Below are 121,896 nucleotides of genomic sequence, written 5' to 3'. Positions count from 1 at the left end.
ACCGTGAACTCCCAGATGTTCAAGCAGGTTTTAGAAAAGGCAGAGGCACCAGAGATCAAATTGCCAACATCCGCTGGATCATGGAGAAAGCAAGAGAGTTCCAGAAAAACACCTATTTCTGCTTCATTGACTATGCCAAAGCCTTTGACTGTGTCGATCACAATAAACTGTGGAACATTCTGAAAGAGATGGGAATCCCAGACCACCTGACCTGCCTCTTGAGAAACCTGTATGCAGGTCAGGAAGCAACAGTTAGAACTGGACATGGAACAACAGACTGGTTCCAGATAGGAAAAGGTGTACGTCAAGGTTGTATATTGTCACCCTGCTTATTTAACTTATATGCAGAGTACATCATGAGGAACGCTGGGCTGGAAGAAGCAGAAGCTGGAATCAAGATTGCTGGGAGAAATATCAATAACCTCAGATATGCAGATGACACTACCCTTATGGCAGAAAGTGAAGAGGAACTCAAAAGCCTCTTGATGAAAGTGAAAGAGGAGAGTGAAAAGGTTGGCTTGAAGCTCAACATTCAGAAAACAATGATCATGGCATCTGGTCCCATCACTTCATGGGAAATAGATGGAAAAACAGTGGAAACAGTGTCAGACTTTATTTTTTTGGGCTCCAAAATCACTGCAGATGCTGATTACAGCCATGAAATTAAAAGACGCTTGCTCCTTGGAAGGAAAGTTATGACCAACCTTGATAGTATATTAAAAAGCAGAGATGTTACTTTGCCAACCAAGGTCCGTCTAGTCAAGGCAATGGTTTTTCCCGTGGTCATGTATGGATGTGAGAGTTGGACTGTGAAGAAAGCTGATTGCCGAAGAATCGATGCTTTTGAACTGTGGTGTTGGAGAAGACTCTTGAGAGTCCCTTATACTGCAAGGAGATCCAACCAGTCCATTCTAAAGGAGATCAATCCTGGATGTTCATTGGAAGGACTGATGCTAAAGCTGAAGCTGCAATACTTTGGCCACCTCATGCGACGAGTTGACTCACTGGAAAAGACTCTGATGCTGGGAAAGGTTGGGGGCGGGAGGAGAAGGGGACGACGGAGAATGAGATGGCTGGATGGCATCACCGACTCTGTGGACATGAGTTTGAGTGTACTCCGGGAGTTGGTGATGGACAGGGAGGCCTGGCGTGCTGTGGTTCATGGGGTCATGGAGAGTCGGACACGACTGAGCGACTGAACTGAACTGAATGGTATTGAATACATTTACATGGTAATTGTAATGTATTATTATTTAGTATTCCTTACTTTCTTTCAATAAATATTTCATCTAAGCGTCTTGCTTTAGGTTGTCAACAGGTGACTTGGATAATCATTTCAAAATCTAAGGTGGCAGAAAACTTGTCAAAAAAATTAACAAAGTTAAGTCTATCTACTGAGTGTTCTGGCCATCATTTTCTAGTGGATTAACCAAGAATTCAGTTACTAGGTATCGTATACAAAAGGGGTGACTGAATGGATCTTACCACTTTACATATATGAATAAGAACATCATTTGACCCACACTTAATATTTATAGCCAAGCACATGGATGTACAGTACTAGGAAAAAGTTCTTATTCCACTTGCAAATTTATTATCTACCTCTAGACCGGGAGAAGGCAAACTGTAGAACCTTGGCTGAATCCAGCTGCTTCCTGTTTTTGTATGCTCCATGAGCTAAACTTGGTGTCTGTATGTTTTTAAGGCTGGAAAAACACAAAGGAATAATATATTTTTAACATATGAAAAGCATATGAATTTAAAATTTTAATTTTTCATAAATGGTTTTTTGAAATACAGTGTTTAAGTATTGTCTGCAGCTGCCTTTTGTCTACTATGGCAGAGTTGAGAAGCAGCAGAGACCTTATAGTTTGTGCATGAGTGCTCAGCCATGTTCAACTCTTTGCGACCCCCTAGACTGTAGCCTACCAGGCTCCTCTGTCCACGGAATTTTCCAGGGAAGAATACTGGAATGAGTTGCTGTGCCCTCCTCCAGGGGATCTTCCCGATCCAGGGATTGAACCCACATCTCTTGGTATCAGCAGGCAGATTATTTACCATTGTGCCACCTGGGAAGCCACCTTATACCTTACAAAGCCTAAAATACTATCTGGCCGTTTACAGAAAGTTTGCTTACCCCTGACCTGCATATAGTTGGAGAGGAGGAAGAGGAAGAAAAATTAGAAGTCCCAAATTAGCGATTCCTGGTTGAATTAGCCCCCATGGTTTTTCATAGGACAGGTTGGGTTGAACCCCAACATAATTTTAAGTGTCTTTAAATAAGGAATAAAGGTTCCAATTCATTACCTCCCTATGCTGCTGTTGCTGTTTAGTCAGTCAGTCGTGTCTGACTCTTTGCGAGCCCATGGACTGTAGCCTGCCAAGATCCTCTGTCCTTGTGATTCTCCAGGCAGGAATACTGGAGTGGGCTGCAGGGAAACTCCTGACCCAGGGTTCAAACTTGCATCTCCTGCATTGTTACCTATACTTCTTAGGATGTATTGCTGTCATCTATTTATATTACTAGCTGCTAAAGGCATTTGAATTTGTAGTTAATGATTTAGATCAGGGGTCTGCACACTTTTTCTTTAGAACCAGAGAGTAAATGTGTTTTAGGCTTTTTGAGCCAAGAGGCAAAACTGAGGCCATTATGTAGATAAATGAGATTAAATAAATTGGCACAATTTTTTAAATTAACAAAATTCAAAATATAATTGAGTACATTTTTTTGTGGGCTTCCCAGGTGATTCAGTGGTAAAGAATCTGCCTTTCAAGCAGGAGATGCCTGCCAAGCAGGAGAGTTGGGTTCGATCCCTGGGTCTGGAAGAGCCCCTGGAGAAGTAAATGGCATTTAACTCCAGTATTCTTGCCTGGGGAATTCCATGGACAGAGAAGCTTGGTGGGCTACAGTCCATGGGGTCGAAAAGAGACATGACTTAATGACTAAACAGCAGCAACAAAATTTTAATAGTGCTTTTTTTTGGGGGGGGGGGTTAGATTTAGTTGGGGTTCTAAGTGTTCCATCATAAAAATGAATTGTAATTGGTCACCTGCTAATGGTTATATGTAATGAGATTTTGCATATTTCATCTTTATAAAAGTCTTTTCAGACAGATACTGCCAGATACTGGAGCGTGTGATTTTAGCTGAGCATATACAACATTTGGAAGGCTTTTCTTAATCCTCCCTTGGTATTTACCTTTCCACATGTCATTACAGTAATACATTTATCACTTCCAATTGAAGATCAGTTGTAGTTAAATGGGTTCTGAAACATGGAAATTTCTTTACACTTGCACCAAGGTTCCAAAAATGCTAAACTCAGAAAAATATATCCACTAATATGTGTGAGAATGGAAACCTTTTCCTTAATTTTTGATAGATGAGAAATGTCATTTCATACTATTGCAGTATGTTTCACATTACTTACTTTTGTCCTGTAATTGTGGTTGATATATTTGAGAAATATTATCAAGCCTTTAGCAACTAACTTCCAAAGACATTCAGTATTTTAGAAGTGTTTAAGGTCGGTTCTTAAGAAAAATTTCAATCTTGGCCATGAACCCAAAAAATTGCAGTCAGACTTTACAGTTGCTAAGCAAATCAAACTTAGGTTAAGAGTGTCAGGAAATTTGGCTTCAATTTCAGACAAAATTGAAGGACTTTCAGGATGATTAAAGTCTATGAAAACAAATGGTTTATCATTGACATTACTGGTTCATTAACAAATGATAGATTCAAATATTTGCTGCAAGGTACTTGCTGATGAATAATATAGTGAATAACTATAGGTTTTAAATACCTTACATTTTCATAAGCTTTTAAGTTTCTCCACTAGATCTTGTTTTACCTCACATTTTCTTTTACCATCATTAGTTATAACAGATCAGATTCTGCTTCAGGTTTTACCGAATTCATTTCCTCAAATTCTTTGAAAGTATTAACCAATAGTTCCATGCAGAGTGGCTATTCATTCATAGAGGCTAATTCATTCATTCATGGTTCCATTCAGAGAGGCTAATTCTGCAGTAACTTCAAACTCAGAATTGACACCTCAAATAAGTGAGAACTGAGGAAAATTCTGAAAGAGATGGGAATACCAGACCACCTGACCTGACTCTTGAGAAACCTGTATACAGGTCAGGAAGCAACAGTTAGAACTGGACATGGAACAACAGACTGGTTCCAAATAGGAAAAGGAGTACGTCAAGGTTGTATATTGTCACCCTGCTTATTTAACTTATATGCAGAGTACATCATGAGGAACGCTGGGGTGGAAGAAGCACAAGCTGGAATCAAGATTGCCGGGAGAAATATCAATAACCTCAGATATCCTGATGACACTACCCTTATGGCAGAAAGTGAAGAGGAACTCAAAAGCCTCTTGATGAAAGTGAAAGAGGAGAGTGAAAAGGTTGGCTTGAAGCTCAACATTCAGAAAACAAAGATCATGGCATCTGGTCCCATCACTTCATGGGAAATAGATGGGGAAACAGTGGAAACAGTGTCAGACTTTATTTTTGGGGGCTCCAAAATCACTGCAGATGCTGATTGCAGCCATGAAATTAAAAGACGCTTGCTCCTTGGAAGGAAAGTTATGACCAACCTAGATAGCATGTTAAAAAGCAGAGACATTACTTTGCCAACCAAGGTCCGTCTAGTCAAGGCTATGGTTTTTCCCATGGTCATGTATGGATGTGAGAGTTGGACTGTGAAGAAAGCTGATCGCCGAAGAATTGATGCTTTTGAACTGTGGTGTTGGAGAAGACTCTTGAGAGTCCCTTATACTGCAAGGAGATCCAACCAGTCCATTCTAAAGGAAATCAATCCTGGGTGTTCATTGGAAGGACTGATGCTAAAGCTGAAACTCCAGTAATTTGGCCACCTCATTCGACGAGTTGACTCACTGGAAAAGACTCTGATGCTGGGAGGGATTGCGGGGGGGGAGGAGAAGGGGACAACAGAGGATGAGATGGCTGGATGGCATCACCGACTCGATGGACATGAGTTTGAGTGAACTCCCGGAGTTGGTGATGGACAGGGAGGCCTGGCGTGCTGTGATTCATGGGGTCGCAAAGAGTTGGACATGACTGAGCGGCTGAACTGAATTGAACTGAGCTGTATTAGAAACATCTATCAACTCATCAAGAGTAAACAACTACTTGGACTCATTTACTGTTTTGACTATTGATGGTACTCTGTGTTCACAACTCTTTGAGTAATTGTCCTTGCCAAAAGGCTAACAGTCCTAAACAAAACTTGATTTCTCTGGACACATTTCTTAAGACTGCTGCTTTCAAACAAACACAATTAACTCTCCATCAGTAAACAATTTTCCTTTCTTGACTTACAAAAGTCACTTGGAGACTTATTTGGTTGTAGCCCCAGTTTCATTTTTTATTTTATAAGGAAATTCAACTGTGAATTTCCAGTTTAAATATGTAATTTTTCTGACAGTTGCTTGCCTGTGACTTGGAAATATTGTGATGAGTATTTCTTTTGGAAATATCAAAGTATATTTTACTTTAGCTCAGTTATGAATGCTTTATCATTAATTATCAAAAATGTTCAAACTCTACTTTAAAAGCTCAACATGGATGTCCACTTTTATTGTTTTGGAATGATGGATATACACATAATAGTAAAATAAAATGTTATAGCTTGGCAATATATATGGCACTTAAAAAATGCTGTTGTGTTATAACCATGTCACTGATTTGTTGTATGCTGAGCAACAATGTGAAGTGATGAAAATCATATCCCATCTGTGTTGCAGCTAACTACTCAGCTCTGGTGTTATACCATGAGGGCAGCCATAGCCAGTATGTAAACAAATAAGCATAAAAAATAAGTTCCAATAAAACTTTATTTATGGACACTGAAATTCAAATTTCATATAATTTTCAAGTCACAATTATTTTTCCCCCCAATCATTTAAAAGTGTAAAAACCATTCTCAGCTTACTTGCCATACAACAGGTGGTGGACCAGATTTGGCCTGCTGGACATAGTTTGCCTGTCTCTGATCTAAATAATCTCATTTGTTATTATTAATACTTCTATATTAACAGTAATAGTATAAGAATACTTACATATAACTTAGCTACACTCTTCAACTAAGGATAACTGTAAAATGATTAGTGCTTTACTAGTTAGCATGCAGTTATCATACTTTCAAAAACTATTTTCCCAAGACAATATTTAAACATATTTATCTAATAAAAGATTAGATAAATATGATGATAAGATTATAAAACAAAATACATTTAGTAGGCTTATTTAAATTTTATTTGTTAATTCCCAATTTATAGGACTGTGTTAGTCACTCAGTCATGTCTGACTTTTTGCAATCCCATGGACTATAGCCTGCCAGGCACCTCTGCCCATGGGATTCTCCAGGCAAGAGTACTGGAGTGGGTTGCCATTCTCTTCTCCAGGGGATCTTCCAGATGCAGGGATCGAATCTAGGTCTCCTGCATTGCAGGCAGATTCTTTACCATCTGATCCACCAGGGAAGACAGCGAGGGTAAAATAAAAGGGTGCGAGGATAAAATAAAAGGGTTCAATACGAAAGTAACAATGCTAAAATATTAGAAATCATACAAATGATAGTTCACTATCACAAAGGTCTAGTGGGAAGATGGAGAAAATATTTCCAATTAAGTGACTGAAGCAATTTGTGTATTTTCTTCTTAAAAGTCTTTATCTGTCCTCTGGCGTTTAAGAGGTGGATCTTCATGATTGTCTGTAACAAATCCAGAAAACCTACATTACGTAAGATACTTAACATTTAAAAATAATTTTTAAAAAGCAAATAATATAGGCATTTTAAAGATTTTTAATGTATTCAACTTATGCATGAAATAGTAAGATTCCTGTGGATTTATTTTCATGAAATAGCCTTCTACTAGACTGAATAGTGTGTCATAATAAAATCTGTAAAATTGTGAGAAATTAGTCACATTTGAATGGCAAGGGGTCTTGAACTGAAATATCTAACTAGAATTAATCTATTTCTGAGTTTAAAAAATGATATAAAATATATATGTTTCCCAAGAAAGTTATGTTAAAAGTATTACAGCTTACACTTAATTTCCCAGAAATTGCTCACCTCGATTTACGGTCTGGTGCTTGTAAAGTATAGCAGCAGGAATCCGAAAAGTGATGCATAACATTTCCTTGTTAGGGGCCACATTTCTTACTAGGTGAACTGAACTACATGCCTCCAAGGAGATGCCTAACACAGTTCCAGCTCGTTGCTGAACATCCTTAGCTGGATTAGCATCTTTGGAAAAGCTGTAACAGTGCACAATGGGAAGAAGTTCACTGCCACATGGCTGTCCATCTAAGAATGCTTTGAAAGCACTGAGAAACTCAATAGCCTTTGCTGGCAAATTCATGACAATGTGCACAGAGTGTTTTCTTTCTTTTGACAGTGGTCCCAGCTGCTGCATTAACTCTTCTCTGACTGGTCCTTGCAGGAAGTCTTTCCCATCCAAGTTAAAGACTTTTACTTTTTGGTCCACTTTATTTAATTTACAGTTGTGCAGTAGCCATTTATGGGATTCAGGATTGAGATCATTAGCAAATACAGTGCAGTTTTTCTTTGCTGCTGGAATGGCAAAGGGCCCAACCCCAGCAAAAACATCAAATAGGACATCCCCAGGTTTGAGAAGTTCTGTGATACGGCTGTGTTCTGTGGAGAGACGAGGATTCCAATAGACTTTTGAAAAATCAAATTCATAGGTATAATTGTTTTCTCGAACCTGAAAAAAGTATTATGCTTTTGGTTAAACTGCTTAGTCTTAAATTCCAGCCACTGATATTGAATAGATGCATTCACACATACACACATTTAAATTTACTACTATTAAGAGCAAATTACAGTGCGTTTAAAGGCATTTAAATTAGAAATCTGGTGTTTATGCTAAATTTGAGGGTAGTTACTACCTTGCATTAGACGTTTTCATTAGAGAAGTCATCTCTTCAAAACCAAACAGCTCTCCATGTCATCCTGAAGGACCATAATGTGGCTCCCTGATCACACTAGGAATTTTTCAGATAGGCCAATTGACTGGCTTACTTATATTATCTCCTGTCACCTGATAGGAAAAAGCCTTTAGGGTGAAACAACACACTACATCTGTCTTCATGGTGGTTAGCTAAATTGCAGACAGCTCTTCCACACAGCAAACACGCTTTCCTTCCTTAGTTTTCAGTTTGGCAAGATAGATGCATCATGTGTCAGTGAATTTCAAGGTACTTCCTTATGTTTTTAGACAAGTTACTTGGACTTTGCAGGTTTCATGTCTATAAATAGAGTCATTCTATTTATAAAGAATAAATAGAATAAATCATTCCCCTGTTTTTGCCTTTCCCAAATCTGAGTTTTCATGGATAAACGAAATATATATAGTGAAGCTAAGTCTTGAACAAAATTAAAACTTTATAGCATTTCTTTGGGGACTATCATAAACATGATAGAAAATAGAAAACAAAATTAAAACTACAATTGTGAAATGTGACCTCCCCTATCATCTTAAGCCCCTTATTTTAACAGATGAAGAATCAAAGGCCAGAAAGTTCCTAAGTTCTATAAATCTAATAGAGACATCTTCTATATTCTGTCTTCATGGACCTTAATTCCAAATTTGTACATATTTTTTCCTCCTGACCACATCAAATGCTCTGATCATATTATTAAGTTTCAAGAGTTTGAAATATTTCTTCATGATTCTGCCAACTAAGAGTCAATCTAGGTATATAACCTAGAAGGATTAAATGTGTCTTGGGATGCTTTTCCTGAAATCTCCTTTCTACTTGTCTTTTAAGCTCTTTAGTGTGAGTCCCAGATCTTGATCTAGATTAAATGATGCTCAGTATCCCTCTGGTTTTACTCATGCTGTCTTTGATATCTTGTTCCCTTAGTTAAACACTGCTTTTAGGAGATCCACTTTAGCAATGTTTTTAAATACTACTTAAATGTTGCATGAGCTCTTAAATTTAAATGTGATTGTGTTTGGAGCAAAGAAATTATACTAAGTTTTCACATTTATTTGACAGTATATATACTAGGCATAAAGTATGTCCTAAGAACAAACTTTAGCTGACTTGGAAAGTCAATCACAAGGCATTTATAAAATTACAGAAGTTTGTCAGTTTATAGAAGTTTACATCTTTCTAAGAAGAATGATACTACCTGACACCCTGAGGGTCACTACCAAGAACATGCACAATGTTCAATCTGGGTGTGCCTAAAGTTTAGTATGTCTTAGTGTCAGTTGAGTTAAGCACAGTTATTATCAAAGGATTCACATCCAAATCTTGCTTGCCAAAATAGACCTCATTCCCTGTACACAAGCAGTAGGTAGTGGAGGCTTGGTATATAGGGCAAGACTAAGCATGGACTCTGGAGTCAGAAGCCTGACTCAAAAACCCTCTTAGTCATTCCTTCTTACTTCATGTGCATAAAGAGAATATTAATAACAACAACCATTATCTTGTGGGTCTCTCAGGATTTGTTTAACCTGTTTCTTAGCTTGGGTACAAAATTTCACATAATGTTAACATGTAATTATCTAAGGCTTTAGCTTAAAAACAGTTTATTATATCCAACACTACAGAGGGTTTAGGGGGTGGAAGATGAGAAAATGGTTTATACCAGGAATCTAGTCCTATATATTTTATTTTTTCTTTGAAATAGGTTTTCTTTTTCTTACAGAAGTATGTGCTCAGTAGAAAAGTATAAAGATAACAAAGGTCACCAGAAACTATACCAAATGAAAATATGCTCACTGTTAATATTCTGATGTATATGCTTATTTACATATTTAAAATCATCATAGCTAAAATGAAACTCAGTTATGTATACTGTTTTACAGTTTATTTTTTGTCACTTGGCTTGTCAGTGGACAGTTTACTTTCAGTATGGAGCAGTACTGCATAGGAACCTTGAATGTTAGGTCCATGAATCAAGGCAAATTGGAAGTGGTCAAACAGGAGATGGCAAGAGTGAACGTTGACATTTTAAGAATCAGCACACTAAAATGGACTGGAATGGGTGATTTTAACTCAGATGACTATTATATCTACTACTGTGGGCAAGAATCCCTTAGAAGAAATGGAGTAGCCATCATAGTCAACAAAAGTCTGAAATGCAGTACTTGGATGCAATCTCAAAAACGACAGAATGATCTCTGTTCATTTCCAAGGCAAACCATTCAATATCACGGTAATCCAAGTCTACACTCTGACCAGTAATGCTGAAAAAGTTGAACGGTTCTATGAAGACCTACAAGACCTTCTAGAACTAACACCCAAAAGAGATGTCCTTTCCATTATAGGGGACTGGAATGCAAAACCAGGAAATTAAGAAACACCTGGAGTAACAAATTTGGCGTTGAAGTACAGAATGAAGCAGAGCAAAAGCTAATAGAGTTCTGCCAAGAGAACGCACTGGTCATAGCACCTCTTCCAAACACCCTCTTCCAACAACCCAAGAGAAGACTGTACACATGGACATCACCAGATGGTCAACACCAAAATCAGATTGATTATATTCTTTGCAGCCAAAGATGGAGAAGCTCTATACAGTCAGCAAAAACAAGACCAGGAGCTAACTGTGACTCAGATCATGAACTTCGTATTGCAAAATTCAGACTTAAATTGAAGAAATTGGCGAAAACCACCAGACCATTCAGGTATGACCTAAATCAAATCCCTTACAATTATACAGTGGAAGTGACAAATAGATTCAAGAGATTAGATCTGATAGATAGAGTGCCTAAAGAACTATGGACGGAGGTTTGTGACATTGTACAGGAGGCAGTGATCAAGACCATCCCCAAGAAAAAGAAATGCAAAAAGGCAAAATGGCTGTCTGAGGAGGCCTTACAAATAACTGTGAAAAGAAAAGAAGCGAAAGGCAAAAGAGAAAAGGAAAGTTACACCCATTTGAATGCAGAGTTCCAAAGAATAGCAAGGAGAGATAAGAAAGCCTTCCTCAGTGATCAATGCAAAGAAATAGAGGAAAACAATAGAATGGGAAAGACTAGAGATCTCATCAAGAAAATTAGAGATACCAAGGGAACATTTCATGCAAAGATGGGCACAGTAAATGACAGAAGTGGTATGGACTAAGAGAAGCAGAAGATATTAAGAAGAGGTGGCAAGAATACACAGAAGAACTGTACAAAAAAAGATCTTCATTACCCAGATAACCACGATGGTATGATCACTTACCTAGAGCCAGATGCGAAGAACTGACTCATTTGAAAAGACCCTGATGCTGGAAATGATTGAAGGCAGTAGGAGAAGGGGACAACAGAGGATGAGGTGGTTGGATAGCATCACCAATTCAATGGGCATGAGTTTGAGTAGGCTCTGGGGGATGGTGAAGGGCAGGGAAGCCTTCCGTGATGCAGTCCATGGGGTTGCAAAGAATCGGACACGACTGAGCAACTGAACTGAACTGATGGAGCTAAATAATCTTCAATGATGGAGTATTCCATTTTATTATTATCCTAAAATTTAATCAGTTATCTATTGATACCTGATTAATCATTCAGTTCAGTTCAGTTCAGTTCAGTCGCTCAGTCGTGTCCGACTCTCCGTGACCCCATTAATCATCAGTTATCTACTGATGATGTTTAGATTGTTTCCATTCCATCATGTTTATTTATTTATTATTATAAAAATGATGTAGGTTGTCTAGTGGTTAAAATTCCATACTTCCACTGCGGGGGGGACATGAGTTGAAATTCTGGTTGGATACATCATTACAATTTTCTCCAGTTATTTTCTTGAGGTTACTTCCTATAAATGGAGTGCTAGGTCAAAGGATGTATCTATTCAAATTTGCAATATATTACCATACACTCTTCCTGACTATCAAATTTGCTCTCCCGTCAATAATATATGTAAATGCTTACATTCTCACATACTCACCAATACTGGGTATTATCTGTTATCCGGATTTCAAAAGTTAATCTTGATGTACACTGTATTACAAGATAATAAAATATTCCATACCTTGGTCATCATATTCTCCTCTCCAGATAGTACTTCCATTTGGAAATTTCGGTAGGTATTATCAATATTATTGATTTTATTTACTGCTGAGGTGATTCCTGGATTTTTGTCAATCATAACTTGACCTAAAAGCACAGAAATCATGATAAATACTGCCTTCTGGTTGCAAAATAAAAGCTAAAATTGCAAATATGAAATGGATGCGAACTGTTTTTTCTTCTGGTTTATAGACAGAAACTGTATCTACTGTGTGTGCATGCATTCTAAGTGGCTTCAGTCGTGTCCGACTCTTCGCAACCGTATGGAATGTAACCCACCAGGCTCCTCTGTCCGTGGGATTCTCCAGGCAAGAATATTGGAGTGGGTTGCCATGCCCTCCTCCAGGGGATCTTTTCCAACCCAGGGATAGAACCAAGGTCTCTTATGTCTTCTGCATTGACAGATGGGTTCTTTACCACTAGCGCCACCTGAGAAGCTGATGTGTGTAGACGAATGCAATTCTAAAAATTCAACATTACTAAAGTTAATGTCTGACAGCCCCTATGCAAACACACAAAAAATGTGTGGGTACATTTATAAAGAGAAAATTTTGAGACACTTGTTCTGCCTAATATTTTTCCATGTCTTTTACTTAGTCTTCTCAAATGTATCAGCGCAACAGTAAGCAAACAGGTAGACCCAGGGAATTGGTTAAAAAATAGAAAAGATGTTAAGGACTATGGAAACAAATGGTCTCAGAAAACATTAGCCTGTCCCCACTGGCCTCAAACCAAACGTTTGCTTTATTGTGTATTTAAAATAGATACTTCCACTTTGGAAATGCATACCAGCAAAATAATGTTTTCAAATAAAGAAATGCAGATTCTTTCAGTTCAGTTCAGTTCAGTTCAGTCGCTCAGTCGTGTCCGACTCTCCGCGACCCCATGAATCACAGCACGCCAGGCCTCCCTGTCCATCACCAACTCCCGGAGTTCACTCAAACTCAAGTCCACAGAGTCGGTGATGCCATCCAGCCATCTCATTCTCTGTCGTCCCCTTCTCCTCCCGCCCCCAACCTTTCCCAGCATCAGAGTCTTTTCCAGTGAGTCAACTCGTCGCATGAGGTGGCCAAAGTATTGCAGCTTCAGCTTTAGCATCAGTCCCTCCAATGAACATCCAGGATTGATCTCCTCCAGAATGGACTGGTTGGATCTCCTTGCAGTATAAGGGACTCTCAAGAGTCTTCTCCAACACCAGATTCTTTAGTTTTCTCTAAATAAAATATTTACTTAAATTGTTCTTTATGTCAAATATTTTCCAGAGCACAAAAAGCTACAAAGGTTAAAAGACACTGGCAATGGTATATTGATGCCCTATAATCAAAGTCTGCTTTTTTGTCAGCACTTAAAAAAATGTACAAGAATCTATATGCTATCTCATTGTATAAAGAAAGATAGGTTGATTTGTAAGTATAAAGTACTCCATGAGACAAATACAACAGAGGACGACAGAAGATGAGATGGTTGGATGGCATCACCAACTCGATGGAAATGAGTTTGAGCAAGCTCCAGGAGTTGGTGATGGACAGGGAAGCCTGGCGTGCTGCAGTCCATCAGGTTGCAACGAGTTGGACACAACTGAGTGACTGAACTGAGCTGATAATACAACTATGCTTAAATACCAACTAGAATTTGTCTAATTTTTCTCTGATAATTAGATACCTGATTTTGAATATGATAATGTCAAACTATTATCAATCATTGTTTTATCTTGTTCTGCTTCAGATATCAGAACTCAATTTTTAAGGTACAGAAGTTAGTTTGAAATGAAGACTAAAACATTCTAAAGGTCTATAGTAAAAGCTTTAAAATTACTTCTGTATGAAAATGTTTCATTTTCAATCTGAGTGCCCTTTTATGAGAGCAAGTTTATAAGGGTGTTGAGTTAGGACAGACAATGATTCAACGGAAAGCCTAGACTTGACATTTGTACCAGATCATAATTATAAGGCTCTGCCAAGTATTTATTATGTTATCACTATGCATTATTAGCTCCTTTCTTCAATAAAAACAAAGTAGACGCATAACAGCACATCTCTGAAATTCTACCCATGCAAAACACTGAGCACTACATTTTAAAGCTAAAAATAATTCCCAGAAGTTCTAACAATTACTCTGTATTAAAAATATTTATCTGGAGAATGCATGGACATTAAGTATTTATATAAGGACAAGAGCGATTTTGATTAGCCTTCTACTTCTTTCTTAGTCCAAAGAATAAAAGACCCATGCTTCAACTCTGGGCTACAGAGTTGTTTCTAAAAAGCTAGGAGTACTAAAAAACAAAGTATGGTACCTACCATAAAGAAGAGGCTCAATTAATTGAATTAATGAAAGCATGAGTAAACACTGTCTTGCCCTTTTTGACTATGAAACACTCAAATTTATGAAACCTAGCATTCAACATAGTCCTGAAGGACTAATAAGTTCTGGATACCAAAATGATAAATTGCCAAAGAATTCTGCCAAAGCAAGTGACTGAAGTTAATGCTTACGTATTATAAAGACAAAAGCTTGAACTGATATTTAGAGCTTGCTTGACTCTGGGAGGGCTTCCCTGGTGGCTCAGTGGTAAAGAGTTCACCTGCCAATGCAGGAAATGTGGGTTCAATCCCTGGGTCAGGAAGATCCCCTGGAGAAGGAGATGGCAATCCATTCCAGTACTTTTGCCTGGGAAATCCCATGGACTGGGGAGCCTGGTGGGCTACAGTCCATAGTGTCTCTAAGAGTCGAACACGACTTAGCAACTAAACAGCAACAACAAACGACTCTGGGATGGCTATTCCAAAGTGGCCCTCAAAGGAAAGTATGTAGCTCAAGATCTTGCTTAAAATGATAAAATATCCCATTTCTATGATTAGGCACTTAAATTTTTTTTGAACTAAAATTAGAACTTGCTTATTGGTTTCTAATATGTGACTATGACTAAGACACACCTACCAATTAAATGCTTGTAAGGCAGCTGATGTTCTCGAAGGTTCAGGTGAACAATGTGTCCAACTCTGCTAAATCCTGAGGTCACATCTTGACCTTCAGGAAGCACAGCTCTCAAGATTTCTTCTGACTTAAAGTTTTCATAAGTTAGTTCCAAATTATATTTCGATATCTGTGGATTAACATTCAGCTGCTTTAAAACACTGAGTTCTTCTTTCTCAAAGGAATCAATGGTACACATTTTATAGGGATCCAACATAATTAGTCTACCTTCTTCATCTTCTGGATCTTCAATCACACGTTTTATGCCTGGGCGCTGCAGTGCTGCCCTTTTAAGGGATCGCATCAGTTTATTGACTATTTCTTTCCTCACTTTAAGCACTGGGATGGTGACTGTCTTTTTAAAAGCTGTTCTATCAAGTTCTGTCATTCCTCGAACATCAGAGGGTGGGGAAAACAATTCAGAGTCTCTGTGATTTGTTTCTATTTCAGGCATGGTTGAGAATCTTTTTCTTTGATCCAGCAAGAAAATAACAGGTACTCGGCTAAGCTTCTGTATCAAGGATGCCCAAGGTAGTAGAGTCAGTGATGCTGACTCAGTAATTCTACAGCTTTCCACTTTGAGAAGTCTTCTTGAGAGTCCAAATTGTTTCAATAAGCTCCTAAAAATAAAGCATTCAATTAAAAGAAATACCATAAAGCTACAAACTAGCTTAACATGTTCACAAGTCTTAATAAAAATTTTAACTGTTTCAAATAACCTGCTAAATGCCAAAGATTAAAACTTTTAGTGGTATGTGAGAAGTGTAATATTAATAACTTTTCCAGGATAGGATGACTTTTATTAGTAGTAAATAATAAATCTGTATACTTACAGCCCACCTGCGGCCTGGACTAGGATTTAGTGATCCATCACTCTCAATATAGTCAACAAACCTCCCCACCCACAATTTTCTACAGAACATTTTGGGACCAGAAGGCCGAAATTTAAGTTAAAGGATCATCTCTAAATGAAATGGTCACTATATTGATAATTTTACCAATGTCAATATTTATAAGGATATTCTTATGGAAGCTTATTGGGTCAGATGCTGTGCTGAACGCTTTACTCACAATAACAATCTTGGGAGGTGTGTGGTGTTGCATTCTCATTTCTGCAAAGGTGTAAACCAAAGCTCAGAAATAGGTTAATTGACCCAAAATCTTGTTGCTGTAAATCGTTGAGCAAGGATTAAAATCCAGGGCCTGCGTTCTTAATCTATCTTGTCTTTGATGTTTTTACTGCCACAAGTCCTACCTGTAAGTAGAAGTTTCAGTATTTCTAGGATGGGTTTGCTGAGTGTTACATGCACATCCCATTAGTATCAGTTTTCATTTTGCCTTCCGGAATACCGAAGAAGTAACTGTTAAGAAAGGGCCCTGCCTAGGAACCCTGTAAAGCAACTGTCAAAAAGTTGACAGGGTTCAAACTGGGTTTAGCAGTTAACCAGATGTGTGATCTTGGGTAAATTACTTACAGTGAATCTCTGCTTTCCACAAGTAAGATGTGGCTAAAGGTTCCATCGGAAAGTTCTGCAGAGATGAAACAGCCCTCACTTCCCCGTGCTCAGGCCTAGGCTCTGCACGCGGCGGTGGGCGACTTCCTGACGTTTCAGCGCCCAGACAGCGCGAGGCGGAGAGCCGCCGAGTCGACCGGTACCGCCACCGGGCCCTCAGCCCCTTCGAACTGTCCATCAAGGGCCCCACGACCGCCACTTCACCAACGTCACCATCCTATTTCCCGGCGTCGCCCCGGGGCTGGCTCCAAGCCCAGACCCTCACCTCATGCTCCGGTGCAGCTCGGAAACGTGTCTTCGGCGGGTGGGCGGGCCCTCGATGACACCATCAAGCTTCGCCGCCGACAGGCGAGCGTCACCAGATCACGTCGGTCCCTCTCTTCGTCCCGGCCCTGGCGAGGTACGGGAACCCGGAAGGGCCGGGAACGGAGGCCCGCCTCCGGCGCGACTGCAGGCGGGCGGGCAGGGGTAGCAGCTAGTGGAGGGACTGGGTAGTCGACCAGCGAGGAGCATGGAGGTCCCAGCGCGGGCCATCAACGCCGAGCCCGGCTGGTTTGTCTCTACTCAGGAGCCAGAAGAGGCGGAGGCGGAAGAGTCTAGCCCGTTGCTTAGCAACGTAAGTTCGCTCCGCTGGCTCCCGGTTCTGAAGTGACTGCCAAATAAGACCGGGGAGAAAAAGGGGGTGGCAAGGGGAGAGGGGAGAACTTAGGACCTGGGGCCTAAAGGCAGCAGCCGAGATTTCGAGATCTGGCGGAGTTCATCAGTGAGACAGGAGCCTAACCTGTCCTAGAAAGAAAAGCTGAAGCTGCAGGCTCAGGTGGAAGAGACGCAGCAGCAGGTGGAGGCAGGGGACCCCACTAGGGGAGCAGCCCCACGGTTATGCAACTCACTGCTCCCGGTATGCTTGTCGGCTTCTCGTTTTTTTTCCACCAGTCTTGTGAGCTTCTTGCAAGAGTCACAAGATTTTGCTTTTCTCAGCTTAGTCACTGGGGACCTGTAAACATCTTAATACAGAGATACTTAACCGTGAAGGAGCGTGGGAGGCCTGGTAATAAGTACATAACACTTCCCTGACCCTAAAACCTGTGCAGTGGGCACTTCGGCCCTTTAACTCAAGTCCCAGGGCAGTAACAGTTTCCGTGACTTTATTCCCAAATGCTATTTTGGGGGAGAGTGCTTTCAAGGCGTATCCTCGACAGGGCAACGTGAATTGCTTCTATTTACAATATCGTCATTGCGTGGCATTCCTGCCCATCCTTTCAGTTGGGCAGACTTAATTCATTAAGTGTATAAATAGAGATTAGTTTTGCAGTCCTAGTAATTGGGGAGCAACAGTTGTCTACAGCAACCTCAAGCTGACTCAGGGATTCTTCAGTTATCACGTGAGCTTGAGGCCATGTGCTGCTCCCTGTCCCCACCCCATTTTACCCTATCTTCATCTTTTGCAGTCACGAGGTTAGTCATGCCTTCTTTCTGAAGCCTATTGGGTCTCTGCGCAGGTGATGATTTTCCTAGGAAACTGGATTCCTGGACCTGCACTAGTGGGAAGTGAGAAGGAAAGGAAAGGAAACGAGGCCCAGGTTGCTGGTTGAGTGACTAGTATGTCACAGTATGTCTTTGGTTTTAGGAGACTCTCCATAACCTGTCAGTCATTTCGTGACCAAAGTTGGACTTCACCATTCAAACACTTAACTCTGTTAATTCGTGTGCTTACAGGAAGTTCACACACAGAGACCCCAAGGTGCTTCATTTGGTTTCTCAGTGTTTAATTTGATGAATGCCATCATGGGAAGTGGCATCCTTGGCTTAGCTTATGTTATGGCTCATACTGGTATCCTTGGATTTAGGTGAGTTTTATTTTTTTCTTTTCTGTCTTTTCTTTTTTCATTTTGATAGTACATTGAGAAGCAAAGAGATAGGCTGTAGAACTTGGTATTATACAATTTCTAGTTATTTCTGGGGTTCCTCTTATTCTTATATTGTTGCTAGTCTGTAGCTTGGAAGGATGCTATATAATTTGTTTTTTTTTTTTTTTTATCCAAAGTGTGGCTAATTAAAAAAAAGGGAGAAACCTGATCCACATTCCTTAATAACCTTAACAAGTGGCTTATTTGTTGTGTTCAGTGGGCCAAAGTAAATCAGAGTTTATCAGTCATGCAGATTATTTATAAATAGCGATTTTGTGACTGTAAATAAAACATATAATCCTTTGGTTTCTCTCCATCTCTTTCTCTCCTCCTGTTAAATAGTCTTGTTTCACTTTCTGAGGCTAGACATGTACTCTGTGTTTATTCCCTTACATCTTTTAAGACTCAGCTCATAGGCCAGTTTGCCCAAGACGGAAGACATTGCTGTCTTTTCTGTGTTTCCATAGTACTTTTATATTCATTCTTTTATTATAATGTTTGCAAGTTATTTTCCTCACTGAACTCTGAAATCCTTTAGGACTAGATCTTATCCTTAGCATGGATCATCATGCTTAATAGAATGAGTGAACAAGTTTGTTTTGTCAGTACAAACAGATTTATTTTTTCTAGGAAATTTAAAATACAGTCTCATGTAGGATCATTTTTGCTTTTACTTTGAATTTCTTGGTTAGCTAACCAACTTTTAAATAACCCAACTTGCTTTTATTATGGGATGTATTTGCAAACTTTCATAGTTTTAAAACTTAAAAGCTATGTATGATACCTCAGGCAAGACATAATCATAGGACTTATTTCTTAGTTCCATTTGAAAAATCACATTTTTTACTGCAGGATCTCACATGCAGATATATACCACTGAATGGGTGCTTGCTGAATCATATCACAGTTTCCATCTGGTGATGCCAACCTTATTTTGTGAGGTCTCTGACATCAGTTGACAAGTGTACTTTCACCTCTCCATTTTGCTACTTATTAACAAGTATTAATTGGACTGCAAAGATAGAATTTCTTCAACTTCAGGAGCACTCCTCTGGAAACTTGTCTTGCCAGTATCTTCCTGAGAATGAGTAAGGGATTATGTATGCTGTTTCTTTTCATACTTTTGCTGAGAGGACCCCAATTATTACATTACACTTTTTTCAAATCATGTCATTGGAAGTGTGTTAACTGTATTTTTTTGGCTTGGTTTGTTGAATATGTTTAATAGATGCTGAAATGCAGTGTTTATTCAAAATTATAGGGAGATAACTCATCATTGGGGGCTTCCCAGATGGCTCAGCAGTAAAGAACCCACCTGCCAATGCAAGAGATATAAGAGATGTGGATTCGATCCCTGGGTTGGGAAGACCCCCTGGAAGAGGGAATGGCAACCCATTCTAGTATTCTTGCCTGGAGAGTCTCATGGACAGAGGAGCCTGGAGGGCTACAGTCCCTGGGGTTGCAAGAGTTGGACACGACGTAAATGACTAAACAACAGCAAAGCATCATTGAAAGGGGAGGGACAGAGGAAAGAAAAAAGACAATGGGATTTCACAACTGAAACTTACTTCTCTTAAGTTGGAGAGAAGACAGAGAAGCCTAGAGGGTTACATCCATAGAGTCACAAAGAATCAAACACGACTGAAGCGACTTAGCACTCATGCACGTGACTGTTTGAATGTTAAAAAAAAAAAAAAGTTTTTTGAATGAATAACCATAAAAAGGAAACTTTTAGGGGACAAATTTGACCATGTACTCTTTTATGTTTTAGTTTCTTGCTGCTGATAGTCGCTCTCCTGGCTTCTTACTCAGTTCATCTCCTGCTTAGCTTGTGTATTCAGACAGGTAAGTAAAATGTGTGCTTATTCATTTGATAAAATAGCCTATTGAGATCATGTCTACCTACATCAGGTTGGCTGTCTCAAATCTAATTTCCAGTGGAAATATTAGGTAGGGTGGTTGAAATGGAGAATTTCAGAAGGTCAGAATATGTGGACCCAGTCCTTCAGGGGAATATCTGAGGACCGACAAGGAGGAGGAAAACTGCATTCTTCCCTGCCTTTCTCCACAACATGTGACATAGTTTTCTAGGTTAGAGTAGATTAGGGGAAGCACCTAAAAGATGTTTAAAGGATCCAGACCTTGTGTTAGGGAGAAGCAGTACCCATGTGTTCATGCTGATCATCTTTCTCCTAGGGTGATCACTTTCTGGAGAACACCTTCCCAGATCTACTACTGCTGTCTCTGCCCCCCATATATAGATGTATATATATATATATATATATAAAGTTTTTTCCACTTATGCAGTTCAGTCATGTATTGAATAAGTTCTTTTAAGTTACAATAAAAGTGTATGAATTGTGAAACTGCTTTCTTAAAGTTTTTCTTTTGGCATAAACAAATACTCTGTGTCCACCAATCCTGGTCTTTTTATCTGTCTAGTCTGATCTGCCTTTGGATTAGGACAGTTATGATGCCAGAATCATGAGTTTAAGTCTTATGGGGATGGGTTCTCTTTGCCCTATCTGATGGGTTCACTTTGCCCTGTTGTTTTCAGGTTTTTAAGAAACAGAACAGATACATAAAATAGATAAAAATGGGATTGTTCTGGTTGAAACAGGTGTTTCTTGAGTATTTTAAGACTCTTCAGAACAGAGTTCTAAATCCATAGCTCTAGTCTGTTTAATCTGTCTATGCATCAGACTCATCTGCAGATTGTTCTGTAAACAGAGGTCTCTAAGCCTCAGGAATTCTAATTCCAAGAATCTGAGGTAGAATTCAGGAATCTCTTTAAAAGTCCTCCAGGGGACTCTTACACAACACTGACTTTGGATCCATAGTTCATCATAGCTGTAAGTTGTGTCATTGCTTTAGGTCATTCAACCAACAAGTACATTCCTTTGCTTGCAGGGGGCTTGGGTGACTGTGCAGACAGATAGAAATACTAGGAAATGATGCAATATTAACCGCAAAGTAACAAGTTGTTCATAACGACATCCCAAATTCAGGAGGTGACTGAATTTTAATGCATGTTTTGAAATTTTGCTTCTTTGTTTAAAAAAGTTATTTTTATTTAATTCTGATAGTTTATCTAACATCTTCATAGGTTATTTTATCACGGTTTCTACTAAAAGATTAATATGTTAGTCAATCATGTGGCAATTATGTCTTCATTACCTGAAGTGTTTTGCTTTATTAATTTAAATTATTTGGAAGTAGTATTCAATTTATGAAGTTTTCCAGGTAATGCTAATTTTTTTTGCTTTCCTTCAGATCATATGTATTTAACTTTAAAATTCTGACATCTGTTTTTCTTTTCTATAACTTTGGGGCATCTAAAGTGAAAAGCTCTGTTTCTCTTTCTTTTTTCTTTTTCTTTGATTTTTTGTAGCTTACTTGGTCCATGAACTAACTTCTCCATGATTCTTCGTACACACTGCTGCACCTGTCTGCTGTTGATTGAACTCCTTCAGTCACTGTAAAGTTCTCTGTGGAGGTAGGCTTTAAAAATAATAACAAATCATATATATATATATATATAGCATATGCGTATGCTGTATATATGCTAGAGAATAATATGCAGCTAAATTGCTCTCTAGTTTGTTGTACTGTCATAAGAGAGTATTCAGATTGGATTTGTCAGTTGGAGAAAGGATTATCACAAATCTTTACAGATTAGCTTCATTATTTGCCTAGAGCACAAGAGAAATTCTACCTTTATAAAAGTAAAGGATTTCTTTTCATGAAATTCTGCTATTTTTGATTTTATATAGGATTTGGGATCTGTCTGGACTTTTCTTGAGGGCTGAGGAGGCATGTAAGGTACCTTAATCTCTCTAGCCTTAGTTTGTGCTTAGTCATTCAGTCATGTCCAACTCTGCATCCCCATGGACTGTAGCCCGCCAGGCTCCTTTGTCCATGGAATTCTCCAGGCAAGAATATTGAACTGGGGAGCCATTCCCTTCTCCAGAGGATCTTCCTGACCCAGGAAACCTTAGTTTGCCGATTCTAAAATGGTAGTGATAATACTTTTCTCTTGGGATTATTGTGAGAATGAAATATAATGACCTACATAAAATGTCAAGTCCTTGGTAAAATGCGTAGCTTTTATTATTTGAGTTCTCATTGGGCCAGAACCCATAAGGATTGCAAAGTATGTTTATATATATATATATATATTTTTTTTTTTTGGCTGCATGGCATGTGGGATCTTAGTTCCCCAACCAGAAATTGAACCCATGCTCCCTGCAGTAGAAGCCGAGTCTTAACCACTGGACCACCAGGGTTCCCCCAAGGTGCTATACATACTGTACTGCTGTCCCAGAAACAGTTGGCTTATTATGATTCTCTGGGGAAATGTTTATGCTCTGGGAATAAATGAAGAGCTCCCCTCCTCTGGTTTCCACGTCAGTGTCAACAGAGGAGAATCAGAGTCTTAGAACTCAGCCTGTATCTGGTCAGGTCCCTACTTCCTAGTCCTTGCTCCCTACCACTCACTGCATTGTCATCATTATTTGCCTTGAGATCATTTGGATTAATAATCTTATACCACTTAATTTATGTTAATTTATGTCACTCAGTTTATGTCAATCAGTTCAAGAATCCTATGTTATCCTTCATTTCCCAGACTCACCCAATATAGTTCTGTCATTTTCTTTTTTTAATTTTATTGAAGTATAGTTGATTTACAATGTTGTGTTAATTTCTGCTATACAGCAGAGTGATTCAGTTATACAAATATGTGCATTTTTTCATATTCTGTTCCATTATGGTTTATCACAGGATATTGAATATAGTTCCCCTTAACTCTGCTGAATATTTCCTTACCTTTCTTACTCTAAGAGAACCTAAGACTTCTCTGTGAACACTGCTTTCCCTGCCGTCCTCTCAAGTGGCCTCTCTTTTCTCTTCGATGTCCCTCATACTGGTCTAAAGATAGGATAGATGTCCTACTGACATCTCATGTCTACTTCCTCTCCCTAAACCCCAGCTTTGAATCTCATAACGTCTACCTTATGGATATCATATACAGACTCCTCAGCCATGTTCTGTCATTTTGTAAACAGTTTAGCTTCTGCTTTCCTTTCAGTTTCTTCAGTATCACCCCATCTGGATGGGCACTGGATGATTTCAGTACCCATGGAAATAATCTAACACTTTCATTTCCTTAACTTTTTCTCTTCTAATGATTATGTTCTCTGCCTACCTCAGCTACGTATTTCCCTGATCATACCATTGATCTTGTCTTTACCAAAATTTCATACCCTCCAAAATCTCGTTTTCAAGAATCCACCCTCCAAAAACTACCATCTTTTTAATTTTTAAAAAATTCATTCCCTCAAGTACTCCAACTCTGGCAATTCTTCGCCCCCCACCTAGACTTGAGTTCATTGATTTACTGCTTTTGCTCTCTCTTGCACTCTCTTGTCCATATTTCTTCTCTGTATCCAGTTGAAGTTTCTTGTTGTTACAATCACACCCTTACTCCTCCCTTTCACCATGCTACTTTCCTGGCAAAACTCCAATCATAGTTAAATGTAATAGCCTACCTCACAGATGCACCAGTGCAGTTGACTATTCCTGAAAAAGAACATAAAGCCATGCAGATTAATGTCACTGTAGTTCAGTGTCTAGTGGGTCTGTGGTGCCATCACCTAATCCTTATTAACCTCTTCAGTTCATTAACTTGCTTGCTCTGCTGTCTAGGAGATGACTTTCATTTCTTCTTTCTCTCAGACCTTCAACACATTCTCCTTGATTTCATTCTTAGCTGATATCCTCACTTTCTTTTTCACTGAGAAAACAGAAATAATCCTACAAGTACTTTATATGCTCTTACTGCCACTTCCACCCACCTGCCTTCCCCTGTGCCTTATGTTCTGCTGCTTTGGATGAACTCTGTGTTCCTGTCTGAGGCTAGCCCCTCTACTTCTGCTGTGACCCCATCTGCTCCTACCTACAGTGTTCCAGCCACTTTCTCCCTTCTCTCTTCTTTTTCATCATCTTTGTACCTTTCTTTCTATCAGTTTACAAATAGACTGTAATTTCTTCCCCTTAAAAAAATGACTGCATTCATTCACTATGCTCCATGCCTTCATAGGGGATGACTGTCAGGTGGCACTAGTGGTAAAGAACCTACCTGCCAGTGCAAGAGGCTCAAGTTCAATCCCTGGGTCAGGAAGATCCCCTGGAAGAGTTCATGGCAACCCACTCCAGTATTCTTGCCTGGAGAATCCCATGGACAGACGAGCCTGGAGGGCCCCAGTCCATAGGGCCGTGAAGAGTCAGACACAACTGAAGCAACTTAGCACACATGCACACCGTCATAAAGCTCTTGTCAAAATAGTTTTCTATACCAGATACTTCCCCTTCCTCTTATTCTCTCTTGAACACTCTTCAGGCAGCCTTTCCCCATTATTACACAGACATTACTGTACCAGCGTCTTCCACATTGCTGATCCAGTGGTCAGTTCTGTCTTCATCTTAGTTGACTAGTCAGCACCATTGGACACAGTTGGTCACACCTTCCTCTGTAAAACGCTTATTCACACTCTCCTGGTTTCCTTCCTGTTTCACAGAAAATGCTTTTCTTCTGCTAAATCCTTTTTATCTCCCTGTCTTCTAAACATTGGAGTTTCCCTGGTCCTGTTCCCCTGATCTCTTTTCTTTTACACTCTTGGGCTCATTACAGCCCTAAAATTGATACCCCTAGCCTGGATCTCTTCCCCTGAATTTCAGACTCATATCCAACTTTCTCCATGATATTGCCACTTGGATATTTAATATGCTAATCTCAAATTTGCCTCTTTACACTGCCAGTCTACACTTTCCACTGTTTTCCTATCTAAGTAAATGATAAATCTTCCTTCTAGTTGCTCAGGCCAAAGACCTTAGAATTATTCTGGACTCTTCTTATACTCCAAATGCAATTTCCAAATGTGAGAAAGTATCTGTCCTATAATTCTGAAAGTAAAATACTGACAAAACAAATGTGAAGACTGTGATGAAAAGGTATAGAGGCTAACTCTCAACCAACATTTGTATTAGTCTTTACCTACATGAGTTGAAAATTTATGAGCATGGATGTTTATAGCAGCTTTATTTATAATTGTTAGAAGCAACGAAGATGCCCTTCAGTAAGTGAATGGATAAACTGCGGTCCGTTCAGTTAATAGAATATATATACTTCAGCATTTCAGAGAAATGAACTGTCAAGCCTTGAAAAGACAGGGAGGAATCTTATAAAGGCATCTTGCTAAATGAAAAAGCCAGTGTAAAAAGGCTGCATTCTGTATGGTTCCAACTATATGACATTCTAGGAAGGACAAAACTATGGAGACAGTGAGATGATCAGTAGTTGCCAGGGCTTAAGAAGGAAGGAGGAATGAATAGATGGAAGCATAGATGCAATTTAAGGCAGTGAGACTATTCTGTATGATACTATACTGGTAAATACATGTCGTTCTTCATTTGTCGAAACCGTAGAATGAACAGCCCCAAGGATGAACTCTAATCTATGGACTTGTGGTGATAATGATGTGTCAGTATAGATTGACTGATGTGACAAATATACCCCTCTGGTGTGGGATTTTGATAGTGGGTGGGGCTGTGCATTTGTGGGGATAGAATGTGAAAACTATACTTTCTGCTCAATTTTGCTCTGAACCTAAAACTGCTGTAAAAATAAAATCTGTTTTTTAAAAAATTAAGAAACAAACTCAGAGGGAAAGAAGAAACAGAGATAATTCACAGACCAGATGAAAACTTTAAAAACTATATTTAATAGCTTCAGAGAACCAAAAGAAGATATTCAGTTCAGTTCAGTCATTCAGTCGTGTCCGACTCTTTGCGACCCCATGAATCACAGCACGCCAGGCCTCCCTGTCCATCACCAACTCCCAGAGTTCACTCAAACTCATCTCCACAGAGTCGGTGATGCCATCCAGCCATCTCATTCTCTGTCGTCCCCTTCTCCTCCTGCCCCCAACCTTTCCTAGCATACAGTGGAAACAGTGTCAGACTTTATTTTTTGGGGCTCCAAAATCACTGCAGATGCTAATTGCAGCCATGAAATTAAAAGACGCTTACTCCTTGGAAGGAAAGTTATGACCAACCTTGATAGTATATTAAAAAGCAGAGACATTACTTTGCCAACAAAGGTCCGTCTAGTCAAGGCTATGGTGGTCATGTATGGATGTGAGAGTTGGACTGTGAAGAAAGCTGAGCACCGAAGAATTGATGCTTTTGAACTGTGGTGTTGGAGAAGACTCTTGAGAGTCCCTTGGACTGCAAGGAGATCCAACCAGTCCATTCTAAAGGAGATCAGTCCTGGGTGTTCATTGGAAGGACTGATGCTAAAGCTGAAACTGCAATACTTTGGCCACCTCATGCGACGAGTTGACTCACTGGAAAAGACTCTGATGCTGGGAAAGAAGATATTACATCATTGAAATAAGAAGAAGAAATTATTTCAAGCATATAGTAAAAGAGTCCTAGACATTAGTAATGAAATTTAAAAATAATTTAGTAGATGGGTTGAAAAGAGTTAAGAAAATTTCCTGGGGAGAAATAAAAAGACAAGGAGCTTGAAAATGGGAGAAAAAATATAAGAAAATGAGAGGATCAGTCCAGGAGGTTCAGCATGCAAATAATAAAAATTAGATGATAGAAAATTATCAACAAAATCATACAAGCAAAGTTTTTGTAACTGAAAGAAATTAGTTTCCAGATTGAGAGAAGTTTTCCTGGTAACCAGTGTAATAATTATAAAATAATTCATATCAAGATGTATCTTTATGAAAAATTAGAAATACAGTTGTAAGGAGACTATACTGAAAGCTTCAGAGAGGAGAAACAATTCAATTTTCATGCAAAGAATCAAAAACTATAATGACAAAAGACTTCCCAGGAAGCACTATAAATAAGAAGACTATAAAGCAATACCTTCAGAATTCTTGAGGAGAATGATCTCAATATAGAATGCTGCTGCTGCTGTGCTTCAGTTGTGTCCGACTCTGTGCGACCCCATAGACGGCAGCCCACCAGGCTCACCCATTCCTGGGATTCTCCAGGCAAGAACACTGGAGTGGGTTGCCATTTCCTCCTCCAATGCATGAAAGTGGTGTCCGACTCTTCGTGACTCCACGAACTGCAGCCCACCATGCTTCTCCGTCCATGGGATTTTCCAGGCAAGAGTACTGGAGTGGGTTGCCATTGCCCTATCCATATAGAATACTACATCCTGCCAAACTGTTATTTAAATGTACAGGTAGAATAATGACATAAAAGACTCAAAAAATTATCTCCCATACACTCTTATGTAATGAGCAATGGAGCCATTTACCAAAGTTCAGTTCAGTTCGGTCACTCAGTCATGTCCAACTCTTTGCAACCCCGTGGACTGTGGCATGCCAGGCTTCCCTGTCCATCACCAACTCCCAGAACCTGCTCAAACTCATGCCCATTAGGTTGGTGATGCCATCCAACCATTTCGTCCTCTGTCATCCCCTTCTCCTCCTGCCTTCAGTCTTTCCCAGCATCAGGGTCTTTTCCAGTGAGTCAGTTCTTCGCATTAGGTGGCCAAAGTATTGGAGCTTCAGCTTCAGTATCAGCCCTTCCAATGAATATGCAGGACTGATTTCCTTTAGGATGGACTGGTTAGATCTCCTTGCTGTCCAAAGGACTCTCAGGAGTCCTCTATAACACCACAGTTCACAAGCATCAATTCAGCACTCAGCTTCGGTGCTCAGCTTACCAAAATTAGGTGGTACCAAAAAAATTAGGGAATCCAGCACAAGGGAGAGGCTCCCTGGTGCCTCAGACAGTAAGGAGCCCTCCTGTTCAACCCCTGGGTTGGGAAGATTCCCCGGAGAAGGGAATGGCAACCCACTCCAGTATTCTTGCTTGGAGAATCCCATAGACCGAGGAGCCTCGTAGACTGCAGTCCATGGGGTTGGTTGCAAAGAGTTGGACATGACTGAGCAACTTACACACACACAGCACAGGGGAGAAGTGAAGGACAACAGCCAAACAGCAGGTCTGAGAGCCACCTGCAGGTTGAAGTAGTTCTTTTCACAAAGGCGCAGTCAGCTCTCCAGGTCATGCTTGCCTTCAGGATTTTGTTCAGGATGGAAATCCTTTTCTTTTTATTCTTCCTGAAGGGACTCCCTTCCTCACTGGTCTGTCTAGCTCTAATTTGTACTAACAGTACCTGTTAGATTAGCAGTAGATAAGCAGTCAGACCTGGCTGTTACAGAAGTCTAAGAATCAAATAGTGGAAGCTTGAAGCACAAGGTATTAACAAAGAGAATAAAAGGGGAAAAACAGCAAGTTAAGAAACTTGGGGAAGTTAGACTGAATGTGGAGTAGGGCCTGTCTGAGGTTAACTCCCAGATTTCTGACACAGGCCACTGGATTAATGATAGTGTCATTAATGCTCATAAGAACACAGCAGGAGATGCTAGTTCAAAATAAAAATGAATTCAGTTTTGGATATGTGCACTCTGAAGTAAAATTAGATGGACCGGTCCTATAAGTGAAGCCCAGGATAGAGGATCATTCTTTCATCCTATACTCATTTATCTGTGAGGATTACAGAGATAAAGGACTTACTTCCTTCCCTTAAAAAAGCTCATAATCTAGAAGGGGAGATAAATACATAAGCAAATGATTTATAATGTAGTGTGATCATTTAAATATGTGCAAGGTATAATGACAGCTCAGAGGAGAGAATGTTTTGCCTTGTCTCAGTGCGGGGTGAGGGGGCTGGTGAGGGTCAGCCAGTATTGGGAGGACTGAGCTAAAAAGGAATTTGACCAATAGACAAGGCAAGAGAGAATATTCCTGCACATACAGAGGTTCAGTTCAGTTCACTTCACTTCAGTTGCTCAGTCGTGTCCGACTCTTTGCAACCCCATGAATCACAGCACGCCAGGCCTCCCTGTCCATCACCAACTCCCGGAGTACACTCAAACTCATGTCCATCGAGTCGGTGATGCCATCCAGCCATCTCATTCTCTGTCATCCCCATCTCCTCCTGCCCCCAATCCTTCCCAGCATCAGAGTCTTTTCCAGTGAGTCAACTCTTCGCATGAGGTGGCCAAAGTATTGCAGTTTCAGCTTTAGCATCAGTCCTTCCAATGAACACCCAGGATTGATCTCCTTTAGAATGGACTGGTTGGATCTCCTTGCAGTCCAAGGGACTCTCAAGAGTCTTCTCCAACACCACAGTTCAAAAGCATCAATTCTTCGGTGCTCAGCTTTCTTCACAGTCCAACTCTCACATCCATACATGACCACTGGAAAAACCATAGCCTTGACTAGACAGACTTTTGTTGACAAAGTAATGTCTCTGCTTTTTAATATACTATCAAGGTTGGTCATAACTTTCCTTCCAAGGAGTAAGTGTCTTTTAATTTCATGGCTGCAGTCAGCATCTGCAGTGATTTTGGCGCCCAAAAAATAAAGTCTGACACTGTTTCCACTGTTTCTCCATCTGTTTCCCACGAAGTGATGGGACCAGATGCCATGATCTTAGTTTTCTGAATGTTGAGCTTTAAGCCAACTATATTACTCTCCTCTTTCACTTTCATCAAGAGGCTTTTTAGTTCCTCTTCACTTTCTGCCATAAGGGTGGTATCATCTATGTATCTGAGGTTATTGATATTTCTCCCGGCAATCTTGATTCCAGCTTGTGCTTCTTCCAGCCCAGCGTTTCTCATGATGTACTCTGCATATAAGTTAAATAAGCAGAGTGACTATATACCACCTTGACATACTCCTTTTCCTATTTGGAACCAGTCCGTTGTTCCATGTCCAGTTCTAACTGTTGCTTCCTGACCTGCATATAGGTTTCTCAAGATGCAGGTCAGGTGGTCTGGTATTCCCATCTCTTTCAGAATTTTCCACAGTTTGTTGTGATCCACACAGTCAAAGGCTTTGGCATAGTCAATAAAGCAGACATAGAAGTTTTTCTGGAACTCTCTCGCTTTTTCCATGATCCAGCGGATGTTGGCAATTTGATCTCTGGTTCCTCTGCCTTTTCTGAAACCAGCTTGAACATCTGGAAGTTCATGGTTCACGTATTGCTGAAGTCTGGTTTGGAGAATTTTGAGCATGACTTTACTAGCGTGTGAGATGAGTGTAATTGTGCGGTAGTTTGAGCATTCTTTGGCATTGCCTTTCTTTGGAACTGGAATGAAAACTCACCTTTTCCTGTCCTGTGGCCACTGCTGAGTTTTCCAAATGTGCTGGCATATTGAGTGCAGCACTTTCACAGCATCATCTTTCAGGATTTGAAATAGCTCTGGTACATACTGAATATTTTACCCACCATACCAAAACTAGTTTACTATTGTTTATACATAAGATACAAAGAAGAAAATGAAACTGAATAAATAGAAAAGTGTCAAATCTTAAGGAATTTGGAGCTTTTGCTGAGGCAGTGAGAAGTCACTGAGGTGGTTGGAAAAGAGTCAAAGTAGATACTAGAATTCACCAGTTGTTGCTTCGAAAGAGAATTTTGGTCCTTCTGAGAGCCCACTGAGAAAGAGAACATAGGCCCCTATCTTTCTCTTTCTAACAGTTACAATTCTTTTATGAGGATTTTATTTTTTAGCAATAATGAGGAAATAAAGAGTAAAATGACCCCATTGCCCTCCCCATTTTTTTTTTAATGAAACATGCTAGAGTGGTGATTTGAAATCCATCACAGCACCCTCTTTTTGTTAAAAAAAAATTCAAAATGCTTCTTTTATCACCTAAAGTGAATTCCTATAGGTATTATAACCCACTTGTGGTGGGCTAAGTTAGTTCAGTTCGTTTCAGTCTCTGAGTTTTGTCCGACTCCTTGCGACCCCGTGGACTGCAGCATGCCAGGCTTCCCTGCCCTACTCAAACTCATGTCCATCGCTAAGTAAAGGTGCCCCCAAAATATATCCAGATTCTAATCCCTGTGAATGTTACCACTGATGGCAAAAAATGGACTTTGCGAGGGAGACTATTCTGTGGACTCAGTGCAGTGACCTGGTCACAGAGAGAGAGCTCAGACAGCAGCGGAGAAATCAATTATGACCACAGAGGCAGAGATGGGAGTGATCTGGCCACAGATCAAGTCAGGCCAGCTGTCACCTGAAGCTGGAAGAGGCAAGGAACAGATTTCCTCTAGGGTCTCTACAGAAACTGTGGCCTTGCTGCTACCTTGATACTGACCCAGTGAGACTGATTCTGGCCTTCTGACCTCCAGAATTATGAGAGAACAAATTTCTGCTCTTTTAAGTCACCAAATTGGTGATACTTTGTTACGCAGCCATAGGAAACCAATACAGTACTTAAAATTAATATAATGCCATATAGCAAAGTAAAGGAGAAATAAAAACAAAATAAATGCTGTTAGTGATATTCTTTTTCTAAATGCGAAACAGTTTTTGGCAAAGTTCCAAACAAAACCAAACATAGTAATTATATTCCCGGAAATTTTAGTGTGTATTGAAAGCATTAGCCATTGTTTTCTCAGCATCTACCAAACAGAGGGTGTTTAATAAAAGCTGGGTATGTGGGTGATGATGGATGGATGTATTAGAGCTACAGAGGGATTCTGTTTTAAAAGTTCCAAATTTAACACACAGGCAGAAATTACATATGTCAGAAGCACCTTTGAAAATTTATTGTATAGTTTATAAAATAGAGTGTACAAATTTACATGTTAGACACCAAGATACCATTTCTCCATAAAGTTGAGAGCCTTTATTTTTCCCCCACATTAGTCTGGTTACTGTGTGAAGGCTTTGGATCTCTTTCGGGTCCCATTCAGCACTGAGATGCTCTCATTGTGAGAGCAAATGAAACTGAAACTCATTGAAAGACGGTAGACTCCTATTTCCCATCTCAGTGCTCACAGTATTTGTTTATTGTTTGGTATGATAGCTGCCTACACTGTTTATAATTTTGTATCTTTTTTTTGTGATTAATGAGCATAGTTCAGTATTCCCACAATTAATTAAGTGGGCTGATTATGGGACTCCATCTTCAGTGAATGGCGGTCTTGTCTCATCCTTTCTGCTGGTGAGCAGTTCTCATCTTGCCTTGACTTTTCTCCCCCAGGGGCATGTGGCAGTGTCTAAAGGCCCTGGTAGCTCAGACAGTAAAGAATCTGCATGCAAGGCGGGAGACCTGGGTTCAGTCCCTGGGTTGGGAAGATCCCCTGGAGGAGGGCATGGCAAACCACTCTAGTATTCTAGCCTGGAGAATCCCCATGGACAGAGAAGCCTGGTGGGCTACAGTCCATGGGGTCGCAACGAGTCAGACATGACTGAACGACTAAGCACAAAGACATTTCTGGTTGTCAGGGCCGAGAACTGGAGGGCAGGGTGAGGTGCTGCTGGCATCTAGTGAGGCCAGGGGTGCTGCTAAACCTGCTACAGTGCACACGACAGCCCCCTCTGCAAACACTTATCCAAGTCCAAAGTATCAGTAGTGGCAGGATGCGAAAACCTGAGTTAGACTGTGCGTGTACTCTGCTTTTGTCATGACCCTTTTGTATTGTCTTCTTTGATGGCAGAATGTTTCCTGTAGCAGAACTGAACTTTTATTACTGGGCTGCAGGGAAGGATGGGTACAAGTCTCTGCCGGATTAAACAGATTTTTAAATGAACCTCCTCTTTTAATTTTATCAAGGTAATAACAGTCACACATATGTGGACGTACATGCCGTGTGTATGCACTTATAGCAGGAGGACTTGGAACACTTTCCTGTCTATTCTTGCCTACCTCTAGTTCCGTTTCCCAGAGTTCACAGCATTTGGAGTTTTGTTTTGACTTCTTTTGGGGAGTTACCTAAGTGTAAATAATATTCTTCTACTGTTATTTATTGATTTGAGATATTACTTGTTGACACCTCATTATGTAAGATGAGGGTTTAGCTTGAGTACACTAGTCCTCCTTCTAATTGTCATTAGTTTGTATTCAGTGATTCTTTTACTGATTGAAACTCTAAACAATACTTTTAAAGTTTTGTTCCTGTTTCTTAGATGGTGTCGTTTTACTCTGCTACGTTGCATGTATATATACTTGTATATATCCTGTGCGTGCTTTCCCCTGTTCTCTATTTCCCGTCGTCCTTCTACTGTACCCTGATATTGTCAAGGTTGACAATATTTACTTTCTGTTTTATAATCTATCTTAAGTCATTAATGTTTTATGAATAAGTTGAGTCTAAAGTTGAAAAGGGCTTCCCTGGTGGCTCAGAGGTTAAAGCATCTGCCTCCAATGCGGGAGACCTGGGTTCGATCCCTGGGTCGGGAAGATCCCCTGGAGAAGGAAATGGTAACCCACTCCAGTATTCTTGCCTGGAGAATCCCATGGACGGAGAAGCCTGGTAGGCTACAGTTCATGGGGTCGCAAAGAGTCGGACACGACTGAGTGACTGAACGGAACGGAAAGTTGAAAAACCAATGAATAGCATTTATAGGATATAACCGTGTGAATCCAGTTCACTGAAGAACCATGTGGTATGTTGGGACCCTAGAACTTTCTCTGTGCCTGCAGGTATCTCACTTCTGTGACACTGAAAGGAGTATTTTCTTTGTGCTCTTGCATTCTATTTTCTTTTACTACGAGTGCTCTAAAATCACACCACATTTAGTTGGTAAACTAACATTTAAATACACATTAAGAAAGATCAGAAGTGGTGGCACAGTTGCATAGGAGATATTCAATAAATGAATGGCCTGCGTGACACTATTAGGGAGAAAAAAGACAAGAGGAAAATGAAGGAAAGCACAAGAAAGAAAAGAATTTCAAAATCAGAGTGCATTCCAAATGGTCTGCTTTCTGAGGGTTGAACTGTATTTGAATAACTCATGTCCCACAATCCAGTTCCAAAGATAATATTGCTGCTGCTGAAACTTGGGCTTTGTACTGTAACCAGAGTTTATTAATTGTCCTATTTCATTGAGGAAAAAATGCAAAGCAGACAGAACACTGGAGTAACTAGCTGGAAATATTCCACTGCTTCATGGGAAGCAGCTTTCCAAATGATTCCTGTGGAGGCCAAACTCTTGGTCTAGCCAAAATAGCACTAAAGTGTGCCTTGATGGTACATTAAAGAAGAAAATTTTCCCCAATTTACTTGATTCAGATTTATAGCCTTTCTGCCCCCTCAAAGACATAGCATTGATTTCTTTAATATAAAAAACTAATTTCCTAAAATAGATTGCTAGTAACTGCTTTCAGTTATTTATTTAGAGAGGATTGTGCCAAGTATTGCTTGTTTGAATTCCTGTAAAAGGCTGAATTAATTTCATAATTTTCATAATTAATGTTATTCCTCTTCTGTAAGAATTTTTTATTAGTGTGACTGCTCATTACTATATCTTGTTTTGATAGCTCTCAAAGCATCTTTAACATTATAAATAAGGTATTAAAACACTGATCGTATGTTTTGCTTTATAGATCATATTTGATAAAACCTTTTGTTTTCACTTAATATTGACATTTTTCATTTTATTATAAACATAGCTTTCAATGGCTACATATTATTCTACTAGATACACCTACCATAATTTACTTAACCAGTTTACCATCATTGAGCATTTAGGTATTCTTTGTTTTCAATGTAATAATGTATAATGAGTATTTTTGCATATAGTGATTTCTCTGATATTAGCCTTATTTCCTAAGATGCACACTCCCAGGGGTCAAATATAAATGTTTTTTAAGGTTCGTTGTTGAGATTACATTCTGAAGTCAGTTACAATTTACACTTAATTGTCCAAATGATAGAACAGAATTTTTAAAGTCACTATTGTTTTGGTTTATGTGTCAAAATGATTCAAAAAACTGTTAAAAAGTGAATATGTGAAGATAAAGCATTTGGCTGACTATGTACATATTTTATTTTAGCAATGCCTCAATATTAGGCCAGAAGCCATTATTCATACTCATGATGTCTCAGACATGGAAAAGTACTTCTAATTTTTGCAACATAAAAGAAGTAAGATGACAGTTACGGAACTGAATGACTAGCCAGATCTGCTGACTTGAAAAATAGGATTTGAACATAATAGTCAGTCTCCGTTTAAAAGTCTAAACCTTTTTCCACTCTGAATTTGGGGCTCTGCTGTATTTAGAGATATTTTTTAAAAACTAGAAAACAGTAGAGAATTGATTTGAGATTGCTAAGATGTATGCCACTGTTGTCTGAAGTTGCAGTACAGCTATCTTCATTAAGCTGTTAGGGTGGTTATATTTTCTGGAGTTATGGTCTAATTTAAAGATTAAGACTAAGTGCTAAGTATTTAATTTATTTAAATTTAGGTAATTGAAATATCAATTCTTTTTGAATTATTTCAGTATTATTTTTGCCTAAAGCAAAGTTACTTGCTTTTTAAAAAATTATTTATTTATTTATTTTTAATAAAAGGATAATTCCTTTACGGTATTGCATTGGTTTCTACCAAACATCAATGTGAATCAGCCATAGGTTTACCCATGTCCCCTCCCACTCGAACATCCCTCCCACCTCCCTCAGCATCCCACCCCTCTAGGTTGTTATCCAGCCCCCGTTTGAGTTTCCTGAGTCATACAGCAAATTCCCACTGGCTATCTATTTTACATATGGTAATGGATGTTTCCATGTTACTCTCTCCATACCTCCCACCCTCTCCTTCTTTTCTTCTCATGAAAAGTTACTTGCTTTTCATATTTACTAATATACAATTTATGGGGCTCTCTAAGTGGCACAGTGGTAAAGAATCCACCTGCCAATGCAGTAGATGCAAAGAGAAGTGGATTCTCTCCCTGAGTTGAGAAGATCCCCTGGAGTTGCAAATGGCAACCTGCTTCAGTATTCTTGCCGTACTTGTTTTCTCCTATTTAAAAGAGAAATAAATCCTAGCCACATATTTTGAAGAGTGTTATCTTGGTAACTTGCTCCCTGACAAAGAAACTAATGCAAAATAGGTAATTTTTAAAGCAAGTTATGTGATGTATTTCCATGTACAACACTGAAAGCCTCCCTGCTTTAAGCCCTTGGAAGGACAGGTTTTTTTTAACACTTGCAACTGTAATATGAAAGAGGGATGCTGAAAATGAACAACGATGTTCCTTTAATTTCATGCTTCATAGTGACAAATCAGAGACCTTCTGAAGACTTGGTTCATATACACGTAGTATGTAACAAAATTCCCTTCCGAATGTCAAATTAGAAGCTAACATTTAGAGCTTTTTCTGGTTGAATATTTAAAACCAAGCCTTTGGAATGTTAAATATAAAAAATTGTGTCCCTATAAATAACATTATTACTTAATTATGTTTAGGAACTTTGAAACAAATTTGTAAAGATTTATTGGTTGAAATAATTAATAATTTTTGTGATGACATTCACTTTAGAACATATGCGTTTGGAAAAATAGAATTTGGGCATTTAAAGTAGAGGAAAAAATTCCAGATCTCAGTTTTTTAACTCTGTTTTAAAAAATTTTATGTTTAAAATATGTCTACAATCTGCCCCTCTAGGATTATTCTAGGAAATTATTCTAGGAAATCTTTCATTGTTAAGGCATGAAGGTTCCTACTTGTAATTAAATTATATATTCCAAACTCCAAATTAAATTGTCCTTGCCCACTGTTGAGCAGTGTGTAAATACATTTTAAAAAATAGCTGTGTCTGGGACTTCCCCTGTGGTCCAGTGGTTAATACTCCATGCTCCCAATGCAGGGGGCACAGCTTTGATCCCTGGTCAGGGAGCTAAGATCCTTCATGCCACATGACCCAGCTAAAAAAAATTGAAATATTAAATAAAATTTTTTAAAAATTAAAAATCAGTATTTCATGCAAAAAGTTCTAAATTCTTTGATCGACCCTGATAATAGATTATAATTTTAAAATGTTAAAAATTTTTGTTCTTATGTAAAACTTATTTTTTTAAGCATTTTACTGTTTTCTTTCTAACTTTGTAGTTATAACATGTAAAGACCACATATGGTTTTCAAAATGCTTTTTCATACTTGATGAACTTTGTTCACCTTATAGCATGTTTAAAAAACTGATAATTAGAAGATCGTGTCACTTAAGAGCTGCTGCTACTGCTAAGTCACTTCAGTCATGTCCGACTCCATGTGACCCCATAGACGGCAGCCCACCAGGCTCCCCCGTCCCTGGGATTCTCCAGGCAAGAATACTGGAGTGGGTTGCCATTTCCTTCTCAAATGTGTGAAAGTGGAAAGTGAAAGTAAAGTCGCTCAGTCATGTCCGACCCTTAGCGACCCCACGGACTGCAGCCTACGAGGCTCCTCCATCCATGGGACCCTCCAGGCAAGAGTACTGGAGGGCCTTGCCATTGCCTTCTCCACACTTAAGAGCTAAACAGTGCTAAAAGGTGAAAGTATACAGGAGTTTTTTGTTAATATAGTGATAGCTTAAAGAAACCCATGTATATCTTGAGAGGATATGTTAAAAACTTGCTTTAAGAAATGATGATCCATATCTTTGATTCAATAGGAAATGTGTGATGCTATTATCAAGTCTTAGTATCTGCTAACCTGCCTTTTTTGTGGCATGAGCACTGTAAAGTTAAGGACTTTGTTGTTTTTGTTCAGCCACTAAGTTGTCTCTGACTCCCTCAACCCCATGAACTAACTGTAGCACGCCAGGCTTCCCTGTCCTTCACTATCTCACAGAGTTTGCTCACATTCATGTGCATTGAGTTAGTGATGCTATCTAATTATCTCATCCTCTGCCACCCGCTTCTCCTCCTGCCCTCAATCTTTCTCAGCATCAGGGTCTTCTCCAGTAAGTCGGCTCTTTGCATCAGGTGGCCAAAGCATTGGAGCTTCAGCTTCAGTCCTTCCAATGAATATTCAGGGTTGATTTCCTTTGGGATTCACTGGTTTGATCTCCTTGCTGTCCAAGGAACTCTCGAGAGTCTTCTCCAGCACCGCAATTTGAAAGCATCAGTTTTTGGCACTCAGCCTTCTTGATGGTCCAACTCTCACATCCATACATGACTACTGGAAAAACCATAGCTTTGATTTAGGATTATATAAACACTTTTAATTCTCTTATTTTTACCTATGACATCACTAATTTTAACATGAAACTTCCATTTAAGGATAAATTTGGTTCTTTTATGAGCCATTTAATTTTCATCTTTTCTGTGGTCACACTTCTAGAACATTTGGAATGAAAATGTAATTTCATACTCTCTGTGATAAGAAAGAAAATATATTTCCTTATTGCAGGATGAAGGTATTGTTTCCATCTGAATACATTATATCCTAGGAAGCCTGGAAAAGTGAATGTCTGTGAAAGTATGATTTAGCTTTTATACTTCATTAAGCTTTATTTATGTAGACAGTTTTTAGAAACTATTGTCAATGAAAATTTATATTTGGACAATGAGTACTGTTCAGTGAGAAGTGGGTTGTTCTTGAGTAATTATTATTTGAATTAATGCAACCTGGCTAGTTAGACAACCTTAGAAATTGCTAAGCTCTATAAGAGGACATTATCTTTATGGATCATAAGTTTTCAACTTTCCCCCCAAGTCAGTACTTCAGCTTTAAATTTAATGTGATTGTCGAACAGCTGGGCTTCCCTAGTGGCTCAGATGGTAAAGAATCCACCTGCAGTGCAGAAGACCTGGGTTCGATCCCTGGGTTGGGAAGATCCCCTGGAGGAGGGCATGGCAACCTACTGTAGTATTCTTCCCTGGAGTATCCCCGTGGTGGGCTACAGTCCATGGGGTTGCAAAGAGTCAAACATGACTGAGTGACTAAGCACAGCACATAGCACATCGAATAGCTGTAGGTAGTAGTGGAATAGCTTTCTTCCATGTAAGACTTGGCACACAGATAGTATTGTGTAAAAATAACAATTATAATTTCTCTCAACAGCTGTGACATCTTATGAAGATCTTGGACTCTTTGCATTTGGGTTACCTGGAAAGGTAATTTTTTTTTTTTTCTCCTTGCTGTATTCAAAATCCTGAAAGGCAGTTTTCCCCTTCCATTTCCAGTTAGAAAAGACAAGTATATATAGGAGGGAGAAATTAAGGGAATAAAAGGAAACTAAAGTGAAGAAAAGGAATGATGGGAGCAGGAAGAGAAAGAAGAAATCTCTATGACCTTCCTAAAAATGCATTGATAAATATAATTCAACACTTAAATTTTTTAGTGTTTTATACTCTAATGAAGGAGAGCAGTGACTTATAATTTTAAATCAATAACAATGGCCTGTTTTAACATTTTGTAATTAACGTTGTGGAGAAGGCAATGGCAAGCCACTCCAGTACTCTTGCCTAGAAAATCCCATGGATGGAGGAGCCTGGTAGGCTGCAGTCCGTGGGGTCGCTAAGGGTCGGACACGACTGACACATTGGAGAAGGAAATGGCAACCCACTCCAGTGTTCTTGCCTGGAGAATCCCAGGGGCGGGGGAGCCTGGTGGGCTTCCGTCTATGGGGTCACACAGAGTCGGACACGACTGAAGTGACTTAGCAGCAGCAGCAGCAGCAGATTATGTTTGAATTCTCATGAAGACTGAACATGACAGATGCATAGAATTAACCTTATAGCATGTTTATAAAATTGATAATTAGAAGATCATGTCATTTAAGAGCTGAATAGTGCTAAAAAATGATCCTTCATTTTTAAGTGAGGAAATTAAGGCCCCAAGAAGGGAAGGGGCCTATTTGTCTTCAATTACTCAAGCCAGTATGGAACCATAGGACTCCAGACTCAAAATTTATTACTTTTCCTCCCCAGAATAAGAGAAATAACAACAGTATTTATGGGGCATTCATTTGTGGTGGGCATGCTAAACTAGTTTAGTTAAACTAATTACCTGTCTCCTTCCACAGATAATCTGGAGTTAAATATTATTGTTAGTGTTTTAATAATTTTTTTTTATTTCTGAAGAGCTATCATACTTCTAAAACCCATTTGTATGTTGATTCCAAACAGAGCTTTTTCTTTTCATTTTGTAAATCTGTTGTTTGTGGTTTTTGTTTGTTTTTAATCTAAAAGGATGGTATTTTGTTGATGGCTGAACTAACCTTTAAGTCTGAGAGGAAAAAGATACAGCAATGTAATGAGGGGCGGGAGATGTGTATTTGCATTCAAATTAACTTTGTATTTAAAGTACAAAAGAGAATATTTAAATCATGTTATATAATCTCATGGTTTGGATCCTTATAGCCTGAAATTTGAACTAAACGGAGACTATGTTACTTTTGAGGGTAAAGGTTTTTGTTAATCATCCTTGGTAACAATTTTTCTTGAAGATCAGGATGTTTGTTATAACTAAGATCAGTTTCCTGCATCCAGTTTAATCAAGGGAGAAGAAGAAAATGTTATTTAAATAAGAAAACTCTCTAATTAATTTAATACAGTCTATGAACATGACTGAGCATCATCACTGTTATTTCACATTAGCATTTCCCTCCTTCCTTGGATAGCAGCAGAGTCTACAAGAAGAACATGGATTATTGAGAGTCCCCTTTTCCTATGTTCTAGAGTAGCTGCATTATCATTTTAGTATGAGCACACGGTTCTTAGTAGGCAGATACACAGACAGAGAATACTATAAATGAAGAGTTGTTTGTTTGTTTAATATTTTCTCTCAACTTCCAGAGTTGGGTTGAAGCTTTCCTATTTCCTTCTTCCCAGATGTTATATGAATATAGATACAACATATGGTAGGGTAACATTATTTTGAAATTAAATATTTTTGAAGTGATTTGAACTTTTTAAGAAAATTGTTTTAATTGTCTATAAATAGATTTATGTACTTGCCAAACATTTATTGAGCAAATATCATGTGGCCATGCACTGTACTAGGCACTAGAAAGATGGATGGATGGATAGATATATTGACTTTCTAGATCAAAAATGCTTCAGTTGAGCCAGAAAATGGGAAAATACTCAATACATTGCTATTATTGCTTTTTGCAGTATATTCATAGAAAAATCCAAATTTCATGTGTGATTGACAACAGATATCAATTGCATATGAAAGACGGTATACAGAAATTTCAGAAAAGTCATTTTACAAATAACTGTGACATTTTGGAACTAATTTTTAAATGGGTTGACATGTAAAGGTTTTTCTGGAAAATGTTAGAATGATAATTATCATATCTTCAAAGACATCTTGCCAGATGTTTCTATCATTAGCCCTGCTTTCCAAGACCTCTATGTCTTGATAACTTAGTTTGTTCCCAGGATGCTGCTGCTGCTGCTAAGTCACTTCAGTCGTGTCTGACTCTGTGTGACCCCATAGACGGAAGCCCACCAGGCTCCCCCGTCCCTGGGATTCTCCAGGCAAGAACACTGGAGTGGGATGCCATTTCCTTCTCCAATGTGTGAAAGTGACAAGTGAAAGTGAAGTCGCTCAGTCTTGTCTGACCCTTAGTGACCCCACGGACTGCAGCCTACCAGGCTCCTCCATCCATGGGATTTTCTAGGCAAGAGTACTGGAGTGGCTTGCCATTGCTGGCAAATGGAATTCCTAGGAGAAGAAGGGTGATCTCTTCCCAGTCCATGCACGACTGAATGATCTTAGATAGCTAGTCAGCTCCAGACATACATTGGAGGTAAGATTCACCAAGATTTAAGTGTTTGAAAGGCCCAAGTGGAAGCACGATGTTTAATCATTTCTTCTGAGTGCATCTGATGACCAAGAATGGATAAAGTGCCATCTTGTATTTCCCAGAAATCTCATCAAAGATTACAAGTTAGCAAGCCTCTGGCGTATTTTGTTTGGCTCAAATCTTTTTTTTATTTTTAGCTGATTGCCAACTAAGAGTTATGACATTTTGAAAGAATTCAGTTTCTGACTTTCCTTGAAAAATCAGAAGATCTATCTACATTGGATTCACATTCTCACATGTCAGCAACTGGCCAGAGCTGTATAACAGCTGCCCCATTTTGAAAGAGGAGAAATTCTCCAATGTATTACAGTCTTTACTACCTCCTATTGTCTTATTCTCAGCCCACTGCGTGTTACTGAATTTGAAATGCTTTGGTTTTCAGATATGTGAACTCTCGAGTGTTCTGCTCTAGAATTTATTTATCCCTGCAACAAGGCTCCCATGTTCAAGGCTTGGTGTTTGCCAAGCTGATACACTCTGAAGATTATGTTTCCTTTTATACAGTATAGCATTGGCACAACACACCTCAAACTGTCTCAGTATGCCTAGCAAAGCAATGGGATATAACCAGTTAAAAAAAAAAAGATCAAATTTTAGAAAATGAGACCAAATAGATTCAATTTCAATTCTTTGGTACTTTGATAACTGTTGATTCCCTAGCTTTTTAACACTTTTAACTGTTTTAAAAATGGCTGCCAAGGAAACTTACAAAAGTGTGCTTTATAGTAACCATGGAACTATTAAAGAAAGGTTTTTTATGTGATGATTATTAGTTTTATATATTACAAATGGCTGGCAGAATGTGTTCTTTTCAGTTTCTCTTCACTCAATTTCTGCATCTGTTTTTAAGTAATAGTTATTGGATTTTAATAAAATACCAATCCTTTTATATTATTTCCCCTTTCATCTTGTGAATACATTTGTTCTCTTATAGGTGATGGTGGCGAGCACTATAATAATTCAGAACATTGGAGGTAAGCAATTGAAAGTGCACAGCTTATGCCTAGACGTGGTGGAAATGATTTCCTCCTTTGGTTTCTTGCTTGCTACAGGTCCAGCTGGGAACCTAAACCTCTGTAGACATAAGTATCTCAGAAGCCCTGTGTGTTGACCTAAGATACTTTTTATTAGCCCTTGTAGGACAATAGCTTCTAAATTCAGTTGCAGCTAAACGCTTGCTTTCAATCTTGTTATTAGGTCTGTAACACACCTCTGAAGCACTGGCTTTCTGTAGTTGTGGTAGTGGTGAAGTACAGCTTGAAAAAACTCTCCAGGTGTTTCTGGAGTAGTTCCCCTCTATTTTTGTCCTGATTACCTGCTGTGATGTATACTGCTTTAGAAGGAAGGATGTTCCATGGCTGTGAACAGTCATGTATAGAAAGGCAATCTCCTTTGGTAAGCACAAAATCGAAAATGATCACGTGGTGTACAAAATAAACAAACTTGAGACAAATAAAAAGTATTCTCACATTTTTCAGAATTCCCTATTTTCCCATTAAAAAAAATGATGTGGTATCACGAACTACAGAAACAAAAAGTACTGTTAATTATTGATCATTATGGACTATTAAACATTTAAATCCAAAATCCTGTGGGAATCATGCTCGTATATGTTGTAAAGAAGTTCCATCATGCTAAACAATGTCTTAATTTTAATCTACCATTTACTTGAGTGCTAAATAAATGTTTTTAGTATTTTCTAGGCAAGAGTACTGGAGTGGCTTTCCATTGCCTTCTCCGGTAAAGTTAAATACACAGAGTTAATATGCACTTTGGATCTTTCACAAGATTGTATGGTCAGAGGAAATTTTAATCTTATTTGTTATGTGTGACAGTTCAATTTGAAGATGATAGCTTTAATAAAACTTAACTGATACTCAAAAGATCTGAGCTATTAATATTTTAGTTTACGTTAAGTTCAACAAAATTCCATCTTCAATGAGTTTCTCGGTCAAGGAAAAAATTAGCATTCCAACGATAAATTGTATTTGCCATTGTTTTAGAAATCCTGAACATTCATGCTTTAATTCTTTGAATTTTCAGGGCACTATACATATATACATACACATGCACACACACACATAATAATTGAAGAAGAATGCTTTCTTGGATGTCATACCAAATAATTTCCTTTTTAACACACCTACTTCACTCTTCACATTAGAAGTCAGTAATCTGTCTTTTCCCTAGTGAATCTAGAAAATGCCATGACTTTAAGATCTACTTTGGAATATTTTGTGTTAGCTAGTGTGCTTAAATGTGTGCTGGTAATGTCGCTAATGTGAAAATAATCCCTCATTTTCCTCTCTCTATGATTGCTGTTGTTTAGTCACTAAATTGTGTCCAACTCTTTTGTGACCCAATGGATTGTGGCCCGGCAGGCTCCTTTTTCCATGGGATTTCCCAGAAAAGAGTACTGAGTGAGTTGCCATTTCCTTCTCCAGGGGATCTTCCTGACCCAGAGATCGAACCCATGTCTCTTGCATGGGCAGGTGAATTCTTTACCACTGAACCATCAGGGAAGCCCCTCTGTATGATTACTAAGAACCATCAATCACAGTTTGTATTTTATGTAGAATTTTCAACTCAGAAATTTCTATCTGAATTTGTGACTATGGCAAATGCCTGCTGCTGTATTCTCGGTATCCTTCACCCTGATCGCTTCCTTGTCCTCTAAGCTGGTATGCAAATGTTATTGTTCATGACGCTTTTAGCACTTGCTGTTATTAGGTCGAAGTTACCTCTGTATGTGCTATCTTCCCCTACTATTATTATCAGCTCCTCCAAGTCAAGTATTAGTCTCATTTTTTTTGTACTCCCAGAACCTAGCACAGTATTTGGGACTTGATAAACCTTTTTTTCAACTAAATATTAGCTGAATATAATTTGTATGTGCTATTTGCAAGTACTTTGTAATATTCTAGCTGTATTTATCAAGAAGAAGACCAAAAGGGACTTCTAGACTGATCACTAGCTGTAAGTATTTGAAAAGCTGAACATGAAACATGGAAAGATATTAGAGTAATTTTCTATTGTTCTGAAGGGCAGAACTGGTTCTAATGGGTTGAAATCTACAGTGAAGCTGGTTTGGTTTCATTTGAAATACTAAGGTTTGTGATAATGGAGATGTCCTACACTCCTTTGAAAAAGCTCTGGTATTCCTGAAAAAATTCAGACAGAGCTGGTTGGTCAGTTATCATAATGTTCTAGAAAGAATTTCTGCATTTCAATTCATTCAGTCACTCAGTCATGTATGATTCTTTGCGACCCCATGGACTTGCCTGTCCATCACCAACTCCCAGAGCCTACTCAAACTCATATCCTTCACATCGGTGATGCCTTCCAACCATCTCATCCTCTGTTGTCCCCTTCTCCTCCCACCTTCAATCTTTCCCAGCATCAGGGTCTTTTCCAATGAGTCAGTTCTTCGCATCAGGTAGTCAAAGTATTGGAGTTTCAGCTTCAACATCAGTCCTTCCAATGAATATTCAGGACTGATCTCCTTTAGGATTGACTGGTTGGATCTCCTTGCAGTCCAAGAGACTCCCAAGAGTCTTCTCCAACACCACAGTTCAAAAGCATCAATTCTTCAGTGCTCAGCTTTCTTTATAGTCCAACTCTCACATCCATACACGACTACTGGAAAAGCCATAGCTTTGACTCGACGGACCTTTGTTGTTAAAGTAATGTCTCTGATTTTTAATATGCTGTCTAGGTTGGTCATAGCTTTTCTTCCAAGGAGCAAGTGGCTTTTAATTTCATGGCTGCAGTCACCATTTGTGGTGATTTTGGAGCCCCCCAAAATAAAGTCTCTCACTGTTTCCATTGTTTCCCCATCTAGTTGCCATAAAGTGATGGGGCCAGATGCCATGATCTTCATTTTCTGACTGTTGAGTTTTAAGCCAGCTTTTTCACTCTCCTTTTTCACTTTCATCAAGAGGCTTTTTAGTTCTTCTTCACTTTCTGCCATAAGGGTGGTGTCATCTGCGTAGCTGAGGTTATTTATATTTCTCCCAGCAATCTTGATTCCAGCTTGTGCTTCTTCCAACCTGGCATTTTGCATAATGTACTCTGCATAGAAGTTAAATAAGCAGGGTGACAATATACAGCCTTGACGTTCTCCTTTCCTGATTTAGAACCAGTCTGTTGTTTCCTGTCCAGTTCTAACTGTTGCTTCTTGACCTGTGTACAGATTTCTCAGGAGGCAGGTCAGATGGTCTGGTATTCCCATTTCTTCCAGACTTTTCCACATTTTGTTGTGATCCACATAGTCAAAGGCTTTGGAGTAGTCAATAAAGCAGAAGTAGATATTTTTCTGTAACTTTCTTACTTTTTTGATGATCCATTGGATGTTGACAATTTGATCTCTGTTTCCTCTGCTTTTTCGAAATCCAGCTTGAGCATCTGGAAGTTCAGGTTTCACTTACACTTGAAGCCTGACTTGGAGGATTTTGAGCATTACTGTGCTAGCATGTGAGATGAGTGCAATTGTGCGGTAGTTTGAACATTTTTTGGCATTGCCTTTCTTTGGGATTGGATTGGGATTGGATTCTGGCATTTGGTGGCACATAAATCATCAGTTCCTTCAACTCTAAGTTTGTTGATTTGCTTGCTTTGTTTTAGAAACTTTTTTTTTTAAGTCACTTAAAAGCAATCACAGAAATTTTTAAAGTCTAATTCAGAAAAGCTGGTAGGGCTTATTTAGTTTTTAGAATAATATCCTTGTGATTTTCTTCACATTGTCTAAAATTTTATTTTTTGAGAGCCCACTAAGTAATAGCTGAAACATATTTCCAAAGCTATTTTTTTTGTCTTAGCATGCATAAACCATTCCTTTATTAGAATAGAAATGGAAGCTTGCTGTTGTGAGCAGAACACTGGGTTGGAAGTCAGGTGCCTATTTATTACAGGAAAGTTTCATGGAAGGGTTATACTTGGTTCAAAAGATGATTTGCTCTTTTCTTAGGTATCTAAGAAGTCAGCCACTATTGCTCTAAAAACTTTTATGGATGCTGTTCTTTTTCAGAAAGGGGGGTCTCAGTTCTTAGAACTACCCTTTAGGGCAGCTGCTTAGCCTCTGAGGTTAAAGTCTAGGAACTCCAGCCTTAAGAAGTAATTTCTTGATTAACCTAAGTTGGGTCTGTGGAAGCCCTTAACAGTTACTAAGCCACGTATGCTTGAAAAGAAATGGCATACTTATTTGGGAGGCTCTTTAACGTTGTACATATGACTTATTTGATGTTATTTCTTCCAAATGGAAGAAATACATTATTAATTGGAGATACATTAGATATTTATAAGATATGAAGTGTATAGAATCAGGTTAAATGTTTGCATCTCTTGCATGCCTACCTGCATATGTAATATAGTTCAGTTATCATTTTTGGAAAGATGGGATATTCATTATTAGTATAAGTGGTCAGAGTTTTCCAGTGGTTGTTTAGAAATGAGAAATAACATAATAGATTATCTTTAGGTCAGGCCTATACTTGACACTTTATACTTACAGCAACACTTCAGGGTAGATGATATTATCCTCATTTTACCGAGGATGAGATCAGTGCTCAGAGGGGATAAGTGACTTGCTTACCTTTACCCCTTAATAAAGCCAGGACTCAAATCTCACTTTGTCTGCTTCTAAAGGCTTTGTTTTTTCTGCTCTGATTTAGTAAATGTTGAAAAGCTATGAAAAGATTAAATGTTGAGGATTTTAAAAACTCCTTGGGGACAGGAACTATGTGTTTTCATTTGTTTTCATAACTTGACCTAGTTTCTGGTCGAGGAATTCAATAAATAATATTTGTTGAATGATTGAGACAATTTAAAAAATTCTATTTAAAAACCTAAGATTTTGCCTCAAAGAGACAATTTTATATACCATATAAATGATAGAAAGAAACTGAATGTCCATAGTGTTTAGAATTATATGAAAAATAAAAGATTGAAAATATTGAGGAAAGTTAGATCTTACTTATGTAAAATGGAAAATAAAGTATTTTAAAATCTTCTACTTTTGCGTTAGGTAATCATATCTCAGATTAATGCTTCCTGGCTCTTTTACTCTTTGTAACATTTAAACATTTCTCAGTTTTCTTGAGATTCTATATCCCTGATGAATCTATGAGAAAAGGAAACAGGGCCTTTAGAAGCAAGATGATCATGGATCAAGCAAAATTTTCCTTAATCAATATTTGTTCCATGAATCTTTCAGTAAGACTCAGTTTATCCCCTACATCTTTGTATTCCATATCTATAAGTAACTTGTTCATTCATTTAGGTTTTTAAGAATCTAGCACTTGGTGTTTAGTAAGTGTTATTTATTATAGGAAGAAAGTAAGGAATAAGAGAAGAAGGAAGAGAAGGAAAAGCCAGCAACCTGGCTTGGAACTCTTTTAAGAGGAAGATCCTGGGAAGAGAAGACCACACAGAATGCATAAGTGAGCATATAGTTTCTTTAGGGAAGAATCTACTGTCAGAACTTCACAGAAAATCTTTTTTTTCCCAATATCAATCACACACCAAGTATTAGTCACAGGGAACTAGTGTGGTCTAAAAAATAGATTGGAAAAATCTACTGTCTTTGAAAAATCTCTGAACTTTATGATAGAAAAAAATGTGACTCATTAAATTTAGTACTCTTATTCTTAGGATTATGGAAACTGCTACCTTTAGAAAATGAAGAGCCACATGGTAAAATACTTCTTAGAAGCAATTCCTGATTGATTCCCAACACTGATGAACTGGGGTCCCAAAACAGACCAGAGCCAGAGAGAGCCCCCAGCTGCCTAGTGCCTCAGGCACCAGAGGGACATTTGCCGAGAGTTGTTGCTTAGACACAAAGTCAGAAAAGAAGCATCTGGAAGTTTTAATATTTAATGCTGTTACAGGGAAGAGAACTCTGGCTGAGGGCTTGAATTTAGTGGACTATAAGCAAAAAGATTAAGAACTGTAATAGCAAATAAGTACAGGTTTCTATATAGTTTCTCTAATTTTGTTGGATTATGAGAGTCCTTTCCTAAAAACCAAGGTAAGTAGTTAGTTCCATATGTGTTTGCATTTGCCTTAGGTTTGCGATAGACCACTCAGTTAGCTAAAATATCCTAGAAATCAAGCAGGAAACCCCAATCATCTTTACTTAAGCTAAGAGAAAGTCCTATTAACTCTGATGAGTGCGTGGTAAAAGTGAAGGTAATTGGTGTTTCTGATCTCGTCTCTTGCCCAACTCAAAACGCAAGGAGAGTGCCTCCTAGGAGTATGTTAAATTCTTATTTTGCTCCTCTGAAATATGAAGGACCACTGTTGATAGCATATTCTTTCCTTAGTTCTTTAAAAGAGAATAAAGATTGAATCACTGCTGCATATTGTGAAGGAGAACCCTAAATATTAGTAGATTTACTGAAACCTCCTAAAATTGCCATAATGACCCAGATTTTCCAGATTGACAGAGAACCCACAGATCTACTCTGGCAGCCTTGATTAACACCTCAGTTTGGGAATCTAAACTTTAAGAGAAACTCAGAGCCCTTTTATATGGTCAAGTGGCACAGTTTCTAAGTCTCATAAACAGAAAGGTATAAATAAGATCATTCTCAGTTGAGAATTATAAAAATGCTAAATTCTCAGTATTTTTCAAAATTGTGATGTAATATTAAATTAGACACTTTTTGGCTTTACTTTATTCCTGAAAAAAAAGTTGTTGCTATTTTGTTTTGGTAAGACACAGAAGCCTTAGAAGTACTCGTTTGTACTGTCACCTGGGAAACAGGGGTTGGGCGTGCTGTTACAATGCCATCTGCTGGTCAGCTCATCTGTAGTCTTTTTTGAGGCCTGAATAGTATTGTCCAGAAATTCTGGAAAGCTCTGTCTTAGAGTAGGAGAAATAGAGGAAATTTGGAGGGGGAATCTTTCTCAAAAGTCCTTCCTTTGACAAAATTTACTGGTTACATGTCACTTTAAAAATGTTTTTGAAAATAATGTATTTCTTAATAAAAAGTTTTATTGAAGTTTAATTATAGGGTTTTCAGGACAGTAAATATTCTGGTCAGTTTTTATTCAAGTTTAAGATCTTGATAGATGATAAAAACAGAGATGTATATTTTCCTAGGGTTATGGAAGGGGAAAGTTCCCCCATATATTTTTTATTTCCATTTGTACACAAAGTAGGGAAATGACCTTGTTTTCAAAATTTTTTTTAAATCCTTTTTTAAAAACAGAGATTCTGTTGTGCCCTATGTTGAGTGGAGATAGCCTTTCAGTGGCATTTGGATATTTAGTAGGAACGCCAGGTTAATAAGACACATTGAATAGAATAAACCAGTTGCTATCCATGACTGAAAACATGTTTGAAGTAAAATTGAATCTCTTTTAGAAGGAAAGGCGAACTTGTTATTTCCTCCCTCAGTTTGTCTGTGTAGAACTGGCTGACTAATCCTTGAAGAAGTTGCTGAACTTTTTCCAAGTGCTGAAAAACCTAATTTTGTCTTAAAAATAGAGCTGTGCAGTCTAACCTTCATACGTGTATTTTAAATGTTTAACAAGAAGGATAATTATTTTTGTAAACTAATGGTTTCTTAGGTCCAAACTCCAATTGAAATCTCCAAACTCCAATTTGTCTTCTTTCTTTTGCTTTTTTTTGAGGAGTGCTGGGAAAAGTAGCCTATGAGAGAACAGGGTTTGTGGGAAGAGGGACTGATTTTTGTTGTGTTTTGTTTTCAATTTCAGGGTAGTGTTAATATCTCGGATATGTGAGAATAGGAAACTTTCTCTTCTGAACTACAATAATAGCTGTAGGTAAAATAGAATCATCATGGTAAATCCAGTAGAGTCCTATCATGAGATTCTTTAGCTTGTCTGAGGCATGTTGACTAATCACTTTACCAAACCAGCTATAAAACTGAAATGAAAATACAGGTCAAAGTAAAATGGAACAATTTAAGTGTTTTTAGCGCTTCTAACTTAGGTTCTGTGTTACAGAAATTCTTTGTTTTCTTTGAATGCAACTGTGAAACTCAGCATTCAGAAACAATTTATTGTTTAAATGGTGATGAAAAAAGAATAATTCTGGGGAGTGCTCCTTTTGGTACAACTTTCTTATTTTTCTTTGCTGTGGTAGATTTCTTGTTCACTTTGCTTCTCTGCACTTTCTCATAGCGTAACAGTTAATAAGAGTAGATTTCTCAAGCCAGACGGGCTGTTTCCACCATCACTATCTTGGGCAAGTTAACTCTCCGAGTCTCCATTTCCTAATCTGTGAAATAAAGAATATCTGCCTCACAGGTCTGTGCTGAAGAAATAAATTTAAAGGAGAAAGTAACCTGTAAATCACTTGGAATAGGCATCCTAAGCCCCCGCCCCAGTGTTGCTCTTCTTGTAATTCTCCTCTTCCAGAGCACTTTACCCTTTGTGTTTTTGACTTCTCCCCCCGCCCCCCAGCCTCCATGCTCCCAACTCATGTGTTTCTCTTTATGATTAGATCAACCAATATTAATACCTTACCACTTGCTATTGCCTAATCAAATTTTACCCTATTTTAGTCTTTTCTTAATGTACAGTTGCTTCTCCTCATGGTTTGTATAAAATACTTTCAACTCCAGTGTTTTGATTAAGTTGACAGATTTTTTTATTTCCTTCCTAGGGCAGTTTCTATTAAATGAGTTCTATTAGTTAGGTTTAAAATGAGGGAGAAAAGAATAGCTATTTAGTTAATGTGGTGAAACTAAATGATTTATAATGGCTGAATACCTGTCACTAAGGTATGTCTTCTAGCCCTAATTCTGGCTTTAGCGGTATGGAGGCCAGAACCACTTAACTATAACCATGGCTTTTGTGGATGACCCTGTTCCAGCTATTATTTAGAGGACAACATGGTGTGTGTCGTATTAGGAGTCCATGCTGTGTATCGATGTCAGCAAAAATCATTTACAAATTCTTGCTTATGACCTGTCTGTAAGATAAGTCCTTAAACACTTCCTTATGCTATTAATAGAACACATGAGATGAAAGGTGTGGCAGGCAACTTTTGGAGCTAGTGAACCTTCCTGCATTGCAGGTGGATTCTTTACCAACGGAGCTATCAGGGAAGCCATTGGAAAAAACAATGGATACATAAGCATTCCTATTGATTATATTTTTGAAGCTTTTCCACTTTATAGAGCTGATTATTCTTTTTATGTAAATCTAGTTAAGATGTATTCCTAACTTAATGTATATTTATAATATGTTAAGGTGCCAGTCCTTGCATGCAAGTTTACTTGTGGTTAAGAAAGAATAATCTATACAGTGAAGAGAGTGGTATCTTTCTTTGTTTCATCAGTGGAGTTTTTCCCCCACATGAGCTCTGTGGTTTGTAGCTCTTAAAACAAACACCAGCATTCTCTAAGAAAGGAGCAATATTTTACATGTTTTGTTATATTTATATCTTGTATGCTGAGACTGTTTTTGAGAGAGAAACATATGTTTCATGAGTTCATATTTCTTGAAATATACATGATTCTCCAGACTGGAACCTAATGAAATAGGACTCCCATTTGAAAATGAAAGAGTTAAGGCTACAACAGAGGATAAACGTGATCAAATGATTAGCCAGGGGCTAATAGAAATTCTGGGAAGAATGACAGATTGTATATTAGGAAGAAATAGGATCTCATATTCATTGAGGCTTTTTACAACTAAAGATCTAAAAGAAATAATAGAAAATTACTGAAAGAGATGAATGTCTGAAACCTTAGTAAAGCATGTGGTATTGGATTAATCCAAGCAAGAAAGACTGATGGACAGATAATAAATTACATTGTGTAGGAAGTCTGCATTCCTTGTTTTAAAGGTACTTTTGTCTTTTTTTTTTTTCCCTTGCAAGATATATTTAAGTAGCCCTCGGCCAGTTTCAGAAAATTCAGTTCATGATTTTCATCATCACACCATATGTGTATGATTCTTCGGAATAGATAAAGTATTACAAACAAAGACCCCCAAATTCTTGAGTGGAGGAGGTTAATCTAAACCTTCCTTCTGTTCTGTACCAAACTGGTAGCATTTTTCCATATGAGAATATGAATGACTTAGAATATCTTTCCACATACAATTAATTGTGATGTCCCATAACTAACAAAGCGTTTGAAGAAACGTACTGTACTTCTGCTGACTATAAGGCTTTATTTCAACAGCTGTACTTCTACTGGGAAAAAAAGAAATAGTCATAAACTGGAAAGTATGAATATGTGTATTTTCACTGAAGAGAAGTGACCATTAACTGTTCTAAATTTTACTTTGTCATAGGTACATGTTGTTTTATTTTTTTTTTTAAATGAGAGTGTATGTGTTTGTATGTGTAAGTATTGCCTATCTTCGTATAAACTTATACACAAACTAGTATATAACCTTTTTTCCCCCAGGGTTGAGCAGTCATGCAGCACTGTAATAATTGTGAAGCTCAGCTACTTTTAAATTTGTTGGTTGAAAAATATACATTCTTTTTTTTAAACTCTTTGAGCTTTTCAATCAGTTTTTCCTCAGATTTTTGCCATTCAGACTTGGCATTCATTTATGTTCTTGGTTTTTGTAGGTCCAAGGAGAAAGTGAAATGTTTCCTGAAATATAAATAAGTAATAAAATTAACATGCACACAGAGTGCTTTCTATTCTTCATGGACATATTCTTGTTGGCTCTTTTTAAATATATACTTAATCTCTAGGGGAAACAGAGATTATTACTCTGTTAAACTGACTCCAAATCATCTGGGTTTCTGTATGTTACTTAAGCATTTAAGCTCAAGTATTTACATATAAATGAGTTCTCTATTCTGTAACCATATGAAAACATTTCCCAGTGTGGGACGGAAGGTTTATAAGATGTGAGGTGTTTTTTTTTTTTTTTTTTACAGCTACACCAGAAATAGGATCATTATTAAAATGCTGTAAAAGCTGGTTATTTCTTGGATCCTGTCTGATAGAATGTGAGAAATAATGCTAACGTTGGGTTTTGTTTACATAATACAAAGGAACCCTGTTAATAAAACAGAATGATAATTATAAGTTTTGTCCCTTTAATGTGCTTAATAATTTCAATTGAATCTTTTCTAATCTATTTTGGAGAGCAATTTAAAATGTAACTCATTTTGCATTTTGCCGTTGTTTTATAATAGCATGAATCCAAAGTGTGTGTGGAAGGACAGTAGCAAAGGAGAAGCGAGACTGCTGGGGGGAGGTCTCTCTCTAATAAGCAAGAACAAATAATCAGATTTATTAGCTATACTTATTTATCTCTTACTTCTGTATCAATTGTTGCTAAACTAATCTCTAATGCCTTGTACTGGGAGACAGCATTTAAGAGTTTTTGTCTAGCTTCATGGGAAGATCCCTTGGACTAGGAAATAACAACCCACTCCAGTATTCTTGCCTGGAAAGTTTCCATGGACAGAGGAGCTTGGTGGGCTACAGTCCATGGGGTCACAAAGAGTCAGATATGATTGAGCACACACATACACATGCACACACACAAGCAAAATTTTGTTTCTAAGTGGGTTGTAATCAAGAACCTTTCTCTTACCTAAATCTTTTGCCTTGAACTTGAAATGTAAACAAAAGATACCTAATGAGCTTATCAATTATTCTTCTCTACAAAGAATATTAATTATTTATCTTTATTTAATCTCCATTCCTGGTATGTATCTTTCTTTGAAGACGGTGCAGTATGAATTAATCTTCCACATGCTGTCATAGCCCAAATCGGTATCCGTGTTTCCAAATAAGATTGTTCTGTAAATGGTTAAAAGTTATAGGATTCTAATAGGAACTCTTTTTATTCTGTCTGCAGCTATGTCATCTTATCTTTTAATCATTAAAACAGAACTTCCTGCTACTATTTCAGAATTTTTATCTGGAGACTACAGTGGGTAAGAAAAAGTATTTCACATTGTATTCATTTATTTATTAATTCAATAAATATCGATTAAGCCCTTGTGGGAAATAAGGTAAATGTAGTTCCTGCCCTCAAGACACTTACAAAGTTATGCAGAGACAGTAGTCATAGAGAAGGAAACCCTGCAGACCACTGGTGGTAACCCATTATGTGCAGAACGATGGTCTGTGAACCCTCTGACAGGCCAGTGTCAATCCTTGCTTTCCATGGGGGCATGAAAGAGCAGGACAAGTATGAGCCAGCTCTTAGAGAAGAGTAGAGGAGAAATTTCTCGATATGAAAGATTGGCTGGAGGAGCGGGGAGGCTGAAAGCACTGACGGTGAAGGTCTTAAAGGCGGGAAGCAGATAATCCCGCTGTCACTTTTCAGCAAACCACAGTGATAAAGACAAATCAGAGTGATAAAGTTACTGCGTACTTGTGTAAAATCCTGTTATAAAGTATTATTGGAAAAATGTTTCATTTCCTGTTTTTAACAATATTATATATAATGCTAAACCATTTTATACTGCCCTTCTCCTTTCTTTTTTTAATAAAAACACTGGGTTCTAAAGACTATTAACTCATCTTTTTTTATGAGGAAAAAATTCCAAATTAATTATACTTTTCCTCTTATTATCTATAACATGAAATTTTGAGAAAAACAAACTTGAAAGGGCTAAATGAATCCTTTTAACTGTCATCAAATTAATTCATATAATTTCTAAATCACAACACCAAAACCCATCAGACTTTTCGATTTAAATATTTGGTTGTTTTGCTCCAATATTTTGTTCCAACTTCTTCTGGATTGCAGGGCAAGTTTTCAAAATTGAGTTTTAGCTTTTACAAGTTGGCTTCCATGAAAGAATTCCATGTAAACAACTACAAATAAATATTTATAAGAAAAATATGATATAGTTTAGGTCTGAATAGGAACTGTCAAGATAATGTGATTGAAAAAAAGGTAAGGAGAAGTCCTTACTGATTTTTCATCGTTGGAAGATGTGCTTTTGTGTAGTACTTTACAAAGTTTCCATATTCATTGTCACATTTGATACTTAGAGCTACCTTGTTTTATCTGTAGCTTTATCTAGTTTTAAGTTTTATGCTCTTATTTTGATAAACAATTGCCAAATGACACACCTGTGTAAAATTTGCTTTGACATTTGCTGTAAAAAATAATGAGGATAACTTCTATTACTCAAAAAATTCTATGCCATAAATTTCCATTATAATTTAGGGCTAAGAAACTCAAGGCAATAAGAGGTAAAATGAAGAATGTTAGGCTAAGAGTAAGGAAACATGTGTTCTATTCATTTCATATTCAGTAATCTCAGGAAATTAATTTAACTTCTTTGGCCGTATAACTTAATTTTGAGCCTGAGGTTTCTTTATCTGGCGTAATGGTGGTACTGGTATTGCCTTCTGAACAAAGTTGTTAGGATGACCAAATAAGATATTACACATATACATGCTTTTGTAAGCTGATAGCATAATGTAAATGTGGGAAATCAAGCAACTCCATAATGTTGTATGTCAGTTACAACTCAATATTTAAAAAGAAATTGCAATAATAATAACTGTATAAAGGTGGTTTCCCTATTTGCTCTAACTGCCAGAAAGGTCAAAGTCAAGTATGAATGCATTGCATTAACTGTGTTAATCTTAATAGTTGTCACATGTGTTCTCCTTTTTCTTGATCCTGAGTTTGGTTACTTCTATTTACTTTTTTTATGTCATATGTCTTTGTGGAAAGAAGAGGGACAAAAATACACATAAAGTTTTAGAAATAATTAAGGTAGTATGTGACAGAATTGCCATTAAAACTTAGGTCTTCTTTCTTTAAAAGTGATACTTTTACCATAGCATCATTTTAAATCAGTTGTCATTTACTTATTTTCTCTAATTTGTTTTAAAGAAAGAAATAAAAAGTAACTCCCATCTTATTCGTATTAGTAGAAAATTGATCAGTTATTTTTACGTCAGAAATGAATTTTTAAAACTGTATATACTTCAAAATACTGAGAACAGTTTGCAATATCTGTTACGATGTTTTAAAATTGCTCATCTTGTTTTAAATGTAATATATATTCACTTATTTTGGATTTCAAAGTTTTGAAAAGCATTAGTAAGGACTAATTATATTAATTCATTAGAATGCAGATAAATCATGTCTTTAAAGTTTAATACTATGAAAAAAGTTTAATACTATGAAATAATTAAGAAATAAATGTTATGGTAATTGATTTGACTACCTAGCACAGTTTATTTCTAGATAGAATTACAGAGCAGTATTTCTTCTGTGAGATCAATATAATACTGGTATACTTTCAGGTTTTGAGTTACAATAAATTTCAGTTAAGAATTTTCAGTTGTGCTTATGTTCTGTGTTATATGTGAGATTTGATGTACCTTTGTGAAAAATAAACCTTTATAAAGATGTTATCAAAAAGAAACTACTTTTACAATATTCTAATTTCAAAAATTATTATTAGAAGTCAGAAGCTATAATACATATACCAAATTTTTATGAGGCATCTATATTTTTCATAGAGTAACATTTTTTAAAAAATCTATGGCTGTTACAACTTGGAAGCTCTGTGTTAACATTTAATGATCTTGTCAGCAGAATATGATTGACACAATTAAGTTGTCTTGCATTTGAGTTACATAATTGATATGGGATGTGAGTAAGATTCTAATTCAGAACATATGATACTCTTGTTCCATTCCGTTCGAGAATGAAATTAAAGCAACTTATAAATAAATCTGGTTTTCATTAAAATATGGGGAAAAAACTGCATGCCAAAGAATTTGCAATACAGCTAGGGATCTATATGATATATTTCATACTTGGAACAATTTTATCCTATAGAATTAAATCCACAGGTCACATGAGTTTTCTAGGAAGTATAAAACTTTTCACTCTAATTCTTTTGACTTGAAGAGAATGTATATTTAGATCACAGTAGGAAACAGGGGCTCTGTTAGATAACTCTTTTCTTCCCCCAGTTAGGAAAAATTTTAAGGTTAGCATATTCTTCTAAACTCTTGATTTTTCAATTGTGCTTCTGTGATTTCTTTGTACTGGCTTGTATTTCTCAAGTTGGGAGTTTTATTTTGTAAAGCTTAGTCATTTCTGCTCCTTGGAAAATATCCATTGCCAAATACAATTCAGTTGACTTTGACATTCATTTGAAATTTGAGCTAATTTTACTGTGCATTACTGTATTGCCTTGATTGTTGACAAATGGTAAAGAAAAACATTGTATTTATAATTGGTTGTGTTAAGATAACTTAATAAAGATAAGAAATGACTAATATTAATCAGTAGCCAAACTGGGGATAGAGAAATATTTTTTTAAAAAGTTCTTTTTAATATCAGAAATTAAAACTGTAGTCTTGTGAAGAGGAGAGCGTAAAGAAATCAGTCTTGAGAAAAATGAGGCCATAAATTCAGAGTGACTATTCAACTATAGAGAGTATTTCCATTGCTTCTGTGACTAAGATCATCATTGTCCTTTTGCTGATTTTGTAGACGTGTACAATTAAGTTGTTGAACCAGATGATCTCTGAGATCCCCTTTAGCTCTAACATTCCATAACTCTGAGATTCCGAGTTACCACTGGGAGGAGGTGAACTTATCTTCAGACCCAAAGCTTTGGGCAATTGTGTGATTTCCGTGGACATGAGTGAATTGTGATCTGAAATAGTGTAAAGTTATAAAGTATAATACATAATAGTAAATGTTACGGAGTGCAGGGTTTCAAAATGTTCCTAAGATTCTTAACGCAGGAGAAAAGAATCTTTGGTCCGTAGGATTAATGTGCTCCCTTTGCCCAACTCTTGCTTGGTGACAGGACGGACAGCAGAACTAACAGATGGAATCTTCTTTGGTGTGCCTCTGGGCCTTTTTTTCTCCTGGTGCTGCAACTGTCTGAGTCTGTTTTGGGTCACAGAAGGAAAGAGATTTCAGGCATGGAGCCCTGGGCTTTTTGCCAGCTTTAGAAATTTAGTTGCCAGGTGTTCCTCGGTGAGGGATATTTTGAAGTTCTCATTTTCATGCGTATTCAACAGTGAGTAGCAGATGAACATGCCAGGAAGTGTCATGTTGTATTTGTAATCGCCATGCTCTCTTAGAACCTCCTGCATACGAGGACTTGAGGGGCATGTGCAGATGTAGAGAGCAGAGCTTCAGGCCCATTCTCTAGAAATACTTGTGTACAGGATTTAGTGTCTGGCATGTGCATTTCCTAAAGACTTGAGTTAGGGTGGAGAAGGGCAAGCTGTGATCATGGTGTTTCTTCAGCTGCTGCTCCTTCTCTTGTTCTGTTAAAGAGAAAGTTGTCAGCACTCAACAATACCTTTTCAAGATACATTAAAGAGGACTTCTTCATAAACTATGGTGTAAAAGAGACACAGTGAATCATGCAGTTTGTGTTAGAACCCATGGGTTGAAGCCGATTTAAAGGAAAACATTTTCTTTCTTTTTTTTAAAAAATTGAGATATTGGCACTTGTGTTGGTGCTTAGTTGCTTCAGCCATGTCCGATTCTTTGCGACCCCATGGACCACAGTCTGCCAGGCCCCTCTGTCCATGGGGATTCTCCTGACAAGAATACAGGAGTGGGTGACCATGCCCTCCTCCAGGGGATCTTCCTGACCCAGGGATTGAACCCATGTCTGCTACATTGCAGGCGGATTCTTTGCTGCTGAGTCACTGGGGTTAACATATAACATTGTCAACTATATATTATGTAAGTTTAAGGTATCCAATTTATAAACTTGATACACATATATTGTGGTATGATTACCACTGTAGTGTCTAGCTGATACCTCCATTACCTCACATAATTATCATTTCCTTTTTGTGGTGAGAATATTTAAGATTCTGTCTCTTAGCAACTTCCAAGTATATAAAACAATTCTGTTAACTATAATCACATTGTTTTGCATTAGATTCCCAGAACTTATTCATCCTCTAACTGAAAATTTGTACCATTTAACCAACATCTCCTCCATTCCCTTACCTACCATCCCGTGCTAACCACCATTCTGCTGTTTCTTAAATTCCGCATATACATAGTATACAGTATTTGTCTTTTTCTGTCTGACTTATCTCTCTTAGCAAAATGCCCTCACCATCAGTGTTGTCACAAATGGCAAAATATCTTTCTCATGGCTGAATAATATTCCACTGTGTGTGTGTGTGTTTTATACCACCTTTTCTTTATCCCTTCATCCATTGACAGATACTTAGGTTGTTTCCATATCTTGGGTACTGTGAATAATAATATGGGAATGTTATTATAAACATGGGAGTGCAGATATCTTTTTGATATCCAGTTTTCATTTTCTTTAAATATATGCCCAGATATGGGATTGTTGGATCAATCATGTGGTAGTTCTGCTTTTAATTTTTTTGAGGAATTAACTTACTATTTTCCATAGTGGCTGAACCGATTCGCATTCCCACCAAAAGTGCACAAATCTTTCTTTTTCTTCATATCCCTGCCAATACTTGTTGTCTCCTGTCTTTTTTGATGATATCCGTACTAACAGGTGTGAGGTGATATTTCCTTGTGATTTTGATTTCTATTTTCCTGATTAGTGATGTTGGTCATTTTTTCATGTACCTGTTAACCATTCATATATCTTCTTTGGGAAAAAATATCTATTTATTTACTTTGCCCATTTTAAAATTGGATTTGTTTGATTTTTTGCTGTTGAATTGTAAGAGTTCTCTATATATTTTGAATATTAGCCCTTTATCAGATATATGATTTGGAAATATTTTCTCTCATTCTGTAGACTGCCTTTTCTTTCTGGTAACTGTTTCTTTTATTGTACAAAACTTTTCATTTTGATATAGTTCCATTTACTTTTGCTTTTGTTGCTTGTGCTTTTGGTGTCACATTAAAAAAAAAATTGTTGCCAAGACCAATGTCAAGGAGCATTTTCTTTATGTTTTCTTCTATAAATTTTATAGTTTCAGGTTTTACATTTAAGTCTTTATTTCAAGTTAATTTTTGTGAGTGGTGTAGGATAGATTTCATTTTTCTGTGTATGGCAATCTAATTTCCTTAGTATAATTTTTTGAAAAGACTCCCACTGAATATTCTTGAGTCCTTTCTCAAATATTAGTTGACAGTATATGAGGTGGGAGAGTATTCCTAGGCTCTATAGTCTCTTCTTTTGAACTATGTGTCTTTTTTTATGCCAATACTATACTGTTTTGAATACTAAAGCTTTGCAGTATACTTTGAAGTCAACTTTGTTTTCTTTCTCAGGATTGCTTTGGCTATTTGGAGTCTTTTGTAGTTCCATACAAATTTTAGAATTTTTGTTCTATTTTGAGAAAAAAACTGTCATTGGGACTTGATAGGGATTGCATTGACTATAGATAGCTTTGGATAGTTTGGACATTTTAACAATATTATTTTGATCCATGAACACAGACAGGATATCTTTCTAGTTGTTTGTGTCTTCAATTTCTTTCATTTAAGTTTGACTGTCTTTCACTTCTTTGGTTAAATATTTATAAGTATTTTATTGCTTTCATGCTATTGTGAGTGGGATACAGACCAGGAGCTGACTGTGGCTCAGATCATGAACTCCTTATTGCAAAATTCAGACTGAAATTGAAGAAAATAGGGGAAACCACTAGACCATTCAGGTATGACCTAAATCAAATCCCTTACAATTATACAGGAGAAGTGACAAATAGATTCAAGGGATTAGATCTGATAGACAGAGTGCCTGAAGAACTATGGATGGAGGTTTGTGATTGTACAGGAGGCAGTGATCAAGACCATCCCCAAGAAAAAGAAATGCAAAAAGGCAAAATGGCTGTCTTACAAAAAAAATTTGTCTTACAAATAGCTGATGAAAGAGGAGAAGCTAAAGGCAAAGGAAAAAAGGAAAGATACACCCATTTGAATGCAGAGTTCCAAAGAATAGCAAGGAGAGAAAAGAAAGCCTTCCTCAGTGATCAATGCAAAGAAATAGAGGAAAATAATAGAATGGGAAAGACCAGAGATCTCTTCAAGAAAATTAGAGATACCAAGGGAACATTTCATGCAAATATGGGCATAATAAATGACAGAAATGGTATGGACCTAACAGAAGCAGAAGATATTAAGAAGAGGTGGCAAGAATAAACAGAAGAACTATACAAAAAAGATCTTCATGACCCAGATAACCACGCTGGTGTGATCACTCACCTAGAACCAGACATCCTGGAGTCCAAAGTCATGAGGGCCTTAGGAAGCATCACTATGAACAAAGCTAGTGGAGGTGATGGAATTCCAGTTGAGCTATTTCAAATCCTAAAAGATGATGCTATGAAAGTGCTGCATTCAATATGCCAGCAAATTTGGTAAACTCAGCAGTGGCCACAGAACTGGAAAAGGTCAGTTTTCATTCCAATCCCAAAGAAGCAATCTTGGAGAATGTTCAAACTACCACACAATTGCACTTATCTCACACGCTAGTAAAGTAATGCTCAAAATTCTCCAAGCCAGGCTTCAACAGTACATGAACCATGAACTTCCAGTTGTTCAAGCTGGATTTAGAAAAGGCAGAGGAACCAGAGATCAAATTGCCAACATTTGCTGGATCATGGAAAAAGTAAGAGAGTTCCAGAAAAACATCTATTTCTGCTTTATTGACTATGCCAAAGCCTTTGACTGTGTGGATTACAGCAGATTGTGTGTATCACAGCATACTGTGGAAAATTCTGAAAGAGATGGGAATACCAGACCACCTCACCTACCTCCTGAGAAATTTGTATGCAGGCCAAGAAACAGCAGTTAGAACTCGACATGGAACAACAGACTGGTTCCAAATTGGGAAAGGAGTATGTCAAGGCTGTATATTGTCACTCTACTTATTTAACTTCTATGCAGAGTACATTGTGCAAAATGCTGGGCTGGAGGAAGCACAAGCTGGAATCAAGATTGCCAGGAGAAATATCAATAACCTCAGATATGCAGATGACACCACCCTTATGGCAGAAAGTGAAGAAGAACTAAAGAACCTCATGATGGAAGTGTAAGAGGAGAGTGAAAAGGTTGGTTTAAAAAACATTCAGAAAACTAAGATCATGGCATCCAGTCCCATCACTTCCTGGCAAATAGATGGGGAAACAATGGAAACAGCAAGAGACTTTATTTTGGGGGTCTCCAAAATCACTGCAAATGGTGACTGCAGCCATGAAATTAAAAGACACTTGCTCCTTGGAAGAAAAGTTATGACCAAGCTAGACAGCATAATAAAAAGCAGAGACATTACTTTGCCAACAAAGGTCCATCAAGTCAAGGCTATGGTTTTTCCAGTAGTCATATATGGATGTGAGAACTGGACTATAAAGAAAGCTGAGCACTGAAGAATAGATGTTTTTTAACTGTGGTGCTGGAGAAGACTCTTGGCAGTCCCTTGGACTGCAAGGAGATCCAACCAGTCAATCCTAAAGGAGATCAGTCCTGAATATTCATTGGAAGGATTGATGCTGAAGCTGAAACTCCAGTACTCTGGCCACCTGATGCAAAGAACTGACTCACTGGAAAAGACCCTGATGCTGGGAAAGATTGAAGCGGGGAGGAGAAGGGGACAACAGAAGATGAGATGGTTTAATGGCATCACCAACTCGATGGACATGAGTTTGAGTAAGCTCCGGGAGTTGGTGATGGACAGGGAAGCCTGGCACGCTGCAGTTCATGGGATCTCAAAGAGTCGGGACAGGACTAAACAACTGAACTGATTGTTTTGTTTCTTTTTCAGATACTTGTTAGTTTATAAAAATACAACTGATTTCTGTGTATTGTTTATGTATTATTCAGCTTTATAATATTTTTTGATTAGCTCTAACAGTTTTTTTGGTTGAAGTCTTTAGAATTTCCTATATATAAGATCATATCTGCAAATAAAGACAGATTTACTTCTTATCCAATTTGGATGCCATTTATTCTTTATCTTACCTGATTGTTTTAGCTAAGACTTCCTGTACTATGTTGAATAAGAGTTGTGAGGGTAGGCATCCTGGTCTCATTCCTGACCTTAGAGGAAAAACTTTAAGCCTTTCACTGTTGAGTACGATATTAGCTGTGAGCTTGTTATACATGGCCCTTATGTTGAGATTTCTTCCCTCTGTACTAAATTTGTTGAAGTTTCTTTTTTTTAATCATAAATGAATATTGTGTTTTGTCACGTGCTTTTTTGGCATCTATTTTTTTAATCATATGTTTTTGACATTTTTATAAAACATATTTTTGTAACATTTTTATTATATGTTTTAACATATTTGACCATGTGTTTTTTATCTTACATTCTGTTAATGTGCCATATCATGTTGACTGATTTTCCTATGTTGATCCATCCTTGCATCCTATGGATAAATCCCACTTGATCATAATATATGATGCTTTTAATGTGCTGTTGGATTTGGTGTACTAATATTTTGTTGAGAATTTTTATAATATCTTCACCAGGGATATTGGTCTGTAATTTTTGTTTTTTGTAATGTTCTTGTGTGGCTTTGATATTAGGGCATGCTGACCTTATAAAATGAGTTTGGAACTGTTCTCTCCTGTCCAGTTTTTGGGAAGAGTTTGAGAAGCACTGGCATTAGGTTTTCTTTAAATGTTTGGTGGATTCACTAGTGAAACCATCTGGTCCTGGGCTTTTCTTTGTTGGTAGGTTTTTTATTACTGGTGCAGTGACCTTACTCATTACTGGTCTGTTTATATTTTTTAGTTCTTCATGATTCAGTCTTGGTACACTGTATGTTTCTAGGAATTTGTCCATTTTCTTAATTTAACATGGCAGTGGGAGACTTTGGCTATCTGGTAGTGAAAGGATACATTATAGTCAACTGGAAATTCAGAGAACATCTAGCAAAGGACTTGAAAGAGTAATAGCTGTTATCTTTGATGCCCCCAGCACTCATATTAGCATGAATTTTACTTTGTTACCATTTTGCATGTGCGCCTGCATATATTTCAGGGTAAAAATGATAGCTACTTTACAGAAAATTTAGAAGACAAGCAAATAAAAATTATACATAATACCATCTCTTACCTAATCCCTGCTATCATTTTATTTCCTTTGAATTTTTCCCCCAAAACATTTTTAAAACATAGTTAATGATCATTATTTTGTATTTTTATCATTAGTATTTTCTATTTTAGTAACCTGTCTTTTTTAAAAAAAATAAAAGCTGTTTAACATTCCATTGAGTATGCTGTTTCTGCCATTTTCTGTTGTTGGTTATATAAGATTTTCCCTCAACTTTTTAATATTATAATAATGTTATACTCACAGCTTCATGCACATAGAATTCTTTATATCTTAGATTATCTCTCAGAGTAGATTACCACCCATTATCAGTACTTTTCCAAAAGATAGTGCTAATTGACAAGATCACTAATGATGTGTGAAGGACCAATTATTCATATCCTTGAATATTATTTTTAAAATATTTTTACTCAGTCTCAATAGCCTTATTAGTTCTTTCTTTAATTAACATCAGAGATTGGATTTTTCTTCATGTGTATTTACTAGTTGCACTTCTTTTATGAATTGCTTAATTTTTATTTACCAAAGAGAAGTCTTTACTATTAAATTCATAGGGAATTAAGTCTGATTTTTGAAAACTTCAACACATATATTTTTATATCGAAACTTTAAAACCATGTATATGCCACCAGTACACAAAGTAAAGATTTCTCAGTGCTGCTACATAGACATATCTGCTTTTGGTACTTTAAGTATGTCTTCCTGACTTTCTTAAAACTGTGCATCCATTTTTTAAAAAAATAATCAAATCCACCATCACACATTGACCTACCTTTTCTCATTCAGTATTCTATTACTTTTATATGAAAAAATGTAATATGTTTTCTCCTAGTAATTCATGCCCTTTCCTGAAAAATTTAGAAATATGTAAAACCACTGTATAAGAAGAAAAATTATCCATCATTCCACCATGCAGGTATAATGGCTATAAATATAGTTCCTTTCCATTTTTAATGAATCTTTATTTTCCCTCAAACTTGTTATCATATTAAATATATTTATGATATATTCAATGTATTATTATAAAATATGTTGAGGTGGTTTTAGTTGCTCTGTACCTAAAGTAGAACTTTTTCCTCTAATAGGTCTTGGTATCTTGATGGAGACACACTACTAATAATCATTTGTGTTGGCATTGTGTTCCCTCTTGCACTTCTTCCTAAAATAGGTAAGTCTTTGTAGAAGAGGATGTTATTTGTTTATAAGAAAAGAGAAAAAAAAAATAATGTTAAGGGCTTTTAAATTTCACAGTTCCACAGTTTGATCAGAAGGTTCTTGTGAATGATTTTGAACTTGGATTTATTTTAGGTTGTTCAGCCTTCAGCCCTGCCTAGTTACCCTATTCCTTGGTTTGCAGTAGTATTTTGTCTGCCCCACTAAAATAAAATCTTTACAGTGGAACGTTAAAGAGCAGCCTTTCCTTACAGTGTGCCATTAGTGGTAAGCCAGTTCCAATTCTGCCGTACAGAGCTACATAAATGATCTGTGACAGATAGTTGGAATGTTGTTATTCTCAGCCCTAAGCCCCAGATACCAAGCACTGTAATAAAAAACATGCCCACGATGTATAGCTTTAGCTGCATGTTAGGATCACTTTCCTTATAAATTGCTTTTTATTTTACTGTTATTTTACAGGCTTTCTTGGCTACACAAGTAGTTTATCATTTTTCTTTTTGGTGTTCTTTGCTCTTGTGGTAAGTTTAAAATATACTATATTACTTATCTCCTCACTAAAATTGAGATCATTGTGTTAATGTCTTTTTTTCTCTTTACTCTGTTTTTTATTGAGAAGTTATCCCATTTTATTTCAATGTGTTATTAAAAGCACTTTTATTCTACAAAACTGTTTCCTTCATAGTATCTATTTTGAAGAAGCTTAGCAAGAATAGCATTTCAGGTTCAGTTTCTCTTGTGGTTAACTAGAGAGAAGAGCACACAAGTTCTGTTAAAACCTTGGAGTATAATTCTTTGAGTAAGTCTAATTATTTCTGGTGGCTCAGAGGTTAAAGCGTCTGCCTCCAATGCGGGAGACCCGGGTTCGATCCCTGGGTCGGGAAGATCCCCTGGAGAAGGAAACAGTAACCCACTCCAGTATTCTTGCCTGGAGAATCCCATGGACGGAGAAGCCTGGTAGGCTACAGTCCACGGGGTCGCAAAGAGTCGGACACGACTGAGCGACGGGACAGGACAGAATTATTTCTGTATGAGATTGTGTATGTATGTTTATGTTTTGGGGGTTCTCAAGCATAAGAATCAGGCTGGTTCTAAGCTGTAAAATCAATTTGAATCCTAATCATCTAATTTTAAAAATTAGTTCCATTAATGAAACCAGAGCTTCAGGGGTTTACCCACTGAAGAGATCTAGTAAGAATTGGAGTGCCTGAATTCTCTCCCGTCTGATTTATTAAGCATTGGTTAAGCTCTCATGAAGTTGACTGCATAGAAATACTGTTTTTCTACATGTGGAATATTTTTTAAAATTAGCTCATTTTAATTGTAGGAAAAATATCTCTCAGATGGTAAACTTATTTATAAAATAATTTAATATGAAGATAAAAGAGAATTTAAATTTCTGATTTCCTTTTAATTCTTCTAAAACAGATTTTAATATTCCAAAGACTGTCTTTGTGTGAAATTCTGGGGGTAAAGATCCTTTTTCTTTTTGCTTAGCAGCTTATTCCCAGTCAGTATCTGTCCAACCTTAAGTAGGATTAAACATTTTAAACTTTCCAAAATACATGCCTAAATGGCTTGATTAAACTCTTAAAATCATAAGCTTATTTAAACTCTCCTGTGTTATTGAGAAATGAATGAAAGAAACATGCCATAAAAAAGAGGAAGACAACACATCATTAGTTAAACCATATGATAGAACCAGATTTCCAAGCTGTCAAAACAATCTAGGATGCATATAACTTAGGCTAAACTATCTTCTGGGATACAAGGATAAATTAGATTATTTAAATGAAGTGAAAGTGACCCTGGTTTCAGTATACAGGAATATTTATTTAATGAATGCTCTTAAAACTAAAAATACTTAAGTGTTTCCATTTAACCATTTGTTGAACTTACCAACATTAGAATCTTTGCCCTCCCTCCACAAATTGTCTGACTTGTATCTTATAAGTGAATTGAACATACACTCATTTAAACGATCTTTTTCTTTCTATCTTATTGAGATATAATTGACATACAGTGCTATGTAAGTTTAAGGTGTGCAGCATGATGACTTAACTTACATATATTGTGAAATGATTACTGCAGTGTTTACTTGACATCCATAAGCACACTTCTTAGGTATCACATTAAGAGGGGAGCAAAAAATATTTCCATCATGATTTGATTGTTGAAAAGCATCTACGTGGTTAAGAGTGGCCTGTATTTGCAAATGAACATACAGATATTAAAGAGAATCAGTATACATAACATTGAATATTTTCTTCACAGATAATTGACCACACAAGTGTTGCATAGGTAGGAGTAATTTGGTTTTTATAGCCAACAGTTTGAAGCCGGTAAAATATATTGATATGACACATCTATTGTAGTTTTCATAGTATTCATTTCTGTCATGGCAGATACTTTTTAACTCGATGCAGATTTCTCCTGTAGCTGTCATATGGAAATAATACCCGTATTCTGCATTGATTATCCTACTTTACAAACCATCTGCTCAGATTTTTACCTTTAAGCACAATTTAAATTTGGTCTACTATGAGGCAGTGAAGACACGCTATAGCCTTCCTTCTTAATTCTCTTTTAATTGGCATGTAGGCATACCTCAGAAATATTGCAGGTTCAGTTCTGGACCATTGCAATAACCTGAGTCACACACATCGTTTCTGAGTATGTACAGAAGTTATGTTTACACTGTACTGTAGTCTATTAAATATACAGTAGCATTATGTCTAAGAAAACAATGTACATACATTAATTTAAAAACATTGCTTACTCACCCATAGTCAGTTAAGTCGCTCAGTTGTGTCTGACTGTTTGCGACCCCATAGACTGCAGCATGTCAGGCTTCCCTGTTCATCACCAACTCCTGGAGCCTGCTCAAACTCATGTCCATTGAGTCAGTGATGCCATCCAAACATCTCATCTTCTGTTGTCCCCTTCTCCTCCTGCCTTCAATCTTTCCCAGCATCAGGGTCTTTTTCAGTGAGTCAGTTCTTCACATCAGGTGGCCAAAGTTTTGGAGTTTCAGCTTCAGCATCAGTCCTCCCAATGAATATTCAGGACTGATTTCCTTTAGGATGGACTGGTTGGATCTCTTTGCAGTCCAAGGGAATCTCAAGAGTTTTCTCCAACACCACAGTTTAAAAGCATCAATTCTTCGGCGCTCAGCTTTCTTTTATAGTTCAGCTCTCACATCAATACATGACTACTGGAAAAACCAAAGCTTTGACTCAACAGACCTTTGTTAGCAAAGTAATGTCTCTGCTTTTTAATATGCTGTCTAGCTTGGTCATAACTTTTCTTCAAGGAGCAAGTGTCTTTTAATTTCATGGCTGCAGTCAGCATCTGCAGTGATATTGGAGCTCTCCAAAATAAAGTCTCTCGCTGTTTCCATTGTTTCCCCATCTATTTGCCATGATGATAGGACTGGATGCCATGATATTTGTTTTCTGAATGTTGAGTTTTAAGCCAACTTTTTCACACTCCTCTTTCACTTTCATCAAGAGGCTCTTTAGTTCTTCACTTTCTGCCATAAGGGTGGTGTCATCTGCATTTCTGAGGTTATTGATATTTCTCCCGGCAATCTTGATTCCAGCTTGTGCTTCATCCAGCCTGGCATTTCTCACGTTATACTCTGCATAGAAGTTAAATAATCAGGGTGACAATTTACAGCCTTGATGTACTCCTTTCCTGATTTGGAACCTGTCTGTTGTTCCGTGTCCAGTTCTAACTGTTGCTTCTTGGCCTGCATACAGATTTCTCAGGAGGCAGTTACGGTGGTCTGGTATTCCCATTTCTTCCAGACTTTTCCACATTTTGTTGTGATCCACACAGTCAAAGACTTCAGTGTAGTCAATAAAGCAGAAGTAGATGTTTTAAGTACGCAGCCTTAAAAAGGAATGCCATTCGCCCCAACATGGATGAATCTAGAGATTATCACACTAAGTGAAGTAAATCAGAAAGAAAAAGACAAAGATTATATGCTATCACTTATATGTGAAATCTAAAAAAATGATACACATGACCTTATTTACAAAACAGAAACAAACTCACAGATACAGAAAGCAAATTTAGGATTACCAAAAGGGAGAGAAGGTGGGGATAAATTATGAGTTTGGGATTAGCATATACACACTGCTATATATAAAATGGATAAATGACAAGAACGTACTGTATAGCACAGAGAACTATATTCAATATTTTGCAGTAACCTAATGGAAAAGAAAAAAATATTACTAAAAAACGCTATCACCCGAGTCTTCAGCAAGTTGTAATCTGTTTTAGCTAGTGAAACGTCTTCCCTTGATCAGAGTGGTGTTTGCTGAAGGTTGGAGTGGCTGTGGCAATTACTTAAGATAACAATGAAGTTTCGTGCATACATTGACTCTTGTTTTCATAAATGATTTCTCTGTAGCATGCAATGATTTTTCTGTTTGATAGCATTTTACTCACAGTAGAACTTTCAAAATTGTAGTCAGTCCTTTCAAATTCTGCCATAGCTTTATCAATTAAGTTTATGTAATATTCTAAATCCTTTGTATTCATTTCAGCAATCTTCATAGCATCTTCACCAGGAGTAGATTCCATCTCAAGAAACCACTTTTTTTTCTCACCCATAAAAAGCACTCTGAATCCATTCAGTTGTGTTGTGAGGTTGCAGCAATTCAGTCACATCTTCCCGCTCCACTTCTAATTCTAGTTCTTTTGCTCTTTCCACCATGTCTGTAGTGACTTCCTCTGCTGAAATCAGAGTCATCCATGAAGGTTGGAATCATCTTCTTCCAAACTTCTGTTAATGTTGATATTTTGACCTCTTCCTGTGAATCACAGATATTTTGATTTCATCTAGAATGGTGAATCCTTTCCAGAAGATTTTCAATTTACTTTGCTCAGATACATCAGAGGAATCACATCTCTGGCACCTACAGCCTCATGAAATTATTTCTTAAAGAATGAGACTTGAAACTCAATATTACTCCTGAAGTCATGGACTGCAAAATGGATGTTATGTTAGCTGGCATGAAAACAACATGAATCTTGTTGCATAAGTCCATCAGAGCCCTTGGGTGACCAGGTGCATTGTCAATGAGCAGTTGTATTTTGAAAGGGGTCTTTTTTTCTGAGCAGTAGGTCTCAACAATGGGCTTAAAATAATAAACAGATCTGTTGTCATCCAGCCTTGTTGTTCCATGTATAGAGCACAGGCAGAGTATAGATTTAGAATAATTCTTAAGGGCCCTGCTGCTGCTGCTGCTAAGTCACTTCAGTCGGGTCCAACTCTGTGTGACCCCATACACGGAAGCCCACCAGGCTCCCCCGTCCCTGGGATTCTCCAGGCAAGAACACTGGAGTGGGTTGCCATTTCCTTCTCCAGTGTGTGAAAGTGGAAAGTGAAAGTGAACTCGCTCAGTCGTGTCCGACCCTTAGCGACCCCACGGACTGCAGCCTACCAGGCTCCTCCATCCATGGGATTTTCTAGGCAAGAGTACTGGAGTGGCTTGCCATTGCCTTCTCCACTTAAGGGCCCTAGGTTTTGTGAAATGGTAAAATAGCATTGTGCTATTCAACTTAAAATCACCAGCTGCATTAACCCCTAACAAGAGAGTCCGCCTGTCCTTTGAAGCTTTGAAACCAAGCATTGACTTCTCTCCAACTATGAAAGTCCTAGATCGCATCTTCTTCCAATAGAAGGCTCTTTGGTCTACAATGAAAATCTATTGTTTAGTAATCACCTTCATTAATGATCTTAGCTAGAACTTCTGGATAACTTGCTGCAGCTTCTACATCAGCACTTGTTGCTTCACTTTGCACTTCTGTGTCGTGGAGATGGCTTCTTTTCCTTAAACTTCATGAACCAGCCTCTACTGGCTTCAGACTTTTCTTCTGCAGCTTCCTCACTTCTCTCCTTTCATAGCATTAAAGAGAGTTGGGGCCCTTGCTCTGGATTTTGCTTTGACTTAAGGAAATGTTGTGGCCGTTTTGATCTCTATCCAGATCATTAAAACTTTCTCCATATCAGCAATAAGACTCTTTCACTTTTTTTTTTTTAAATCATTCATGTAGTCCCTGGAGTAACATTTTCATTTCCTTCAGAAACTTTTTCTTTGCATCCACCACTTGGCGAACAGTTTGGTACAAGAGTGCTTTCGGCCTGTCTCAGTTTTGCACATGCCTTCTTCACTGCGTGTAATCATTTCTAGCTTTTGATTTAAAGTGAGGGATGTGCATCCCTTCCTTTCACTTAAACAGAGGCCATTGTAGGCTTATAAATTGGCCTAATTTCAATATTTTTGTGTCTCCGAGAATAGGGAGACCCAAGGAGAGGGAGAGAGATGGCAACTGCCAGTCAATGGAGCAGTCAGAACGTACACAACATTTATGGATTGTTTGCCATCTTACATGGGAACCCCAGAACAGTTACAATAGTTACATCAAAGATCACTGAGCACAGATCATTGATCACTGTCACAAATATGACTGTAATGAAAAAGTTTGAAATATTGTGAGAATTACCAAAATGTGACACAGAGACATGATGTGAGCAAATGCTCTTGGAAAAATGGTGCCAATAGCCTTGTTTGACACAGGGTTGCCATGAACCTTCAATCCATAAAGAAACACAGTATCTGTGAAGTTCAGTAAACTAAAGCACAATCAAATGACGTATGCTTGAATTTATTATAGACTCTTTTAAGTGCTAGTTTTAAAATACATAGTGGTTAAGGAAAGGAAACATGTATATATTAACCCCAATTTTTTGGAAGGATTCCAATTTTGATTATTATTTTAATATTATTATTAAATATTAATAAATATTATTAATATTAAATAATCTTATTATTAATCCTAATAATATTAGGATTATTTTTTCCATTGCACCTTTTTTCATTAATTATTTTTAGCACTATGCTGTGCTTAGTTGCTCAGTCATGTCTGACTGTTTGCAACCCCAGAGAAGCCCTTTAGGCTTCTCTGTCCATGGAGATTCTCCAGGCAAGAATACTGGAGTGGGTTGCCATGCCTTCCTCCAGGGGATCTTCCCAACCCAGAGATCGAACCCAGGTTTCCTGCTTTTCAGGCAGGTTCTTTACCATCTGAGCCACCAAGGAAGCTCAAAAATACTGAAGTGGGTAGCCTATCCCTTCTCCAGGGGATCTTCCCGACCCAGAAATTGAACCAGGGTTTCCTGTATTGCAGGCAGATTCTATACCACCTGAGCTACCAGGAAAGCCCCATTTTTATCAATCAGTTCAGATTAGTCACTCAGTCATGTCTGACTCTTTGTGACCCCATGGACTGCAGCATGCCAGGCTTCCCTGTCCATCACCAACTCCTGGAGCTTGCTCAAACTCATGTCCATTGAGTCGGTGATGCCATCCAACCATCTCATCCTTTGTCGTCCCCTTCTCTTCCTGCCTTCAGTCTTTTCCAGCATCAAGGTCTTTCCCAGTGAGTCACTTCTTTGCATCAGGGGGCCAAACTATTGGAGCTTCAGCATCAGTCCTTCCAATGAATATTCAGGACTGATTTCCTTTAGGATTGACTGGTTTGATCTCCTTGCAGTCCAAGGAACTCTCAAGAGTCTTCACCAACACCACAGTTCAAAAGCATCAATTCTGCAGCCCTCAGCTTTCTTTATGGTCCAATTCTCACATCCATTCATGACTACTGGGAAAACCATACCTTTGACTATATTGGCCTTTGTCAGTAATGTCTCTGCTTTTTAATATGCTGCCTAGGTTCATCATAGCTTTTCTTCCAAGAAGCAAGCATCTTTTAATTTCATGGCTGCAGTCACCATCTTCAGTGATTTTGGAGCCCAAGAAAGTATCAATATGTGTTTGTAAATCTGTGTAGCATTTATTATTAAGTTTTTAAAAATTGGTCCATAAAACTATTATTTGCTTAAATGATGCTCTCCAACAATGCAAATCAAAACCTACACTCTCATCTATTGTCCCACATCCTTGAAAAAAAAAGTGAAAGTTTTAGTCACTCAGTGGTGTTCAACTCTTTACTATCCTGTGAACTGTAGCCGCCAGACTCCTCTATCCATGAAATTCTCCAGGCAGGAATACTGGAATGAGTAGCCATTCATCTTCGCAACCCAAGGATCAAACCCAGGTCTCCTGCATTGCAGGCAGATTCTTTACTGTCTGAGCCACCAGGGAAGCCCAGATATTTATTTTGCTTAAAAATTTTTGACATAAATTTTTGCTCCAGCTGAAATATCTACAATTTTTAAAATAAAGTTTGCTGTAACAGTGGCTCAGCATGATGGTATCTTTTTTGCTTCATTTTTGAACACAAATTTACATTGTCTCTAAAAGTTCTGTCTTGAGACAGAATAATAACAGATTAGTATTCTAATAATAATATTAGAACTAACATTTTAATAAGTGAGTAATGAAAATAGAGAGCCATCTGAATGGATTTTGGTTAGATTTGGCTTTCCTTCTTCAGTGCACTATGTTAGTCATCAGAGTTGTGGTAGTTTAACTAGGATATTGCTCGTAAGGATCTGTCCCTCTAGTTGGGGAAATAAGGTAAATTTATTAGAAAAAAAATGGAGAATAACATAGTTAATACATAAATGTTGATATATCTGCTTCAGAATAGGAATTATAAGAGTTGAGAAGAGAGAATGATCACCAACAGCTAGAGTAAAGAAGGATGTGGAGGGAAATAAAATGTGAGCTGAGCCTTGAAAGATGGGGAGGACTTGGAACAGAGAGAAGAAGGAAGGGCCTTCTGTGCAAGTGAACAAGTGTTTTTGATGTTTAATCTTTTTTCTCTTTGTCTTTCTTTATAACCCCTGGGTTGATCTTCTTACTGTGTTCTGCCTTCAGCCTGAGCAAGGACCTCCTGTTACCCTTTGTTATGGGGTATCTTCCATGCCTGTCCTGTACTTCTGCTTTCTAGGACATCACTTCTGTCTCCCCCCAGGCTTGGGCTTGAGGTGGGTCTCTGCAGAGAAATAAGCTCTAGTAACTCAATTTTGTGTTAATATAAATCAGGCTGCTAATGATATTTTCTACACTTGATCTTAGCCAGAAGGGTGAGAAGTGGTATTTTCTTATTAACAAAAAAGAATAATTACATTGCATTTTGGAGCATTGTTTTGAAGTATTTGGATTTGCAAGTCTAGTGACAACGCTGATAAAATGAAGTGACTCACATACCGACCTTTATCAATGTATCTGGTACATGATCAGTAAATGGTTGTTGCTACTGCCTCCACTAGTAGTGAGGTGGAAATGTGATGAGATGCTGAGTTTGGAGCAGGGATGAAGAGAGAGACCAGCAACAACCTTCTTCTACCCCACCCCATCTTCACCCGTTTTGAGGAAACATGTCAGAAAAAAATGGTGAAATTATTGCTTTTGATTGTTTTCCTCCTAATAAATTGTCTATTTAGTTTTATTTCATATTAAAAACTTACCTCGAAATGTCAAAGCAACTTGCTCAATTATCATTATAGTTTTTTTTTTCCCTTGGTGAGTTTTAAATAAGAGTAATTTTTCAGTTCACTCATTAACTTAATCCTGAAAGTATATTTTTTTCAGTTTATCACTATATAAAATTTTGATTGAATTAGTTAAAATCCAAAACAAGATAGATACCAAATAGGAATAGTGTTTACTTACTTGTCTCCTACAAAGGACAGATGCTTCCTTATTCCCCTTGCCCTTTTGTTTGCTGGCTTTTAGCCCAGAGCAAGAATTTACAGAATAATTATGTGCCCTGAAACAACTAAAACAATGGTGATGCTGGCACAACTCAACTGTAGGTCTAGGAACAGGATGCCCACAGTTAAGAGTAAAATCCTAACCATTTTCACTGATTGTTTCTAGGAAGTAGCATTCTTCTGGATTTCTTTTAATTTTTTAAAAAATTCATTTTATCATCTCTAGTTCCTTAGCTTTGTGCTCTTATTCTTTGCCAGATTCACCCACATACAACAAAATAATATAAGTCTGATAACAACAAGGAAAAACAGTGCTCATACATCAGCCATCCCTCCCCCTTTGCATCTGCCTGTGGTCATTTCTAAAACTGCTATTAATATTTCTCTATCTGCTGCTGATGCCAGGTCCACAAATAGCCGTATAGGGGAACATCATGTTCCCATTCTGAGTTGCATTTTCTTTTAATGCCTTGATACTATTGGAGTTTTGAAAGCTGACATGAGAGTATTCCCAATGTTCAGTGGGGGATCTCCACTAAATAGATACTCAGCACCACCACTCTCCCCCACTATAGGGCACATGTCAAATGCTGATCCCATTCTAATCAGGGAAAATCCCATAAATAAAATATCTTCTGTTTGCATATTATTTGTTACAGTGTTAGATTAATTGAAAAAAATGCTGACCTATTTGAAATAAATTTCTTGTCATGAGATTTGTAGAAGTAATCTGATTCTACTTATTTTTACAGGTAATAATTAAAAAATGGTCCATCCCTTGTCCTATGACATTAAATTATATAGAACAGTATTTCCAGGTAATAGTTTGTTTCTCGCTTTTTGTTTTAAGCTAAAATTTTTTTGGCTAATAATGTTTTTTTCCTAATTAATAAAAAAAGTGTGGCTATATTGCATTTTGGAACTTTGTTTTGAAATATTTTTATTTGAAAGCCCAGTAATAATAAATTCATCTCTTTTTTTTTTTCCGAAGTGTTCTAACTTTTAATGACTGTTGGTTTCTCTCCTTCCCCTCAATCCTCTTAAACAGATTTCAAATGCTACAGATGATTGTAAACCAAAGCTCTTTCATTTCTCCAAAGAGGTGTGTAAGTTATTAACAGATACTTTCGGTTGATTTTTCACATTTCAAGTTTTAAGAGATTTGTGTAACAGGGTCTCTTAGGTCTTTGTACCTGCAACTAATTAATTTTCATGAAAGTGCTAAGTATAGGGCTGCTCACCAGAAGAATAATATTATTTAACACAGGGTGGCCCATTATGAAACAGCCACCTTTTTTTTTTTTTTTGGCAAGCCTTTAAATGGAGCCTGTTTTAAATGGGTCACTGCCTAAAAGAACAGATTTACCAAATGTCTGGTCTGGCCAATAAGGTCCTCTGTGGATACAGACTTCCTGTTGCCCTCTGGACTTGTAAAGCTAAATAGCCAATTATATCAAAAACTCCTCCCCTGTGAGTAGAACCTTGGTCTGTGGCTAAACAGCCTCATGATTGGACCAGCAATTGAGCACTGACAATATGTCTTCTGGCTGACATTCCAAAGTTGAAATTTATGATGCCTATAGCAGAAGCTGAAAGACCAAGTCCCCTTGCCTTCTCCGAGAGCCCTAAGATACTGGAAATGCCTGCAAGAGCCCCTGCGCATCAGCAGAGGAGACAGGAAACTGTGATCTGGATGATCTCTACTTTAACCGTTCTAGAAGAGCTCTATGTCTTCCTCGTTGCTGTGGGCTTCTTCATGTACAGTTTTTGATTCTCTAAAGTGGAGGTCCCAGATGCTAGAATACCCTCCACTCATGTACAACGCTATTAGTATCACATTTTAGTGTGATAACTCCTCCATGCAAAATTCTCCTTTTTATTCCTCAGGTTTTTTGTTTTTGTTTTTTTGGGGGGTGTGTGTGCTTCATGGCTTGCAGGATCTCAGTTCCCTGACCATGGATTGAACCCAGGCCACGGCAGTGAAAGCCCAGAATCCTAACCACTAGGCCATCAGGGAACTCCCTTACTCCCCAGTTTTAAAATGAGAAATGTCTGTCTGGCCCCACAAGGGAGGTTACCACATCTCTTGCATAGTAATGGCTTCCGTGTGCCTTAAAGATTTAGGTAGCATAATTAACAAGTCAGGAAACTGAGAAATAAATGAAAGAAAGTTTGTGAATTGAACACTTACTCCCCTAATTTAGCCTTGGGAAATATTCTAGCTTTCCTTCCTCCCAGCTCTCTTCAGATATTTTAGGAGGTCTTGTGTCTCAAGATAGGTCTTCAGTCATTTGGAACTTCTTGTGCTAAAGAGCTTTAAATTAGTTAAGGAGAAATTTTTTGGAGTAGAAAAGAGAAAGTAAATCATTATCATCCACTTGTAAAGACAGTATTTTTATTTAGATGGTAACTTTTGTTTGCTTTGTAACTTTCTCTGGTTCTTAATTACTCTAAATTTAAAAACAGCAACAACTTGTGATCATATATTCCAGTGGATCACCAAGAATTTGTTGGTCTAGAATAAATCATGTTCAGTCCCTCTGAAAGAGACCCTAAAGATGCTAAAATGTATTAATACATTCAGTATTCTCTTAGAATAAGTGGGTACTTAGGTTGACTTGGTGAAAGCTGGTTCAAAAGCCATTAGGTATTAGTGCTGCTTAGGGTAATAAGATATATTTAAGATTCCTAATACTTATATTAGGAAAGGCTGAGAATTATAATAAGATCATTTCTAAAATGTTATTATATTTGATTTTACCTAAATGTTATTTATCTTACCTAAATTATTTTTATCTTAACCAAAATAATATAGAAGCAGTAGTGATTGTAGTAAAGACAACATGGTATAGAAGCAGCCAAGAAATATTTCAGCTAGTACAGACAATCCACCTATCAAGTAAAATACTTGCTGGTGACCATAACTGTGTGTCTCATTTAACAATAACAACAACAATGTGTTTTATAAACAGATGATTCATAAAAATTTAGCTAAATTTACTTTTTTAAAAACTGAGTTTGTTTTCAAATGAAATAGTAGTTTCAACAGAGTATAATTTAGTAATTTCATCTTAAAAATTTTTTTTCAGAGTGCTTATGCCATACCAACCATGGCTTTTTCATTTCTATGCCACACCTCAATACTGCCCATATACTGTGAACTTCAAAGGTACTATAGAATCCTGGAATATATTAAAGGTTTTCATTATTTCTTTTGACTTACAGGGCTTTCAGACTGAATGATATTCGCCTCCGTGAATCCTTCCCTCCTATCACTTGATTCTAGGTGTTAGTTCTGTCTAAGTTGAGAATATTTCTTGGAAGCATAATCCTTTGCAGAGTAATTTAAAATCAGGAATTCTGTTTTGTAGTTATTAATGAACCAGGGCTTGAGTGATTAAGGAATCCTTATATCTGTTTATTCAGATTAATTCAGATGGTGCTAAGTCACTTCAGTCGTGTCCGACTCTTTGTGACCCTATGGACTGACTATAGCCTGCCAGGCTCCTCTGTCCATAGGATTCTCTAGGCAAGAATACTCAAGTGGGTTGCTGTGCCCTCCTCCAGGGGGTCTTCCCAACCTAGGGATCAAACCCATCTCTCTCTCTGATTCTAACTTTGCCATTTTTGTCTTTTAGCCCTTCTAAGAAAAGGATGCAGCATGTAACCAATACAGCAATTGCTTTAAGTTTTCTCATTTATTTTATATCTGCACTCTTTGGATACCTCACTTTTTATGGTAAGTACATTATTTCATTATAGATGACAATATAAGTTGTTCTGTAGTTGATCTCACACCTGAAAATGGACTTTGTTTTTGCCTTTCATTAGCAAGTTAATTTGTTCACGCTGCCAGAATTCAGTGCACTACTGTGGTAGCTCTACAGGTTTTAAAGAACTAATTTTCTTTCTTTTAAAAGAGTGGATCAAGTTCAAGATTGGTAACTTTATATGAAAATTTTCTTAAACACCTCAAAATAAAATATTGGGCTGAGAAACGTTGAAGTCTTTCTATGAAGGAAAAAAAAATACAATAATTATTTTATTTTTTTAAATTGAGATTTCAATATATTAGACTCTAGTTCAGCAGTTTGGGAGGGTGAGAAAATCAGTCATCTTAATGGCAAAAGAACAAATCAAGGAAGGAGTTTCGTACTGGACTGTAGTTGTACACTTGGTCAGAGACCTCTGCCTTCAGACTTAATTCACACAGTTCTGCGGTGTGTATTCTGTGCTTTGCCATGACCTTTCTCCCTAAATTCTTAAAAGATTCTTTTAAATTCATAAAAGTTAAATTTTCTTTTATTTTTGAAAAGTTACATGCTTAGTGTGTTTTTCTCTCTTCTGATAAGAACCTCAAGAAAAACTTAAAAGTCTAGAACCAAAGAAAAACTTGTAAGTTCTCTTGTTTAATTTGCAAACACACTTGTTTAATTTGTAAACAAACACATAACAAATTACACTCAATTTGTCAAATTCTTGAATGCACTTTTCAGTTTATGAATGTTCTTATAACAACACTCCAGATAGATGGCTGTTATTATTCTTGTGATATTTAGCTGTTTTGACACTGATTTCATGGTGAGTGGCCTTGTGTATGTGTGTTTCAGGTTTTAGACATTCACAATGAGTTATAATGGTTTTGCCTGCCTCTCAGATATCTTTCAGCTCTGACAAGTTTTTGGACATTTACTTGCACAGCCACCTTTCCTAAGCCCAGTAGAAAGGGTCTGGATTTTGAAACCCAACAAATATGGTTCAAAAAACCACTCTGCTCTAACTAGCTATGTGACCTTGAACAGGTACTTCACCTCACACTACCTTCATCTCCTCATCTGTAACACAGAGATAATTGTATAGAGTTGTATTGAAGAGGAAACAAGTTGTATGTAAAATGCCTATTACAGTATCTGGCACACAGCATTATTGCAATTATTTCATAATGTCAGGTGCTCTTTTTTCAGCACTATACTTCTCTCCTTACTCTCATTAATAAAGTCTAATTTAAATATGGTAACTTCAGTATATTATTATTATCATATTATCTTGGAGTGTTCAGTGTGTGAGAAAGTTATAATTGCTCTCTGTAGTCCTTTTCCGGCTAACTCTACATCATTTCAACAGTAATAAAAGCAACTGATGAATCAAAATCTGCTCTTGCATTTTAGTACTGTGTCAGCTAAGAGAGGTAGAGCTCTGCACACCATCAGGAAGAACGTACTTCCTACTTCCAACATGATCATGGATACACTACAGGGAAAGCTAAGATAGATTGTTAAATGTTTTTATCATTATTAGGGAAACAGCATTTTTGAAAGACATAAACTGTTTTTGGTTGTTGGGTTTCTTTTTGTACAGAGTTGAGCACAGTAAGACCTTTCTGTAGCAATAAGATACTCCAGCAGGGTCTTTGTTGGGAATTCAGCAAAAACTTTGTAGAATAGCTGTATGTTTTTATAAATTGAAATTGTCACCTGGCACAAATACTGTTCTAGTTCAGTTCAGTCACTCAGTTATGTCCGACTCATTGCGACCCCATGAACCACAGCACACCAAACCTCCCTGTCCATTAACAACTGCCAGAGTCCACCCAAACCCATGTCCATTGAGTCAGTGATGCCATCCAACCATCTCATACTCTGTCATCCCCTTCTCCTCCTGCCCTCAATCTTCCCCAGCATCAGGGTCTTTTCAAATGAGTCAGCTCTTTGCATCAGGTGGCCAAAGTATTGGAGTTTCAGCTTCAACATCAGTCCTTCCAATGAACACCCAGGACTGATCTCCTTTAGGATGGACTGGTTGGATCTCCTTGCAGTCCAAGGGACTCTCAAGAGTCTTCTCCAATACCACAGTTCAAAAGCATCAATTCTTCGGCGCTCAGCTTTCTTTATAGTCCAACTGTCACGTCCATACATGACTACTGTAAAAACCATAGCTTTGACTCAGTTCAGTTCAATTCAGTCGCTCAGTTGTGTCCGACTCTTTGTGACCCCATGAACCACAGCACACCAGGCCTCCCTGTCCATCACCAACTCCTGGAGTCCACCCAAACCCATGTCCATTGAGTCAGTGATGCCATCCAACCATCTCATCCTCTGTCTTCCCCTTCTCCTCCTGCCCTCAATCTTTCTCAGCATCAGGGTCTTTTCAAATGAGTCAGCTCTTCACATCAGATGGCCAAAGTATTGGAGTTTAAGCTTCAACATCAGTCCTTCCAATGAACACCCAGAACTGATCTCCTTTATGATGGACTGGTTGGATCTCCTTGCAGTCCAAGGGACTCTCAAGAGTCTTCTCCAACACCACAGTTCAAAAGCATCAATTCTTCGGTGCTCAGCTTTCTTCACAGTCGAACTCTCACATCCATACATGACCACTGGAAAAACTATAGCCTTGACTAGACGGACCTTTGTTGGCAAAGTAATGTCTCTGCTTTTTAATATGCTGTCTAGATTGGTCATAACTTTCCTTCCAAGCAGTCAGTGTCTTTTAATTTCATGGCTGCAATCACCATCTGCAGTGATTTTGGAGCCCCCAAAAATAAAGTCAGTCACTGTTTCCACTGTTTCCCCATCTATTTCCCATGAAGTGATGGGACCAGACGCCATGATCTTAGATTTCTGAATGTTCTAGTTAGGGATCTTTAAAATTGAGAAAAGATCCAAAAGTTGTACCTCCTTTTATTCTCTATGGATAAACAGAACTATCTGGAGGAAACCTCAAATGCCTACCAATTTCCAGGATAGCCGAAAAGTAGTTATGTAAAAATTACCGTGAGATATTTGGAGCTGTGTTAAATTGTATGAAAATTTATATTAAAGGGGAAGTGGAGGAAGGATGGATTTTAATACATCTGTTGAAGTAACATTTATTATGTAAGAGCTAGGTGTTTTACATACATTGCCTAACTCATACCTTACAACTCTGCAAGATACAGGTTCAGATAGGTTGGGCACCTTGGCTAGTACCTGCAGTTAATGAAGAATGAGTTGGGATTTGAATCCAGTTCTGACTCTCTCCAGAATCAATGCCTGTATTTCTGTGCTACCTCCTCAGGAATTATGCCATAGAATCCATTTTCCCATCATTCTCAGAGTGAACTTTTGGAAAAACCTGGCTTACTTAAGTTCCAGGTATATCTCTACCTACCTGCCTACCTACGTATCTGTCTTTGCTTGAACACAGAGACTAAATATTTTCATCATGTACATGAAATGTTTCCTACACAGGGGTTTTCTTGGTTATCAAGTAAAAGTTGTTGTCTCTGACAATACCCTTCTCCACAGATTCAAATTCTTCAGAATATCCACATTTTCTGTAATGGAGGACTGTGCATCTAAGAAAAATCACATGGCAGGTTGGTAGGTAGGTGATAGAAGGAAAGAAAGAATGGTATAAAAGTAGTTCCTTCTCCAAAGACAGAAGAAGATTCAGGAATTGGTTTGCTGTTCACACTGTTTTCTTTTTGGCACTGAAAATCTTTTACAGTATTTTTCTGTTGGAATAGCAGTAGCTCTCAATCTTTCAGAAAGAAATTGCTGATTGAACCTGAGCCCTTATCAGAAGGGCTTGTCACAAATTTAGGCCTGGGTGGAGTGACCTGTCCAACAATAGTGGCATGTCTCCTGTGTCTCCTGAATATTAGTCCAGTGATCTTTCAGTTATTCTGCAGTTCAGTTCAGTTCAGTTCAGTCGCTCAGTCGTGTCCGACTCTTTGCGACCCCATGAATCACAGCACGCCAGGCCTCCCTGTCCATCGCCAACTCCCGGAGTTCACTCAAACTCATGTCCACAGAGTCGGTGATGCCACCCAGCCATCTCATTCTCTGACGTCCCCTTCTCCTCCCGCCCCCAACCTTTCCCAGCATCAGAGTTTTTTCCAGTGAGTCAACTCGTCGCATGAGGTGGCCAAAGTATTGCAGTTTCAGCTTTAGCATTCTGCAGTAATCTTTATAAAATCATCCCCTGTTTGACAGTGTATATTAAACAGGACAGCCACCTGGCTTCAGTAGAATATATATCTTGCAGAAATCACTGTTAGGTCCTTCCTGAGATTTGTAGAGATTTGTCTGAATCCGGAGAAGTGTGCTGTCTTCTATCCCTTACACATGTTAAGGCTCAGCTAAGAACACAGAACTGCTGGCTCAGGAAAAAGCCTTTTATCTTGGGAAAGTAGATATGTGACAGGTATTTTGAATTTGCAATAAATTTAGTTCCTCAGGCTTCTGGAGCTGCTTGGGGTCCTTTTATTCTGTGTTCTTAAGACTCAGTTAATATCTAAACTTTGTCAGGTTAAAGGGACCAGTAAGTAGGTACCAGTAAGTATGTAGATTAATGGTATTGGTTCTGATTACAGATGTTGAAGCATTATAAGGTGAGGAGTAAAGTGTTCGTCTGGTGAGCAGGCCAATACCCAAATGTTGTGTAATAACCGGACCATTTTAAAAGTCTACAAAGTTGTTAAGCAATAAGTGTTAATAACTCATTTTTATGATTCAGAAAGTGAAAATAAAATAGCTTGCCATGTTTCTCCAAAGACTCACAAGTATCTCTCATATTTGGGACTAGAATTCAGCTTTCCTGGCTCTTCTTAATTTCTTGCCTGGTCCATAGTCCCGCATTATGTCAAGTATGTCTTTGATACTTTCCACAATTGGTTTCTATCCCGTTTCCATTGTTACTAATCTAGTTCAGATTCTCATTACTTCTCAGTGATTATGACAGTAGCCTTCTGTTAGTCCTGTTTTGAATCTCTTTTTCTTCCAGTCTGTCTTCCTGTTAGTTTAAATCATAGCATGCTGTTCTTTGGAAGCCATTGCATCTCTGTGGCCTACCAGATTGAGTCCTGACCCTACGAATAGCTTGGTTATTCATGCATTTCCAGCCTTATCACCCATCGCTGTTGGCTCTATAGTGCAGTCTTTCAGCCTCTCTAGATGCAAATTACCTTTGTTTGGTGGTTTCTGCTTGTGCTGGTTCTTGCTTCCAGAGATAATTTCTTCCTCAACATCTTTGAGTGTGAGCACACATAGGTTCATTAATCTCATGCTCTCAGTAACCCTATGCATGCATGCATGCATGCTAAGTCGCTTCAGTGTGTCTGACTCTGTGTGACCCCATAGACGGCAGCCCACCAGGCTCCGCCATCCCTGGGATTCTCCAGGCAAGAGTACTGGAGTGGGTTGCCATTGCCTTCTCCGCAATAACCCTATAGGTCAACATATTATTGTCCCCATTTTACAGATGTAAAAACCAAGAGACTCAAAGAAGTTAAGTTGCTACTAAGTAGTAGATTTTGCATCTTGGTCTGTTCAACCCCAGAATTCAAGTCCGTCTTCTACTATCTTGCTGTTCACTATCTCAGGATGACTCTCTTCAGGTTTTCCTGAATTTCTTTCATGTTCATCCCAAAGCCATAGTTATCTTTCCCTGTTCAAAATCAGCATAGCTCTTTGTTTAGATCTTCTGCCACTTAAGTGTGTATCTGTGTTTATACACTTTCTGGTATATGTATGTGTCTTTCATATTGAAAGTGAAAGTTGCTCAGTCGTGTCCGACTCTTTGCGACCCCAAGGACTTTATAGTCCATGGAATTCTCTAGGCCAGAATACTGGAGTGGGTAGCCTTTCCCTTCTCCAGGGGATCTTCCCAACCCAGGAATCGAACCCAGGTCTCCCGCATTGCAGGTAGATTCTTTACCAGCTGAGCCACAAGGTCTTTCCAAACAGAGTTGTGTTTGATTTGTTTTTTAACTTTCTCCAAAGTGACTTTCCCAAAGCATTCAGTCTCAAAAAACAAAAACCACCACTGTATTTTAAGTAGAAACTCATCTTTCCCTACACGGCAGTGATGTGAAGTTCTCTTGAGTACTCACTCTTCACAGCCCTCGTCTGGCTTGGGGTGAGGAAGACGTAAGGGTAGAAGCAACGCGAGGGAGCAAAGCATGGTCTGCTTATTCAGATTCTATTGCTGACTACCACACCAGCTTGCTGAGGGAGCCATTACCCTAGCACTGCATTCTCTCTTATGAAGCACAAATCTATAGATGAAATGTTGATGAGGCAGGTAGCATGCGTGAGACAATAAGGTCCTAGAAAACATCATGATATTAAGGAAAGGCTTTGGCATCAAAAAATTTGGTTGTACGATCCTGCCCCTTTGTCTTGTATGATCTTGGGCAAGTCAGTTAATATTTTTAACCTGGTGGTTTAGTCACCAAGTCATGTGTGACTCTTGCGACCCCATGGACTGTAGCCTGCCAGGCTCCTCTGTCTGTGGTATTCTCCAGGCAAGAATACTGGAGTGGGTTGCCATTAGCTACTATCTTATATTGTTGTCACAGGGACCAAATTCAGTAGTACACATGAAAGCACTTTACAAAATAACATAGATGTTGCTTAAAACTTTCAGATTATGGAGAAGTTCTAAAGAGATTTTTTTTTTTAGATTAAAAAAAATAATAAATATACTCATTGTCATAATTTTAGAGAATCTGCCTGGGTTAATTTCTTGTTTCATTAAAAGAAAAGATAGCAAGTTTCAAAAAGATGTTTGACTAATGTGTTTGTGTTTCATAGGATAGGAAAAAGGCCAGAGATGGATTTGGTACTGGGAATCCAGAATCTGTTAAGGTCTATTTGTGCAAAGGAAAATAACGTTGCTATTATTAACATCTCAGTAGTTTATAATGTGATCCTTATTTTTTTAAATTTGCAGACAATGTGGCGTCAGAATTACTGCAAGGTTACAGTAAATACTTGCCACATGATGTTGTCATCATGACTGTGAAGTTATGCATGCTATTTTCTGTGCTTTTGACAGTCCCTCTAATCCACTTCCCTGTAAGTACTCTTCAAGGTTTTGTTCCTCGGTGTTGCAGCTCCCTAATATGGCAACACTAATTCTTTACAGACTAGAATGTTTGAATCACATCTAGTCTTGTATATCTTATTCATTTGTCAAGGAATTGATCAAAGACCTCATACTTGCATATGGCCCCATGAAAGCACAAAAATAACAGTGAACCACTAAACTAATTTGTGCTTTTTCAGATTTAGTTTAGATTTACGCTTTCCCACAGCATTGTTTCCAATTTAGAGACTATAGTTGTTCTAAAGCTTTTGGGGTTTTTTTTTCCCCTTTAATTCTGTATTCAAAAGAATGTGTGTGAAGAAGAAAAAGTCAAGTCAGCAAAAGTAGCTTCTTCTGGTTTATTGGAAATTTATTTAGTTTAATCTTAGTTACAAATTTTATTTGCTCTAGAATTATAGTTAAGGGGCAGAATGGATCTTCATTCTGCATTAGTTGCGATATGTAAGAATCTTAAGAATTTCTGGAAAAATAGAAACATCAACTTTGGGTATAAATGCTTCTACATGGATATCTTGAATCCCTAAACAGTGAGTTCCTGAAATCCTGAGGCTTCCCTATTTTTGCCTCCTTCCTATGTGAACTGCAGTGCCAGGAGTGCAGTGGGGGCTGGATAGAAGTCTGTGGGCTGTGACCGCCTGTTGCCTGCCTTGGCAGTGGGAAACATCATGGACTAGTTTTCTTATTTACATGCCGTGAAACAATAATATAACATAAAACAGTAAATGGAATTTCTTTACCATCGCATGACTTCTGTTTCTGTTTTGAACCATTTGTTCTTTTATCTGTTGAATTTCATGAAAATGATACCCTGAGATTTCTTCACACAGTGTTATGGTTAGTAATTTTGAAAATTATGCAACCTAAAGAAATTGCATGTGACGATTTTTTCAAGAATTAAACCAAGACAACGTTTATGAAGCTTACACAGATAGGTACATTTCTTAGTTTATGTGCAATAAATACAGTAACAGTTTAGGCTATATTTTTGGCATCTAAATGGTTTGGAATATCATAGTAACCGTGCCGTACATGGGTTTCTCTAACCAAGTAGTGTGGCTTTGACACTTCCTCTTTGCTTAAATCTGTTTCTTTTTCGGTTTTACAGGCAAGGAAAGCTTTAATGATGATGTTTTTTTCCAATTTTCCGTTCTCATGGATTCACCATTCTTTGATCACACTAGCTCTCAATATTATCATTGTTTTACTTGCAATATATGTTCCTGACATTAGGAATGTATTTGGTATAGTTGGTAAGTTTTCTATTTCAAAAATTCCATTTTCTAAAATAGGTAAAATTGTCATCCAGTCTCATATCTTAATCTGGCATTATTCTTTTTTTTTTTCTCCCCACTTTAAGGTTCCAGTACATCAACGTGTTTGCTTTTTGTGTTCCCAGGACTGTTTTATCTTAAAATGAGCAGAGAGGATTTTCTCTCATGGAAAAAGTTGGGGGTAAGTTGGGTTTTGTTTGTTTCTTCTAAGAATCTTATTTTAAGTAATAATTTGTCATTTTTTAATTAAGTCTTTTACCTACATCAGAAAAAGTTAATATATTTTGAACTATATACATTATTGGAGAGGGTGAATGTTTTAAAAAATACTTCTAATTTTTCTTTCTCTTTTTCCTTATTTCTACAGGCATTTATTTTGCTCATCTTTGGTATTTTGGTTGGTAATTTTAGTTTAGCACTCATTATTTTTAATTGGATTAATAAATGAAAGAAATTATTTTCCCACTTCCTATGAAGAATATTTTACCTCCTAATGCAAAAAGGAATGATTATGGAAGGCACCTTGGATGAATCCTCTTTATATGGGTTAACATTTTTGCAAACATAACAGAAAAGCAGAATAAAACAAGAGTGGGTAGGAGAAAATAGATGTAGCAGTTTTAATCAAAATAAGAAACAAACTCAAAATGCTCTTGAATATGTTGAGCATATTTGTGAGTTTATTTTTTTGAATTAATAGGGTAGTTTTAATGTTTACAGAGATAACTGAGCAGAAAGTACAGCGAGTTCTCATATATTCCCTCATTCTAGCACACCCATAGTTTCCCATATTACTAACATCTTGCATTAGTGAGGTACATTTGTTATACTTAATGAGCCAATATTGATATATTATTATTAACTGAAGTTCATGGTTTACATTAGGGCTCACTTTTGATGCAAGCGTTGACAACCATGAATCTTTTTACTGTCTCCATAAAAACCATGAGCCTTTCCTAAAACATTGTTTGGTGGTATCATGCAGTATCTAACCTTTCAGACTGGCTTCTTTCACTTAGCAATATGTGTTTGAGTTTCCTCCAGATCTCTTCATAACTTGATAGCTCTTCTTTTTAGAATCACTGATAGTATTCCATTGTATGGACGTACCACAGTTTGGGGCTTCCCAAGTGGCACTAGTGGTAAATAACCCGCCTGCCAATGCAGGAGACTAAGAGACTGCAGGTTCCATCCCTGGGTCAGGAAGATCACCTGAAGGAGGGCATGGCAACCCACTCCAGTGTTCTTGCCTGAAGAATCCCATGGACAGAGGAGCCTTGCGGACTACAGTCCATAGGATCACAAAGAGTCGGACACGACTGAAGCAACTTAGCACACGTGCACCACAGTTTGTTTTTCCTTTCACCTGTTGAATGACCTCTTGTTTGCTTTCAAATTTTGGCATTTGTGAATACAGCTGTTATAAACATTTGTAGGCAAATTTTTGTGTGGACAGAGATTTTTAGCTTGTTTGGGTTCATACCAATACCAGAGACTTTGCTTCTTAGCAGTTGCTGCATGGTGTGGTAGAATATTTAGTTTTGTAAGAAACTGCCTAACAGCCCTCCAAAGTGGGCTGTAACATTTTGCAGTCCTGCCAGCAATGTGTCAGAGTTCCTATTGTTGCATCTCCTTGCTAGCATCAGGTGTTGTCAGTATTTTGGATTTTCACCATTCTAATAATGGGTGTGCAGTTGTAGTAATATCTCATTTTTGTTTTAATTTGCATTTCCCTAATGGCATATGATGTTGAACATGCTTATTTACCATCTGTATATTTTCTTTGGTGAGGTTCTGATTTTTTAAGTTGGGTTGTTTTTCACTGTTGAGTCTTGAGCTTTCTTTATATATTTTCGATACCAATCCTTAATCAGATATGTCTTTTGCAAAGATTTTCTCCCAGTCTGTGGGTTGTCTTTTCATTCTCTTAGCAGCATCTTTCACCGAGAAGTTTTTTAATGTTATTAAATATATTGAGATAATTTTTTGTTTGTTTTTTTTTTAACAAATCAGTACATTGTTTATATACAAAATTAAATCTTAGTTCATGCGTTAATGTCAACATCAGTCACTCATAACAAAACTGTGGGATTATGTCACTTGGTATTTTGCCCTGACTCCAAATCCTGACTAAGAAACAATGATTTTCCTCTGGTATACAGTATGAGGTAGAGCTGTGATGACTGGCTGTGGATTTGAAAGTTCTCTGAGCCTTCTCATTTGTCACTAAAACATGTGACTTTCTACTTGACAAACAGAGACAAATATTGATGATTTATATCATATTTTGTTTGAAAGTTATAGATCATTCCCACCTTCCCATTGCTGTGGCTTATTCCAGGTTGGAAACCAGCAGCTGGGTCCCCCCTCCCCCACCCCCTGGGGGCGTGTTCTGTGTAAAGGCGCCTTGTTAGCAGCCTGCCAAAGCCAGGGTGTATTAGTAAAATGTAATCCTGCCCCTGAGCACATGTAAAGTAGAGAATTACATGCAAACTGCCAATTTGCATATATGAAAACACACACTTTTGCAGGTGCCCCTTTGCTTCCTGCTTAGGAAATGGGCTGAAAAATTGATAACTGAGCTGCTCTTTTGAGTTAAGATATCTCTTTGGCAACTTACGATCAGCACGGTGTCATGGAAAAACTCCAAGTTTGGGAGTTAGAAAGACATAGATGAAAATCTCAGTGAGTTTAGACAAACTACTTAACCTCTCTAAACCTCTACTTTCACATAGGTATTAAATGGAGTTAATACCAATTATACAGGGTTGTGTTGAGAGGATTAAATGGCCATGTATAAATTAGGTGCAGACCAAAACAGGCTTTCTTAATAGATTGGATATTTATCCCCCTTTTTTCCATCCCTTCACCTTGACCTGTAAAATGAATTTGCTTTTGGACAAGGACATGGAATTTCTTCCTCTTCCATCTTGCACAACTAGTATGTTTAGAATCTTTCTAGCCATCACTCACAGGAGAACTGGCCCCATGTGCATTCCTTTTAGTGCTTTCCCACATTTCTATGGGAAATTATCGATCCAAATATAAATAGGTGTTCAGCTGCTAAAATAAATCTAACTCCAATAATACCAAAATAACCCTAAATCTGCAGCAGATGCAAGGATGTCCCCAGGGGCAGATGTTAAGTGTGATGACAGGTGGGCATCAATTAATACATTTGTCACCTGCTCACAAGATGGGATCATGGGAGGTTTGGCAAAAGGACAAGTAATCTATTTAACACTGTCCAAAATCTAGTTAATATCAACAGAAATTATTTATAGAGGTGTTTATTTTTATTTTACTTTAATGTTCTGCCTTATCTAGTTGCCTGTTTGGAGTTGTAACTTTTCCCTATGAGTTTGGAGGAAGCTGGTAAGATGATTGGTAAAAAGCAGTGCCCCCTTCATCAGGATTTCACATAAAGCCTTATTCAAGTCCTCCTCAGCATTTTTCCTGGGAAATATAGGCCTTCTCATTTTGGGCTTAATGTTCATAATTTATTAGGTAATAACTATTTAGAATAAAACTAAGTAAAGCACAAAATCTATATTTTTCTAACACTTGGAGACTTGTTTGCTAAATTAAAAGACGAAGTGCTGAGAATATAAATTACTTTCATATGTTGAAGGTGAATGTTTAAATTGTACTTTTTTTTCAGAGAATGTTTACTCATGAGCTTAGCATTTAAATGGTTAAAACAAGCCTTTGAAGTTAACACTCCATTAAGATGAATGGGGGTAGTTCACACCTCTGCTGGCACTGTATTATTTCAGTCTGGCTGTGGAGAAAACAAGACAGCAGTAGGTTGATTTACTGTGTGAAGGCCCTTTAAACACCCAGGTCTGGAAATCTTTGTTGTTTTTTTCTTTTCCATCTAGAATGAGAATCTGAAATACAGCACAATTTAGGTTTAGAATTGAAGTCTTGAAAGTAAAATAGCATAGGTTCTATACTCTCTGGAAATTCCTAACTGGCATTTGATGGGTAGCTAGTTTACCAGGTCAGCCCAACCTCTCTGGCTTTGTTTGCTTCTGTACCCTCGTGTTTCTTCCTATCATGGCACCCTTTAAATTTAAGCTTGGTACCCTGGTATATGGGGCTTCCCAGGTGGCTCAGTGGTAAAGAATCCGCTTGCCAATGCAGAAGATACAGATTTGATCCCTGGGTCAGGAAGATCCCTGGAGGAGGAAATGGCAACCCACTCCATACTCTTTACTGGAAAAATCACATGGACAAAGTGGCCTGGCAGGCTACAGTCCATAGGGTCACAAAGAGTCAGACATGACTGAGCACAGATGCACACACCTTGTTGTATTCACCAATGGAAAAACAAAAACAAACTATCCATTTTGGGGTTAAACTTTACACATGCCTTTAAATGAGTTATGAGCTTTTCATTGACCTTTGTGTGCTCCTAAAAATTTTTCATTTTTGCAAAATCTCATGTTCTATATTTGCCTAAATAGAAAGCATTCAACTTTAAGAATTTTTTTCTTCCCCATTTTTTTCGAGGGAAGGAGTGGTGGGTAAAGTGAGCATAGATCAGTTGGGAAAGATTCACTTCTTTCTCAGTGTGTCCTTTGCACCAATATGTGAAATATGTATTCTCCCCATTGGTGGAAGGGCTATAGCCATTTGACCCTGAAATTACTTGTTTTAGGAATAAGATTATTCCTAATCTTATTATTCTTATTATAATCTTATTATTCCTAAATAAGACTTCTTTCTCAGTGTGTCCTTTGCACCAATATGTGTATGTGAAATACGCACCAATATGTGAAATATGTATTCTCCCCATTGGTGGAAGGGCTATAGCCATTTGACCCTGAAATTATTTGTTTTAGGAATAAGATTATGTGAACACAAATGAAATGGTGAGCATTATATGAGATGTTAATGAACGTGGAAGATCAGATTTTTCTCTTCTGTGTTTTCTGCCCTGTGTATTTGCGGGATCAGGTTCCTAGACAGTTTGTGGGGAGCTGGGTGTGGAGAGTGTTTCTGTTTGGTCTATCTTCAGTGCTGACACTGCCAGTATAGTATATGGAGATGGAGAATAGATGCTAGAAACAAAGGGACTCAAACCATCCATTTTAACCTGTTTTCTTTCTTGGCACGTTGACAGTACTCTGTGGCTGTGTTAGAATTAACCCTACTGGAAACATACTTTGTTTCCTGCAACTTTGCCTAAATTTTAAGTGTCATAATTTTTGATTAAGAACTTCTCAGAACCTTCTATAGGATAAGAAATTAGCTTTTCTAATTTAAACACATAATTTATTCATCTTTCTACCATAATCCTCCTAAATATAGTCTTTTTATAAGGAAGCAGGCAAAATGGGAAAGCAAAATTTTGACAAAGGATGAGTAAAGTTGTTGTGGAGGTGGTTTCCCCAGTGCTGTCAGAATTCTTTGCATCTCACCCTTCCTAAACAACCTGATGTATGGTTTTGCTGTCATCGTGATCCAGTGTCCTGGCTTGCCAGCCTGTCAATCAGGATAAGCAATTATGAGGAGCAGGAAGACTCATCTTGGCTGATGGCCAGGTGGACAGGTGGGAGTGAGAGGTTTTTTCACCTATGGGACAAAGTAAATGGTGGAGAGGGAAATGGAGTTGCCAGAGGAAAAAAGAGAAACAGATGAATTAAAAGGCATTATAATATGAAATGTTATAAAGAAAAATACTTGCAGAGAAATGTTTCCCACTTGTTTGAATGTATATGTGTTTTATCTTATATTGGTCAGTGCACTGATGCACAACACCAGTAAGGGAGCCGACTTATTCCACCAAGCGAGCAGTTACAGAGCACATGTTGTGTACTAGCAGTCTCGCTGGACCTAAAGGTGTGAAGGTAAATAAAGCACATTTTTTGCCTGGAAAAAAAAGCTTAGATACCACTCGGATTTTTCTGACTGAACATTTTCAGGTGGATTTGGTAAGTGAAACTGCTTAACCCAAAGGAGAAATTATCTCTCTGTATATTTCATGTATGTATCTGTGTATACACAAATATGGGTTTCCCTGGTGGCTCATATCTGATGATGGTAAAAAGTGTGCCTGCAGTACAGGAGACCTGGGTTCAATCCCTGGGTCGGGAAGATCCCCTGGAGAGGGGAATGGCTATCCACTCCAGTATTCTTGCCTGAAGAATTCCATGGACAGAGGAGCCTGATGGGCTACAGTCCATGGATTGCAAAGAGTCAGACACTACTGGGTGACTAATTTTTTTTATACACAGATATACACACATATATACATATATATTAAGGATTTTGCAGTCAAACTTCAGTTCAGTTCAGTTCAGTTCAGTTCAGTCGCTCAGTCGTGTCCGACTCTCCGCGACCCCATGAGTCACAGCACGCCAGGCCTCCCTGTCCATCACCAACTCCCGGAGTTCACTCAAACTCAAGTCCACAGAGTCGGTGATGCCATCCAGCCATCTCATTCTCCATCATCCCCTTCTCCTCCCGCCCCCAACCTTTCCCAGCATCAGAGTCTTTTCCAGTGAGTCAACTCGTCTCATGAGGTGGCCAAAGTATTGCAGTTTCAGCTTTAGCATCAGTCCCTCCAATGAACATCCAGGACTGATCTCCTTTAGAACGGACTGGTTGGATCTCCTTGCAGTATAAGGGACTCTCAAGAGTCTTCTCCAACACCACAGTTCAAAAGCATCGATTCTTCGGCGATCAGCCTTCTTCACAGTCCAACTCTCACATCCATACATGACCACGGGAAAAACCATTGCCTTGACTAGACGGAGTCAAACTTACTTGTGTCCAAATCCCAGCTTTACCTCTTTTTGTCTAATTTAGGACAAGTTACTTTAATTCTTTGAAGACCTTCTATGTTTGAATACTGAGTTTTCTCTTAACCAGGGGAAATATAACTGTGTCTTTGTTGTGTGTGTGCTTAGTTGCTCAGTCATGTCTAACTCTTGCGACCCCGTAGACAATAGCCTGCCAGGCTCCTCTGTCCAAAGGATTCTCCAGGCAAGAATACTGGAGTGGATTGCCATTTCCTTCTCCAGGGGATCTTCCCAACCCAGGAATTAAACCCAGTTCTCCTGCATTGCAGGCAGATACTTTACTGACTGAGCTAGCACAAGCTGGAATCAAGATTGCTGGGAGAAATATCAATAACCTCAGATATGCAGATGATACCACACTTATGGCAGAAAGCAAAGAAGAACTAAAGAGCCTCTTGATGAAAGTGAAAGAGGAGAGTGAGCCAAAATGTTGACTTAAAGCTCAACATTCAGAAAACGAAGATCATGGCATCTGGTCCCATCATTTCATGGCAAATAGATGGGGAAACAGTGGAAACAGTGTCAGACTTTATTTTTTTGGGCTCCAAAATCACTGCAGATGGTGACTTCAGCCTTGAAATTAAAAGGCACTTACTGCTTGGAAGGAAAGTTATGACCAACCTAGACAGCATATTAAAAAGCAGAGACATTACTTTGTCAACAAAGGTCCATCTAGTCAAGGCTATGGTTTTTCCAGTGTTCATGTATGGATGTGAAAGTTGGACTATAAAGAAAGCTGAGCACCGAAGAATTGATGCTTTTGAACTGTGGTGTTAGAGAAGACTCTTGAGAGTCCCTTGGACTGTAAGGAGATCAAACCAGTCCATCCTAAATGAGATCAGTCCTGGGTGTTCATTGGAAGGACTGATGTTGAAGCTGAAACTCCAATGCTTTGGCCACCTCACGCAAAGAGCTGACATTTGAGAAGATCCTAATGCTGGGAAAGATTGAGGGCAGGAGGAGAAGGGGACGACAGAGAATGAGGTGATTGGATGGCATCACTGACTCAATGGACATGGGTTTGGGTGGACTCCAGGAGTTGGTGATGGACAGGGAGGCCTGGTGTGCTGCAGTTCATGGGGTCGCAAAGAGTCAGACATGACTGAGTGACTGAACTGAGTCAAAGCTATAGTTTTTCCAGTAGTCATGTAGGGTTGTGAGAGTTGGACTATAAAGAAAGCTGAGCGCTAAAGAATTGATGCTTTTGAACTGTGGTGTTGGAGAAGACTCTCAAGAGTCCCTTGGATAGCAAGGAGATCCAACCGGTCAGTCCATCTTAAAGGGAATCAGTCCTGACCATACACTGGAAGGACTGATGCTAAAGCTGAAACTCCAATACTTTGGCCACCTGATGTGAAGAATGGATTTGTTTGAAAAGACCCTGATACTGGGAGAGATTGAAGGCAGAAGGAGAAGGGGACAACAGAGGATGAGGTGGTTGGATGGCATCACCAACGCGATGCACATGAGTTTGAGTAAGCTCCAGAAGTTGGTGATGGACAGGGAAGCCTGGCATGCTGCAGTCCATGGGATCACAAAGAGTTGGACACGACTGAGTGACTGAACTGAACAAGGGAAACATTCTGTTAAGCCCTGAATTGAATATAACTACAATTTTATTACTTGATGTTTCCTCAGATCACATAGTTTCCAAAACCATGTATCTCTTCTGCATTCTCTGCTTTCAACCAATAGTCAGCAGCCTGATCAGAAAATAGTGTTATAGAAGTAATCCTGACCAATGCAGTTTGTTTTCACTACTGATGTTGTCCCAGAAAAAATAATTTTTGTAGTTTTGTAATACATACTCTGTTTTTACATCAGTTTTTTCACAATGTCATTACACTTTAGACTTACAAAGTATGTGGTCGTGAATCTAGATTCTAGATAATTAGGGTTGTTTCCTGCTTTTTGACAGTCTTCGTTATCTTGCCCTTTCTTCATCCCATGAAAGAGGATGAAAATGTTCACAGATGAAAATGTTCAATGACACAAGACTAACTACTGAGCCCCCAGCGCACCACTAGAAACTTTTTTTCCAAGTCATTGTTAACCTCCTCTCTGGGTGCAGTTATTATATTCCTATAGTGTCATCTAACTTGCTTTTCTTCAGGTCCCCTGGAAGAATCTCCCAAGTTAGTAGGCACAACCTAAATTCTCACCTATTCTTCATGTTTCTAGTTGTTCTTGGCCATTTGCTCTTTGGTGCCACACAGTGACCTCAGGCCCACAGTTTTCCCATGGCTGTCAGTAGCCCCACTGTTTTAATCTAGCCTCTCAGCTGGTTTTCCTGTTTCCATCCCTGCCACCTGCAGTCCACATTCACAGTACAGGCAGAGTCATCGTTTAAACATGTGAGTCAGATCAGTCCGCTACCCTACTTGATTTTCTCCCATGGTTTCCCATCTCGCAATGCCATGGCCTACAAGGCTCAGTTCTGTTGGTATCGACTCATTTATTTCTCTGACCTCAGTCTTTCACTCATCTCCAGCACACAGGCTTGTCTGTCCCTTGACAATAAGCTTGTTGCCGTGGGCTTACTCTTCCCTTGTTAGACCATCCTCTTCAAAGACCTTTACAAGCTTGGCTCCTCATCATCGACCCTCAGCTCAAACATCACCCTCTCAGAGAGGTCTTCTCTGACCATCTAATGTAAGCAAGTGGCTACCAGCATATAGTCATGCTTTATAATTTTACCCTATTAGACCTGCATATTTTTTTGTTGCCTGTGTCCATTGGACTGTGAGTTTCATAAGACCTGGGAATCATCTGTCTTGTTTATCACCAAACCCTTAGACCCTTGAAGGGTACCTATCAATTGGGAGTAGCTTAATAAACGTGTTGAATGAATACATAAAGGAATCTTACTAACTATATATCTTTTTACTCTTTACCTCCAGTTTGTCACCGTATCAGTTCTTCCTTTGAAATGTCTCCTAGGTTTGCTTTTATCCTATCCCCACCCTCCTGCCAGCACCTGCATCTGAGCCTCATCTCTTTGTGCCTGGCCTGTTGCAGTGATTCTCCACCCATGTTGTTCGCTTTTTAGAATCACTTGGGGAGTTTTAAAAAATGACAATGTCCAGGCTCTACCCCAAATCAATTAAATCAGAACTCTGGGAGGCAAGAGCTGGGCATTAACATCTGTTTTTATAGCTTCTCAGCTGATTGTAATAGGCAAGCACTGGAGTGCGGCATCAGCCTGCTGGTAGATGTCTGTCTTCCGGTCTGTTTCCTCTGTTGACATCTGTCTCCGTGGAATCCTTTTGCAATATCATTTCCGTGCTCAAGAGTTTATAGCTGTTCCCTACTAGCACCATGTTGGTCATAACTTTCCTTCCAAGGAGTAAGCGTCTTTTAATTTGATGGCTGCAGTCGGCATCTGCAGTGATTTTGGAGCCCCAAAAAATAAAGTCTGACACTGTTTCCACTGTTTCCCCATCTATTTTCCCATGAAGTGATGGGACCAGATGCCATGATCTTTGTTTTCTGAATGTTGAGCTTCAAGCCAACCTTTTCACTCTCCTCTTTCACTTTCATCAAGAGGCTTTTTAGTTCCTCTTCACTTTCTGCCATAAGGGTGGTGTCATCTGCATATCTGAGGTTATTGATATTTCTCCCAGCAATCTTGATTCCAGCTGGTGCTTCTTCCAGCCCAGCGTTCCTCATGATGTACTCTGCATATAAGTTAAATAAGCAGGGTGACAATATACAGCCTTGACGTACTCCTTTTCCTATTTGGAACCGGTCTGTTGTTCCATGTCCAGTTCTGCTGTTGCTTCCTGACCTGCATACAGGTTTCTTAAGAGTCAGGTCAGGTGGTCTGGGATTCCCATCTCTTTCAGAATTTTCCACAGTTTATTGTGATCCACACAGTCAAAGGCTTTGGCATAGTCAATGAAGCAGAAATAGATGTTTTTCTGGAACTCACTTGCTTTCTCCATGATCCAGCGGATGTTGGCAATTTGATCTCTGGTGCCTCTGCCTTTTCTAAAACCTGCTTGAACATCTGGGAGTTCACGGTTCCAACCTAGATAGCATATTAAAAAGCAGAGACATTACTTTGCCAACCAAGGTCCGTCTAGTCAAGGCTATGGTTTTTCCCATGGTCATGTATGGATGTGAGAGTTGGACTGTGAAGAAAGCTGATCGCCAAAGAATGGATGCTTTTGAACTGTGGTGCTGGAGAAGACTCTTGAGAGTCCCTTGGACTGCAAGGAGATCCAACCAGTCCATTCTAAAGGAGATCGGTCCTGGGTGTTCATTGGAAGGACTGATGCTAAAGCTGAAACTGCAATACTTTGGCCACCTCATGCAATGAGTTGACTCACTGGAAAAGACTCTGATGCTGGGAAGGATTGGGGGCGGGAGGAGAAGGGGACGACCGAGAATGAGATGGCTGGATGGCATCACCAACTCAATGGACATGAGTTTGAGTGAACTCCGGGAGTTGGTGATGGACAGGGAGGCCTGGTGTGCTGTGGTTCATGGGGTCGCGGAGAGTCGGACACGACTGAGCGACTGAACTGAACTAGCACCATGTTAATTCCACATTTGCCTCCTTCATCTGCCCAACTATATTTCGTCTTGTTCTTGCTTACCTTCTCTTGTACACGGTAATGTTTCACTATCTGGCACTTGATTGGCCTTTTACTAACTACCTTGCTTTCACATTTTTACTTCCACTGTCCTCCTCTCCCCACTCGGACTTCACATATACACCCAGAATGTCCTTATTGCTCTTCTCTATCTCTCCATATACTTCCCATTCTTCAAGACCAAGCTCAGATCCCACCTTTTAAATACTTCATTCTCTGCCTAATCTACCCCTTATTATCTGTATAATTCTTTTGGCATATATCATTGCTGTGCTGTGGTTAGTCACTCAGTCATGTCTAACACTTTGCGACCCTGTGAACTATAGCCTGCCAGGCTCTTCTCCAGGCAAGAATACTGAAGTGGGTTGCCATGCCCTCCTCCAGGGGATTTTCCTAACCCAGGGATCGAACCCAGGTCTCCCACATTGCAGGCGAATTCTTTACTGTCTGAGCCACCAGGGAAGCACAAGAATACTAGAGTGGGTTGCCATGCTCTCCTCCAGGGAATCTTCCCAACCCAGGGGTTGAACCCAGGTCTCCCACATTGAAGGCAGATTCTTTACTGACTGAGTCACCAGGGAAGCCCAAGAATATTGGAGTGGGTAGCCTATCCCTTCTCCAGGATATCTTCCTGACCCAGGAATCGAACTGAGGTCTCCTGCATTGCAGTTGGATTCTTTAGCAGCTGAGCTACCAGGGATGCCCAAGATATATCATTAGTATCTTGTAATGCACTCATCTCACACGCTAGTAAAGTCATGCTCAAAATTCTCCAAGCCAGGCTTCAGCAATATGTGAACCGTGAACTCCCAGATGTTCAAGCAGGTTTTAGAAAAGGCAGAGGCACCAGAGATCAAATTGCCAACATCCGCTGGATCATGGAGAAAGCAAGTGAGTTCCAGAAAAACATCTATTTCTGCTTCATTGACTATGCCAAAGCCTTTGACTGTGTGGATCACAATAAACTGTGGAAAATTCTGAAAGAGATGGGAATCCCAGACCACCTGACCTGACTCTTGAGAAACCTGTATGCAGGTCAGGAAGCAACAGCAGAACTGGACATGGAACAACAGACCGGTTCCAAATAGGAAAAGGAGTACGTCAAGGCTGTATATTGTCACCCTGCTTATTTAACTTATATGCAGAGTACATCATGAGGAACGCTGGGCTGGAAGAAGCACCAGCTGGAATCAAGATTGCTGGGAGAAATATCAATAACCTCAGATATGCAGATGACACCACCCTTATGGCAGAAAGTGAAGAGGAACTCAAAAGCCTCTTGACGAAAGTGAAAGAGGAGAGTGAAAAGGTTGGCTTGAAGCTCAACATTCAGAAAACAAAGATCATGGCATCTGGTCCCATCACTTCATGGGAAATAGATGGAAAAACAGTGGAAACAGTGTCAGACTATTTTTGGGGGCTCCAAAATCACTGCAGATGCCGACTGCAGCCATGAAATTAAAAGACGCTTACTCCTTGGAAGGAAAGTTATGAACAACCTTGATAGTATATTAAAAAGCAGAGACATTACTTTGCCAACAAAGGTCCGTCTAGTCAAGGCTATGGTTTTTCCCGTGGTCATGTAAGGATGTGAGAGTTGGACTGTGAAGAAGGCTGATCGCCGAAGAATTGATGCTTTTGAACTGTGGTGTTGGAGAAGACTCTTGAGAGTCCCTTGTACTGCAAGGAGATCCAACCAGTCCATTCTAAAGGAGATCAATCCTGGGTGTTCATTGGAAGGACTGATGCTAAAGCTGAAACTCCAATACTTTGGCCACCTCATGCGACGAGTTGACTCACTGGAAAAGACTCTGATGCTGGGAAAGGTTGGGGGTGGGAGGAGAAGGGGACGATGGAGAATGAGATGGCTGGATGGCATCACCGACTCTGTGGACATGAGTTTGAGTGAACTCCCGGAGTTGGTGATGGACAGGGAGGCCTGGCGTGCTGTGGTTCATGGGGTCGCGCAGACTGAGCAACTGAACTGAACTGAACTGAATATATTTTCTATTTTCATAAATTGCTTTTGTGTTTCACATTTTAATAGGTAATATGCACATGGTACAAATTCAAAATTTACGAAGTTGCTTCCCTCCTACTTCTGCCCAGCTTCAAGTTTTCATCCTTGGAAGCAACCACTGTTACAAGTTTTTGTATCCTCACAAAGACATTCCAAGCCTATTTAACCAAGTGTTTATATAGAACACACATACATATGAGCAGACACAAATGTTGACATACTACCTGCAGTTCTCTGCACCTTGACTTTTTTTCACTTGAGATAGAGATATGTTTAAATATCGGAGAAGGCAATGGCACCCCACTCCAGTACTCTTGCCTGGAAAATCCCATGGACGGAGGAGCCTGGTGGGCTGCAGTCCATGGGGTCGCTGAGGGTCGGACACAACTGAGCGACTTCACTTTCACTTTTCACTTTCATGCATTGGAGAAGGAAATGGCAACCCATTCCAGTGTTCTTGCCTGGAGAATCTCAGGGAGGGGGAGCCTGGTGGGCTTCCGTCTATGGGGTCGCACAGAGTTGGACACGACTGAAGTGACTTAGCAGCAGCAGCAGTATTTAAGTTGTGCTTAAAAAAAACCTAATAGGAAATCTACCCTTTTAACTAACTTTTAAGTATGCAGTACTGTTGTTACCCTGCTATACAGCAGATCTCTAGAACTTTGTATCTTGCATGCCTGAAACTCTGCACATGCAACAAAAACTACCATTTTTCTCTGCTCACTGCCAGCAACCACTGTTTTACTTTCTGCTTCAGTGAGCCTGATCACTGTAGCTACTTCATACAATGGAAACATGTTTGTCCTTTTGTTATTGACTTGTTAAAATTAGCATAATATCCTCAAGTTCCATCCATGTTGTAGCATATGGCAGGATTTCCTTTTTAAGGGCTGAGTAATAACTCCATCATGTGTAAGTACCACACTTTTTTTCCATTCATCTGTCAGTGGATATTTAAGTTGTTTACACCTCTTGGCTCTGGTGGATAAAGCTGTAGTGAGCTTCGTAATGCAGATATCTCTTTCAGTTCTTTTGGATAAATACCTAGATGTGAGTACCATATGTTAACCAGTTTTCTATCAAGTGCATATTTAGGGTTTAAATTTTTTTTATTTTGCTATTTTATATAATGCTTCATTTATTATCTTTATACATACATAATTTAGCACATATATGAATATGTCTGTAGGATAAATTTCTAACCACTTAACTGGAATTCAGTTAAATTCAGTTAACCATTTAACTGAGTCAAAGGGTATGTGTATGCATTTCTAGCTTTGATAGATATTACTAAATTGTCCTCCTTTAAGTTTTCTAATTGATAGCCCCACCAACAATGTAGTAATTTCTCATGTGTACCATTCCCAGGAGAGAGGTGACCTGTGCGATATTTTTAGGAGGATTGCTGTCCATTTTTGTTGCTCTTCCAGGATTCTCTATAATCTTCTCAGAAAGATCAACCTTTCTTTAGAAAGGCTTTAGATCTGTTAACAGGTTTGGTTAATTTGAATATTCAGCATAAGGACTGTAGCTGACACCAAGTGAAAGTGACAGTGAAAGTCGCTCAGTTGTGTCTGACTCTTTGCAACCCCATGGACTGTATGGTCCATGGAATTTTCCAGGCCAGAGTACTGGAGTGGGTAGCCATTCCCTTCTCCAGTGGATCTTCCCAACCCAGAGATTGAACCCAGGTCTCCCACTTTGTAGGCAGATTAAACATGTCCTAGAACTTAGTGACTTAGCAGCAGCAGCAGCAGAACTTAGTAGATAACAAATTTTTATTCTACATACTATAAAGTATCTAAACATAAAAACTCTACTCTATTGAGTTTTACCCAATTCAACTTTTTATTATGAAAAATTTCAAACGTGTATAAGTTGGAACATGTCCATGTACTCACCATGAAAATTTAATGTTTGTTCATTTTTTGTGCATATATATATATATATATATTGAATGGTTTACAGATAAGTTGCTGATATTCCATTGAGTAGTAAATAAAGTTTAAAGTTCATTTTATGTACTATAAATCACCTTTTATAAACAAATCTATACACTATTGTGAAAAATGTTTCACATTTTTCTTTTTTTACAAATTATATCCCTTTCTCCAAAAGGATAAGACATGTTTGATGGCATCTGGTATCTTCTCCTTAAATGTCAAAAGACATATCCATGGAAGAACAAGGTTTAAGGGAAGGAGGGGGTGACCAGGTGACACCAGAATTTCTCTTAGTAAGGGAAATATCTTTAGTGTCTTTGTTTAGGAAAATATCTTGATAAGTCATTTGAGAATGACAATTGAGAGACCTTATACAGTTTCACAATGTGAGAGTACTAAATGCTCTGTGAATATTATACTTTAAAATGGTTAATTTTATATTATGTGAATTTCACTTAATTAAAAAAAAAGTGAGCCCCTATGAGAATGAGTTGACAGGAGAAGAGGAAGTGAAAGTGAGATAACACAGTTTGCGTGAAAAGAGCATGGACCAAGAAGTTGAGGTGGAGCAGAAGGAAACCTGCAGTGGGCACTGAGCCATGGCGGGAGTCTAGAGACTGAGGAAGAGCAGCTAAGAATTTTAAGAGCATAAATGTCTAATATTCAGTTTTAATTTGCTGGCCTCCATCTCCTGAAACCAGTAAAAGTCAGTGATACATAAAAATGCCTTGTGTGAGCAGGAGTGTGTGTGTAAACCCTTCTCTGGAGCCACACAGGGCAGAACAGTGCAGCACATGTGCCAGCAAGGTGGCCCAGAAACCTCTACAAAGGGACACTTCAGAGCCAGAGAGGAGCAGAACAGAAACAAGGCACCACTGCTTCCTCCCAGAGTCCTTGGGGAGTCGAGGGGCTGTGAGACTGTCCTTATAGGAAGAGGTGGTTGAACCAACTTAGCCTGACTCTCAAAGAGCAGGCACCTTTAGCTGACATCTCAGTGGCAATAAAGTATCATTTCATTGACTCACAGGTTCATTCTTGATTAGTCATCCAGCATACTTATAAGAAAATGCCTCTTTCTAAAAGCCAGAAGACCAGACCTTCAAAGAAGTGGATCTCACGGGCGTGTCAGTGCTGCACTTCCTAACACTTCCCCTTGGAGTCATCTTCCCAGATTCTCTAGAACCAAGCCTGGTGCTTCAGAGGCTGGGCTCCCGGAGGCTGCCTTATATAAACCTGAGGAGTTTTTCATTTGAAAAATCCAACCCCTTAACTTGACTTCTAACTGATTGGTGATAGTAGGAAGTGGTGGAGCCCCTTGAGAAGGGCACTCCAATGGGGAAAGAGGGAAGACCGTTATGTAGCATTCCCTAGTTCTCCATTCAAATCTGAGATTTGTGTGTTAAATGAAGGTTGTTAGTCTCATAAAATAAAATGATAATGATGAGCAAGCTCTTATATGTATGGATCAGGCACCATGCCAAATCTCATGTGATCAGAGACAGGTGTAGTTATACCCCACCCCCCAACCCCCATTTAATAGGTTTAGAAAGGTTATGAAGTTAAGTGACTTGTCCAAAGTCACACATCCAGAATATAAATAAATTTGACTGTAAAACCTGTGGGCATAAATGTCATGCTAATAGTTAAGTATAAGCAACTGTTGGGGTTTTTCCCATAAAAAGGTTTTGCTCATAGTAGATATATTGTCAATACCGACTGTGTTGAAGGCTGCTTTATTCATTTTAAATGTTGCATATAAGCCTAAGTCTGTTTTGCACACAAACCAGACAGCATTTGGGCCCATTATGTGTCCTCTGAGTCATGGTCTGTTGCCAAAGCATTGTTGTGAAATATTTCGGAGGAAATTCTAGACAAAGAAAAGTTATGTGTTCCAATATTTGTCAATCAAACTTAGAGAAATCTTGGCTCCTTTGAAAACAGAAATCTACTTCTGTGTTCTATGACTCTCTATAAATACAATTTTTAAAAATACAGATATAGCTCAAACCATCAACACTCTAATTCATTGTTTTCAAAACTGAATTTCTTCTGAACTGAAGAAGAAGAAAACTGAATTTCTTCTTAGAACTTCAAAATAAATTTGGGGACATTCATAAGATTGCCAACATTATTTTGAAAATTGGCCAAGGTCATTTTTAAACCACCAAGGTTTTTTTTAAACCACCATTCATCACCATCCTTTAGTATAAAAAAGTAAGGTCATGTTATAATAAAATACAGTCCTTTAAATTCAATAGATCTAGATTTGTTAAATGCTTGCTATTATATATATATTTTTTTTTTCATCAAAGACCATGAAAACTTCCTCACTTTCAATATTTGAAAACTATTGGTCTAGATAACCAAAGTCTATATTAAAAAATTCAGTAGAGATTTCAGTGCTGGAGAAGACTCTTGAGAGTCCCTTGGACTACAAGGAGATCCAACCAGTCCATTCTAAAGGAGATCAATCCTGGGTGTTCATTGGAAGGACTGATGCTAAAGCTGAAACTCCAATACTTTGGCCACCTCATGCGACGAGTTGACTTACTGGAAAAGACTCTGATGCTGGGAAAGGTTGGGGGCAGGAGGAGAAGGGGACGACAGAGAATGAGATGGCTGGATGGCATCACCGACTCTATGGACATGAGTTTGAGTGAGCTCCGGGAGTTGGTGATGGACAGGGAGGCCTGGCGTGCTGTGATTCATGGGGTCGCGGAGAGTCGGACATGACTGAGCCACTGAACTGAGCTGCACTGAATGCGCAATGACTTGTTATCTTATATTCAAAAGGATGTGTGTGTGTGTGTGTGTGTGTGTGTGTGTGTGTGTGTATAAGATCTTGGTTACGAAAATAGATTAATGACTTAATTAGCTTTCTCTTCCAAAATTGCTGATCCTAAACTTTGGAAGGGAAAAATATCTAATTAATTGATTCCAAACTTACAAATTTACAAAGTTTTGCCAAGTTTTCAGGATTTAGGGGAAAAAAACAGTATAAAGTCAATCAGTAATGATTATACCATGATAATATTTACATTTCACAGGGAAGCAAAATACCTGGGGACTCCCCGTGTCTTTGTCTAAAGATCTGCTATTCATTTGCATTCAGATAAATTCTTTGTTTTCATTCATCCCCAGAATAGTTAACCAGACTAAATAAGTTGCATTCATGAATTTTAATGTCAATGTACAAATGGTTTTCCCAGATTTTATTCTTTTCAATCAATTCCTCCAAAAGATGTCTAATCACTGCTAGGTTCAGTTACTCCAACATTTCACAGTGTTGTCGTTTCTATACAGTAAAATGAAACTTGCTTTGAGTAAATCATAGAGCCATACTCTATCCATTTAGAACTTTATTCTGGTGAGAGACATCCCTTGAACTCCATTTCCAACCTAATTTGTTAGTGAATGATTTTGCCTATTACATAGCTATATGGCATTGTATTATACTGATATATAATATTTGTTCTTTAGTTTATAAACCACTTCTGGAGGTTGTAATCCTCTAGCTAGGATTGTAATGTCCTAAAGGGCAGGAATTGGCCATAGTACCTGCTGTGGGCACACTAGACCATCAGCAGTGCTTGTTAAAAGAGTGACATAGCTTGGTGAGGAATATTAACAGTAAAAGCTCGGCTGGACAACTTCACAGGGATGAGGGCTCACTGCCCCCTGGGTGAGTGGGGGAAATTGTGTGGAGGAAATAACAGCTGAGTAAAATTATAGTATAACCAAAGTAGAATGGAGAATGGGATGGAGGCATTCCCACTAGAAAATGCTAACAAGCATACAAGAAAACGAGAAGGTAAAAATATTTTGAGAATGATAGGTAAGAATTTTGCCAGGAGCAAAGGTAATGGCAGTTTGAGAAATAAAGCTGAAGAGTAGGAGCCTGGTTGTAGAGAATGCAAAAAGTTAGGCTGATTTGGGATTTTCCATCGAAGAGCAAGACATGATCCAAAATGGTAATGGAAAAACATTGTGTCTCTGCATTGACTCCCAACATCATCATCTTCCAAAAATGTTATGAGAAGATGTACTTTCACCCTTAAAGGGCTAGTCACGTAAAAGCCTACACTTCATTTGTTCCAAAGTCTTGGCTCCAGGGAGCCTGAAGAATTGTCCTGGAGTTTGGCAAATTTCTTATGCCCTCAGATCCTATTAAGACCTCTGGCATCTCAAGGGGCTCCCCACAAGTTCCCGCCTCCACAATTTTGCACAAACTATATATCCTTTTTCTTCCCCTAAGCTCATCCTCTTCCTCAAAACCTGACTTCCTCCGGAAGGACTTCTGAGAGTATGACTTTATGTGACCCTCTTTGTCTCATTATTCAGAAAATCCATCCCCAACATCATCATGCCACATTTAATTTCTTTAAATTACAAAATATACACATTATTGTATATTTATGTCTAAGCACACTGTCATAGACATTAGGAAAGATACTTCCATCTACCTGCCCCTTTACGTTTTTCATCTAGGACCTCCCTCCCACATCTACCCCAGCACCCTGAACTTCACAGGACAGTGCGGTATCCTTGGTGAGTACTGGTGGTTTAAGAGCTTGCCCTAAACAACGGAGGATTTCTTTGGAGCTGAACTCCTATGGACTCCGTGAACTCTGGGTTTTCCACCTCTCTCTGGCTCCAACTCCTTTTCACCAGTATGTGTAGAGCTTCTAGAACAGTGCCTACCAAGAGAGAATCACTGCCTCCTTCTTATCCTAGCCCCAGTTTCTATGAGCCTGCTAGTGATCAGAATACAGGCTATTAACATGCTGTGCTGTTAATAACCTGGGATTGGGCACTATGAACAGTAAGCATTTAAAAAGAAAAAAGGAAAACATTTTTATTCAGGCTTAATTTCTTCCTAACTCGTTTGTGTGTGTGAAATTCGCTCAGTCGTGTCTGACTCTTTGTGACCCAATGGACTGTACCTGCCAGGCTCCTCTGTCGATGGAATTCTCCAGGCAAGAATACTGGAGTGGGTTGCCGTTTCCTTCTATCCTTCATCTATTATCTCTATGAGTAACAATACTAGGGGACACCCCCCCGCCGCAACATACACACCTTTTTCCATCCCTCCACATTTTCTTTAGTGTCTCTAGGGCCTGTTTGTCATTTGATCTCTTGTGGGGAGAGACCCAGCTGAGGGAATCTGTGCTGCCAGATGGACAAAGGTATATTTTTATCTCCAGATGCCAGTCTGGTGAAAACCATAGCACTTAAGGATTTGGAGCTGGCTCTCTTCCTTGGCAAAAATATGTCTTAGATCACTTGACCCTGCATGTGTCAGCTTTGACTGTGACCAGCCACCACTTCAGACCGAGCTTGAGAGTCCCACCTCATGGTGCAAATCACGACAGAGCTCAGCATCAAGTCTGGGAAGTAAGTCCAAGTGGTTTGATTTGCATGGAGGAGCTCTTGTCGCTGAGTGAAACCAGCTAAATTCCCCGGGCTTCCCAGCCCTCCGGAAATCAGCATTACAGGCCCCCAGGAGGCCTGGGTCCAACAGGGTGGGCGGGATTTGACTGTTCACTGCCACAGCTGCTGCGCCCGCCGCTGGTCACTGCCATCCGTTTCGCTCCATTTTACAGCCTCGGAATCCCCCAGTGCATGTTAGTGGTTAATACAGCAGCCAGGAGACGCCAGACAGCTCTCGGCACCTGGTTCAAATTTAAGGCTCATTTACACATGATGTCACACACGCATTGTCAGCGCGAGGGAGGTCAGGATGGTTCATTTTGGGAAGGTTCACATTGTTGAGTCTTTACAACACTCACTGCTATTAATGCCTTAACCATCTGACTTGGATTTCGGTTTTCTGGCATGAGGTAATCCCAGGCACTAGATTTATATGCTGAATGGGGAGCTAGCAGTGGTGGCTAATCATGCCGGTTTGCAGGTCTGCACCTCTGGAGCCTTGGGATGGAATTAGAGGGCCACATGGCATGTAGCAAATCATGGAGGTTTTGAGCAGGAGGAGACTGAGCCAGACCTGCAGTCAGGGGCTGGGGAGGGGGTGTTTGCCTGAGGCGGGAGGCTAGATTGAGAAGTAGAAACTAAAGTAAGTTAGACAAGGTCTAAGCCCAGAGGCAACAGGAATTCCTCTCCTTTGGCCATATATTTATTTTTTAATAATTAAAAAAATATTTACTTATTTATTTAGCTGCACCAGGTCTTAGTTGCTGCATACAAGATCTTTTTTTAAGTTGCAGTGTGCCAACTCTCCATTGTGTCGTGTGGAATTTATTTCCCTGATCAAACCCAGGCCCCCTGCATTGGGTGTGTGGAGTCTTAGCCACTGGAACACCAGGGAATTCCCTATTTGGGGTTGTTATGTTACCTATCCTTTTGTTCATCATCCATAGAAATTCTAGGCCCACCTTCCCAGGCTTCAAGTCTCTCCTGTCCTGTGAAACCTTTCCCGGCTCCCCTGGCCCGTAGTGATCTCTCTCCTGAAGACGTGAGTACTTTCGTTAATAAAAGAAGACAATTAGTCCTTAATTTGTGCTACTAGCTTATTTCACCCTCACATTAATCCTGTGCAGAAGACACTATTATTTCCATCGTTCAGATGATAAAGTAGCTTCAGAGAGATTAAATAACATGTCCCATGTCAGAGCTGATAAGAACCCAGATGGAAGACAGACTCCTAAAGTCCAGCTTTTGCCCCAAGGGAGTCGGTCACATACTGTATAGCGCTGCCTATAATACTTGGTGCAGTAACATGAGAGACACAGTCTTTGCCTCAGGGAAATGCCACAGAGGCGTACCCAGTAGTGTGGTCGAACACCTCATGTGTGTATGTTGTCTGTTGTCTGCCTGAAAGTAACTGCAGGGCAAAAACTGTCACTTTTGCTTTTCCAAATCCCCTTCCCTCCTAGCTCCCCAGGGATATACTCAGATAGGGTGGATGGATACCAGCCTTCCTTCACCCTCACATGAGATAGCTTCCTACCGAAAACATATTAAAGTGTTGGGATCTTTGGAGAATCACCCCTATCACTTGCTATTATCCTCTAACAGAAAACTGCTCTGCCTATTACATTTCCACTAAGAGTCTCCTTTCCATATAGGAAGTTCAGAGAATGTCCTTTAGTCCTGCTCTTGAAGGGTAAGTAAGGGTCAGTCAGTGAAAAGGACTCATTAGAAAAGGCCCTGATGCTGGGAAAGATTGAGGGAGGGCAGGAGGAAAAGGGGGTGACAGAGGATGAGATGGTTGGATAGCATCACCGACTCGATGGACATGAGTTTGAGCAAGCTCCAGGAGATGGTGAGGGACAGGGAGGCCTGGCCTGCCGCAGTCCATGAGGTCCCAAGGAGTTGGACACGACTGAGAGACTGAACAGTGAGAAGGACTGAAGGAGTGTGAAGGGCACTCCAGGCAGAGGGGGCAGCGCGCACACAGGCTTAGAAGCATGATGGTGTGCACCCAGGAACACCCCTGGCCTCTGACTGGAAGGGGCTCGGGGTTGGGGGTGGAAAGCCAGTCACACCTGACCCTTCTCTGCTGACACCTGAGCAATGTGAATGACTCTCCTGACCTCCTAACCTTGACCCCAGGGAAGACGTCTCTGAAGACTGTTTTCTTAGGAAATGTGTCCTCAGAATGACCTACAGACACAGTTGTTTTTCAGGGTTCTTGAACGTAACCCAGGTTAACTAGAAAATCAGGCAGTGGAACACTCCTGTCATAAATCACCATGGCTTCAGAGCAGGATGTAGTGGGCAGTTTGCAAGTCATCCTGAGTTGTGCTTGCCCCTCTCCTTTTCCCAACCCCCTCTAAGCCTCAGAGGCTGACCCCCTGGGGCTGTGTCAGTAGGTTCCCTTGCCTCTGGCTTCCCATTGGATTCAGCGAGAGAAAGGACTGTGGGAGCTCAGAAAGGGGAGGACAGTGACGTCAGGGTATTTCTTCCCCCGCTCCACCACTCCCTCCCTGCCAGGCGACTGTTGGCTGCACATCCCTACCAAACACACAACTCCTGTCAGGGGCCTCTCCACACAGCCAGCTGTGCCAACATCTGGGTTCTGTCAACCTCCCCTCCTCTTGCCCCTCAGTCACTGGGCAGTACTGGTTGCCTCCTCCATTGTTACTACCTCTCACAGGCTGAATTTTGTCCCATCAGATTCACATGTTGAAGCCCTAACCCCCAGGACCTCAGAATGTAACTGTATTTGGAGATAGGGCCTTTAGAGGGTGATTAAGTTAAAATGGGACCATTGGACTGGGCCCTGATACAATCTGACTGCTGTCTTTATGAGAAAATGTGGGCACACATAGAGACACCAGGGAGGTCCATGTACAGAGGAAAGACCACGCAAAGTCATAGTAAGAAGATAGCCTACAAGCCAAGGAGGGAGGCCTCAGAAGAAACCAAACCTGTAACACCTTGATCTTGGACTTCTAACCTCCAGAACCATGAGCAAATAAATTTCTGTTAAAGACACCCAGCCTGTGTTGTTTTGTTATAGTGGCCTTAGCAGACTAACACACTGTGTGCAGCCCTGAGGGTGCTTTACTATCCCTTGGTGATTTCCTTAAGCTTTGCTTATTACATTGTACAATTTCCCTTTACTAGTTTCCTTTTGAGTGTGTCTTCTGTTTCTTGCTGGGACTGAGTGACACACAAGCTTAGACCAACAGGAGGATTTAGTGACAAAGGCAAGAAAGTATACCATTGAAGGCAGCTACACTTAAAATCCCCCACTCTCCCCACCTGGGGATACCCTAGTGCTAGTCCAAGACATTTCCTCTGCTTTGGGTCTAAATGACTTCAGGTTCGTCATTCCCTAAGAGCTTCAATTTTACTATCTGTAAAGAACAGATGACAAAAGCTACCACTTTAGGGGTATTTTGAGGTGAAATGTGAAAGAACCCTACAAAGAACCACAGTGCTCTTCCATGGTATGTCTGTAATCAGTTTCACTGATGAATGTGCGCAAAGCATTGCCATCTTTGAAGGCAACAGAATGATGAATTCTGCTATGAAAGGCAGCCCTGAGTGTAGTCTAGTGGGAGGCTCTGCTGTATGTTCGGCAGTTTCCTATTAGCTCTTCATTAAAAAGAAAGAAATCAACTTTAGTTTTGCAGGGATACAGGCCCCATATGGACAACAGGCACAATGCATGCATCTCTTCACCGTGTCCCTGCTTTCTGTTGGAAATGAAGTCAAATGAACCAGCTGGAGGCCAGAACAGCTCAGACAACTGAACAGGTACACAGTGTGGACCAGGAGCAGAGTGCCTTCAGAGTCCTGTTTGCTTTTTCCAGTAAATGAGAATCTTGGCCATGTTATTGTTGCTATGCAGTCACTAAGTCACGTCCAACTCTTTGAAACCCCACGGACTGCAGCTCACCAGGCTCTTCTGTTCATGGGATTTTTTCAGACAAGAATACTGCAGTGGATTGTCATTTCTTTCTGGGGATCTTCCCAATCCACGGATCAAACCTGCGTCTCCTGCATTGCAGGCAGATTCTTTACCGCTGAACCTCCAGGGAAGCCCCTCAAACATGTTCTCCTTACCTGCAAAAGCTAAACAATCTTCACTGCCCCCTAAAGCTCTGAAGAGGGAGATCCTGATATCACACGGGTGGATGCTGCTAGAGTGGGGGCAGGTGCCCGCTTCCCAGATGGTCTCAGTGAGGGGAGGACAGGCTCTGGAGACTGAGGTGGGGCCTGGAAAGTCAAGGACCCCAGGTAGTCTCTGGCATCCCCCTTGCCTTCTCTGCAAACTGGACTCTCCACTGTTCCCTCCCAGCATGGGGCAGGACTCGGCTGGATCCCTGGCTCTCCAGGAGATAGAACTGACCCCTGGAAGGCTGCTATCTCCAGTGACAGGACCGCCTTAGCCAAGTGAAAAGACAATGAAAAAGCTCACCAGGTAGTGATCTAGAAGGAGTGTCACCCCCACTGTTATTTTAAAAATTCCAAACTGCAAGTTTACTACTTTTTTGGGATCCATCACAAAAGCTGAGGTCACAGGGGGATCACCTTTCCTGAAATCAAGGATCGATGTGGGCCTGTGGGAAAATGTGGGACACGAGCCTGGGCTAACCCAGGGTGCAGATGCCACCAACAGAATTCACCTGAGTGAGCGTGGCTGGAGAGGGAGCACGGAGCCCCGAGGGATTACGGATATGAGGGGGTTTGTGTCTTCTCATAGGCTTTTTTCATGGAGCTCTACCCGAAAAGACTGGACAAAGTCCTGAGAACCCCCTCAATAGGAGGGGGAAACATCCTCTGCAGGGGGGCTGTGAAGCCTGCTGGACCCTCCCCCATCTCCTTTCTGGAGCAAAAAACCCTTATCTGCTGGAGAAAGGGCAAAACACTATTTTCCTCAGAGCCCTAGAAAAACTGGGGGAAGCAAAATCAAAAACCCTCCACCCTAACGAAGAGGTAAGAATTCAGAAAAGGAAGACTCAGACTTTATTGCCAGCAGATGCTCTCTACAAGAAACGTTAAATTTCTTCAGGAGGAATGCGAGGCAAGATGCAGGCACACTGGAATTTGAGTAAACGCAGGTAAAATACACTTAAATTTTTCGATTGTTCTAAAAGATAAATGATGGTTGAGAGTAAAAAAAGATAGTAGCAGTGTATTGTGTGCGTATGAAATGTAAAAGTATTATAAATGTATAATAAGAGTATACATGTTGGATCAGGGAACTTGGCAATATCCTGTTGTGAGGTCCTTATGTTATACATGTTAAGAAACCAGAATTCAACTGAGTGAATTTTAAAGGTCCTATTGGCTTTATTCAGTGATTCATAAATTGGGCAACAACCAGTCTAGCAGGTAAAAAGGGACTCTGAGGAGCTATAGGCAGGAGGAAGCAGGAACAAGGAAATTGTATCAGGCAAGAAAGCAGGCTGATTATTGCAAGGACACTTTCCTTTAGAGCGAGCATCCCCATCGTTTTTGGCACCAGGGACTGGTTTTGTGGAAGACAGTTTTTCCACAGACAGGGGCAGGGGAGACAGTTTCAGGATGCTTCAAGCACATCATATTTATTATGTGCTTTATCTCTATTATTACTATACAACTCCACCTCAGATCATCAGGCACTGATCACGGAGGTTGCTTTCGAGGATGGTGGGAGTCTATCAGGTAGACGATCTGACTGGGGCTGAGCACGTGATTCATGATTGATTGGTTTAAGAGTCCATTTCTGGAAGAGGCCGAAACCTAATCGAGTCTCAGTTTGGTGACTTGGGGCTATGTGTGACTCCATTTGGAGATTGTTGTCTGGTTTTTAACAATTCTCACCTATCGATTAGACTTTCTGTCTGAGAGACACAATGAAAACGTTAAGGCATGAGTGCTCCTCCCAGCGACCACTCTGGATTTCCTACAGTTTTGATGAATCTCTGTGTGGTATTTATGGGTCATGATGTCGTGTTCACAGTTTTTTATTTGGCCATTCTCTGTGTTCCTTTTCTGATGTTCTGTACATAAGGAGATCATTTGGTTGGTGGTTAGCAGCTGTGAACATGTATTTTAAGCTTTTGAGGGACTACAGCACACCAGGGAGACCGCTGTGATTATTACAAGCAGAGGAATTCCCAGTGTCTGGAGGGCACTTCAGTGCTAGGGTCCCCAAGACCCAGACCAATCAGAATCAAATAAGTCAAAGAAAGACCCTGTTGAAAGAGTCACTTTCTTAAGCCAATGGCTTGTTCAGTTGATCCTATGCAGTTGAGTTTCAGCTTCCGTAGTAGTGTCAATTCTCGTGCCAAAAGTGGTTTTGGCCATAGCACTGACATCTTGCTCAGCTAAAAGATAATCAAGGGCTGCCCTGTTATCAAGAACAACTTTGGCCGGAGAGTCTAGAGATTTTTATTGGGCAGCTATTGCTTTAGCAGCAGATTCTGAAATATCTTTGAGAGTTAAGGAGAGGTTTCTGATCATAACTTCATTTGGAATTACTTCTATCCAGGGGTGTAGGGATCTGCCAGAAGAGACCCCTGAGTCATGAATTTCTCCTGGTAATTCCCATTTGAATCTGTGGCTCAAGACTGGAAAGGTGACAGCCATGGAAATCAGTAAAATTGAAAGGTCTGTAGATTGCATGGGAAATTTTATTCTGGTAACACTTGCACTTGCCTTGGGTCCCTTTCTTTTTACAGAGCCTGGTGTGATAGAGACATGGCTGAGTTTATTCCGGAAAAAAACAGGCACTGAAAATCAAGGATAAATCTGTGATAGGCAGAAGAATAGGATCACCAACATTATGGCAACTCCAACCGTTGTTCCAAGGCTGGATTACTCCCTCCTTTGACGTGTTCCCAGAGATGCATTACCTTTCCAGGCCAGAGCAAGGGAAAAGGTAGACAAAAGAACCATAAAGACATTCATGGAATAAGAACTAGGAAAAAGACAGAAAGGGAAGAAAGATTAGAAAGAAGCATTATAGATCTGATGTCTTAGGAGGAAGCCGTCTGCCTTGATGTCAGCATCTTCTCCTCTGAGTCAGTTTGATTGACTATGACCAAAACCACATGCTGTGCATGAATTGATACTTCTAGGGAAGCTGACAACTGCACTGTCAGTATTTGCACATAACCAGATGTCAGATGGATTCTTCTTCAGTTGTGAAATGTGCACCCAAGGTTTAACACCTTGTAATCTGGCAGTGGAGTCAGGGGTCAAGAGTACCTGGTAGGGTCCTTTTCTTGAATCTCACTTTTGCAAAAGCATCAGAGTAAAACAATAACTTGTCTATAAGTAACAAAATTGTAAATAAATTCTCATGGTTAAAGTTTAGATGAGAGTGCATTATAATGGAATTGACAAGAAAATTTGGTTATTTCTTGACATACAATGTGTTAAGGTAATAACAGCATTGGGCTGTGCTAAGCCGCCTCAGTTGTGTCTGACTCTTTGCGACCCTATGGACTGTATCCCACTAGGCTCTTCCTCCACTAGATTCTCCAGGCAAGAATACTGGAGTGGGTTGCCGTTTCCTCCTCCAAATAACAGCATTCACCAGGACATATCAGATTTCTAGAAATTTCATACAATTTCTAGAACACTTATTGGCTGCTTAAGGGAATAAACTGATAGCTGTTAATTGGACAGTCCCTCACAGTGCCATCAACCCTGGGGAGGAGTGGGTGGTAGTGGCCATGTAAGGGTTCTCCTTCCAGGGTAGATATGACAGCATTCAAGTTGGTTGGAAGGATTTTACAAAACCTTCAAGGATAATTTTTTCCAGTGCCTTGGTTGACTGCAAATGAGACATTGATTTCTGGGCCAGTGTTTTGATGTTGGGTGCAATGGGGAAGGTTCAGGTGTTATTTATTTAAAATTTCTGGAGGTTCTAAGGTTTCTGGTTTATTTATTTGCAGCTATTGCAGCTATAAGGTAACTAACTTGGTAGACTTCAGCTTATGGTCTTGTAGTCCCTTCGGAGTAGAAAGACAGTTCAATAGAGGATTCATAGACCAGGTCCTCAGGTAAAGGAGGATAGAGGGGAGTGGTAGGAGTCATGTTAGTCTTATAGTCTTTCATTTTAGTTACCTCTTGTGTCTAATTTTTCATCAACCTTTGCAATGAATCTTTCAATGAAGCTATTTTGTAATCTTGAAGTCTCAGAGGCTTCTGCATATTTCCAGTTAAAACAGATCCCATTCTATTTGTTTGGTTTGGGACCACTTACTTCCTGTGTGTACATCTTAAATGAATGATCTCACCTGATTGCAACATTCACCATACCATAACAGTCACTGTGATTCCAGGTTGTCTTAGCCAGATTTGCCATTTTTGTAGACATTTACAGCTTCCAGGACTAGTTCTTAGACTTCTGTGAATAAGTTGTGCTAGAAGGTGGCATGCTCAGTTCTTTGAAACTTGAGAATCCCAATTCTTTAGCTAAGCCTTGGGTCTCTTGGAGGCAAATTAATACCTAAGAGGGATGTGCCACTGGTCAGAGATTTTTGTGGTGTTTTACAGTGTACCTTGTTTATGGAAATTTTCTTAAGGTTGCTGGGTGACCTAATGTTGACCTAACCTGTTCCATGACCAACTTAGAATTAGATGCAAGTCTCAGAGTTAGGTGCTGAACACTCTAACAGTGCTGGGCCTCAAACCAGGTCCACAAAATTTTCAGCTTTCGCTTCATTTCATTTCCAAACTCCATGCTCTTTATTTCTCTTTATTTTTTACTGCACTGGCCAGGACTTCCAGTAAGATGTTGAATAGGACTCATAAGAGAATATCAGGAGAAAGCATTCATCTTTCACTATTAGTCATGATGTTAGCTGTAGGTATTTTGTAGATGTCCTTTATCAATTTGAAGAATTTCCTTCTCTTATTCCACTGAGAGTTTTAATCATGAGTGGATATTGACATTTGATAAATGCTTTTTCTGAATCAATTGATATGATCATATGGTTTTCCTTCTTTAGGCTATTATTATGGTAAAGACATTGATTGATTTAAAAAATTGAATCAAATTTGTTTTCCCAGGATAAACACCATTTGTTAATGATGTATTTTTTTGTCAATTTTCCAACATCAACATAAGCATTTTTAATTATCTGTTTACCATTTACTTGTATTTATACACATATTATTCTTTTTGTATATTGCTAATATTTAAGGGATATCTACATATGTAAAAATGATAGTTTTCTAAACTTTGTCTGATTTTGATTAGGGTAATCCTGGCCTCATAAAATCAAAGTATGTTACCTTCTCTTCTATTTTCTAGAATATATAGTGTATAATTGGAAACTTTTTTTTTAAGTGTTTGATATAATTTTCCAATGGAATCAAATGGGTCTTTTTTTTTAAGGCTGTTTCTTTCTTGTTGAATTTTTCAGGTGTTTGTAAGTATAATTCGACTTCAGCAGTTTGAAAGTATCTTAATATGCTTGCTTTTTTACTAATTTATTCTGTTTATCTTGCCTGTATTTCTTTGAGATTCTTGAGTCTGTGGCATGATGTATTTTATTGTTTTCTGGAAAAATTTGACCACTGTCTCTTCAAATGTTTCTTCCGTCTCATTCTCTTTTCTCTTTCTAGTATTCCAATTGAATGTTTGGACTCTGTTTTTGTTGTTGTTATTGTTTGTTTGTTTCTGTTTCAGTTTGGTTATTTCTATTGACATATCTTCAAGTTTACTGATTTTTTTCCCCTCAGCTGTGTCAAATCTATTATGAGCTCATCAAAGGCATTCCTCATCTTTGCTACTATAATTTCTAACACTTCCACTTAATCTTTTCTTATGGTTTTCATTTTTCTGATAAAATTCATGATCTGTTCATGTTGTCTGCCTTTCCCAATAGGCTATTAATATTCTAATCATTATTATTTTAAATTCCCTATTTAGATAATTCTACCATCTGTATCATCTCTGAGTCTGGTTCTTTTGATTAATTTATCTCTTAACAGTGGATTGTTTTTTCTTTGCTTTTTTGTTTTTCTCCTAACTTCTGATTGCATGTCAGATGTTGTATGTCTGACATACAACAGAGAAGGCTGAGGTAAATAGTATTTGTGCTGGAAATGGACATTCATATTCTTCTGCAAAACTGAGTGAATTATAACGGGGTTTGAGCTGGGTTTGGGTTTTGTTGTTGCTATAGTGACATTCAGGGCACTACCAGATTCAAATTCCTTTAGCATTACGTTATGGTTATGATTGGGATGTCAGAGGGTTTTTCTCAGTGTTATTTCTTTACTTGTAGATTGCAATCTTTACTTTATATCTGTGTCTGAGAAAGGTTCTTTCTTCCAGCCTGTGGGGTATGCTGCTATTGCTTGTTACTTGGCTCTGGGGAACGCAAAATGTGTTTCCTGCTTGTTCCATCCCAGGCTTGAGCAGGTCCTGTGTGTGTGGGTTTCAGATGTAGGGCTTCTCAGAAATTCTGTCCCTCATCTCTCTAAAGCTGAACTCTGTCTTCTGTCTTGTGCCAAAGAGAATGTCCTGCCTATCTTCCTCTGATAGGAGACCTCTTACAGGATCCTGGTCCAGGACTGTTTGTTGCTCATTCCCCAGGGATAGAGAGGTTTTCTGGCTTTTGTTTAGTTTTGTTTGTCTTTTATCCTTCCACCAGCTATGGTGGGTCTTCACCTGTGCCCTGAATGAACAGTTTACTGCCCTGTGGCTTCAGGAGAGAAGAGTCTAGTTGTAACTTTGTGGCTTTCCCTCAGCAATGTTGCTCTCCTTCTCCAGTCTCACTGGGGAAAGGGAGTCTTCTTTGGTCTCCTGACTGCTTTCTGTCCTTTCTGGAGCAGTGAGTCTGCAGAGAAGAGCCTGCAAGTGGGTGTGAATTCCTCTTGTGTTTGCAGCTCCCAGGGGTGCTGTACTCTCATGTGAGTCCACTTTTGTCCTTTCACAGTTTGTTACAACTTTTGAATTCTTTTTATTTTAGCTTAGTTTCATATGGTACCTAACGTCTCTTCTTCCTATACTCAACCACAAGTAAGCTCTTGCTTAATTTCATCTCTTCTTGGAGAGGCTGTCTGTCCATACATAGCATTTGGGCTTTTTGATTCTGTATGACCTTAGTTTTCTGATGGATTCAAGAAAAGTGATGATTCTGCTGATTGTTGTGAGGATGGGAGAGGTACTTTTTCAATCTTTCTACATATTAGGTAGGAGTGGAACTCTTTTGTTTTCATATCTAATCAAGCATGTACCCTCTCTTTATTCCTTTCAAAGGATTTCTTAGCTATTCTCATGTATTTATTCTCTTAAATACACTTTAGAATTATTTTGTCAAGTTCTTCATCTCCCATCTTCCCCCCCAAAAATCAATTCTTTTCAGAGGGAAAGGGTGTTAAAATATATAGACTGATTTGCATTCTCGGTAGTGTTAAAACTCCCATCCCCAAGATCTGAAGATCACAGCCAGGGCCAGTGTTGTGATTGGAAGAATCCTCAAAGGCCAGCCTGCCTCTAAATCCTACTCATCTTCTCTGGTGCCTTGAAATTCCAGTATTATTTTCAGAGCCTTAGGGGATTAAAATGTATGCAGTTTGCCTTGGAAGGATCAGTATAATTTGCAACCATCCCTCCACTGACAAATTAAGACCACATATCTGCACAAAGTTTTGTGTGAATTGAGTGACTGAGTGTGTGAATGTGTAGAAAGAAGGAGAGGAATTCTGTTAAGAACATGAGAGCTGGAGGGAAAATTCCTGGATCTGGAATTGAAAGCCCTAGAGTACCTGACGGAGAAGGCAATGGCACCCCACTCCAATACTCCTGCCTGGAAAATCCCATGGATGGAGGAGCCTGGTGGGCTACAGTCCATGGAGTCGCTAAGAGTCAGACACGACTGAGTGACTTCACTTTCATACATTGGAGAAGGAAATGGCAACCCACTCCAGCGTTCTTGACTGGAGAATCCCAGGGACGGCGGAGACTGGTGGGCTGCCATCTATGGGGTTGCACAGAGTCGGACACGACTGAAATGACTTAGCAGCAGCAGCAGAGTAGCTGAAATTGAGGACACTAAACCCCCTGGTGGCCAGGGGCAGTGAAAGCCCCATAGGCAGCTCTGTGGTCATCATGCTTCAACCTGGCAGTTAGAGCCAGGGCAGACAAGACTCCTCAGAGCAACTGGGCATGACTGGGTGGGGGAGGGGGGCATGAATTCTCTAGAATGTGTGGTGGAGAAAAAAATTCTCCAAGAGGAACCAGTAATTATCACACCTATTGATTTGTTCTACCATGGCCCTCACAACTGTGACTCTCCTGGAATCAAATGAAACAATCCATCAACGGTTTCAGAAAGAATTTTCCAGTAGGGGGAAATAGAGAAAGAAAAAATTCTGGGAAAGAAAAAAAAATATCAAAGCACCCAAACTTCTTGATATTTTCCACAGACTGTTTTAGAAAGAGAAAGAATGATGCAATTCAATAAAAGATGATGATCCTTGGTTGACCCAAGTCATTTCACAGACCAAAAGTCGGAGGAACATATAAGGCGTAGATGCCCACAGGCAGACCATACTTTTGATTTTTAAGATGCAAATTTTTTTTGTAAATTAATATTTAACTTTCAACCAACTCCAGCACCTCATTAAGGAGGGGGCTGTTCTTTGCCAGACTCTTCCAAGGAAACCTGCTGGGTTTGAGTGTAGGTGTCAGCAAACATTTCCCAGTGTGCTTTAATGGGGAAATATTTATTTTGTAACACTCCTCTCTGAACAAAACAACAATTATGTGACATATTTTATATGACCAGGGAGATTTGGACTAATCATATTCATAATGTACCCTAATACTGAGAAACAGTTTTACGGGTATTTTTTCTTTGGCATGGATAGGGTACTCCATCCTGGAAGAATGAGGCTTCATGGGAATTTCTCTTTAGCACTTAGAAAAAGTAGTTTGGGAACACACAAGGCTGTGCTTGATTTGGGGTCTTGAATCCTGGAAGATCTCTGGAAAGGCGAGTGGGTGTGTGAAATA

The 121,896-nt window shown here is 38.8% G+C and overlaps 2 protein-coding genes and 1 long non-coding RNA gene across 6 annotated transcripts; 1 reads left to right on the top strand and 2 right to left on the bottom strand.

Moving 5' to 3' along the window:
* Positions 1-6,039: 6,039 nt before the first annotated feature.
* TRMT5 (tRNA methyltransferase 5) lies at positions 6,040-16,960 on the bottom strand. 3 transcript variants are annotated; one of them, XM_055435763.2, is made up of 5 exons: positions 16,823-16,960; positions 15,008-15,663; positions 12,030-12,154; positions 7,111-7,765; positions 6,040-6,744 (listed from the first exon to the last, which is right to left on the bottom strand). In XM_055435763.2, the coding sequence occupies exons 1-5, from the start codon at positions 16,825-16,827 to the stop codon at positions 6,692-6,694; spliced, it is 1,494 nt and encodes a 497-aa protein (XP_055291738.2). In that variant the 5' UTR covers positions 16,828-16,960; the 3' UTR covers positions 6,040-6,691. The 3 variants fall into 3 exon arrangements, with proteins under 3 accessions (XP_055291738.2, XP_055291740.2, XP_055291739.2); XM_055435765.2 differs by having other exon boundaries at positions 15,272-15,663; XM_055435764.2 differs by lacking the exon at positions 16,823-16,960 and adding an exon at positions 16,519-16,813.
* Positions 16,961-17,040: 80 nt separating this feature from the next.
* On the top strand, positions 17,041-90,545 carry SLC38A6 (solute carrier family 38 member 6). Of its 2 annotated transcripts, none has more exons than XM_055435768.2 (16): positions 17,041-17,173; positions 18,274-18,404; positions 20,236-20,309; positions 39,357-39,409; positions 43,046-43,085; positions 54,922-55,000; positions 66,166-66,248; positions 66,716-66,774; positions 76,700-76,765; positions 76,996-77,049; positions 79,037-79,116; positions 79,586-79,686; positions 86,664-86,788; positions 87,925-88,069; positions 88,177-88,271; positions 88,458-90,545. In XM_055435768.2, the coding sequence occupies exons 1-16, from the start codon at positions 17,069-17,071 to the stop codon at positions 88,536-88,538; spliced, it is 1,371 nt and encodes a 456-aa protein (XP_055291743.1). In that variant the 5' UTR covers positions 17,041-17,068; the 3' UTR covers positions 88,539-90,545. The 2 variants fall into 2 exon arrangements, with proteins under 2 accessions (XP_055291743.1, XP_055291745.1); XM_055435770.2 differs by lacking the exon at positions 17,041-17,173 and adding an exon at positions 17,197-18,166.
* On the bottom strand, positions 17,078-24,742 carry LOC129562539 (uncharacterized). The gene is made up of 3 exons (XR_008687208.1): positions 24,604-24,742; positions 24,014-24,044; positions 17,078-17,209 (listed from the first exon to the last, which is right to left on the bottom strand). It is a non-coding gene; the product is annotated as an uncharacterized LOC129562539 (long non-coding RNA).
* Positions 90,546-121,896: the final 31,351 nt, after the last annotated feature.

Source organism: Moschus berezovskii, chromosome 9, assembly GCF_049115385.1.
Source record: "Moschus berezovskii isolate FMDL1 chromosome 9, NW_MosBer_1.0, whole genome shotgun sequence".
Classification (NCBI taxonomy): Eukaryota; Metazoa; Chordata; class Mammalia; order Artiodactyla; family Moschidae; genus Moschus; species Moschus berezovskii.
Note: the sequence above shows the minus strand (reverse complement) of the source record. Positions and strands in the feature narration are given on the sequence as shown.

What these genes read in the sequence shown, in the direction of transcription:
- TRMT5 (XM_055435763.2), bottom strand. An exon ending in GCCTTACAAGCATTTAATTG is followed by an intron (nt 12,155 to 15,007) that starts GTAGGTGTGTCT and finishes CTGTGCTTTTAG; the next exon opens with GTCAAGTTATGATTGACAAA. An exon ending in AGGAGAATATGATGACCAAG is followed by an intron (nt 7,766 to 12,029) that starts GTATGGAATATT and finishes TACTTTTTTCAG; the next exon opens with GTTCGAGAAAACAATTATAC.
- SLC38A6 (XM_055435768.2), top strand. Translation starts at nt 17,069, where the DNA reads ATGGAGGTCCCAGCGCGGGCCATCAACGCCGAGCCCGGCTGGTTTGTC. An exon ending in CATTTGGGTTACCTGGAAAG is followed by an intron (nt 39,410 to 43,045) that starts GTAATTTTTTTT and finishes GTTCTCTTATAG; the next exon opens with GTGATGGTGGCGAGCACTAT. An exon ending in TGGATACCTCACTTTTTATG is followed by an intron (nt 79,687 to 86,663) that starts GTAAGTACATTA and finishes TTAAATTTGCAG; the next exon opens with ACAATGTGGCGTCAGAATTA.